Here is a 105,000-nt window from a genome sequence, read left to right on the forward strand (position 1 = left end):
GCCGTAAAAAAACTTTAACACTGTTACAAATATGTGCCAGACTGTGAACCCACACCAAACAAGAATGACAAACACATTTTGGGAGAACATCCGCACCGTAATACAACATAAACACAACAGAACAAATGCCCAGAATTCCATGCAGCCCTAACTCTTCTGGGCTACAATATACACACCCCCGCTACCACCAACCCCCAACCCTCCCTACTTGCGTCGGTTGAGGTAGTGTATGTAGCCCGGGAGAATTAGGGCTGCAAGGTGTTCTGGGTATTTGTTCTCTTGTGTTTAAGTTGTGTTAGGGTACGGATGTTCTCCCAAAATGTGTTTGTCATTCTTGTTTGATGTGGGTTCAAAGTGTGGCGCATATTTTTAACAGTGTTAAAGTTGTTTATACGGCCACCCTCAGTGTGACCTTTGATTGATTGATTGATTGATTGATACTTTTATTAGTAGATTGCACAGTTCAGTACATATTTCGTACAATTGACCACTAAATAGTAACACCCAAATAAATTTTTCAACTTGTTTAAGTCGGGGTCCACGTTAATCAATTCATCAATTCATCAATTCATTCACCTGTATGGCTTTTGACCAAGTACGTCTTGCAGCTGCTAAGATTGTTCTGCACAAGTCTCACACAACATGATGTAAAGCTGTCACTATGATTGTGTGATGTAAAAGCGTGCGCGATGAAAAGTTGTAGAACAGTAGTCCTCTTATTGAGAGTAGGCAAACCCGTGGGGGTACGTGAAGGTATGACAAGGGACAGGTAAGATTGATTAAAAATGTTCTATAAAATAGCAACGATTCATAAATTCTGTATACATATATTTAGTCGATAATACTTCAAGAAAATATGAATGTAAGTTCATAAACTGTGCAAAGAAATACAACAATGCACTATTCAGTGTTGACAGCTAGATTTTTTTGTGGACATGTTCCATAAATATTGATGTTAAAGATTTATTTTTTTTCTGAAGAAATGTTTAGAATTAAGTTGATGAATCCAAATGGATCTCTATTACAATCCCCAAAGCGTTGATGATTACTTCTATGTGTAGAAATCTTTATTTATAATTGAATTACTTGATTATGTTTCAAATTTTTTTGTTATTTTTATATCTTTTTTTCCAAATAGTACAAGAAAGGCCACTACAAATTAGCAATATTTTGCACTGTTATACAATTTAATAAATCAGAAACTGATGACATAGTGCTGTAATTTACTTCTTTATCTCTTTTTTCCCAACCAAAAATGCTTCGCTCTGATTAGGGGGTACTTGAATTAAAGAAATATTCACAGGGGGTACATCACTGAAAAAAGGTTGAGAACCACTGTAGTAGAGGACGTTAAAGGCAGTGAAGTCACGGCAGCCCTTAATAATGTCGGCCGGGTGAAAATTGGGACGAATCCGGGAAATTGGTTGCACCGGTAGATTGTCGAGAGTCTCTCGGAAAAATCGTCAGCGTTCACTGTAAAAAAAAAATCCTATTTTCATAGTTAATTTACTCTAAATTACTGTAAATTTTGTATTTTTTTTTAAATAGGTTAAAAAACTGTAGAATTGAAGACATTATTTGTAAACAAACAAACCGCCTGTTATTTTAAGTAATATGCCAGTAGTGACAAACTATGGATATTTCTATTTTTTTTACAGAAAAATCCCAAATTAATTATCCATATCTTTTTTTGTTTTCTCAAATTACTTTCAAATTCATGTAAAATTACAGTTATTAACTTTCATTAAATATGTAGCTTGTTATATAAAGGTATATGTCCATACTAACAATCTAACAGTTTTATATTTAATTTTAAGGTAAATCTTATTTTTTTTAATATTTATGTGAATTTTAGCATTCAAGTTGAAAAATATTGTAGCCTGTTAAACAAAGGTTTATGCTCATACTAACAATTTAACTTTTTTCTTTGTAATATGACCTACTTTGGTTATTGCAAGACATACTTGATCAACAGCCATACAGGTCACACTGACGGTGGCCATACAAACAACTTTAGCACTGTTACAAATACGTGCCACACTGTGAACCCACATCAAACAAGAATGACAAACACATTTCGGGAGAACATCTTCACCGTAACACAACATAAACACAAAAGAACAAATACCCAGAATTCCATGCAGCCCTAAATTTTCCGTGTTACAATAAACACCCCAACTACCACCAAACCCCGCCCACCCCAGCCGACGCACGGAGGAGGGTGGTGATGTGAGGGGGGAGCAGGGGGGGATGTACCCCGGAAGAGTTAGGGCTGCATGGGATTCTAGGTATTTGTTCTTTTGTGTTTATGTTGTGTTACGGTTAGGATGATCTCCCGAAATGTGTTTGTCATTCTTGTTTGGTGTGGGTTCACAGTGTGGCGCATATTTGTAAAAGTCTTAAATTTGTTTGTACAGCCACCCTCAGTGTGACCTGTATGGCTGTTGATCAAGTATGTCTTGCAGCACCATTGTGTGTCTGCCGAAGCCGTGTACAACATGCGCCTAAGTCGGCACGCTGTTTGTATGGTGAATGAGCGAACGCGGCGAAAGGTTGTAGAGGTTGATAAAGGCAGTGCTGTCACGGCACGCTCATAATATACTTGTCCGAACAAAAGTCGGGACAATCCCTCGGGAAAGTCACCGAATAGCTCTCGATAAAATCGGTAGGATTGACAAGTATGTTGCTAGGGCGGGATAGCCATTCGAATAAGGATTACTTAGCAACACGTTTCTGCATCCAGTGGCCCCCAGGTAAATTGAGTTTGAGACCCCTGATCTTAACATTTCAGAAAAAAATTGTAAGATAATGGTATTTTTCTGTGGAACTGCCAGCATTGTCACTTCATTAAAGGTGGTTGATCGTAATAATTTGGAAAAACTCTGTAGAATAAAGGTATTTTTCTGCAGAACTGTTTGCATCGTCACTTTATTAAAGGTGGTTGATCTTAATAATTTTGTAAAAATATGTAAAATTATTATATTTTTCCGCAGAACGTTTCATGAAAATTTCTGTAAATATGTTTTTGATCATTATTTGGTTTACAATGTTTTGCTTTAATTTAATGGTTTTCGTTTGACAGCCGTAGCTGCCAGTAGTTGACCGTTTTTTTACAGAATTTTTTTTACAGTGTTGGCAAGTATGTTGCCAGGGCGGGAAAGCCATTCAAAGAAGGTGGATTCCTTAATTAAAGAAATATTTTCTTGCGGCCCAGTCTCACCCAGTTTCTGCATCCAGTGGCCCGCAGGAAAATTTAGTTTGAGACCCCTGGTTTAGCGCAAGGGTGTCAAACTCGTTTTTATTGAGGGCCACATTGCAGATATGGCTGCCATCAGAGGGCCGAATAATGTGTGAATATGCCTCTGGATTTAATTTAATTACATAAATTGTTTTAAGTAGAATGTCAATTTTACAGTAAAAGCATTACATCTAAAAAATGTTACTGTAAAATATAGTCACTGCTTTTTTTGGGGGGGGGGGGGGCTTAGTTGCCATCATTTATTTGTTAAATTTACATTGTTCTTTACAACATTATATTGTTGATGGAAAAACAGTACAAGTTCTTTTTTTATTCTGGCAACTTAGCTGCCAGTTTTTCTACCGTAAAAAGAAAATTACCGTCTTTCCATTTACAGTAAAACAGTGTTAAAAACAACAACCGTAGATTTTACAGTCAAAAACTCAACAGAATTTTAACGCAAAAAACAGTAGTAGTTTTTTTCAATTTACAGAAATACGCTGAAAAAAAACAATGCTCAGTTTATTGTCATTTTTATTAATTTGGTTAGGTAGTTTGCTGTAAAGTCAGGTATTTTTCTTTTGACAAAAACCTGTTTGGAAAGTATGATAATATACTATTAAAGATTAAAAGCTTTGACATTTCAAGCAGTGCATGTATTTTTTCTGTCAGATTGAAAAAAAAATCAATTACATTTAGTGATAAAATATTAAGTACTTTATTGACACATCATTTCCACATGTTGGCGGGCCAGATAAAATTATGTCGCTGGCCAGATTTGGGCCCCGTGCCTTGAGTTTGACACCTGTGGTTTAGAGTAAGTAAAAAGGAAGGCTAAGATATATATATATATATATATATATATATATATACATACATATATATATATATATATATATATATATATATATATATAGTGCATGTATGTATATATATATATATATATATATATATATATATATATATATATATATATATATATATATATATATATATATATATAGTGAAATTATTTGAAATGTCAAAGCTTTTAATCTTTAATAGTATATTATCATACTTTCCAAACAGGTTTTTGTCAAAAGAAAAATACCTGACTTTACAGCAAACTACCCATCAAATTAATACAAATGACAATAAACTGAGCATTGTTTTTTACAGCGTATTTCTGTACATTGAAAAAAACTACTACTGTTTTTTGCATTAAAATTCTGTTGAGTTTTTGACTGTAAAATCTACGGTTGTTGTTTTTAACACTGTTTTACTGTAAATGGAAAGACGGTAATTTTCTTTTTACGGTAGAAAAACTGGCAGCTAAGTTGCCAGAATAAAAAAAGAACTTGTACTGTTTTTCCATCAACAATATAATGTTGTAAAGAACAATGTAAATTTAACAAATAAATTATGGCAACAAAGCCCCCCCCCCCCCCCCCCCCCAAAAGCAGTCTAAGCCCCCCCCCCCAAAAAAAAAAGTAGTGACTAGATTTTACAGTAACATTTTTTAGATGTAATGCTTTTACTGTAAAATCGACATTCTACTTAAAACAATTTATGTAATTAAATTAAATCCAGAGGCATATTCACACATTATTCGGCCCTCTGATGGCAGCCATATCTGCAACGTGGCCCTCAATGAAAACGAGTTTGACACCCTTGCGCTAAACCAGGGGTCTCAAACTCAATTTACCTGGGGGCCACTGGATGCAGAAACTGCATATATATATATATATATATATATATATATATATATATATATATATATACATACATTTATTTATATATATATATATATATATATATATATATATATATATATATATATATATATATATATATATATATATATATATATATATATATATATATTATACATATCTCCGCAATGCCTTCACAATTCTATTTTGTTTAGGTATCTTGGCATATATTGACCGACATTAAATTGGGCTTAAAATGCATCAAATTGCCATTTACTGACCTATCATACATTGGTTGGGAATTAAAATGTGTCTCAAAGGGGACGGCGTGGCGCAGTTGGGAGAGTTGCTGTGTCAGCAAACTGAGGGTTCCTGGTTCAATCCCCACCTTCTACCATCCTAGTCACGTTCGTTGTGTCGTTGAGCAAGACACTTCACCCTTTCTCCTGATTGGTCCTGGTTAGCGCCTTGCTTGGCAGCTCCCGCCATCAGTGTGTGAATATGTGTGTGAATGGGTGAATGTGGAAATAGTGTCAAAGCGCTTTGAATTCCTTAAAAAGGTAGAAAAGCGCTATACAAGTATAACCCATTTACAATTTAAAGATGCTACCTTAGTAGAAGCATTTAAGTACCATCTTAAAACTCATTTGTATACACAAGCCTTTAAGTAACTCCCCCTTTTAGACCAGTTGATCTGCCGTCTCTTTTCTGCTCTGCCCCCCTCTGCTACGTGGAGAGGTTATTAGGTGACCACAATGAACTACTAGCTGTTCAAAGTCGGGACCCGGGGTGGACCACTCATCCGTGCATCAGTTGGGGACGTCTCTGTGCTGCTGACTTATCGCCACTCAAGACGATCACAATGGATTGGACTCTCACACTTTTAACTACAGCAACTCAACATCCATTGCACAGGTCTCCTCCAATGTTTCTCCTTGTATCCAAAAGGGTTGAGTTTTTTCTTGCCCTGGTGTGGCATCTGAGCCGAGGATGTCATTGTGCAGTCCTTTGAGACACATGTGATTTAGGGCTACATAAATAATTGTTGATTGATTATTAATTAGCTATATTACACAAATGGGCTTATTGCTTATAAAACAAAGCTAAGACATTTTCTTTAGGTATATCTTGGCATATATTGTCCAACATTAAATTAGTTTTAACATGCTGACCTACAAAATACTGCATGAATTGGCTCCAGATCCTCTGGTAGTGTTCATCAGCCAAAGAAATAGCCGTGAGCGTGTCACTGGAGGCTCTGTCAGAGGTGATTGTTATATTCCTCTGCGCAGGAGCACTTGCACTAAGTCGGGTTGGTAAGTAAACTTACTAACTTACTCATTGGCATAGTGGTTAGAGCAGGGGTATCAAACTCATTTTAGATCGGGGGCCACATGGAGAAAAATCTACTCCCAAGTGGGCCGGACTGGTAAAATCCCTGCATGATAACTTAAAAATAAAGACGCCTTTAGATTGTTTTCTGTGTTAAAAAAATAGAAGAAGCACATTCTGAAAATGTACAAATCATAATGTTGTTGTTTTTTTACACATAATTGTTGCGGTTAATAGTATTTTATCTTTATTTGTCATTATTTGTATTTTCTGAATGAATGATGAGATAATGTTCCTCACTCAACTCAATGGTGTTCATTTTCAATCTATCAAGATAAAAAAATATCAAAATCAAATTACAGTATGCCATGTATGTAGTTTGATCATTTTCCTCGATTGATGTACTAATATCATGTGGCTTATGTTGTACATTTGTACCATTATCCAGAGATACAAAGAATTGCTATTGCAACATCCAGTAGACACAAGTAGAAGAGCTGTTTCTTTCATTCAAAAATTTTAGGTTGATTTGTATACTTAGCAAACTCATCCCGCGGGACGGATAAAACCTGTTCGAGGGCCTGATCCGGCCCGCAGGCTGTACGTTTGACACCCCTGGGTTAGAGTGTTCGCCCTGAGTCGTGAGTTCAAACCCCGGCCGAGTCATACCAAAGACTATAAAAATGGGACCCATTACCTCCCTGGTTGGCACTCAGCATCAAGGGTTGATGCCGATATAAATGTTATGTTGTGATGTCCGCATATGTGGTCAACATATCGTGGTCAACATATGCGGTCCTCTCCAAGGTTTCTCATAGTTATTCACATCGTCGTCCCACTGGGGTGAGTTTTTCCTTGCCCTTATGTGGGCTCTGTACCGCGGATGTCGTTGTGGCTTGTGCAGCCCTTTGAAACTCTTGTGATTTAGGGCTATATGATTGATTGGTTGATGTTGTATTTTATTTTTTATCATATTGTATACGTATCGTATGCTTTTTGTCTCTCTTTTTATTTTAAATTGTAATTGTACTGCTTTTTTTTTTTACATCACGGCCAGGGGACTACAGATGGTATTATCTTTTTACTATCATTATTATTATTATTTTTTACTGGCTTCACGGTGGCAGAGGGGTTAGTGCGTCTGCCTCACAATACGAAGGTCCTGCAGTCTTGGGTTCAATCCCAGGCTCGGGATCTTTCTGTGTGGAGTTTGCATGTTCTCCCCGTGAATGCGTGGGTTCCCTCCGGGTACTCCGGCTTCCTCCCACTTCATAAGACATGCACCTGGAGATAGGTTGATTGGCAACACTAAATTGGCCCTAGTGTGTGAATGTGAGTGTGAATGTTGTCTGTCTATCTGTGTTGGCCCTGCGATGAGGTGGCGACTTGTCCAGGGTGTACACCGCCTTCTGCCCGATTGTAGCTGAGATAGGCGCTAGCGCCCCCCGCAACCCCAAAAGGGAATAAGTGGTAGAAAATGGATGGATGGACTATTTTTTACACTGTGGCATTTTGAGGTTGTTTGCTTTTTTACAAATAAAATCTATTATTATTATTATTATTATTATTATAAAACTAGCTTTTTGGCTAATTCTTGCTTCTTCTTTTTTTTTAAACCATGTGTTGGTTTTTTAATGAAATTGCATTGTCCGCTTTGAAATAAACAAATCTAATCTAGTCAAATTGCCCTGTACTGACTAAATTAAACTAAAATGTGTCTGAAAGTGCGCCTCACTCTTTTGTCTGTCCCCTCAAGTGCAAAAGTTGCTGCTGCACTGAGTGAGCTGCACAGCCATTGCTCTAATAACACTGGTGGATATATTTCTGCACACCGAGCTGCTCCATAGACAACACGAGCCTGGGCTTTAATGAGTTAGGACACAACTGTGCATCATCCTCCATTGATCATCAGACTTGGTTTCCACGGTGATACCCTGAGCTAGCATGTCCACCCATGCATCTTTGTGCTTAGTCCTCCATCAACACACATCTTCATAATTCTGCACGTCAAAAAATCCTGCTGCAGCATCACTGCCCGTCTTATTGAGGGAGCTCCCCCCCTTTAAGACAATTTCAAATGGTGACAGCTGAGTGCAAACATCAAAAATACATGAATATAGTTTTAACATTTATACCACCATCGCTCCTTGCGCTGCCACGCGTGGGCAGCCTTGACACGGGAATTGTTTGTCAACACGGGAAACGGAACTTGATGGCCACGAATGCACCACGGATGCACGACGTGGAGAGGAAAAACAAAGGCCACGTTCACGGCCGTGGAAGAAGAAGATGTTATGTAATATGTCTAAAGGCGAAATGACCGAGTTGTTTTTTTTTGTTTTTTTACTCACATTTGACCACCCGATCGGCGGCGTTCAGGACGATGTCAGCGTTGGACATCTTCATGGGCAGTGTGCTGCAGTCGTCGAGGCTGGGAAGGCGTCCTCTCCGGAAGCAGAAGCCACTTTAGACAGATGAACTCTCAGGGCTGCTGCTCCAAATGCAGTGGGCGCTGTGGCATCACTCGGATGCTGAGGATGCGTCCCCTCCCCTCTCCTGTTCGTCTCCCTCCTCCACCGTGGGTCGGTGCTGCGCGCCCGGGCAGGACTTGGTGCTGATTCCCAGGCACGGATGGATGGATGGCTGCTGGATGCTGGGGATTGGGGGGTGGGTCGGGGGAGCTGGATGTGGGGTTAAGCTGCTGCTGCTGCTGCTGCTGCTGTGGGGGAGGATGCAATAGAGAGAGAGAGAGAGAGAGAGAGAGAGAGAGATGGAAGGAGGGGGGCGGGGTGGAGGGAACTCCCACGCAAAAAATTATTCACGGGACTGCCTGCTTGATGCAGTCGCAAGAAGGGGCTGCCCCCACGCACACGCACAGCACGGAGTGTTCTGCTATTCTGTTTTATTTATTTATTTTTTAAATTGTGCAAAACATCGTGTCAGTAGTGAATCATGAGAACAAAGCAACATCAACAAATCCTTCATAAAAATCAACCAATAATTCCATAACATGTGACTCCAAGCGCATAAAGTAGAAGTATAAAATGCATTGAAACGCTAGTATAATCTTTTAACTTCACCTGCACTTATTCCTACCTATAGCAATTATTTTATAAACCTTTATTTATAATCTGCAACAAATAGTAATAATCAAAACAAGTACAAAAACAGCACATAACAGTGCCAGGGCTTTGTAAAATCTATAAAGTAACTAAAATTGAATGCAATATACTATATATATATATATATATATATATATATATATATATATATATATACAAACCCCGTTTCAATATGAGTTGGGAAATTGTGTTAGATGTAATAATGGAAGGGATACAATGATTTGCAAATCCTTTTCAACCCATATTTAATTGAATATGCTCAAAGACAACATATTTGATGTTCAAACTCATGAACTTTTTTTTTTTTTATTAATAATTAACTTAAAATTTCATGGCTGCAACATGTGCCAAAGTAGGGCATCTTCACCACTGTGTTACATCACATTTTCTTTTAACAACACTTAATATTTTGGGAACTGAGGAAACTAATTGTTGAAGCTTTGAAAGTGGAATTCTTTACCATTCTTGCTTGATGTACAGCTTAAGTTGTTCAACAGTCCGGGGTCTTTTTGTCATATTTTACACTTCATAATGTGCCACATATTTTCGATGGGAGATATGTTTGGACTACAAGCGGGCCAGGAAAGTACCCACACTCTTTTACTATGAAGCCACGCTGTTGTAACACGTGGCTTGGCATTGTTTTGCTGAAATAAGCAGGGGCGTCCATGATAACGTTGCTTGGTTGACAACATATGTTGCACCAAAACCTGTATGGACCATTGAGCATGAATGGTGCCTTTACAGATGTGTAAGTTACCCATGCCTTGGGCACCAATACACCCCCATTCCATCACAGATGCTGGTTTTTTAACTTTGCGCCTATAACAATCCGGATGGTTATTTCCCTCTTTGTTCAGGAGGACACCAAGTCCACAGTTTCCAAATATAATTTGAAATTTGGACTCGTCAGACCACAGAACACTTTTCCACTTTGCATCAGTCCAATCTTAGATAAGCTTGGGCCCAGCGAAACCGGCGGGGTTCCTGGGTCTTGTTGATAAATGGCTTTTGCAGTGCATAGTAGAGTTTTAACTTGCACTTACAGGTGTAGTGACCAACTGTAGTTACTGACAGTGGTTTGATGAAGTGTTCCTGAGCCCACGTGGTGATATCCTTTACACACTGATGTCGTTTTTTTATGCAGTACCGCCTGAGGGATCAAAGGTCCGTAATATCATCGCTTACGTGCAGTGATTTCTCCAGATTCTCTGAACTTTTTGAGGATTTTACAGACCGTAGATGGTAAAATCCCTAAATTCCTTGCAATAGCTCGTTGAGAAATGTTGTTCTAAAACTATAAGACAATTTGCTTACAAAGTGGTGACCCTCGCCCCATCCTTGTTTGTGAACTACTTAGCATTTCATGGAAGCTGCTTTTATACCCAATCATGGCATCTAACTGTTCCCAATTAGCCTGCACACCTGTGGGATGTTCCAAATTATTGTTTTATGAGCATTCCTCAACTTTATCAGTATTTATTGCCACCTTTTCCAACTTCTTTGTCACGTGTTGCTGGCATCAAATTCTAAAGTTATGATTATTTGCAAAGTTTGAACACCAAATATGTTGTCTTTGTAGCATATTCAACTGAATATGGGTTGAAAAATTTTTGCAAATCATTGTATTCTGTTTATATTTACATCTAACACAATTTCCCAACTCATATGGAAACGGGGTTTGTACACATACATATATATTAGGGGTGTGGGAAAAAATCGATTCGAATACAAATCGCGATTCTCATGTTGTGCGATTCAGAATCGATTCTCTTTTTTTTTTTAATCGATTTTTTAAATGTATTTACTATTATTATTATTATTTTTTTTATCAAGCCAACAAACCATTACACAGCAATACCATAACAATGCAATCCAATTCCAAAACCAAACCTGACCCAGCAACACTCAGAACTGCAATAAACAGAGCAATTGAGAGGAGACACAAACACGACACAGAATAAACCAAAAGTAGTGAAACAAAAATGAATATTATCAACAACAGTATCAATATTAGTTATAATTTCAGCAGAGCAGTGATTAAAAATCCCTCATTGACATTATCATTAGACATTTATAAAAATAATAAAAAAGAACAATAGTGTCACATTGGCTTACACTTGCATCGCATCTCATAAGCTTGACAACACACTATGTCCAATATTTTCACAAAGATAAAATAAGTCATATTTTTGGTTCGTTTAATAGTTAAAACAAATTTATATTATTGCAATCAGTTGATAAAACATTGTCCTTTACAATTATAAAATATATATATATACTTTTAAATCTACTACTCTGCTTGGATATCAGCAGACTGGGGTAGATCCTGCTGCAATCCTATGTATTGAATGAATACACAATCGTTTTGAATCGGAAAAACATTGTTTTTGAATCAAAATTGAATCGAAAAAAACAATATATTATCGGATCGTGACCCAAGAATCAATATTGAATCGAATCGTGGGGCCCCGAAATATTCGCAGCCCTAATATATATATACATATGTATATACATATGGATACATATATATCTATATATATATATATATCTTTATATATCTATATATATCTATCTATCTATATATATATATATATAGATAGATAGATATATATAGATATATATATATATATACACATACATGTATATATATATGTCTACAAGAACGCTCCAGAGGTTCTGAAATTCCTGTGGAAAAACATGAGAGTCGTGTGGGACAAACAGATCATCCCGAAAGCCTGGCGAAGAGCGGGAGGAGTGCTTATCCCAAAAGAAAAGAACTCGACCACCATTGAACAGTTTCGCCAAATAAACCTTCTGAACATCGAAGGCAAGATTTTCTTCAGCGTATTGGCGCAGCGACTAACAAAGTATCTGAAGCAAAACCACTTCATTGATACATCGATCCAAAAGGCTGGTATAGCAGGCTTCTCTGGATGCCTCGAACATAACAGCATCATATGGCATCAAATCCAGACTGCGAAAAAAGAAGGAAAAGATCTTCATGTCTTGTTCCTTGATCTGGCCAACGCCTACGGATCAGTCCCTCATTCATTGCTGTGGACTGCCTTTGAATTCTTCCAAGTACCAACTACAATCACAAATCTTGTAAAACGCTATTTCCAGGATTTGCAATTTTGCCTCACAACATCAGGATTCACCACTACGTGGCAATCTCTGGAAGTAGGCATCATGGCTGGGTGCACCATCTCCCCATTGGCCTTTACGTTGGCAATGGAGATCATTATTAGAGCCTCGAAATGGGTGGTTGGTGGAGAACGACTACAATGTGGTCAGAGATTGCCACCAATTTGAGCCTATATGGACGATATAACAACACTCACAACAACTGTCCCCTGCACCAAGAGACTGCTGGAGAAACTTCATTCAAATATAACATGGGCACGGATGAAGTTAAAGCCCAGCAAGTGTAGAAGTATCTCCATTGAGAAAGGCCAAGTCACACACCAGAGATTTCATGTCAGCGGAACACCAGTACCAACTGTTTCAGAAATGCCAGTAAAGAGCTTGGGAAGGTGGTACGACGCAAGGCTCAAAGACACAGAGCAGTTTGAGCAACTAAAAAAGGATACCATCACTTACATGGATCGCATCAATAAAACCTTGTTGCCAGGAAAACTCAAGTTGTGGTGTTTTCAATTTGGCATACTCCCAAGACTTTTGTGGCCTTTAACTGTGTACGAAATCTCCATCACCAAGGTTGAAAAATTGGAACGTGTGATAAGCACGCAGCTGAAACAGTGGCTTGGAATTCCAAGATGCTTCAGTTCCATCGGACTATATGGGCATGGCAAATTGGAATTACCAATCTCGGGACTGGTGGAAGAATTCAAATGCACCAAAGCAAGGCTGGTCATGACGCTAACCGAAACTGAGGATACAGTCATTCGAACAGCGGCCCCCAGAGTAACAGCGGGAAGGAAGTGGATCCCATCAGAAGCTGTTAAAAGTGCAAAGTCTGCTCTTCAATTCAGAGATGTGGTTGGGCAAGTACAGCATGGGAGAGCAGGACTCGGACTCGTCCCAAAAACTCCCCGATGGCACAAAGCAACATCAGAGCAGAAGAGACGGCTAGTAGTAGAGGAAGTCAGGAGACAGGAGGAGGGAGAGCGACATGCTAAAGCCGTCTCAATGGCCAAGCAGGGTAGATGGACCAACTGGGAAAGCCTGGAGAAGAAAAAGCTCAACTGGTATGACATCTGGCAGATGGAGGGAGCACGGCTGAGTTTTATCATCAGAGCCACGTACGACCTGCTACCGTCCCCCCTAAATCTGAAAACCTGGTACGGAGAAGATCCCGCCTGTTCCCTGTGTCAAGTACCTGCATCTCTAAGACATATCCTATCAGGGTGTACTATAAGTCTCACCCAAGGACGCTATACTTGGCGGCATAACCAAGTACTTAGAGAGCTTGCAAAAACACTGGAACAGAGGCGAACCACCACAAACAATCTCCCACAAACACCAGCAGGAAAGGTCCATTTCACACATTTTGTACCAGCTGGCCAACATCAAGAGTGTCAAACGACACCAAATAATGCAAGCATCCTGCAGTCGGCTCAGGATTGGAAATTGGAAGTAGACCTTGATAAAAAGCTTGTGTTTCCCCCAGAAATAATGGCTACAACACTCCCCTGCCAGACATGGTCCTGTGGTCTCCATCAGCAAAGCTGGCTTATGTCGTGGAGCTGACAGTACCATGGGAAGAAGGGGTTGAAGAGGCTTACGAGAGGAAGAGAAACAAATATTCTGACCTGGCAACTGAAGCATCCCAGAACGGCTGGAAGACCAACATTTTCCCAGTAGAGGTGGGATGCAGGGGATTTATTGCCACATCTACCATCAGTCTGTTGAGGAAAATGGGGTTGAAAGGACGCTCCCTCCAACAGACTATCAAGTCCATGTCAAATGCTGCCGAAAAAGCCAGCAACTGGCTCTGGATTAAGCGCAGGGACCCCAACCGGGCGGTAAGATAAGAGACAATGGTATGCGGTCAGGCTTAGGCCTGACTCAGGGAAAAGGACAACCCTGCCATGCATAGTCCAACAGGATGTGGAGGGTATGGCATGGAGGGGGGTGTACCTGGGACGCTAGGCACACCGTTGAGCCCTCTGGAGACGTCGTGGGCTTCAAATCAACGAAACGTCGATGAAGCAGGGTGCCCACCTGAAGACCCCAATGAGATACATACCCTCCTTTTCACCACTCCACGCCGACTGCTACCGTCAAGACTGTTCCTACTTACCAAAGGGATTGAAACATCTAGTTCTATTTGCTTTACATACATATATATATATATACATACATATATACACACACATATATACATAAACACTTATACATACATACATTTATATATACATATACATATAAATATGTACATATATACACAAATATATATATATATATATATATATATATATATATATATATATATATATATATACCCATCCATCCATCCATTTCTACCGCTTATTCCCTTTCGGGGTCGCGGAGGGCGCTGGCGCCTATCTCAGCTACAATCGGGCGGAAGGCGGGGTACACCCTGGACAAGTCGCCACCTCATCGCAGGGCCAACACAGATAGACAGACAACATTCACACTCACATTCACACACTAGGGCCAATTTAGTGTGGCCAATCAACCTATCTCCACGTGCATGTCTTTGGAAGTGGGAAGAAGCCGGAGTACCCGGAGGGAACCCACGCATTCACGGGGAGAACATGCAAACTCCACACAGAAACATACATTTATATATATACATATAAATATATACATGTATATACATACGTATATACATATAGATACACATATATACACACATATATATATATATACACACATATTTATAATAAAAATATATTTGTATATATATATTTATATATACACATATACATATATATATGTATATGTATATATGTATATATATACATATATATATATGTATATATATATATATATACATATATATATGTATATATATATATACATATATATATATATATATATATATATATATATATATATATATATATATATATATATATATATATATATATATATATATATATATATATATATATATATATATATATATATATATATATATATATATATATATATATATATATATATATATATATATATATATACCAAAATGTAAAGCCATCGGCTCACATCATTTTATAAATAATTTAAGTTTGGGAACACAGCATCATAGTTTTCACAGCTTTTTAGAGAGTGTTTTACCGTAGAGATCTAATTATGTTCATTCTGTAATGTGTTGCAGTTATACCCCCTGACCTTTAGGGGCTCCCATCTAAAAGGACGGCGGTGCTTCCTGTCACAATAAAAGAAGAAGACGAGGAACACTATAACGTGTATTGACGCGAAACAAATAATATATTACAAAAATAAAATAAATTATTAAACATACCTGATTAGAGTGACGATCAGATTGTACAAAACTGAAAAAAAACAAAACAAAAAAAAAAGCTTTTAATTATATACGGTATGTCTAGATAGACTAGTCAGATTGATTAAAAGTAATTATAATGTCAATGAGGGATTTCTAATCACTGCTATGTTGGAATTGATATTAATACTGATACTGTTGTTGATATTATTCTTTTTTGATTACTTTTGGATTGTTTTGTGTCATGTTCGTGTGTCTTCTCAATTGCTCTGTCAATTGCTGTTCTGAATGTTGCTGGGACCAGTTTGGTTTTTGAATTGTAATTGTATTTTTTTTAATTGTTGGATGGATTGATTAATAATAAAAAAAAAGTATTGATTTGTCTATGGCAGTTTCATCTGTGTATGACTAATTTAAAATATACGAAAAGTGACAGGATCACGACAGAGTCATAAACAAGCTTTTGTATTATAGTGAAAGGGTCAGTGGTAAAGTTGCCACTAGATGGCGCCCTGACTCTTTTGAGTGTTTATGTAAACACACCAGGCTCATGATAGTGTAATCTACTTTTTATTCATCAACAGCCAGCACAATTACCCTTCTTATTAAGAAATGTATTCTTCACAACTGTTGTAAGCCGTCTAAGTCATACTTTTGGGGCTTTCTGCTCACTCTCTTTCCCCTATAAAGAGATGACAACTTGACTGCAAATCAGGCTGAGCATGTGATAATGTGAGGATGAGTAATAATTCATCTATAGAAAAAAAAAAGCCAGGATTGCTCATCTGAAAAGGGCGACTCTACCAGTTCACAGCTCCGAGATGGACCTGTGGTTTTACAAAGGATAAAAAACAAAACAAAACCATACAATCCATGTTGATGCTCGCGGGAACTCAACAGATAGCAGCATGTTCAATACTGCATCCTGTGTCCTTGAAGGTGCCAATAGGAGCTCGGACTGATGAACCCAAAGGAGGCTGGGTGTGACCGAGACGGTTGACGTCATCGTACTTTTGTCATAGTTCAGCACTGACACTAAATTAACCTCTTCGTGGTCATACATGTGCATTGGGAGCAAAAAGGGTCAATAATGAGCGGCTGGCAAGTCCAACTAGCTATGGAGAAGGACATTTTCTGACTGGCAGTCACACTGGTAGACGCTGTTGTTACTGGCCTTGGTTGAAGTTGAAGTTACAGAAGCGAAAGGATATATTGCCATTCCTGGGTGGATCTCACAAGACAGGATTAATCATTATGCAAACCAGTCTGCTGAAAATTATGAAAGGCCCCATTCTACATAGCAACTGCCACAGTTGCAACAAAACACATTTTAAGATAACAACAACACCCGTCTTGCGGCTAAAGTGGATAGTCCACCATACCAAAATTCCTCATGTTCCAGGTGTCCGGTAAACCGCGACGATTGGAACCATATGAATCCACCTCTTACTGTAATGGTGCATTGCCAACGTATTATGAAGAATCTGACCAAACTGTATGTTCATATAATCTTACTGACTCTGAAGATTCTTGGTTTATAAGATTGCATAGTTGAATCAAGTCATTAATGATTAACATATAGTTACGGTATGTTGTTGAAACTTACAGACTCAGGTTTATTTGTGGATTTCAGTGCCTGATCACAAATAGTTTCGAAACTAATAACTAATTGTATTAGTGGTTACAGTCTGTTGCAAGTGAAAAAGGCAGATATGGTTGATAACCCACATTAATTTTTGGATGCAAGGGGGTATTTTCAATTGGAAAATGATCAACAAACTATTATTACAGACATTTGTTCACAAGACACAACTGTTTTTTGGAGCTTACAATGCAAACATTTGAAAATAGAACTCAAATATGGTTGGAAATACTGTACGATGTTCATCATAATAAAGCAATAATGCAGAATATTCTATATACATTATGGCCAAGATATCCAGAGTTTTTCCACCAAGGGCTGCATGGAAGAAAAAAAAAAACCTAAGGACTCGAGGGTCATTTTGAAATTCTAATTTTTTAACAGGCTAAAACAACCTATGTTTACTGTTGATGTTCATTGCATTCCTTGATATAATTGCACACATTGATGGCAAAAAAGAATGGGTTAGTGTGTTAAGACTCTAGAGGGGATTATTACGAACAGGAAATATTGTAGTTTGGATCTGAAATACATCTTTGTGACACACCTCATATACTGTATGAAGCTATAATTTAAAATAAACAACAATAACAAAAACTTCAGCCTGCATTTAGTGAAGTGAATTATATTTATATAGCACTTTTCTCTAGTGAATCAAAGCGCTTTACATAGTGAAACCCATTATCTAAGTTACATTTAAGCCAGTGTGGGTAGCACCGGGAGCAGGTGGGTAAAGTATCTTGCCCAAGGACACAACGGCAGTGACTAGGATGGCAGAAGTGGGGATCGAACCTGCAACCCTGAAATTGATGGCACTGCCGCTGTACCAACCAAGCTACAAGCTTTGTTTTATAGGGGAAGTATGTTAATGTTATCATTTCTATTTGCTCTTTTTGCCTTTTTTTTCCCTTATTTAATTCTATTTTGTTTAATAATGTAACAACATACCAAGCTGCGAGCCAGAGTTTGATTACCTCTTCACTAAACTGTTTACCAGTCAAAGGTTTGGAGACGCGTTCACCTTCATTGAACAAGCAAGTGTCTATAAACGTTTGGCCTGTAATTCATGTAAATAAGAGGAAGATTGTATTGCGGATTAAATACAATATATTGCAACTATATCAAAACTGTCTTTCTTTTATTGATACTGTGGTTTATTATAAAATATAACACATCACAATAGTCAGTTTTTTGTCAAACGCCAAGTCAGAAAGTAAATACAATTTTACTTTTTTGTTCAAACAAAAAAAAACATTTGACATGTAAACATGGAGAATATGTGAAGGCATGTCATGTGTTAAGTGTAATAATAAGGGTGCCAAAGTCAAAACAATAATGGTGGACCATAGTTTTTTAATAGTACATTTATTTTACTGTATTGCAATCTTACTGCATCTGTTACTGACTAAGGCATCAATTTACTTAACAAAATAGTTTTAGATAAACCCTGGAAGAACAAACAGTTGGTACCATTGCCATCTACTGGCCTGGTGTGCATATTGCAGCGTTTTCAGTCATCTATACAGGTTGGTGGGAAAGTGTGCAGACAATGTGCCTTATTTTGTAAACATACCCTGAATGTATTTCTTATTAAACTGTTTCTCTTTTTGGTAGAATGTATTTGCATGCCTCGACTAAATTGGTGACCTGCGTGTAACTCAAAAGGCCCGAGGGTCAAAAGCAAAGGAATGCTGACGGGTCATAGGTTATGAATGTCGGGGTAGAGGTTAAGAAATGAGGGAACTTGTTTGTGTTGCAACAATGAAAAGCTGAGAGGGATGTTGTAGAACCAATCAGCAAGACAAGACAAGACAAGAAGCTAGTGTCTCCAAAAAAAAAAAAGTGGAGTTTAAAAACGGCCGACATTCCCTTGATCCTCTCTGGACCTCCTTTTGGACCGCCGTCAGGGGCTTTCCTGCGGCGCCGGTCATGTGTGCAGCTGGGGATGGAGGCCACGCAACAGTGATCTTGCATTTCCCGGCTCAGGAAAGTACCGTGCCTCGCTGCGCACAACCAAAACAACAAAGAGCCGAGTGTGGCTGCAGCCCGCGGGGGTTCACTGCACCCACCACAACACGTCCAAGAGTCACGGCTAGCTGCTCGTACCCGTCTATCCACGCATGACTCTCCTTCTTGCCTGCTGCCTTGACAATGTCATATTCCTCTCTTCCACAGCAGGGGTGTAGAGGACTTGGGAAGGCCAAAAGGAAGGACACATTTTAGAAACCGCACGTTTGGTCAAAAAAGCTGCAATGCAATTATCATATCTGGTACATTGTCTTTCCAGGGAATTATGACGAAGAGACTAAAGTGATGTAAAGGGGGTTGAAGATCCATTTCTTATACAGACATTACTTTTGAATTAAGGTATAACAGAAATATGCACCTGTCTCTAGATGTTTAGAGCCACCACCAAATGTGAGAAAAATACTAACCCTGTTTCCATATGAGTTGGGAAATTGTGTTAGATGTAAATATAAACAGAATACAATGATTTGCAAATAATTTCCAACCCATATTCAGTTGAATATGCTACAAAGACAACATATTTGATGTTCAAACTGATAAACCTTTTTTTGTTGTTGCAAACAATCATTAACTTTAGAATTTGATGCCAGCAATACGTGACAAAGAAGTTGGGAAAGGTGGCAATAAATACTGATAAAGTTGAGGAATGCTCATCAAACACTTATTTGGAACATCCCACAGGTGTGCAGGCTAATTGGGAACAGGTGGGTGCCATGATTGGGTTTAAAACAGCTTCCCAAAAAATGCTCAGTCTTTCACAAGAAAGGATGGGGCGAAGTACACCCCTTTGTCCACAACTGCGTGAGCAAATAGTCAAACAGTTTAAGAACAATGTTTCTCAAAGTGCAATTGCAAGAAATTTTGGTATTTGAACATCTCTGGTCCATAATATCATTAAAAGGTTCAGAGAATCTGGAGAAATCACTCCACGTAAGCGGCATGGCCGGAAACCAACATTGAATGACCGTGACCTTCGATCCCTCAGACGGCACCGTATCAAAACCCGTCATCAATCTCTAAAGGATATCACCACATGGGCTCAGGAACATTTCAGAAAACCACTGTCACTAAATACAGTTCGTCACTACATCTGTAAGTGCAAGTTAAAGCTCTACTATGCAAAGCGAAAGCCATTTATCAACAACATCCAGAAATGCCACCGGCTTTTCTGGTCCCGAGATCATCTAAGATGGACTGATGCAAAGTGAAAAAAGTGTTCTGTGGTTGACGAGTCCACATTTCAAATTGTTTTTGGAAATATTCGACATCGTGTCATCAAAGCCAAAGGGGAAGCAAACCATCCAGACTGTTACCGATGCAAAGTTCAAAAGCCAGCATCTGTGATGGTATGGGGGTGCATTAGTGCCCAAAGTATGGGTAGCTTACACATCTGTGAAGGCACCATTAATGCTGAAAGGTACATACAGGTTTTGAAACAACATTTTCTGCCATTTAAGCGCCGTCTTTTCCATGGACGCCCCTGCTTATTTCAGCAAGACAATGCCAAGCCACATTCAGCACGTGTTACAACAGCGTGGCTGCGTAAAAAAAGAGTGCGGGTACTTTCCTGGCCCGCCTGCAGTCCAGACCTGTATCCCATCGAAAATGTGTGGCGCATTATGAAGTGTAAAATACGATAGTGGAGACCCCGGACTGTTGAACAACTGAAGCTTTACATAAAACAAGAATGGGAAAGAATTCCACTTTCAAAGCTTCAACAATTAGTTTCCTCAGTTCCCAAATGTTTATTGAGTGTTGTTAAAAGAAAAAGTGATGTAACACAGTGGTGAACATGCCCTTTCCCAACTACTTTGGCACGTGTTGCAGCCATGAAATTCTAAGTTAATTATTATTTGCAAAAAAAAACAAAGTTTATGAGTTTGAACATCAAATATTTTGTCTTTGTAGTGTATTTAATTGAATATGGGTTGAAAATTATTTGCAAATCATTGTATTCCGTTTATATTTACATTTAACACAATTTCCCAACTCATATGGAAACGGGGTTTGTATATCATCTACCTCACTTGTTTGCTCCACTGTTCAGAGATGAGGGAATCAAATGGTTGGTTTTGAAATTTGGGGTTTGGATGATGACGTTAACACCATGGGGAAGTCTTTGTAAAAAAAAAAAACATAAAAATGCAGGCTTCACTACACATCTTAAAATATCTGTCTATTGTCCATCAGCCAACTACAGAAAGTAGCTGTTACTTTTGTCACTTTGTCTATAGTAAATAGGCTAAACTAGTATCAAGTTGCTATTAAAATGTGATTGAAATGTTAGCATTGAAGCTCACATGTATCTATACTATAGAGTTGCTAGCAGGTTTAGAACCCCCCCAGTCCTTAAAGGGGAAATGTACTTTGTTAGAAATGTTTCTTATCGTTCACAATCATTTTGAGAGATAAGAAAACATACGCAAACAAAATTATGCTTACAATGGAGTCAATTCCACCCATACAGACCTCTGAATAACCAAAGTGCCAACAATACTCCATTTACATTTTGTGACTTGAATATCAACCAAGTATTAGTGATATTGGTGTTATAAGCGCTAATGCAGACAAAGTATTATTAGTGGCGCATTGTCACCGAGAGCTAACTAGCTTGTTGCTGCTATATTGATGTCATGAGCTGGTGAGCTGCTTTCTCGCCTCAGTGCTTGTGAAAGTTTATTATAATGCCTCTCAGAAGAATGAAGACAAAATCCGAAAAGTTGGTCAACTTTGGAATGCAATTTATACCCGCAATGGTGAGAAAGACACAAAAAGTCGCTTGGTTTCACCCCCCCCTTTTTATGAGTCATCCTCCATCTAATTTAGTAGTGACTAACCTACGGCCCGCGGGCTGGATCAGGCCCGCAAACAGGTTTTATCCGGCCCGCGGGATGAGTTTGCAAATACAAAAATCTGCCAAAAATGTTTAATAAAAGAAACTGCTGTTCTAAATGTGTCCACTAGATGTCGCAATAGCAATTCTTTGTATCTTTGTAGATGATGCTACATATGTACAAAATAAACCACATTAGTGCAACAATTGAGGAAAATGAGAATACTACATAAATAACATCCTGTAATTTGATTTTGATATTTTTTTTCTCCTGATAGATTTAGAATTAACACAAATGATTTGACTGGGGACGGCGTGGCGAAGTTGGGAGAGTGGCCGTCCCAGCAATCTGAGGGTTACTGATTCAATCCCCACCTTATACCATCCTAGTCATGTCCGTTGTGTCCTTGAGCAAGACACTTCACCCTTGTTCCTGATGGGTCCTGGTTAGCGCCTTGCATGGCAGTTCCCGCCATCAGTATGTGAATGTGTGTGTGAATGGGTGAATGTGGAAATACTGTCAAAGTGCTTTGGGCTCCTTAAAAAAGGGGTAGAAAAGCGCTATACAAGTACAACCATTTTCCAATTATTTTAACCATCTGACTGATAAACATTATCACATAATCTATACAGAAAGTATAAAAAACATCAAATAAAGATAGAATACTATTAACCGCAACATGTAAGTGTAAAAAACAACAAAAAACAACATTATGATTTGTACATTTTCAGAATGTGTTTGTTGTTTTTTTTAAATTAAAAAATAAATAAATCTGAAGTTGTTTTTATTTTTAAGTTATCATGCTGGGATTTGACCAATCCGGTCCACTTGGGAATAGATTCTTCTCCATTTGGCCTCAAATCTGACATGAGTTTGACACCCCTGATCTAAATGGTACTGTATGAACAACCCACCGGTTGCCATCCTAGCGACAGCAAACATTGTACAGTAAGTGATGCTGTTTTTTGTTTGTTGTCTCTCATGAATACTGCATGAGTACAGTAATCAGTGATGTTGTCGAAGGAAAAAACAAACGCAGTGACGCGTTTTTAAAATGAATGCGCCAACGTATGCTTAAAATGATCTAAAAAGGTAAACATACATGCTATTATAAATGTGCCTGTTACTACACATATACTTACTTAATGTAAATAAAACTTTGACGGAGGTGTTCGTATATATTTTCTGATTACATATAAAATGTATTTAAACATGAGGGTTAAAATATTATTTATTATTGTGCATGTATTGGTGGGCAAATATTAGGTATAGCATGATGCACTTATTATTATTAAGGATTTATTGGATTGCGGAGAGTGTTTTGTGAACTAACTTGGAAAATGTTGAGCGAGCCCCATTGCATCGAATTGAAGTTTATTATTCCGAATCACTTTATACCCACCGACACGTTCAATAAGTTATTCGTGTGTGTGCGCGCGCATTTATGGCGTGAGCTGCTGTTTGGAAGGCGTACGTCTGTGTGTAATTACGCACTCGGTGGCCTTTGACTTTAGTATTTGCCAAGTGAGTGTCATGTTTACGAGCCACAGAGAATATTTGTTTGCAGGGAGGGCGGTTGGCCGCTGTCACGGTTGGTACACCCCCCAGCCCCACACCAACACACACACACACACACACACACACACACACACACACACACACACACACACACACACACACACACACCACGCTGCCTCTCGCCCTCAGCTGTTCTCTCTCTCTCTTTCTCTCTCTCTCTCCCTCCCTCTCTCTCCCTCTCTCTCCATGTTCCAGCACTGGAGCCTCCGCCGGGCGGCTCGATCGATTCGCATTGATTGTCCCTGACGAGCTGCTCCACTTTCTAGCCAATGTCAGCCGGTCTGCAATCGGGAAGGAGAGAAATGAAGGAAAATCTCTGCCGCCCTGGCGGTGTCATGTCCACACACTTGGGCTGAACGCCTGCCAAGCACCAGGGCTGGTCCGAAGACGCGGAGTGGACTCTCGGATTGAAGGACCGATCCGGGGGGAGGGAGGGTGCATTTCTGGAGTGACTTCAATGATCCATTTTCAAATAAGAGTTTTTGGACAGTAAAATAAACAACCGAGCAGCAATGATGACGCATATAGAACGTGTTTTTAAGTTCCAAACGATTACTCGGCTGCAGAATAAGTGACAACAAGCTACAGTTAGCAAGTCAAGTGCAGCGATCGTTTATTTTTTACTCTTTAATCTGTACCACTTGTTAACGTGAGAAAACGCGCCATCAGTGATGTGCAGTCAGGGGAGGCAGGTAGGGCAGTGCCTCACGTGCCATCATGGAAATAAAAAAAATGTAAAAGAGAAAAAAATTATTAAATTGTTATATGTATCCAGTGATTATACTTTATAAAGTTATTTTCCATTTAACTTCACCAGTTTTAGATTATGTTTATTCAAAATTGCTGAATTTTCACATTTGCCGTTCAAATACTGAGAAGAGACTTGCAGTGAGTCAGCAGCCAGTTGAGCCTCACCATGGATTGCGCAATGACTCGGCTAATTGCTGTCTGCTGTGCAGTGAGACCATATTGCTATATGAATTATATTATACATTTCCATAGTTTAGTTACCTGAGGTATATAATGTACAGTGTATTTTGTCAACAACTGTATGTGTTTAACGTATTTCTTGTGCTGAGCAATCATAAAACGGCTGCGAAGACGCACTGTGTGAGGCACCTGTTCTCCCGCCTCATGGTGGTAGAGGGCGCTAGTGATCCCAGGGATCATTCTTGCGATTACTCGGCTGCAGAATAAGTGACAACAAGCTACAGTTAGCAAGTCAAGTGCAGCTGCAGCGATCGTTTATTTTTTACTCTTCCCTGGACTTTCAACATGGAGGATTGCATATCTAAAATAAAACAGTTCTCTAAACTGGACATTCAATTGAAGCAGGAGGCAATAGTTAATGGAAGACCAACACCGGAGCTAAAAGGTTTGCTTCAGACAAGGATCTCCAAATCAAATAAAAAATCAAATCAACTCAACTTTATTAATAAAGCACATTTAAAATGTACCACAGGGGTAGCCAAAGTGCTGTACAATGGGCAGGTTAAAAGATTATACAAGAACCGAACAAACAACACAATACAAACAGAACATGATAAAAAATAGATAAATAAAATATAAAAACATCAAAACAGGTTCACAGCAGGTGTATAATGGGGCGCCATTGCAGGATGGATATCACTCAGTGTTAAAACCAAGGAATAAAAGTATGTTTTTAAGAGAGATTTAAAAACAGGAAGAGAGGAGGCTTGTCTAACACTCAGAGGTAGGTCGTTCCAGAGCTTGGGAGCAGCAGCGGCGAAAGCTGTGTCACCTCTAAGCTTCTGCCTTGTGTCAGGGACCGTCAGTAGCAGCTGATCGGCTGATATTAGGGATCGGGTGGGGCAGTAAGGCTGAAGGAGGTCGGAGAGATATGTTGGCGCGAGGTTGTTTAGACATTTAAAAGCAAATAGAAGGAGTTTAAAATTGATTCGATAAAGCACAGGGAGCCAGTGAAGGGATGCTAATATAAGGGTGATGTGCTCATGTCTGCGGGTCTTTGTTAGCAGACGAGCAGCAGAGCTCTGCACGAGCTGCAGGCGGGCGAGGGAGGCCTGGCTAATGCCTACATACAGGGCATTGCAGTAGTCTTAACGATTCGAGATAAAAGCGTGAATTAATTTCACGAGATCATGTCCTGACAGAGACTCTTTTAAAACTGAAAAAAGATAAGGAAGACTTCTATAAACAAGTTATCGATGCTTTTGTTCAGAAGGAGCGGCGCATGGACTTCATTTATAAGTAAAGGTAAGACCATAATAAAGTTTTTTTTTTTAATTAAATGTGCTTTTTTGTGTGCTACAGTTTGTATGTGTAAAGAATGCTGGTATGAGCTTTTAAACATAACCCGTTAACTGCTGCCAATCAAATGGTGAATAAGATACTCTTTAGGGTTCATATGTTTGTAAATCTGACTGTGATGAAGTCAGTGCCTCACCAGCCATTAACCTCACTGCACGTCAAACTGATCGATGACATTGGTTGTGCGCGGCGTGTTTACCATGAATTGATTAAAGGCCTAGTGAAATTAGATTTTCTTATTTAAACTGGGATAGCAGTTCCATTCTATGTGTCATACTTGATAATTTTGCAATATTGCCATATTTTTGCTGAAAGGATTTAGAGGAGAACATTCACGATAAAGTTCGCAACTGGAGAAAAGCCCTGCCTCTACCGGAAGTCGCAGAAGATGACGTCACATGTCGATGGCTCCTCATATATTCACATTGATTTTAATGGGAGCCTCCAACAAAAACAGCTATTTGGACCAAGAAAATGACAATTTCCCCATTAATTTGAGCGAGGATGAAAGATTTGTGTCTAAAGATATTGATAGCGATGGACTAGAAAAAAAAATAAAAAAATAAAATAAAATAAAAAAAAAACACAATTGCAATTCATATGTTTTTAGAGACAATTACTAGGATAATTCTGGGAAATCCCTTATCTTTCTATTGTGTTGCTAGTGTTTTAGTGAGTTTAACTGTACCTGATAGTCGGAAGTGTACGTCCACGGCCGGTGTTGACGCGCAGTGTCTCGGGGAAGTCGACGGCAGCTGTACGAGAGGCGCAAGCTCAGCTGATATCCGGTAAGTGGCAACTTTTTAACCACAATTTTCTCACCGAAACCTGCTGGTTGACAAGTGGTCGGGATCCATGTCCGCTGTGATCCATAGTAAAGTTTCAACTCCGTGAATTTTAAACAAGGAATCACCATGTGTTTGTGTGTCTAAAGGCTAAAGCTTCCCAACTCCATTGTTCTACTTTGACTTCTCCAATATTAATTGGACAAATTGCAAAAGATTCAGCAACACAGATATCCAAAATACTGTGTAATTATGCCGTTAAAGCAGACAACATTTAGCTGTGTGTGCACGCAGCGTACATGTCATCATTACGCGACATTTTCAAGAAAAAAGTCCCGGGAAATTTAAAATTGTAATTTAGTAAACTAAAAAGGCCGTATTGGCATGTGTTGCAATGTTAATATTTCATCATTGATATATAAACTTTCAGACTGCGTGGTGGGTAGTAGTGGGTTTCAGTAGGCCTTTAACTTAAACAAGTTGAAAAATGTATTCGGGTGTTACCATTTAGTGGTCAATTGTACGGAATATGTACTGAACAATGCAATCTACTAATAAAAGTTTCAATCAATCAATCAAGTGTTTCCACGGGAATCGAGCAGGCTGCAGAAAGTGTCCATGTCCGAGTGTCGCGCCGCACCGAAAGTCCACTTCGGTTTTTCCTCCGAGCTCCAAAAATCCATGAAACGTGTTTGCATGTTCCTCTCGGCGAGTGGGGTTGTAGAGGTGGGATCGCCAGGACCGGAGAAGGCAGGCTGGGGGGAACCCACGCGTCCGAGCACCACGGAAAGTCCGCCTCGGCCAAAAACACTCTTTCGTTTCGAACCTCGTGTGTTCCCGACTACACGGACGCGCCGCAGGCTACTTGTGGAAGGAGAGGAGGGGAACACACGCTTGTCTTTCCTTCCCGCTTTTGGGTGTTTTTTGTGTGTGTGTGTCACCATTGCGCACGACAAGGCTTGGGAAGACGGAGCTCTCGAACTGTGGGAGCAGCCCCTCAGCCCTCTTGTGCTCGTATCCGCTCTGGTAGGTGCCAATAATATGCATCTGTGTGTACAAATAACATTGAATGAGAGGTGGAGCGGTGCGCCGCACTTTGCTCAAGTGAGTCCAAAAAAGTTCGAAACGTTTTGGACTCGGATGACACTGCGGGAGCCGCTGCCGCAGATGGGCTTCCGAGCTCCAGACAAAAGCGGTGCGTAAAGACGCTGCTCCCACTTGCCACCGGCAATCTCGCCTTTAATTTCGGATGCGCGCGGCGTGAAAACTTGAACCATTCTTCTTCATTTATATCTGTGTGTGTGTGACTCCTGGGTTTAGTGACTTCCTCCGCTGCCGGGCCCCTCCAAACACAAACAAGCAATATTAATGGTGCGTAAAAAGAGGCAGGAAGTGAGCTTCGTCCTGGTCCAGATGCCACAATCTCTCTTATCTACGCCTCAGTGTGCTTTTGCCCGAGCCTGAGCAAGTTCTCAGGTGTTCTTAAACGCACCACGAGGTGCAACATTACGCGTGTTTGTCTTCAACTTGGCAGAAAATGTGCACCGGATGGAGGCTGTGTGAGTGTTGTAGTCTAATCGTTGTCACCATGCTTTTTAACTTCCTGTGCGTGCGTGTGTGCGTGTAGGAGGTGGGAGGAATTGAAAATGTGACGCTCGTCGTCGACAGCGTGTCTGCAGGGGGTGGGAGGGGGGGATAGAGGAAGGAGGAGGCGAGGGCTAGGTTGGTGGGGGTCGCATTATGTCCATCAATTGCGTTGCACTCATGCATAAAGTATTCTAGCGTCTCAGCAAGTTGAATCACTTGGTGGTCTGAATAGGCATTAAGGTGCAGGAACGTGGGGGAAAAAAAACGATGTTTGTTTTTTAAATGCTGACTGCGATAAGTCGCCACCTGCGCCTACAGTGACGTCAGTTCCAGGCAACATGGGAAAGGTTTGTCTTGTTGGGTGACTACTAAGAAAGTTAAACATTTTGTCTGTTTCCAAAAAAAAAAATGCCGCCTGCTTTTACTTTGTAAACAAAAACTATGAGTTGTATAATATTGGACTTTTTCTGCAAGGAAAATCGTGTTAGGATAGTGACCATTGTGCTGATGTCTTCATGTCCTACTCACAACCCATCCATCCATCCATCCATCCATTTTTCTTACCGCTTGTCCCTTTCGGGGTTGCAGGGGTTGCTGGTGCCTATCTCAGCTGCATTTGGGCGGAAGGCAGAGTACACCTTGGACAAGTCACCATCTCATCGCAGGGCCAACCAACACAGATAGACAGACAACATTCACACACTAGGGCCAATTAAGTGTTGCCCTACTCACAACCACTAAAGAAAATATTTCACAGTATTCACATAAATATTTTGTATACAGGAATACTTCGGTTTGTATTCCGAAGGTCCGACAAAGGCTGTGTTGTAAGAAAACTGTATAATAATAATGTAATAATAATAATGGATTAGATTTATATTGCGCTTTTCTATTGTTAGATACTCAAAGCGCTCACAGAGAAGTGGTAACCCATCATTTATTCACACCTGGTGGTGGTAAGCTACATATGTAGCCACAGCTGCCCTGGGGTAGACTGACGGAAGCATGGCTACCAGTTTGCCCCTCCGACCACCACCAATCATTGTTTCATCATTCATTCACCAGTGTGAGCGGCACCGGGGGCAAGGGTGAAGTGTCCTGCCCAACAGGGGCGCCGCTAGGGATTTTGGGCCCCATGAATATAATCTTTACAGGGCCCCCAACACATAATTTCATCATCATCATTAGGGGTCTCCCTGGGCCCCCCTCCATCATGGGCCCCTAGAATCCGTCTCCTTTACCCCCCCTCTTCGGCGCCCCTGCTGCCCAAGGACACAACGGCAGCGATTTGGGTGTCAATATGTGGGAAGCGAACCTGCAACCCTCAGGTTTCTGGCACAGCCGCTCTACCCACTACGCCAGGCCGCCCCCCAATCTTTTCCAGGCATCCAAAAAACAACAACACAATACACATTTTATAGACAATAATTACAGTTTTATAAATGAATAACTGGAAATTATTCACGGGCTTCACGGTGGCAGAGGGGTTAGTGCGTCTGCCTCACAATACGAAGGTCCTGCAGTCCTGGGTTCAAATCCAGGCTCGGGATCTTTCTGTGTGGAGTTTGCATGTTCTCCCCGTGAATGCGTGGGTTCCCTCCGGGTACTCCGGCTTCCTCCCACTTCCAAAGACATGCACCTGGGGATAGGTTGATTGGCAACACTAAATTGGCCCTAGTGTGTGAATGTGAGTGTGAATGTTGTCTGTCTATCTGTGTTGGCCCTGCGATGAGGTGGCGACTTGTCCAGAGTGTACCCCGCCTTCCGCCCGAGTGTAGCTGAGATAGGCGCCAGCGCCCCCCGCGACTCCGAAAGGGAATAAGCGGTAGAAAATGGATGGATGGATAACTGGAAATTTGTTTATACCCTGATTGAAGATTTTTGTTGGCAGACAGCGATCAGTGGAGAGGGAATAGCCTCACAAATGCCACATTTGTACTTTGCTGCAAGTTCTTTCTTGAGTTTAGTATCGTTTCCACTTTTTTTTAATGTGCTGACTGGGGTTGTACGGTATTCTGATACTAACAATGAATTAAAAAAACGATACTTTACAGCCTCTGAAAAACACCTGTAGTATTTTTATTTACGAACATTACGGCGCGCTGTCGTCACCTCATGAGATAGTTGGTAATGCAAGCAGAAGCTCATGTTTAGCAACGCACACGTACAGAGAGAACTTAAATAGACAAGGTGTGGAGATATTAGAGGCAGAATGGACGCATTTCGGCTTAAAAACAAATTATAAATATGAGGCTATAAAAACGGGCTCGCCACTTTACAAGAGGTGCTTTAAAACATAGCTCGCAAGCGGCTAACATCCATACGCAGTCGTAAGTTCCTTACATGTATCAGGACAAGGAATAGTTAAACATACTGCACACAGTAGATACACACTAGGATACAATAGAATAGCTAACCGCTAACAGCAAGCTAGCTCTCCTGAATGTAAACAAACGGGTGGATCTATGCATACATCAACTTTAACGATACCATGTACAAGAGCCGTATCTAGTCTATACAAAAATGGCCACATCGATATTTTTTATTATCACAATTTTTTTTTTAATTTAGTAAACTGTTTATAAAGTCTGAACATACTTCATGGACACAGGAGAACTTTAATTATGACCAGTGTATGATTATGTAACTACATGGTATTGGATTGATACCAAAATGTGTCATATCACCTAAAATTAATGTGAAGTATCCAAACAACAGAAGAATAAGTGATTATCACATTTTACCGGACGTGTAGATAGAACATGCTAAAACAGAAAGTAAGCAGATATTAACAGTAAATGAACTGAGTGTGATGTCTGTCTGTCTGTGTTGGCCCTGCAATGAGGTGGCGACTTGACCAGGGTGTACCCGCCTTCCGCCCGATTGTAGCTGAGATAGGCACCAGCGCCCCCCGCAACCCCAAAGGGAATAAGCGGTAGGAAATGGATGGATGGATGAACAAGTAATAGTAATAATACAATAATAATAGTAATACATTTTCTACCTCTTGTGCTCATAATTTTGACAAAATAATAGAATGAGAAACGACACAATATATTACTGCATACGTCAGCAGCCAAATTAGGATCCTTTGTTTGCTTACTTACTACTAAAAGAGAAGTTGTCTAGAATGTTCACTATTTTATTTTATGACAAAATTATTCTTTGATTGAAATAAGAAACATATGTCTAATGTATCATAAGATTCTCTGTTAAAATAAAGCCAATAAGTAATGTTTTTTGTGGACCCCATTTTTTTTAGAGTATCAACCTTAGTGCTGGCACAACTAAATTTGGCCCCATAGTGGCTTAATAATAATTAAAAAAAAACAGTACAGCCACTGAGTCACCAATGCATGGGATTCTTAGTTTAAACACTCGATTCTGCGGAATGCCATGCAAAAACGCACCAGTTAGCAACGTTTGGCCACACGATAACCAAAAGAGTAGGGATGGGTGCCGAATTCGGTACTTTTGTACCTATTGTAAAACCAAGCAGTGCTTTTTGTTAATACCATTGTTGCATGTGATGCCATGTCAAAATTATTATTTTTTGAACATGCATACGATTATGATATTGTACAACACATATTTCCAGTTTCCCATGACAACATGTCCGAGCATTTGTATGCCTGGTAGAGGATGCAAAATTATACAACACCCCCAAATTTGGTAATGAAAACTACAACTAAGATGCAAGTTACTGTCAAAGAGCTGGTGTGTAACAAATGCAATGCTTACAGTATAAACACCTTGTAGAGCGCCACAAAAGAACAGCTGGCACATTCACCTTAATGGCAGAGACTAATCCTTGACTAGGCAACACTCCATTGCCAATGCACTACTGCCATCTAAAGTCTTGGAATTGCAACTATATTCAAAGCTTACTATGCCCCCTGCGACCCCAAAGGGAATAAGCGGTAGAAAATGGATGGATGGATGGATACTATATAATACATACATATGAGACTCAGACGGCTATAAAGCAAGATATAAAAAGTGGACAGTAGAGATACACTATATTGCCAAAAGTATTTAGCCACCCATCCAAATAATCACCATCAGTGTTAATCACTTGGCCCAGCCACAGGTGTATAAAATTAAGCACTTAGGAATGGAGACAGTTTCTACAATCATTTGTGAAAGAATGAGCCGCTCTCAGGAGCTCAGTGATTTCCAGTGTGGAACTGTGATAGGACGCCACCTGTGCAACAAATCCAGTTGTGAAATTTCCTGGCTCTTAAATATTCCAAAGTCAACTGTCGGTTTTATTCTGAGAAAATGGATGAGTTTGGAAACAACAGCAACTCAGCCATGAAGTGGTAGGCCACGTAAACTGACAGAGAGGGGTCAGTGGATGCTGAAGCGCATAGTGCAAAGAGGTTGTTGACTTTCTGCACAGTCAGTTGCTATAGAGCTCCAACCGTCTTGTGACCTTCCAATTAAACTATGTACAGTACGCAGAGAGCTTCATGGAATGGGTTTCCATGGCCGAACAGTTGCATCTAAGAAATACATCACCAAGTCCAATGCTAAGCATCGGATGCAGTTGTGTAAAGCACGTCGCCACTGGACTCTAGAGTTGTGGAGACGCGTTCTCTGGAGTGATGAATCACGCTTTTACATCTGGCAACCTGATGGACAAGTCTGGGTTTGGAGGTTGCCAGAAGATAGGTACATTTCGGACTGCATTGTGCCGATTGTGAAATCTGGTGGAGGAGGAATTATGGTGTGGGGTTGTTTTACAGGAGTTGGGCTTGGCCCCTTAATTCCAGTGAGAGGAACTTTGAATGCTCCAGCAAATCAAAACATTTTGGACAATTCCATGCCCCCAAACTTTTTGGAACAGTTAGGAGTGGGCTCCTTCCTCTTTCCAACATGAATGTGCAAGAAGTAACGTCCATAAAGACATGGATGACAGGTGTGGATTAACTTGACTGGCCTGCACAGAGCCCTGACCTGAAACCTGATAGAACACTGAGAGCCACAACATCAGGTGTGACCTCACCAATGCACTTTTGGAAGAATGGTTGAACATTTCTATAAACACAGTGTGCAACCTTGTGGACAGCCTTCCCAGAAGAGTTGAAGCTGTAATAGTTGCAAAAGGTGGACCGACATCATATTGAACCCTATGGGTTAGGAATGGGACGACACTTCAAGTTTTCATGTGAGTCAAGGCAGGTGGCCAAATACTTTGGCAATATAGGGTATCATAAACTTTCATTGTTAAATGTTCAATAAAAAAATATTATCAAACAATTAAAATCTCTTAATGCATGAACACCCACAAAAGCACTAAAAATTGGCACCGTATCGGTTCAAATGTGAAAGGTACTCATCCCTACAAGAAAGTATACAAAAGGGCAAATCCTACAGAAAGTGGGGCATATGAAAAACCAATAAATTAGGTCTTCCAATGTTCATTTTGCAGATTGTTAAAAATAACAAAGAGTGACAAACTATTACTTTGCTATAACACAGTATAACAGTAAACACCATACAAATAGGATAATTCAGGTAATACAATTTTGAAACATTTCGATAATGTTATAAAATGTTATCAGTTTGTCAAGCAATCGTATATTGTTTCTCTCCGAGCTCATTTATCCAATTACAGTACATATATACCCAATTTGTTACTTTTTGAAACTTTCATTTACTTTTAATTTTTCATTTATTTTTGTAAGAAATACAATTCTCATAATTTTTTAAGTGACATTAGACATCATCGGCATTTACTTAAACATTCATTGAAAATGCTAAATATATGGTTTGTTTAACACTAAATTGGCCCTAGTGTGTGAATGTGAGTGTGAATGTTGTCTGTCTATCTGTGTTGGCCCTGCGATGAGGTGGCGACTTGGCCAGGGTGTACACCGCCTTCCGCCCGATTGTAGCTGAGATTGGCGCCAGCGACCCCAAAAGGGAATAAGCGGTAGAAAATGGATGGATGGAAATACAATTTTAAACACAATATTAGTCATATATTAATTGGTAGAATTCAATGAAATGTTGTATGGTTTTTGGCAGATAATCTTTTTATTTCTAGTGGGAATCTTTGAGCTTAGTTGTAGGCCAATACAGTCCACAAAAGTAAGTCAGTAAGTGTTGTTATGACGATCGCATAGTAATCGTTGCAAATAATTGATGATGTGACAGTTAGAAGTAATTAAAGGCAATACATTTTCTTTGGGTAGCAACAATATTTCACCAAATAATGTTTTTTATGTGAATTCAAGTTTAGACTTGTTTTAAGTGAAATAATGATCAGCCATCCTTATGACCCTCCCCCCACACAAGAAGAAAAAAATAAACAAACCCAAGCCCTAAAATGCTTTTCTCCTTTACCTATTGATCAGTCAACCTTGTCATCGACTGAACCACCCACCCATTTATCAGCCACGTTGTCATAGGGAGGATTGGGAGGAGGATGTGTATTACTATTGCACGGGGCCGCACACACACAAGCACATACACACACAGAATGAAGTAAGGAATCTGAGGACACAAGTCTTTCAAAGGTATCTTGTTATTTCAACTCAGTAATGTATTTGGAATCATAATCTAATACTAGCACATCATATCACAACAATATCAAACTTCCATTCTCTAGTTCCACTTATATATATATATATATATATATATATATATATATATATATATATATATATGTATACGCCACAAACGCATGCTCTTTGTGGCATATATGTCAAAGGAAAAGGCTAAACACGTTGGCATACACATTTAGTAATTTTACTGCCAAAAGTTTGGTAGGATTGATAGCACTCGCATGTGGCTGCAAGCTAAGTATGATGCCACCGCCGGGAGCTGGCAGTTAATTCACAAAGGGTTATGTACCTGAGTATTTCTTGGCCCAGTAACTTCCTGGAGCCCTCTCTGGTTGCCTGGCAACTGAAATGGTTTGGCAGGAACGCGGCCGTAAACAACAAATTGACGTTTTACTCCTCGGGTTCATGCGTGGATTGAATAATTGAGACACAAGTTGTTAATTAGTGGGTTTCAAGGCGCTAGTGGGTGGACGTCACAACTTCAGCATAGATTCACATTAGTTTTAGTCCCTCGTTTGCAGAGTCAGTGCAAAGCAAGCAATGTAAGCTAACAAGTGCATAAACAAGTATTGAAACGAGAGAAAACTTCATTTGGGCGCTGTAAAGATATAAATATACTAATGACTAAAATACATTTTCTATTCATCCGTCCATTTTCTACCGCTTGTTCCTCTCAGGGTCATTCATGCACATTTGTAATGTATGTAAAAGACATTTTGTAGAAAATGCTGATTTCAGACGGCTTTTCAGAGTTTGGTGGAAATTTGTCTTTTGAAAATGCAGGTAAATATAACGCCATCTGATACTTGTGGTTAATCATAATCAGACTTCACACCACATTTATGGCAAATGCTTTACATTTAAACAAAATTAGCTTTCATTTTGCTTACAATTTACAATACTATTGAGAGACACAAAGTCAAAATATTATTTTTTTCTGCATTCTAATTTGTAATAATCTACAATGTAAGTGCCTAGCAATGCAACTGATAGGCGCAATCCATTCTGCCTCTCGTGTAACGATTGGCTGGCATGATGATGCGGGTTCGTTCTTCCAACGATGCAGTCGGGCTCGGACGCAGCGTGGAGGTAAGAAACAATGATTTATTAATAAATAAAACAGACTAAGAAACAGAAAAACTTGCACTAGACACAAAAGGCAAAAACAAATACTTCTAGCATGGGAGCTAAAGGAAAACAAAAGCATAGCGCGAAAGCTGGCAAGTGAAAACATGGGAATCAGAGTCCTTACTGTTGCGAAACACAAACTAGGTGTAACGCAAACTGGGAAGCGAGGATGAATGAACAGAAAAGGCAGGCTTAAATAAGGAACGTAATCACAAGGCAGGTGCGCATCAAAAGTAAGGTGCAGGTGAAACTAATAAGCAACTACAGTGACAGAACAAACAGGAACTAAGGAAGTCAAACACTAACAGAATATGATACAAAACGGAACAAAACCAGAATATGATATGATCCGGGCAGCGGATCATAACATCTCAGCCACTTTAAAAATGCATCCCAAAACTTGATTTACGTTCCGTTACCTGTATAATAACCAAGCTGGAGGGACATTGTTGTTGTAAGAGCGAACACTGTGAAACTGTTTATCTAGCATAATAATAAATAGTTTTTCAACGGCATGCTACGGCATTAGCCGTAAACTAGCTTGAGTTCTTATAAGCCCACATTTCATGTTTTGTTTGCACACAGCAAGCTCGACATTGTATACATTTGTAATAACAAGCTTGATGTGCTGGATGGATCATTGTCAGTTGTCTGTTTGGTCCAGTTGGCCGGGGACGTTTTTTCAAGTTGATTTCGGGTTAGCACGACATTTATGTCGGCATACCTTGGCTCCAAGTTCCACATTTACTCCTGCAAGTCACCTGACCTTACTCTCTCGGCTTTCGTCTGCTCCAACATTTCACCCTTTCCTCTTGTCCGCTTCTATAAGCAGCAGTTCATCTTCCGTACATTCTGGTTCAAAAAGATAAGGTTGTGACTCCTCATTTGTTTAAAAATAGTCGTCTTGGATATCTGTTACCAATCTGCTATGATTAGAAAACACAAGCGATTGTTTCCAGAAGTGGGAACACACATTTGTTGCCGGAAGTCAGGGGTGCGCTGCTATGGAAATGGAAATAAATGCGCTGAGGAAAGAAGTCCCGGTAAAGTCTAAAATGACCAAATTACAGTAAATATTGTTATGACTGTGCATGTTATTACATAATATATTTACTTGCAGTTTATATGTAAAATGTTGGAGGGTTTTTAAAATGTTTGCTTTGAACGCTACGACGCTGACTCCCATCAACCACATTCGTCAGTGTTTTTTTTAGTATTTTTAGAATCCCTAAATAAAAAGACGTGTTCTTGTCTCTCATAATGATTGTGAACGATAGGCCAAATTTCCCAAAAAGTGCAGTTACCATTTAACAGCTTGCTAAAGACTGCATTGTGTTGTATGAAAAATTGAACCCCAAAGCCTCATAGTAAAACGCAACTGTGGCATCGGGGCGCCAGCTATTTTAAAGACTTTGATGGATGGATTTTCGGGATCATATCACATTTTTTAAAGCTCCTCCCACCCCAAGTGACATATTGATTATTTAAAACTGTTTCATGCAGATCTGAATACCATGTTGTTAATCCTATTCAGAAACTCTTGAAAATAATAAGGAAAAGGTCATGTACAGTGGAGTATGTCTTCATTTTATGCTAAGGCAGCATGTAACATTTGACTACTACAGTAATAACATTGTCAATTTACAGCAACCAGAGGTGTATGGCTTCAAGCATGAACCGCAGTATCAAGTCTGTGACACAGGAAATTGAGTAAAAGTGCCTCAAGTACAAAGCGACACTAAATTATCGTGTTTCAGCTGCATTGCATGTGGAACTTTCAGAAGCCCACGGTTGTGGTTCAAGGGACGGTTCATGTCAGGACAGCAGAGCCTTCAGTAAGTGATGTGGTGAGAGAGTCTAAAGCATGGGTGTCAAACTCTGGCCCGCGGGCCAAATTTGGCCCGCCGTGTAATTTCATTTGGCCCTTGAGGTAATATCAAATTAAGATTAGAGCTGGCCCCCCGGTATTATACAGCGGCAATGCCTCTGTAACACTGCATTCACCGCTGATACTCATACTTGCCAAAACTCACGATTTTCCCGGGAGACTCCCAAAGTTCAGTGCACCTCCTGAAAATCTCCCGGGGCAACCATTATTCCGAATTTCTCCCGATTTCCACCCGGACAACAATATTGGGGGAGTGCCTTGAAGGCACTGCCTTTAGCGTCCTTTACAGCCTGTCGACACGTCCGCTTTTCCGCCATACAAACAACGTGCCGGCCCAGTCACATAATACATGCAGCTTTAACACACACAAGTGAATGCAATGCATACTTCATCAACAGCATACAGGTCACACTGAGGGTGGCCGTATAAACAACTTTAACACATTTACAAATATGCACACACTGTGAAGCCAAGCCAAACCAAACAAGAATGACAAACACATTTCGGCAAAACATCCGCATTGTAGCACAACATAAACACAACAGAAGAAATACCCAGAACCCCTTGCAGCACTAACTCTTCCGGGAAGCTACAATATAAATCCCTATTACCACCAAACCCCCCCCCCCAATTTTTATTTAAATTTTATCTGATATGCCATTGATATTTTTAATCATTATTATCATAATTTGAAACTCGATTTTGCATGTGACTATAAAGTTATATAAGCCTTGCTTGTTTAAAATTCAATGAAAAACTTGTTTGGGTCCCTATTAAAAGGTTAATTTGTTCAACCTCGGCCCGCAGCTTTGTTCAGTTTTAAATTTTGGCCCACTCTGTATTTGAGTTTGACACCCCTGGTCTAAAGAGTCATGACTTTGGCTTGTTCAGCCCAAAACTGTGGAATACGTTGAAGGTTGATGGTGTTTGTTTGTGACTATAGGGTTAATTGATTAGAAAATATATTTTATCTATATTGTGTTGCTTCAATTAATCGTTTGATAAGTGTTACATATGAAAATTGATAATGCCCATGCCGCATGGAGTGTCTGGGACATAGTTTCTGCTCGGCTGTTGCCCATAAGCAATACTTATAAGTGCCATGATGTGTGTGGTGGCGAACAACGGAGATTTTCTATTTTATTTTTATTAATGCATGCACGCAGAATTGCAATTTCAAAGTTGATGATGTTTATTTAGTAGAAAAAAAGAATGATGGTTAAAACTATTTTCCACCATTGAGGCTAAAAAAGTGTGTTTTATCAGATTACTCAATTAGTCAAACAAACTAATCAAAAAACCTTTACTCAATTGCGAAAATAATCAATAGCTCCATCCCTAATTGTGACGTAGCAATGCGTGTGAAGCTAGGCGCGCCTTCAAAAAGGCATTAAGCTCCTACCAAATACATAGGGATACAATACAGAAGTGCAAACTAACACCAGAAGTGTAGTGTGCTGCTCTTGGCTTCAGCTTCACTGCAAACCTGAAGCCAGCAGGCACAAGACATTAAAACAACATCGAGTACTTATTGAATTAGGTCCTGATATTGAACAAGTCAATCCTAACATTGGAACAACATGTTTTTGACAACGTTTAATCAATGTTGGGTTCCCAAGTTGATTTGAGCATTGAATTTTGGTCATTTCCCAACCAATATTTTACAACACAAATTCAACATAGAAACAACATGCTTTTTGACAACATGTATTCAATGTCGGGTTCTGATGTTGATTTGACAATTGAAATTTGGTCACTTTCCAACCAACAACATGGATCCAACGTTGGGCACCAATGTTGTCTCAATTTTACAAATACAACTATTTTTCAATGTTGTTTCAAAGTCAATTTTAAAGGACATGCATGTACAGTATAATCAATGTGTATCAATGTCTTGTGCCTGCTTGGAATACCCTGTAAACCTGTGAGCCTTTCAAATGAAAATGTTGGCAAATGTTGCATTTTCATCCCTTCATAATGACTCATGTCACACTTTTAGTTTAAGTACTTCCAAAAGTTGTTTTCCTCTGCAGATTTACATAACAATATCAAGAGAATATATCATTCAACTTTTATAGTATGCACGACAGACCAGCAGTTGGTGGTGGAGCTGATTAAATACCCCAAAACAAATAATTTAGTTATTCTACAAAACACCATCTACTGCTCAGATAGTTAGAACCATATCCTACTTTTTATTAGAAATGGCAACAGCAGAGGATTTTAGGATGCATGTGCATGTATGAGACAGTCTGTTCCTACAACAAGACGATAGAGAAAAATAAAGAATTTATTGACTACAACTTTGGACTAGAATTTAATAACGGCGGACTCGCGCAAAGCTCTTTGGGTAAATCTCTACTGGGCCATAAATGGAGTTATTCTTTGACGTAACTAAGACAAAATATATCAGTAAAGTCTCAAATTCCAAACGGAACTAGGTAAGATTGTTTTATAATCACTTCCGCAATGCATCCGTGGTTTGATTTCAAATTTTCTGGACTTCAAATACACAAAAACAAGTACCAACAGGTAAGAATAATCGGTTTTTCATGATAGGGTACTCCGGCTTCCTCCGACTTCCAAAGACATGCACCTGGGGATAGGTTGATTGGCAACATTAAAATTGGCCCTAGTGTGTGAATGTGAGTGTGAATGTTGTCTGTCCATCTGTGTTGGCCCTGCGATGAGGGGGCGACTTGTCCAGGGTGTACCCCGCCTTCTGCCCGATTGTAGCTGAGATAGGCGCCAGCGCCCCCCGCGACCCCGAAAGGGAATAAGCGGTAGAAAATGGATGGATGGATGGATGGAATTTAAAGAGTACACTTGAAGTTATAAACCCATTAGGATTATTAGAACATGGCAGTGAATAAATAGGTCATAACAAAAAATGTAATGTATTCGACTTTTCTGGTCAAACCAGTCAGATTTGTCTATTCAGTCTAAAAAAATCCATCCATTTTCTAACGCTTATTCCCTTTGGGGTCGCGGGAGGCGCTGGTGCCTATCTCAGCTACAATCGGGTGGAAGGCGGTGTACACCCTGGAACAGTCGCACCTAATCGCAGGGCCAACACAGATAGACAGACAACATTCACACACTACGGACAATTTAGTGTTGCCAATCAACCTATCCCCAGGTGCATGTCTTAGGAAGTGGGAGGAAGCCGGAGTACCTGGAGGGAACCCACGCAGTCACGGGAAGAACATGCAAACTCCACACAGAAAGATCCCGAGCCCGGGATTGAACCCAGGACTACTCAGGACCTTCGTATTGTGTGGCAGACGCAGTCTAAAAACAATTCTATGAAAATAGTAAAGATCTAAAAGCCCCTTGTTATATCATGTTGACAATTGGAAGAAGTTCAGCAATGTGTTATGTCATTATCAGTCAGAAGGTTTTGCCTGGACTGTCGCAGAGCAAATCAGCAGTATCCAAAGTGCTGCGTCACATCTGCACTATAAATTAGTGAAACAACCTCACTGACAATACACGCCATCTTATAATTCATGGCGTCATCCCGACGACGGAGGGATCGACATGTCCCAGTTGAGTTACCCATTACAGTAAATCACACTTTTTTTCTTCTTGAAAGTGTTTATGGGTCGTCTCTGCCAGTTTTGTCACTTTGTAGATGACTTGAGAACTAATTTGTTGTAGTGATTGATTATATGCCAATTCATTAATCTTGTGGAACACTCAGGGCTTTTAGCACATTTACTGTATTTAGAACATTGATGAAGGGCCTGGATCAGAACCAGATATTCTCCCAGGTCTTGATTAATCAAGAAATAGTCTTGGGCATGGGCCCAAACTCACCCGATTTACTTCTGCGGATGCACAGCTGCCAGAGCACAACTCAGAGTGTGTGAATTTCAAATGTCTATCAATAACCACTTAGCTGCTTTTAACTACATGAGAGTATTCAGAAATGACCGCTAAACACGTACTTCGTCTTGTCCCGTGTTATATAAAACCCACACATAATCACTCTGTGATGACTCGCAACGCTTTTATGCGTTCACTTGCAACTGCAGAGAGATGCAATTAGTGCTGAGATGCTTAGGGGAAACCGGACCCTGGTCAAGACTGGAGTGGGAGAAACTGAAACTATGGGGCCGAAGGGCTGTGGAGCTGGCTCTGGTTCACTGGCGCCACATCCCCCTGTGCTGGTGAGAATGTGGGGGCTGTGCTCTAGCCTTTGAAGCTTTACCTCCCACTAATTCTGGCCTTCCAATTTCCACACACTGCACAGACGACACCCCCCCATACCCCCCTCCCCGTCCTCTTCCCCTCCTTTCCCTTTGTTTCCCTTATAAGGAATGGCCCGGCCATTTCCTCGGCTTTTCTGTGGGAGGCGGTGTGCTTGTTTGTGAACACGGACAGGTCAGGAGAATACGGGCGGAGTTTGCCTTTTCATAGATGAGCAGCCACAGGAATCCCAAGCCCAGTGCTTGATTGCATCTCTTTCCAGTTGGGAGTCTAGCACTACCTGTCTTGAGAATTGTCTTCATCCTTACCATGGTTTGATGCAAAATACCACTAAATTATCTTGAATATTTAGATAGGAAATTATATATCAATGCAACACATATACGTTTTAGGTATTCTCACATTCTCCATTTAGTTTGTGAGAAATGTTTGTTCAAATTGGAAAAAGTAAGATTTTGATCGATTGCCTTTGCACTTCCTTGTCTCCATGTGTCAAGGTTTCCGATGGCCCATGAAAGGACGTGGATGAGGGCTTAGCTGTAGAGCAGGCAGAAGGCCTGTCTGTTGTCGGTTGGCTGACTCGTCCATCAAGGAGTGGCATTATTCTCACCAGGGCACATAACAGACCAGGAAAAGGTTTTCCACGTTCGTTTCTGCTCCCTTTCCACCCTCTTCCCCAATCCAGGCGGGACATACGCTCTGGACCATGTCTGGTAGGTTGTCCCACGGGGGCCGGACAGAGGACCTGGAGCGGAGTAGCTGCAAACAGGACTCTCCTGTCATAGAACGCAGGAACCGCTGTGGCATCATCAGTGCACCATTAAACAAGAGCCTTAAGAACTCCCGCACCCTTTCGCAGTACACAGCGGTCTCTTCCGCCACCAGCAATGGACACAAAGACAATAGTGAGACAAAAAGCCACTTGGCCAAGCCCCAACAACCTACACCACCCCAGCCTACTGTCTCCGCACTGACAGCAGCCAAGTTGGACCGAACCCTAGAACAGGTTCTGGAGGGACAGAATGGCCTGCTGCACTTTGCCCAGGCAGCAGCACTATTAAAGCGGGCTGGTATGGAGCACATGCTTCTTCCTGGGGGCATGGGAGTGGGAGTTGGCGGAAGAGATGCCGGCTCGGGGGCAAGCGACTTAGAGGGTACGTCTGTCACGGATGCCGCAGGTGTTCCTGTTGACTTTCCATATGGAGTAGGGGGCGGTTTCCCCTTCAACCCGGGGCTTTTCATCATGACGCCAGCCGGAGTGTTTTTGGCGGACAGCGCACTGCACATGGCCGGTCTGACGGAGTATCCGGCACAGAACGAGCTGGCCTCTGCTATCAACTCCGGTAAAAAGAAGCGAAAACGTTGCGGCATGTGCCCACCTTGCCGACGGCGGATTAACTGTGAGCAGTGCAGCAGCTGCCGGAATCGCAAGACGGGTCATCAGATCTGCAAGTTTCGCAAATGTGAGGAATTGAAGAAGAAACCTTCTGCTGCTCTGGAGGTAAGAAACTGTAGTCCTGGACTATTCCTTGTTACTGCGCATGTGCAGAATTGATTCAGGAAAACGTACTGTACCAAAACAAACATGTTGGCGCAATTGTTATACAAATGCAGCCATTACCCAAGTGGAGAGCAGAAGAAGAGAACGCGAGAAAAGAAAACCGTTTTTTATTAAAGGTGCAAATCCTTTTCTCAGTGACACCGAATTATACGTGCTCAACACGGCAGCGGCTACTGTCATTGCAGGATGCAAAGATGATGGTGAGAGTGACACTTTTTCATCATAAGTCAAGTATTAAAACGCTCAAAATGGTAAAGTATTGTTACAGAGGATAGGTCTGGGTGATATGGCCAAAAATAAAATCTCAGATTTTTTGACAAAACATTCGATTTAGTATTTTTTCAGTTTTTTGCCCTGAGAAACAAATAACAGAATTCAAAACAACAAAAACTAGTAGTTTGAAATGACACTGCATACACTGAATCTTACCTATAGCAACATTCTAATTTAAGTAATGTTGTTCTTTTTAGACCAAATATTTTATAACTGTACTTTTTCTTAAATCATTTTTTAAGAGCTTGGGAGGCAATACTTCTGTCTTGAATAAAATATTCCTGTTAACAAAAACATATTATAGCAGATTGCATGCAAATGAAAAATAATATCCATCCATCCATCCATTTTCTAACGCTTATTCACTTTGGGGTTGCGGGGGGCGCTGGTGCCTATCTCAGCTACAATCGGGCAGAAGGCGGCGTACACCCTGGACAAGTCGCCACCTCATCGCAGAACTTAAAACTGAAAAAAAAAACTTCCATTAATAAACATGTAGCATTGCACTATACATGAAATTAAATAAACATATCCAACATTAAGATTATTAATGTAAAAACCTAAAACTTCTGTCTTGAATAAAATCCATCCATCCATTTCCTGCCGCTTTGTCCCTTTCTGTAAATCAAAATGTAATATTATACATCCATCCATCCATTTTCTACCATTTGTCCCTTTTGGGGGTCGCAGGCGGGTGCTGGTGCCTATGTCAACTACAATCGGGCGGAAGGCAGGGTACACCATGGATAAGTCGCCATCTCATCACAGGGCCAACACAGATAGACAAACAACATTCACACTCACATTCACACACTAGGGCCAATTTAGTGTTGCCAATCAACCTATCCCCAGGTGCATGTCTTTGGAGGTGGGAGGAAGCCGGAGTACCCGGAGGGAACCCACACATTCACAGGGAGGACATGCAATCTCCACACAGAAAGATCCCGAGCCCGGGATTGAACCCTGACTACTCAGGACCTTCGTATTGTGAGGCAGACGCACCAAGCCCTCTGCCACCGTGAAGCCCTAATATTATACATTGTATGCAAATATATAATCAAGTAAATCATTGAGAATACTATATAATAGTTTTAGTAAGTGGATGAAGGCAGGCTTTTTCAATCACACATCTTGGCGGTGTGCAGAAACAATCACTTTAGTGATCGGTCTCCACCGTGCTTCTTTCTCATCATACATGGGATCATGATACATACCTGGTGTAAATGATTCTACCACAATAAGATGCGATTTAACCAGAGTTTTTTTGTTGTTGTGGTCTTGCTCGGCTCGTATAGCTGCATTTCCAGCACTTGACTGACGGCTCCGGTTTCCAATGCTGGAATAAGTTTGTGCTGCTGCCTTTTTGAAACACACTTTGCACCACGCAGTCACTTGTTCCATGCCTGTTTCCGCAAAACATAAGTACTGATAAGTTTTTTTTTTCTTTGGAAAAAACTTATTAGAAACTATTAGCCATGTTTTGAATATACGCTATGGAAGTAAGGGGGCGGGCAAGTGCCAAGGAAGCTTATGGGGAAAAAAGTTTTTTTTTTAATTGCCTGCAACAAAAACGTGAAATTTACCCATAAAATCGATATATCGCCTATGCCTAGTCTGGTAAGATGTAGTACAAGCTAAGCAGAAAGGACGGCAGACAGGAAGTCAAGAAGCTTTTTTTTTTATATTTTAGTCTACAACAATCTCGTCTTTCGTTCAAACAAGAGCTCTCTTTTTTCCACCAGTCACACACTTCCAGGGTTCACAAAAATAGCGGTACGTGTCACATCCGGTCCAACTGTGCTAACAAAATAATGTCCTCCGAAAAAGGGCTTACATTATTATATTAAATATAGATGAATGTTTCTATGAGTTACAGCAAAAGCGGTGGGATCAGTGATACTCATCGCGTCGCTCGCCAAGCTGAAAATGCAGCTGGCATGGTAATTTTTTACAACATGGTACAGTATATTACCATGTTGTTTTTGTTAAATGACTAGGTTTGACTTGGCCCCCCCAAATTACTACACACGACCTTGAATACAGTATTAGGAGAACAAAGGAAATTACATAGCCAATATCCAAAAATGTGTTCATCAGATATCCCATATATATATATATATATATATATATATATATATATATATATATATAAAATATCAGCGGCAAGTCAGAGGGGCCATTTTGAAGTTAAAGACATCTTACCATTTTTATGATTCTTACAGCATTTCCTACATAGAAATTCAGTAAAAGTGCAAGAAAACTTACCAATGGTTTCTATCTACTGGATGCTATAAACTGAAAGCCACACCTCTTTTTCATGGCTGTAACATATAAATAGTTAATTGTTTTTTTTATACCTTCAATATAGCTAATATTAGCCTTTCCAAGAATGTATGAAAGCATCCATGATTAATTTCATTTGTTCATTATTTTTGTTAACAAAACATCTTCACCATATCAATGAGAGCCATTCCAAAATTTACAACATCCGTAGCTTATGTCATCAGTTCAATGTTTTGTCTGGTTTAAGAACATCTCTACACTCCATCACTATAAGGCATTTCATGGATGCATGGGATATTATAGCTATATTTGACAACAAATATTGTAAATGTAAAAACTCAAATATTTTGTTGAACTAGTAGGTCACCTAGTAAAGTCATGGATGTAAGACTGCATTCAAGGTTTGTTTGTTGTTTGTTCAATCATAACAAAGCTTTTTAATACAAGTATTTTTCTATAAATTCATGATTAAACTTCATAGTGGTGTTTAGGCAAGTTTGGCCATGCAGCACTAGATTTAGTATCAAGTTAGTGGGTTTAATATTTTAAATCATGACATAGGAAGTGTATTACAGCTGTGGTCCACCAAACTTTTTGTATCCGCAGACCGGTCAACGCTTAGTAATTTGTCCCGCAGCCCGGGGGGGATATTTTTTTTTATTACATTTTTTTTTCTTTGTCATGAAAAAGGGACGTTTTTGTTATGAAAAAGGGAAGTTTTTGTGGTTGGTGCACTAATTGTAAGTGTATATTGTGTTTTTTATGTTGATTTAATAAAAAAAAAAAAAAAGTATTATTATTATTTTTTTAAAAATAAAAATTAATAAAAAATTATTCTGCGGGCCACGGCACTGGCCGCGGCTCGGTGGTTGGGGACCACTGTATTACAGCACTCGTGTCGCCACAAGGATATCTCCTGTTTTCCTCATCTACTGGCTACTTTCATACTCTTTACAGCCTCACTCGTTAACCTATACTAAAAGACGGTCCAAACTCAACATTTTTTTAATAATTCTTCACGCGCAGCCAGGCTGTAGCCGGCGCCACAGGGGTGTAGTACAACCATACCTTTGACCGTTTTGCTGCCGGCATCTCGGAATGATAACAATTCTGCACTGCTTCAACCCGCTTTACCGCCATTAAAAAACCATTGTTGTTGCTGTGGTGGACCAATCACACGGCGCATTGAATCGAAGAACGCTTGCAGTGATTGGCTGCGAGCAAAACCATAGAAACAGTATTTTTTTTTTGATCTGGGTACAAAAGGAACAATTTGCAGGTATCGTTTGACAGACGCAGTTTCGATACTACTTGGTACTGGGTTGTTTCGGTCGATACTTGAAGGTATCGAGTACCGATACCCAGCCCTATCCATCGCCAACTATTCAGTAGCTGTAGCAATTCATGCTCAGCCACTGTCTTGACCAGCTACCTTGCCTTCACCGAAGCATTTTCAGTTTGGTCAGGTTTTGCTTTGTTTACGTGTGTATGCAAATGTTTTGGCTAAATTAAGCAGAAAAAAAAGAAGTGTTATTTGGCGAAGTGATGGCCATTGTGTAAAATATGTGTTTGTGAGTAAGCGTACACGTGTGCGTACGTACGTGCATGTGCATGTAATAAGGTCCATCTGGCCTTGGAGCTGTCATCTGGAGCACCAGGTGTCAACATGGCACACGTGCCCCCCCCCCTTTTCGCTGCCCCCTGTCCTTCTCTCCGGTAACAGTCCTGCTCATCTAAATGGCCTCGGGAAGAAAAAAAAAAAAGAACGTCCTGCCCTTTCCCTCCGTCGCTCTCTGTGGCCTAACCAAGCGTGTCTGTGATGACAGAATGACCGATCGTGAAATTAATTTCGGCAGATGTTCCAATCTAAAAAGAAAATCGACGTTCCTTATCAGTTGATGAGAGAATCACTTTGCCAGGACATAACGACTGCTAAGTTCCTGTGTGAAAGGAATAATGTCTGCTAATAAAGGGATTTATTTGGTCTAAATACACACTATAATGGACAGATGTATTGGGGCTCCAGGGACATGTTGTACCAGAACATAGATCTTCTCAAACTGTGATGGAAGCTTAGAATTGGTCAAAAATGTCGACTTAGATTTGATCAGGTGTCTAATAAAACTCTTGATTGAATGATCAATTAGGAGATGTGTTCCAGGACCTCTCTCTAAATAGTGTTCCTGTTGCGTATGAGTGTATGTGACATGCCCTCAGCTAATGCTTGTTGTGATTTGGTGTCATAACAAACACCTCAGCTGCACACCAACTCATTGTTTCAATGTACACCGCTACTGTAACCGAAGGGGATTTAAGTCTTAATTGATGATTTGCAATTGATGGGGTCCTGGTAATTAACCTGGCAGTGATGCCAAACCCAAAAGGGCTTGAATATTCATGAATGCTGATGCTGATATGGGTCATCACGTAGCTCGCAACGTCACAGTCGGCCGCATTTGCAATTATATGAAATAGGCTTAATGATACCATAAACCTGCAGCGTGTAATAGTAGTCTGACTGGCTGATATGTCTGTGCTAATTCATTAATTACCTAGAGATCTATACTCATTTAAATTGTATTTGTCATCATATTTAGAAAATGTGTGAAGCCTGTGTCCCTCTTTATGTTTCATTGTAATTTAATTAGTCACATTTAGCATAACAGTATTATAATGAATGTTATTAAAAGGATTACGCTGTGGTATAATTCCCTAGTAATGCCACAGCAAAAGCACCATAGTGTTTCAGGGCCGCACTCCTCTCCCGCATCTGTGCTGATGTTGTAAAAACAATGAAACTGTCGTAAGAAATTGGTGTTAAGGTGACAACCGACATCAAAGTCAACACAGAGTAGAAAAAAAATGGTGCCTTATGGACGGTCAATGTAAAAGAGCACATAGTTATTGTATACTGGTCATAGATTGTTGAGAGAAAGAAAAAAAAAAAGTCAAAAGTAGAGCAATGACATCACATCTGCCAACACAGAAAACACACACACACACACATAAATATATATATATATATATATATATATATATATATATATATATATATATATATATATATATATATATATATATATATATATATATATACACATATATATATATATATACACACATATATATACACGCACACATATTTATATTATATATATATATATATATATATATATATATATATATATATATATATATATATATATATATATATATGTATATATATATATTTATATATTAGGGGTGTGGGAAAAAATCGATTCGAATTTGAATCGCGATTCTCACGTTGTGCGATTCACAATCGATTCTTATTTCTAAAAAATCTATTTTTAATTTTCTTTATTTTATCAATCCAACAAAACAATACACAGCAATACCATACCAATACAATCCAATTCCAAAACCAAACCAGACCCAGCAACACTCAGAAATGTAATAAACAGAGCAATTGAGAGAGGACACAAACACGACACAGAACAAACCAAAAGTAGTGAAACAAAAATGAATATTATCAACAACAGTATCAATATCAGTATCAATTTCAGCATAGCAGTGATTAAAAATCCCTCATTGACATTATCATTAGACATTTATAAAAACAAAAAACAACAACAATAGTGTCACAGTGGCTTACACTTGCATCGCATCTCATAAGCTTGACAACACACTGTGTCCAATATTTTCACAAAGATAAAGTAAGACATAATATTGGTTCGTTTAATAGTCAAAACAAATGTACATTATTGCAATCAGTTGATAAAATATTGTCCTTTACAATTATAAAAGGTTTTTACAAAAATCTACTACTCTGCTTGCATGTCAGCAGACTGGGGTAGATCCTGCTGAAATCCTATGTATTGAATGAATAGAGAATCCTCGGGAAATCGGGAAAAAATTGTTTTTGAGTCGAGAATCGTGTTGAATTGAAAAAAAAAATCAATTTTGAATCGAATCGTAACCCCAAGAATCGATATTGAATCGAATCGTGGGACACCCAAAGATTCGCAGCCCTAATATATATATATATATATATATATATATATATATATATCATAACTTTTATGGACAAAATTTCTAGGCGCAGTCAAGGCGTTGAAGGGTTCCGGTTTGGTGACCGCAGAATTAGGTCTCTGCTTTTTGCAGATGATGTGGTCCTGATGGCTTCATCTGACCGGGATCTTCAGCTCTCACTGGATCGGTTCGCAGCCGAGTGTGAAGCGACCGGAATGAGAATCAGCACCTCCAAGTCCGAGTCCATGGTTCTCGCCCGGAAAAGGGTGGAATGCCATCTCCGGGTTGGGGAGGAGACCCTGCCCCAAGTGGAGGAGTTCAAGTACCTAGAAGTCTTGTTCACGAGTGAGGGAAGAGTGGATCGTGAGATCGACAGGCGGATCGGTGCGGCGTCTTCAGTAATGCGGACATTGTACCGATCCGTTGTGGTGAAGAAGGAGCTGAGCTGGAAGGCAAAGCTCTCAATTTACCAGTCGATCTACGTTCTCATCCTCACCTATGGTCATGAGCTTTGGGTCATGACTGAAAGGATAAGATCACGGGTACAAGCGGCCGAAATTAGTTTCCTCCGCCGTGTGGCGGGGCTCTCCCTTAGAAATAGGGTGAGAAGCTCTGTCATCCGGGAGGAACTCAAAGTAAAGTCGCTGCTCCTTCACATCGAGAGGAGCCAGATGAGGTGGTTCGGGCATCTGGTCAGGATGCCACCCGAACGCCTCCCTAGGGAGGTGTTTAGGGCACGTCCAACCGGTAGGAGGCCATGGGGAAGACCCAGGACACGTTGGGAAGACTATGTCTCCCGGCTAGCCTGGGAACGCCTCGGGATCCCCCGGGAAGAGCTGGACGAAGTGGCCGGGGAGAGGGAAGTCTGGGTTTCCCTGCTTAGGCTGTTGCCCCCGCGACCCGACCTCGGATAAGCGGAAGAAGATGGATGGATGGATGGATATATATATATATATATATATATATATATATATATATATATATATATATATATATATATATATATACATACATATATATACTCACACACAAATATACATACACACACACACACACACACATATATATATATATATATATATACATATATATCTATACACACATATACACACACACATGCATATATGTATATATATATTTATATATATATACACACACTGTATGTATATATGTATAAATATAATTATATATGTACATGTACATATATATATATATATATGTACATATATATATATATATATATGTACATATATATATATATGTACATATATATATATGTACATATATATATGTACATATATATATGTACATATATATATATATATATATATATATATATACATATATATATATATGTACATATATATATGTACATATATATATATATATATATATTATATGACCCCCAGTATGAGATGCATTAAGCTACAGACCCCCATTTAATGGCATTTATATCTATGTGTCCACATGTTTAATATCGATGTTAATGTAACTGAGAGTGTACAAATACAGCCAATATCAACTACCTCTAGGGCAGTGGTTCTCAACCTTTTTTCAGTAACATTTTTTTAATTAAAGTACCCCCTAATCAGAGCAAAGCATTTTTGGTTGAAAAAAAGAGATAAAGAAGTAAAATACAGCACTATGTCATCAGTTTCTGATTTATCAAATTGTATTACAGTGCAAAATATTGCTCATTTGTAGTGGTCTTTGTTGAACTATTTGGAAAAAAAAGATATAAAAATAACTAAAAACTTGTTGAAAAATAAACAAGTGATTCAATTATGAATAAAGATGTCTACAAATAGAAGTAATCAACTTAAAATGCCCTCTTTGGGGATTGTAATGGAGATCCATCTGGATTCATGAACTTAATTCCAAACATTTCTTCACAAAAAAAGAAATCTTTAACATCAATATTTATGGAACATGTCCACAAAAAATTGTAACTGTCAACATTCAATAACAGTTTAAAGGGGAACATTATCACCAAACCTATGCAAGCGTCAATATATACCTTGATGTTGCAGAAAAAAGACCATGTATTTTTTTAACCGATTTCCGAACTCTAAATGGGTGAATTTTGGCAGATTAAATGCCTTTCTGTTTATCGCTCTTTTAGCGATGACGTCAGAATGTGAAGTCCCCGAGGTATCACACCCGCCATATTCATTTTCACATTACAAACACCGGGTCTCAGCTCTGTTATTTTCCGTTTTTTCGACTATTTTTTGGAACCTTGGAGACATCATGCCTCGTCGGTGTGTTGTCGGAGGGTGTAACAACACTAACAGGGAGGGATTCAAGTTGCACCACTGGCAAGAAATCTGCCGCCAGACCCCCATTGAATGTACCAGAGTGTCTTCACATTTGACTGGCGATGCTAAGGCAGACATGGCACTGAGATGTATGGATAACCTGCAGATGCATTTGCAACGTTTAAGTCAACGAAATCACAAAGGTGAGTTTTGTTGATGTTGTTGACTTATGTGCTAATCAAACATATTTGGTCACGGCATGACTGCCAGCTAATCGATGCTAACATGCTATTTACGCTAGCTGTATGTACATTTGAAACTAGATACCCACGTTTAATGCTATACAAACACTTACCAATCGACGGATTTAAGTTGCTCCAGTGTCACAAGATGCGAAAGTCCTGATCGTTTGGTCCGCACATTTTACCGGCGATTCTAATAAGGCAGCCATGCTATGGGCCACTTCATTAGGTACACCTACGCTATGGCCGAATAGCGTCAATAGCTATTCGCTCAATAGCTTTAAATTTCTTCTTCAATTTCGTTTTCGCTATCTACCTCCATACTCCGACCATCTGTTTAAATACATGCGTAATCTCTTGAATCGCTTAAGCCGCTGAAATCCGAGTCTGAATCCGAGCTAATGTCGCTATATCTTGCTGTGATAACCGCCATGTTGTTTGTATTGGCAGCCCTGTATGACGTCACAGGGAAATGGATAGTGGTTTCGAAGATAGCGAAAATAAGGCACTTTAAAGCTTTATTTTGGGATATTCCGGGACCGGTAATGTTTTGAAAAATACTTCAAAAAATACAACAAGCCACTTGGAACTGATTTTTATTGTTTTTAACCGTTTTGAAATTGTGATAATGTTTCCCTTTAAGAACTTACATTCATATTTTGTTGAAGTATTATTCAATAAATATATTTATAAAGGATTTTTGAATTGTTGCTATTTTTAGAATATTGTTATAAAATCTCACGTACCCCTTGGCATACCTTCACGTACCCCCAGGGGTACGCGTACCCCCATTTGAGAACCACTGCTCTAGGGGTCCTTGCACCCCACTGTACTGTTCGTACTTTATTTTGTCTTTTTTTGGCCCACTCTTATTATGTTATCCATTTTTTTTGCCTAAAGTAAAAAAAAAAACTGAACATGAACTCAACACACCTATATGTGTGTTCCTAAATTTGTGTTGGACGTCTTGGATGAAAAGATCGGTTATGATTTTGGTTTACAGAGTAAACAACTCAAAGTTAAGGTTTTGGGCATTTAATTCTCCAAACACATACATTAGTGTGGGTTTCCTTCACTTCATCTTCATTTGTAAAGAAATAATCTAATCTGCGGGAGAGAATCCCTCGGCCGTTTTCAACTACCGTATTTTCGGGACCATAGGGCGCACCGGATTATAAGGCGCACTGCTGATGAGCGAGTCTTGTCAGGTCTATTTTTTATACAAAAAGCGTACCGGATTATAGGGCGCATTAAAGGGGGATTTTTTTTTTTTGAAATTGAAAGCACTTCCCTGTGTTATACATAACATGTAAAGATGGTTCTTTGGTCAAAATGTTGCATACATGATGTTTTACAGATCATCTTCAAGCAACATTCTGACAGTCGATTCAGGATGCGCCGTTTTGTGAGTGGTCTTATTTACGTTGCTCACCTTCGGCAGTGTCTTTTCTCCGTCATCTTTGTTGTACTGTAGTACCGTGCAAGGACAGGAGTGGATGAAGTGTCAAAAGATTGAGCTAACTGTTTTAATGACATTTAGACTTTACTTAAATCAATAACGGAGCAGCATCTCCTCATACGTGGCTCACTAGTGCAACAACAACGCCAGAAATGTGACTCATGAAAAACTGTCAGACCGGAACTCTAATAACTAAAGTTCATTGGGTGAATAATGTAAACTCACTACACCGGTATGATTTAGCGCTTTCATGGCGAGTTTACTGACCGATATAAATAAGAACTTTACACTACTTTATATTAGAAATGGCAACAGTGGAGAATGAATGTCCCATAACAAGAAGGTAGAGAAAAAGAAGAAACTTATCGACTACGGAGTCGGCACAGACTACAAAGGAGGACTTGCGCAAATTTTCAGGTCTTATGCAGATCCCAAATACACATCAGCAGGTACCAGGTCAGAAAAGTTGTTTTTGCATAATAACATGTCTTACCTTATACACACACCATAATAATACTCATATGTTGAAGCACAGAACAATCCATCAAGTGGTGCAGCTTCATAGCTTACCAAAGTTGTATTAAAACATATTGATGGATTTTTGAGCGCCGTGTGTAATGTTCTATATTTTCAATGAAACATATACAATTTTGGTTTTGTTCATTTGAGTCATATTGCAGTCTACACATATCTCATATGTGTGACTGCCGTCATATTGCAGTCTACGCGTATCTCTTATGTGTGACTGCCATCATATTGCAGTCTACACGTATCTCTTATGTGTGACTGCCACCTACTGGTCACACTTATCATTTCATCATGTACCAAATAAAATAGCTTCAAGGTCAGTCAGCACAACCAAAATTATTACATACCGTACATTAAGCGCACCGGGTTGTAAGGCACACTGTCGAGTTTTGAGAAAATGAAAGGATTTTAAGTGGGCCTTATTGTCCGAAAAATGCGGTATGTTTTTTTTTTTTGAGTCCTCAGATTGACGAGTCCCTCTGTCTCCAAATCCCTTGTCGTCATGTGACATAAATTCATGTCTGTTATGATTTTGCATCCTGGTTTCGAGGACCCGCCTTATCTTGCCTCTGATTGGGCAGTCCGTAATGTTTCGCCCCAACCCAATCCCAGTGTGGCAGGCCCCCCTTGGGGGGCACAGAGAGATGTCAGGAGGGGCACGTAGGACCTCGGGGAACATGCTTTTTTTTTTGCTGTACTAAAATATGATGAAGCGTATGTAGCACTTGACTTCATTGTAACCACGGTGGGAGACGAGGAAAGACTGGTGAAGTAAAGTGAAGTGAAGTAAAGTGAATTATATTTATATAGCGTGTTGTTTCCGTTAATGTTAATAAGCTTACAATGAGATGCAGAGGTATATTTATAGCAATTTTATAGACACATTATACTATTGATAGTCACAGTGGAGAGTGGAGGGGAGGCGCAAAGTATTTTTTTTTTTTTGTGGGAGGTAGGGATGATATTTGTTAAGAAATTATTCGATGTGGATGCCATTATCGAATCGTCTGATCGAATCGATTCCTTATCGAATCTCTTATCTAATCCAGATAGGTTGTTGTGTGTACACTCTGTGTGTGCACTGAGTTCCAAAAGCCGTAGATTTTATGTGACTGGGCCGGCACGCTGTTTATATGAAGCAAAGGCGGACGTAACTGAGGACAGCATGCGGACGTTAAAGGGTGAAGGTTTCAGGTGAGAGAGAACGCTAAAAGCACGCCCCCAGTGAGCACATAGAGCCGCTATGTGCACTCTAAATAAAAAAATTGTCGACCAACACATCACCAACATGGACGAGGTGCTGCTCACTTTCGACATCCCGGTGAAGCACACTGTTGAGAAGAAGGGGACCAGCACGGTAGTGAATCCATACGCACAACGGGGGTAAGAGAAGTCGGTTTTTACTTTTTCCGAGGAGCCCCACAGCCACAAGACTGACTTTGAAAATGAGGAGAGGGAATCCGGCGTGTTTGATGGAGAACTTTCCCAGCTGTTAATTTTGGACACAGAAGATGAGGACTTTGATGGATTTGTGGATGAGGATTGATCGAAAAAATAATGTGAGTACATTGATAAATACTTCAATGAAGTACAACCGAACTCCTGCTGCCTTTTTAAAACAGCGTCCATGTATGCTAGCGTATTTTTAAAGCTAGCGTATGTTTTAAGCCAGCAAATGTTTAACCATGCCTGTGCCCAAAAATACGCTGCCCCTTATTCATGCATTAAATACAGAAATAGCACCTGTAACTGACACGGCGCCTTTTAATACACTGCGCCCTATGATTCATATACGAAACGCGATTCTCATTTGTGCGATTTAGAATATTCTCTTTTTTTTTTTAAATCGATTTTTTTATTTTTTTATCAACCCAACAAACCCATTCACAGCAATACCATAACAATGCGATACAATTCCAAAACCAAACCTGACCAAGCAACACTTAGAACTGCAATAAACAGAGCATTTGAGGAGACACAAACACGACAAAGTAGTGAAACGAAAATGAATATTATCAACAACTGTATCAATATTAGTTATAATTTCAGCATAGCAGTGATTAAAAATCCCTCTTTGACATTATCATTAGACATTTATAAAAAAAAAAAAAAAGAAGAATAGTGTCACAGTGGCTTACACTTGCATCGCATCTCATAAGCTTGACAACACTGTTTCCAATGTTTTCAGAAAGATAAAATAAGTCATATTTTTGGTTCGTTTAATAGTTAAAACAAATTTACATTATTGCAATCAGTTGATAAAACATTGTCCTTTACAATTATAAAAGCTTTTTTTTTTTAAATCTACTACTTTGCTAGCATGTTAGCAGACTGGGGTAGATCCTGCTAAAATCCTATGTATTGAATGAATACAGAATCGTTTGGAATCGGAAAAATATCGTTTTTGAATCGAGAATTGTGTAGAATTGAAAAAAACGATATATAATGGAATCGCGACCCCAAGAATCGATATTGAATTTAATCGTGGGACATCCAAAGATTCGCAGCCCTAGTATAGTGGCTTCGATAACAGGAACCGGTTCTCAAAAAAGGATTCGAATCCATGGAATCGGTTATTTTCTTATCAAAGCATCGGTAGAAGGGGTTTTCGAACATCATCCCTACTGGAGGGGGTGTAACAGAAAATAATTGAGAATAACTTAACCTGAGGGAAATGTGACTCATAATTATCAACGTATAATAATGAATTTTCTCTGTATCTAAGGATGCTCTTATTCGTCGAAGACATTGTATTTTCGCCGTATTTTTTGGGGGCCTTGGTTTGCAGTCCATATTCTCTTTTTGTAGTTTGTTGCTTTCATCTAGGCAACCTCGCTACATTGGGTCTAAATAACTAAGTGACTATTTGAATCGCTACTTGTTCAAAAAGTAGTAACGCTACCGCCAAGCTTTGCTACATGTAGCTTGCTACTGCCCATCACTGACAATAGCTTTAGGACAATAGCATAGTGCAGCACTTTATAGCATCTCACAGAACAATCATGTAAAAGTTGGTTCTTACTACATATTGGTCCCAAGCCAGTGGGTTGGACAAAAGTTTATGTTTTTTTCTAATAGATCACACATGATACATTCCTCCATCGATCACAAACATTTTGCTGCCTGTTTATTATCTGAAAAAAGTAAGGGATGATGCTGTTAGTATGTTAGCATTAAACTGGTGTGTGATGCAAATAAGCCAGCTGCAAACAAATGTTCCTCAAGCAACTGCCTATTTTAATGCAAGAGTCATTCTTGTTTACAGGGCTACTTTTAATACTTTAATATATGTCAATACATCATATTAGAAACACGTCAGCATACAAGGTATTCTTGGAGTAGATTTCATTTTTACAGTTACCGAAAATATGTAGGTAGAAGTAGGGGGTTATTTAATCATACTCCTTCTTTTTCGCTTCCCGTGTTCAGTATATACCAGTTAATAATTTTGTAATGATAAAACAAAAGAATAGATATCCGAAAATAGATTTACCTGTTGGTAGATGGGAATTATTATGAAATAACTAAGGCATAAACAAATTGACAGATGGAATATATTTTGTTATTTTTTGTTAGTTTTTGGACTCCATTAGTTCCTGTTTGTGTTCCCTTGTTTGTTTTAGTTTCCATGATGACTGATTAGTTTCACCTGTCTCATGTGTTTGGATTGTGCACCTGCTCTAATCAGAGACTATTATTTAAGCCTGTTTTGCCAGTTAGTTGCTGACGACATTGCCCTGTTTTGACTTTTCTTGCCATAGATCATGCAGTTCGATTTATTTCGTGTCCAGTAAGTTTTTTTGTTTCATGTCCATAGTTCTTGCTGTTTGTTTCAAGCCACAGTTTAGTGATTTTTTTTCAAATTTTTAGTTTCATGTTTCATGGCCATAGTTTATGCTAAGTCTTAGCTTTTGTTTCCTGCGTTAAGCTGTGTCTTCGCCTTGAGCGCTTTTTGTAGTTATTTGAGTTTGAATAATTAAATAATGTTCCTACCTTCAAGCCGTGTCTAGTGTAGTCCGATTGCATCCCGGGAGAACAATCCTCGCAGCAAGCTGCGACCACCCCGTCATGACAGAATGTCGCCACCGACTAACTGGCAAAACAGGCTTAAATAATAGTCTTTGATTAGGGCAGGTGCGTGATCCAAACACATGAGACAGGTGAAACTAATTAGTCGTCATGGAAACTAAAACAAACAAGGGAGCGCAAACAGGAACTAATTGAGTCCAAAAAAATAAAAAAAGATAATCCAGACCACAGAACATGACACTATAAATAAATAGAGAAGTTACTGTTGACAGAAACATTGTTTGGTGAAATTGAGTACAGAATACTGTATATTATAAAACTTCAAATGCTTAATAAACATACTTAAGCATTGTAGAATGAATATACTTGGCATAACTTGTGTAATAAACATGAAACAAATGATATAAAATGCCTTATTTTGTAAGAAAGCTTAGTATAATTATTTCATATACTGTGGTTCAGGATTCTTCTTCCTTATGCCTTGTTAACATCATACATTTGTACTGTTTTTTTAGACATGCTCATATTAGTACATTAACTGTGAGTACAAACTATGGTCATTTGATAGAGTTATGCCAAAATGACTTCTCATATGAATCAAAATGGTGTACCTAATGAATGGAATGATTGAATGTTCGTTCACAGAAGGACAATTGGTCAGCGTTTCAGGTGGTCCACATACAAATGTTAGGCGCTGAGATAACAGTGACGTGGCACCTTGTCGCTAGATTTGATTTAACAGCAAGAAACAAGTACTCGAGTGTAAAGCATACCTTGCTGTCAGGTAGTCAACTGACTTAGATTCTTGACACTCTTTACATGTTTGTGTCGCATAAAATCGCCAGGCCTCCTTTTTTACTGCATTTGCATCGAAAGGTTACTTGAGCGTGTCTTCTCCCAGCGTACACGTCAATACACCAGCACAGTCCAGCAAGTGGGGTGCCTATTTTAAGGGTGTTGGCGGCTCAAAGAGGAGCGTAAAATCGGCAAGTGAGGGGGAGTTTGCATGCAAGAGGCCTTTGCCACCTCGTCGCTCGCTAGCGGAAAACGTCTGGATTTATTCTGAGAATGTGACGTTTGATGGGGAAATGTGCCCTCTGAATGGTTGTAGGCGTGGAAAAAGCATCAGTAGTGTCAGGCTCTGCAGTGTTGATGAACTATTAGTTGCATTGGAACTTCACAATAAAAACATCTGAAGCACCAGCGACATCATGAGACTCGTTGCTGTTGTTGTTTGGAGTCGATAGGCCAAAATTGGACTGATCAGAATGCCCATAGTCTACTCCCTCATCAACTTTCCTCCCTACAAAACCTTGGGCAGCAGAGGCTCATGCAAAGTGACAGGCATGCTGGCTGGCACTTCGACACATTTAGGACATGAGGACATAAGGGCAGACTGAGGGACAAGTTGCAACTGGAAGACAGGAGGAGAAAGAGGACTGTTGGGTAAAGCACCACTGTTTACTAAAAGAAAAATATTCAGAGAGACATAATCTGTGTCATGATCAAACTATTGGCATTATAAATATTTAGTTGGTCAGTCCATTTTCCATTTTTATTTCTATTTTTGTTTTTATTTCATTAATTAATTTATTTTCATTCATTCAGGGTCAAAACATATTAAAATAAATCATGAATGAAAAGGAGCAGAAAGAAGTTTAAACGTGTAATATCTTTTCCCTAATTCCCAAAGTTACATTTGTTGTTCAACTCAAAACTTATTATGGCAATGTTTCTATTTCATAACATACAACAAAATTAACAAACATATATCATAGATTTTTATTTTCATGATTTTAAAAAGTGTTTTAGATACAGAAATACATTTGCTTTGTTTTGTTCCCAGGACCACTTTGTTCCATAAACGTACATCTTTGACTGAAATGCTTATTTCCGTTGTAGCTGTTCTAAATCTCAATATATTAAAGATCTCAGTTACTTTTAAATTAAAATGACTTTCTCTTTTAACAAATCTTTTTTTAATATTGTTTGGTAGAGTTTTTGTATGTGCTTTGTACATGATTTTAAAGGTATTATACTCTACCAATTCATACATTTCAAATATTTAACCATTTGAATATTAGGTTTGTGAGTTGCCTGTGTGCATTTCTAGGAATGATTCTTATAGCTCTATTTTGTAAAAGAAAGATTGGATTTAAATATGTTTTACAGGCACTACCCCACACTTCCATACAGTATGTTAGATATGGATCAATCATTGAGTTGTACAACATATACAATGCTTTTTGATTTAGCAATTCATTCACTTTGAATAAAATAGCAATAGTGTTGGATATTTTAAGCTTTGTATAATTTATGAGATTTCCATGACAAATGCTCATCAATTATAACACCCAAAAACTTGATCTTTTGTGTTCTTTGAATTTCAACTCCTTCGACATATAATGAAGCATCTACACTGTTCCAATCACTGCAAATAAATCATAAATGTATTTTTACCAGTCTTCAAGGATTTGCTATCAACATCAAACCATCTTTTAATTTTGATGAATTCGTTTTTAACTACCACTAAGACATCGTCAACATTTCATCCTGAATAAAAAAAGGTTGTCTCGTCTGCAAATAAAATACTCTTAAACAGTTTGGAAACCACATTAATATTATTGGCATACATGATAAACAGTAAAGGTCCTAGGACCGATCTTTGTGGCACTCCACAACTAATATTATGTAAGGCAAATTTCCTAATGTTAACTTCCATAAAGTGTTTTCTGTCTTTTAGTTAACTTTTGACCCACTATTGTATCACTCCTATTATTCCCTATTTATACAATTTGTCCAATAATATTTCATAATTGAGTCTATACTGTTGCATACATGCAAGACTAAAAAAGTAAGTTAACCATGTTAAATCACAGTAAACCACCGTAAAACCTGATCTATTGTAATCCAAATAATAATTCTAAATAGCATGTGCAAAATATAAAATTGTGTGTACTATTCGTGAATATGTTGCGGCAGATCTACTATGACTGCGTGTAGAATTAAGAACAAGTGCAAAAGTGTTGCAAACCACCTTATTTAAAGGGGTCCAATTTCTAAAACCAATTTGTCTTACCTTTTGGTACCTGTTTTTGTGTATTTGGAATGGGGCCGGGCGTTATCGCGAAAAACTGCATCACAAAAAATGTTATTTATATTGGTCGATATCTATAATTATTTATATTTTTTATAGCCTATGGATAATATCGACCAGGATGAAAATATATTAAATGTAAACATTTTTATATCCCTTAATTATAATATCTTCAGCTACCAAGGCAGAAAGAAAAGGAAATGACAAAATAACCACGGAAAAATGTTTAATAAAGTGTAACAGAATAGTGCAAAGTGTAAACATACAAGGATGGGAATTTTCCGCAGATCCGCGGAATTCCGCCGATTTTGACGCCGCCAGGTAGGGGGGTAACGGTACGTGTATTTGTATTAAACCGTTTTGGTACAGGGGTTCCAGTTCGGTGCGGAGGAGTACCGAACGAGTTCCACACGAACATATGAAGTAGCCGCCTATGCTAAAGTCTTAACAAGCTGCTCCGCTCCGTTCTGCCTCTGTGTCTGTCTGTACACAGCACCCTGCATTGTCCCTCCCACACAACCATCTGATTGGTTACAACCGTAGCAATAACAAGCCAATCAGCAGTGCGTATTCAGAGCGCATGTCAGCGCTTCAGCGTCGAGCAGATAGGCGTTTAGCAGGGGAGCAACGGACTCTTCCCAAATTATACTAAACATTTCCAAGTCAACTACTTTCTAAACATCACTATGAGCCCGTTGATCTTCTAGAAACAAACTGCAGCTCAGCTCACTCGCAGTCCTGTTTGAGGTGAAGGCCAGTTAGCTTTTAGCGTAACGTTAGCTAATTTTGCGGTGTGTGTGTGTGTGTGTGTGTTACGGACAGTGTTGATTGAGGTGTGTTGAAGCAGCAAAAAAGGACATTATATTAAATGAAGAGTTTGTGTCTCTGATAGTGTATATAATAATGTAAGTGCATCATTAAGCCTACATGAACTCCATGTGTTTAGGTATGAATAGTCTCTCCTATTGCTACTGTACTATTTTTTCAGCTATAGTTACATTAATCATTAGTTATGTAGCAGCCTAGTTTTGAATGGCAGGGTCCCTGCTATCACACGTTGATACAAATATAACATTTACATAATAAAAATCAACTACAGGCTTCCCAAATGCTGTAATAAATTAAGCATGATGAGTTGAATTGAAACTGTTTAATGTTGCACTTTTTATATGTAGAAGAAAAGTAGTGTCATTTTATTTCATGTAAGCAACAACTTGAGGCAGTTTAATGTGGATTAACGTGGGCAGAATTATTATAGTGTTCCCAATGTTAAAAGGATCAAGCCATTGTTTACAAATTTGGTAAATAAATAACCAAAAAATTTATATTTTGTTGTTTTCTTACTGTACCGAAAATGAACCGAACCGTGCCCTCTAAACCGAGGTACGTACCGAACCGAAATTTTTGTATACCGTTACACCCCTACCGCCAGGGTCATTTCTGTGAATCGTTTAAATCCGGGGAGAAAATTATAGGGGGGATTAGGTACTCGTGGTTTTTGTCTCTGCCTTGACCTAGTTATCAGTACAAGGAAGAGAATTCCAGCGAAAAATATAATGCCAATGTGTGAAGGCACCAGATTGGCTAGCTCTACTATCAGCTGACAACATCAACCAATGACATTGCCCGTTATAAGCGTCTGCACGCGTCGTTTGCCGACAATATCTAGTCCCTGATCCTCTATTATTGTGAGCGTTTCTGAACTCGTATTCTGTTTATATTGGTTGTGTAAACTTGTATACATAAATTTCATCACGATACATTTTTATGAAAATATTTGCTAATAAATGTGAAATTTTGGTCAGGAGAATATTGTTAGATTTTGACTCAAAATAGCAGGAAATGCATCCTAAGCAAAATTTTGCCCCCAGACCCCCTAGGAGGCGAGTGCACTCAGGTGCGGCCGCTGTACGGCCTTCCGCAAAGCGATGTTTTAGGATCAAAACATTTTCAGCTGATTTTGTAAATCTTCATTCCCATCCCTGAAACATAAGAAAACCTGAGTAGAACAATTTTTGCAGATTAAATGCCAGGAAGTTACATGGACTGTGTAACATTTAATTTGGTATGTTATTCCTATTTAAGTATGTAATTTATTCATGTTATTCACTAATTAGTATTTAGATATTATTGGATAAAATTGTTCATTTAAATTTGACATGTGTTATTTATGGTTATTGAATTTATTTATAAAGACATGCATTTTAGTCCCCACCTGTTTTTTTTGTACATCCGATTAGGGAACAGACAAGGGTTTAAAAGAAAAGATGGGTGCGGTCTGTTTGAAAAAATCCCCCAAAAACTGCGGGACTGTCGAGGGGACTTTTCCTGTTTTATCTACCTCGGTCTCTGCAGCACTTATTTTTAGTTTCTCCTCTCACTTCATGCAGAGAATCAACAGTGAGACGGCAAGATGGCGCAACCATACGTGATAGTTGCAACTGTAGACTGTTTAGCATGCCTTTCTTCATACAACCAACCATTCTTCATAGTATATATATAAATGGAACATTATATCCAACCCATTTTTTGTTGATATCAATTAGGTGTCTATCACGATATATATTGTTTTATCAGCCCAGTCCTATTTTAATATTGGCCTAAATCCAGAAATTCTGAAATCAAACCATGGAGGCATGGCAGAGCCGCAGAGATATTTATAAAGCAATCTTGCCTTACTTCGTACTTTCTCCAAACGAGCCGTTTTGAAAATGCCCAATTTGTGACCGTTTTCGCAAGTGTGATGTCAGCGGATATCTCCATATATGGTAGAAGTTTAGTGAAGATTTTTGCGCCATTGTCTTCCGACGTTGTAGTCAATCAGCTCCTTCTTTTCCTGTTTTCATCTGGTTGTGAGGCAGACTGTGTCGTACATGCACCTGCATCCTCTACTATTGTCATTTCTAATACAAATTAGCATGTATTAGGGGTATAATGGTACGTGTATTTGTATTGAACCGTTTCGGTACGGGGGTTTCGGTTCGGTTCGGAGGTGTTCCGAACGAGTTTCCACAGGGACATATTAAGTAGCGTACTGCACATTGTTTAAACAATGCACACCGAGGCACAAAACACGGCAGCGACCGGGGCTACGATAGACTGACCGTACCTCCTCTTTTCACCAGATATGTCCTCTTTTGCGGGGCTGTCCGGGTGGAGTTTCTTAAATGCCTCAAACGTCCGGCATTTTAAGTTAGGGTTGCGTGTATTTTCAATGTACGTTCATGGTTAAGAAGGGATTAAAAACAAAACAAATTGTGCACGCAGCAGCATTCGTGAGGGAGGGGCAGAGACAGAGAGAGCAAGAGAGTTATGATAAATGCGCATGCGTCGCCAGGCTCTGCTTTTTACCCATAGATTTATCAGATTTGATTTTTTATTATCTATAGCAGGGGTGTCAAAAGTGTGCCCCGGAAGCCTTTTGCGGCCCACAGCCAATGTTTTAAAGGCCTACGGCACATTCTAAAAATACTATTAATATAAACAAAAACATAAACAAAAGTGAAATGAAAAAGCTTAAGGCTAAACAAAATATTGAATCAAAATCAATGTTATTATGAATTATTGACCTATCCAAGGTTCCGATTACTTCACATCAAATATTCCACTAAGAAAAATATTTTTGGTGGAACATTTTGCAAATTTGGTAAATAAATAACCCAAAAAATTATATTTTGTTGTTTTCCTACTGTACCGAAAATGAACCGAACCGTGACCTCTGAACCGAGGTACGTACCGAACCGAAATTTTTGTGTACCGTTACACCCCTAGCATGTAGTTCTAACTTATATCTGTCAATAGACTCCATATGAAAGGGTTAAAAACTACAACATGGCTGACGGGGAGAAGGCACAGTCGGAGTGGAGGCACGTAAATAAGGCCACCCACAGAATTAAATGTAGAAAAGAAAAATCGTTATATGACCCCTTTAAACGAGGATTTTGCCTGTCGTACATGTGTCGCGCCTATGGTGACACTCATTTCATGCACAAGCATTGCATCATATGCCCTAAACCAGGGGTCACCAACACGGTGCCCGCGGGCACCAGGTCGCCCGTAAGGACCAGATGAGTCGCCCGCTGGCCTGTTTTAAAAATAGCTCAAATAGCAGCACTTACCAGTGAGCTGTCTCTATTTTTTGAATTGTATTTATTTACTAGCAAGCTGGTCTTGCTTTGCTCGACATTTTTATTTCTAAGAGGGACAAAACTCAAATAGAATTTGAAAATCCAAGATAATATTTTAAAGACTTGGTCTTCAGTTGTTTAAATAAATTCATTTATTTTTTTACTTTGCTTCTTATAACTTTCAGAAAGACAATTTTAGAGAAAAAATACAACCTTGAAAATGATTTTAGGATTTTTAAACACATATACCTTTTAAATTCCTTCCTCTTCTTTCCTGACAATTTAAATCAATTTTCAAGTATATATATTTTTTTATTGTAAAGAATAATAATTACATTTTAATTAAATTTTTCATTTTAGCTTCTGTTTTTTTCGACGAAGAATATTTGTGAAATATTTCTTCAAACTTATTATGATTAAAATTCAAAAAAATTATTCTGGCAAATATAGAAAATCTGTAGAATCAAATATAAATCTTATTTCAAAGTCTTTTGAATTTCTTTTAATTTTTTTGTTTTGGAAAATCTAGAAGAAATAATGATTTGTCTTTGTTAGAAATATAGCTTGGTCCAATTTGTTATATATTCTAACAAAATGCAGATCGGATTTTAACCTATTTAAAACATGTCATCAAAATTCTAAAATCAATCTTAATCAGGAAAAATTACTAATGATGTTCCATAAGTTCTTTTTTTATTTTTTTCAAAAAGATTCGAATTAGCTAGTTTTTCTATTCATTTTTTTCGGTTGAATTTAGAATTTTAAAGAGTCGAAATTGAAGATATACTATGTTTCAAAATTTTATTTTCATTTTTTTTTGTGTTTTCTCCTCTTTTAAACCGTTCAATTAAGTGTTTTTTTTTCATCATTTATTTTCTACAAAAAACCTTCCGTAAAAGGAAAAAAAAATGTACGACGGAATGACAGACAGAAATAACCTTTTTTTTTTTTTTATATTTATAGATTTAATTATTAAAGGTAAATTGAGCAAATTGGCTATTTTTGGCAATTTATTTAAGTGTGTATCAAATTGGTAGCCCTTCGTATTAATCAGTATCCAAGAAGTAGCTCTTGGTTTCAAAAAGGTTGGTGATCCCTGCCCTAAACTGTAGTGTTTTTGTGATGTTGTGGAAAATCCAGTGCAACGATATAATTTTTCCTAAAGCGCGATGTTGGCAACAGAAGCTATTTTTACCATGTCAAAAGGTGCACTCTGGGAGGCACCCCTGTTTTCTGATGGTGTGCCAAAAACCTAATAGGTATCCATTTAACTATATATATGCGTAGAACTGCACAGCATCTTACTGACAGTATGTAATATTTTGATGAACTTTGCTGTAGTTCAACATTAGCGCAAACCAGATTAAAAACCACTTAGTTACTCAGAGTTAATATAAGGGTTGGGTGTTGTTAACAGATTATCAGATACGATGCCAAATACGAATGCAGCAATTTGACAAAAAACTAAAATAATATTTGTTGCAGACAAATTCATTATAATAGTTGGCAGGGATGTAACGGTATCAAAATCTCACAGTACGATATAATGACGGTATTATGGCCATAGTACGATATTATTTGCGGTATACTGTGTATACTGCATAAGAAAACAAAAGCTTAGTAAAAATGCCATAGTGTGTAAACTGTAGTGACTGGAATGTTTAGGATAAACACACTAATTGAAAATCATAATCATACTTTTTACTAAGGGACGCATGGGTTCCAGGTTCAATCCCAGCTTCCGCCATCCGAGTCACATCCGTTGTGTACTTGAGCAAGACACTTCACCCGTGCTCCTCATGGGTCGTGGTTAGGGCCTTGCATGGTACCTCCCGCCATCAGTGTGTGAATGGGTGAATGTGGAAATACTGTATAAGTACCTTATAAGTAGAAAAGCGCTATACAAGTATCAACCATTTACCATTTTACTACAAAGAAGTATTCCTAAGTGCAAATAATTGTGCAGGAACATCTACTGTTTCAAGCAAATGTTGAAAAGAATAACTTAAAGTTGTGGTCTTTAAAATAACAATGTACCGGTAAACATCCAATGTACAGTTTAATGTGTTTCAACTTTTACATTGATCATTTTTATATCAGTCTGTAAAATGTTGTTTCTCAGAAAGTTAAACTAATAATTTGACTTCTTTACCTCTGCCAAACAGGTTAAGTTTTGGCGTGGGCTTTGTTTGTCTGTTTGTTAGCAACATAACTGAACCGGTTATGGTCAATTTGAGTCATACACGACGAGTATGAACACATTTCACTTTGTACACCTCACCGGTCCTGCGCTGCGCAGATGATTCTGGGAGATGTCGTTTATTTACAGATCCGGCCAACGCTAATACACCAAAAGAAAACTAAACTCACCAAGTTTTTGTTTGACACTGTCACACGTCACGATACTATTGAGACGACTTTGAAAACGAAATACCGCAGTATTTGTAATAGCGTTACATCCCTAAGAGTCGGTGACATCATCATTCATGTTTTTCCGGACATGAAACGGCGACTGACAGCAACTGGAAGAGAAAAATGGCTGCAAATGCCACATAAAAACCCACAAACTAAAACAAAAGATATGTCAAACTTATGAATAACTCGCTCAATTTGCAAAGCGGACTTTGCTTTTCATGTTCTGTGAAGCGGGAGCGTTCAAAGCTGAGACATGTGGGACATCTGGTGGATGCGGTCTTTAACTCCTCTCAGTGAGATCGTTAACTTGTTAGCTAGCCAGCTACAGCGTAATGCACTTGTGTGAAAAATACCTTTAACTCCATCCATCCATCCATTTTCTACCGCTTATAGTAGCTGAGATAGGCGCCAGCGCCCCCCGCGACCTTTAACTCATTTTAGCCAAAGTCTATATACACACATCATCCTCACAAAATGCTCCTTTCTTTTTGAGGAAACGAGATAGCTTTGGTGTTTTTAATTTTATTGACTGTCCTTTGCTTTCATAAAAATGTTATACTTTGTTTGTAATAGCACTTTGCTTGTCTTTGCTTTAAAATGAGTAAAATGTTAATAGTTACATTTATTTTTTATAGCAGCCAAATGAACAGCAGTTACAGCATAAATGAATATATCTGAATAAAGTAGTCATTAGTCAACTAATCGCTAAAATATTCGTGACTTAAAGCCCTTGTCCCAGATAGATACTTTTGAAAAAAAGTTCAAAGGGAAAAAAAATTAAAAAGAGAAAGAAACACCATTTTTTCCCCCTAAAAACAATGTATAATTTTGTGAAATGCAAAATGAACAAATAGTACTGAAATAATTCAATAATATAAATAACATTTAAAATATTTGTTTATCTGCGATGAGGTGGCGACTTGTCCAGGGTTTAACCCCCCTTCCGCCCGATTGTAGCTGAGCTAGGCACCAGGGCCCCCCGCGACTCCAAGGGGAATAAGGGGTAGAAAATGGATGGGATGGATATTTGTTTATTTGAAAGGGATCCCCGTTAGTTCATGCCATGGCAGTCAGCGCCACACAAAACATCACAAATTACTACACAAGTTACAAATTGAATAATTCGCAACAAACTTTTAAAAATCAGGATAAAACCAGCAGCAACACAGAACACGGAATGAGTTAAGAAAAAATAAGCAATTTTTGTAGATTGGTGAGTCAGCATCTTTTGAGGTGAAGTACAAGCAACTTTTCCCGCATTTTGGCCTGAACCTTTTAGTTGGATCAGGGGTGTCTAACTCATTTTAGATGGGGGGCCACATGGAGAAAAATGTACTCCCAAGTGGGCCAGGCTGGTAAAATCATGGCACGATAACTTAAAATTAAAGACAAATTCAGATTGTTTTCTTTGTTTAAAAATAGAAAAAGCCCATTCTGAAATTGTACAAAACATAAAGTTGTTTGTTTTTTACACTTACATGTTGCGGTTAATAGTTTTCTACCTTTATTTGTCATTATATATACTTTCCGAATACATTATGTGATAATGTTCAGTCAACTCATAAGTGTTACATTTCAATATATCAAAGATAAAAAAATATGTCAAAATCAAATTACAGTATGTTATTTATGTAGTTTGATAATTTTCCTCGACTGATTTATTAACATCATGTGGTTTATTTTGTACATATGTAGCATCATCTACAACGATACAAATAATTGTTATTTCGACATCCAATGTACACATTTAGAACAGCTGTTCCTTTCATAAAAAAATTTTCAGGATCATTTTTATACTTAGCAAACTCATCCGGCGGGCTGGATAAAACCTGTTCGCAGGCCTTACCTTTGACACCCCTCAGTTAGATGCTCACCGTCGTGTGTGCGTTTGAAAAACAAGCCTAATGCCTCATTTTGCTTAATTTCAGGGTCACTAAATTAATAGTAAGTATTAATTTTACTTATTCTGCTTAATCAGTTGTAACTATTAATTTATATTTCCGATGTGGCTGCTATCTCCTTAGTTTTTCGGGCTGGTTACTAGCGTTTAGGTTTGCACTGTGCCATTATGGTACCGAGTTTCAGTACACTTCCTTACCGAACAAAACAACTTATAAAGAATCTGTTATGTGTGTGGAGATGTCTTGTGTTGAGAGAGAATATGATATTCATGCCAGTCATTAATTACATAAAGAGCAGGGGTGTCAAACTCATTTTAGCTCAGGAGCTGCATGGAGAACCATCTATTCCTACGTGGGCCGGACGGGTAAAATCATGGGATATAACTTAATAATACAACTACGACAACTTTAGATTGTTTTCTTTGTTTTACTTCGGCCCAAAATAGAACAAGCACATTTAAAAAAAGGAAATATCACATGTAATCCTCTTGACAAAACATTTTGAGTTACCGTATTTCCTTGAATTTCCGCAGGGGATATAGTATGCGCCTGCCTTGAATTACTGCCGGGTCAAACTCGATTCTCAGAATAATTAGCGCATGCTTAGTATCCCCGCCTGGTCAAACTCGTGACGTCACGAGTGACACTTCCCTTGTCATCATTTTCAAAATGGAGGAGGCTGATTTCAATACCGGTAATTTTAAATCGCATAAAGGGAAGAAGATTAAGAGCTATTCAGTAGGATTTAAGGTCCAAGCTTCCATCACACTCAAATTTTTACTGCATACCTTTGGTAAGTGCCGGAGTGAGAAGAGGTTTTAAAATAATTAGCGCATGCTTAATTTTACCGCATGTAAGCGCAGGAGTGAGAAGAGGTTTTAAAATAATTAGCGCATGCTTACTTTTACCACATGTAAGCGCAGGAGTGAGAAGAGGTTTTAAATCAATTAGCGCCCCGGCGGCAATTCAAGGAAATACGGTAGTTGAAAATTTGAGAGAAAAATGGTGAGGATTCAAAAACACCATGAAGAACACCATGAATTTAGACCTAATCTCAGTGTCTCTACAAAGCAATTAAACTTTTAGTCCCATCTAGGATTGAACAAAAAACATTATAAAGCAAAAATGAAAACTCTTCTGTGTATCAACTACCTCATTTGTCATTTCCACTGTTCACTTTCTTTAAATTTACACCGAAGACAATCCTTTCCACAGAACTATATCAATGTGCATTGCGTCATGAAGCATTCTAAGTGGGGTTAGCAAATGTTTATTTTACTCCTGTTTGTTTTACGTTGGGTCGAGGGGGAGGACTCACAGCCCCGCTACTATGTACCTCTTGCCTGTTATACTTCTTCGCACCGGTATAAACTATTTGCTTGCCTAACAGAATTGCTATTGCGACATCCAGTGGACACATTTAGAAAAACTGTTTCTTTAAGTTAAAAATGCTGCTCAATTTTACAGTGACTCATCTCGCGGGCCGGATTGAACCTGTTCGAGGGCTTGACATCCCTGCTCTAGAGGGAGTTATTGATGTGTAGCCTCTATTGTCAGACAACTGGCGGTCTATTGGAGTTGTATTCCGATATTTGAAAATTCCCTCTTTTCCGGTCATAGTGATTGAGACGCACATTGTCCGGCATGGCTTTAATTGGCTAAAATTAATGTCTCTGCATAACATGCACTTCAAGTCCCATCATGACAAGTTGAAATGAGTTCAGAGTGGATGTCATTATCATCACAGCCCACTTTTATATTCGGTGATATGCCAAATTGTTTGTTCTATGCTAAGACAACGTGCTCATCTCATTGAGAGGGGAACCATTGATTTCAGAAATTGGCCAATTCAAACACACAGATCCCATCTGCTTGAAGCAGTACAGTGCTAGCGAAAAAACATGTTTCTCCTTCTATTTGCTGCCACTTTCTATCGATTGCACATGTTTAATAAGGAAACGTAGCAGTTAAAGTTCATCTGATGAATGTGTTTTCTTGCCATGTATTACGACACAGTAAATCCAGACCTTACCGGGGTTTTTTTTTTGACATCTGTGTTGGCGCCAGATGTTGCTGCTGTCCTCCTGGCTGTCTCACCAGCTAAGTGCTTCTGTAGAAAGGTCGTCACAGAGACAGATGAGAGGTTAACAACACAGACCATAAAATGATGCTGCCAATATGCTGCTTACGAAGCTTACCTTATGGTTCATATTTATCATCACTTAAAAAGCGATTTGTCTAAAAAATGTGTCACAATCTACAGAGCACATTCATTCATGTTTTAACAAGGGACTAAATTAGTTTGACCTCAAACATGGGTTGATAAAAGTGAGAGTTCTATACAATTGAACTGATAGTAAAGGTTCATTTTGCATTGTTACTGGACATGCAAAACCATACCACAATGCGTTGGTGCATTTTCAAATTAACAGGGGAAAGTGTTAACTTTAACATTGTTCTCTTTAGTTATTTTCCTATGATCTAGCTTTACAGTGTTTACTTACAAGACTAGGCAGGTGTAGGAGTAAAACATTACATTAGGTTCACAAAAGGTTTGACCACAATCACTAAGACTACCTAGCCAGCTGGCATGCTAGGCTAACGCTATACAAGCTTATTTTCTATACTAAAGGATCTAAAATGACAAAATATATGAATTTTTTTTTGAAACATGTTAAAAAAGGATTGATTTACAGAATCAACATTCTAAGTGGTGCAAATGTCTTTTTAAATTCCATTTTCACCTCATAGTTTAGTGTTTTACTCTCTCTCCTTGTTTGGAAGAAAGTACTAGAACAGGCGTGCCCACACTTTTTCCAACATACTGACAAATTAAAGAATGTGCGGGCCATTTTGGTAGTTTTCACCTTAAAACTAGTTTTATATATATTGTATTTTTTTCGTGCCAAAAATTAAATTCTAGTAGAAATAATATGAAAACAATATGAGCAAAATGTGCTAAAAAAGCTAACATACTGAAGTGTATACCTGCTTAACTAGCATGGCTAAAATGCTATCTATGCGCCATGTACCAAAATATATTATTCTGAGTTGTGTACCTGAAAAATTTGGTCAAAATGCTAGCCTGCTAACAGTAACATGCATTGGAAAGCAAAATATGACTGATATGCATGCCTACAAAATTAGTTTAAAAAAATGCTAGCATACTAATGTTAGCATGCTAACAAGAATCAGTAGAGTTGTACGGTATACCGATATTAGTATAGTACCGCGATACAAATTAATTTTATTCGGTACTGCACTGCCTCTGAAAAGTACCGGTCCTTAATAATTTTGACAAAATGATAGAATGGAAAATGACACAATATGTTACTGCATACGTCAGCAGCTAAATTAGGAGCCTTTGTTTTCTTACTTACTACTAAAAGATAAATTGTCTTACATGTTCACTATTTTATTTAAGGACAAACTTGCAATAAGAAACATATGTTTAATGTACCATAATAATTTCTGCTAAAATAAATCCAATATTGACATTTTTTGTGGTCCCCTTTATTTAGAAAAGTATCAAAATAATTTTGGTACTGGTACCAAAATATTGGTATTGGGACAACACTAATCATCAGGTAACAAAATATTCAAAGATAATTAGCAAAATTAGCACAAAAGCTAGCATGCTAAAAGGAAAATGCTAATGGTCAAGAGCAACAGGAAAAGGCTGTCTTTGTAGCTGCCTGAGTGAAAATGTATCCAAATGTTTTTCTGGACAGATGTGGAGTTTTATGCTTGATCTGAAGGTTAACATAAAACACATTACATAAATAGGGGATTTATTTTTAAAGAATAATGTTAAATGCGATGAGATGGTGACTTGTCCAAGGTGTACGCCGCCTTCCGCCCGATTGTAGGGTGAGATAGTCACCAGCGCCCCCCGCAACCCCAAAGGGAATAAGCGGTAGGAAATGGATGGATGAATGTTAAAAAGACAGCGGGGGTTTGTAGGTAGGCCTAAAGTTTTACAGGCAATCCAACTATGTGACTATTTTCTTTTTTACCTGTTCATTAATAGACGTATTTTTGCATCCCCAATGTTTTTTATTTTTAACATCAGCAATATCTAACATTTTAATCTTCAGCCAATCTGATTTAGCAACAGTCAAGGTGCATGAGGTAAACACAAAGCATGTGATCCAACTTACTGCACTTGTTTTACTTGAATATACCCCTTTCATGTCTGGGCGCCGATAGACACCTGAATGAAACATGCATGGATTTCAGTTCTGTCGTCTGGCTGCTCGCTGCGAATTTGAGGGCGTAGGAACACGTGTGGAGGTGTGTGACACTTATTGGTTTTGGTATGAGAGCGCGTGTGGGTGCATGAGTCCTTCCTGCCTCACTCCAGGCTCCCTTCGCGCGTGTCCCAATTGGACTTTGCAGTACGCCCGCCTTGCTGATAGTGTCTCGCCGCGTCCTGATTGGCGGGCCTCTAGCAGCCTTGCAGCAGCGCGCATGTGTGCCACTTCTGACGTGCAGATAGCCCCAGTGAGGGTCGGCGGAGGGGGGTGTTGACGGTGTAGAGTGGCATCGTCATTGAGGATGGCGTGGGAGAGCGACGCGTGTGGTGGCTAAATAATAAATGTGGCCTATCGGTTTTTGTGTGAAGCCTTTTCCTGTGTCTAATGGCTCATACACATTTCATCACTCATGGCAAGAGTGGCGGGTCATTTATGAACTAAAATAGCAAACAAGCAAAGGTTGAAGCGCTTTGGTAAAATGTGTGTTCATAAATCATGTAATTTATGTTTTTATTCGCATTTTTGGAAATAATACAAACAGACACAATTAATTAATCATGTAAATAATGATGCAGGATACTACAGATACAAACCCTAAAAGTTTGCAATTTTATTTAGAATTTTTATTTTTATTTTCTAAATTCGGGGTTCGCACACATGAACATTAAATATTTTCTTTAATCAAATGTAGTTTTATACTTCTTTAGCTTCAAATAAGATCATCTTTTTGCTGGGGGTTCAAAACAGACAACATTTCTGGGTATGCTGACCTTTTTACATATACAGTAATATTCCCATCCATCCATTTTCTACCGCTTATTTCCCTTAGGGGTCGCAGGGGCGCTGGTGCTTATCTCAGCTACAATCGGGCGGAAGGCGGGGTAGACCCTGGACAAGTCGCTACCTCATCGCAGGGCCAACACAGATAGACAGACAACATTCACACTCAGAGTCACACACTAGGGCCAATTTAGTGTTGCCATTTAACCATTCACCAGGTGCATGTTTTTGGAGGTGGGAGGAAGCCGGAGTACCCGGAGGGAACCCACGCATTCACGGGGAGGACATGCAAACTCCACACAGAAAGACACCGAGCCCGGAATTGAACCCTGACTACTCAGGACCTTCGTATTGTGAGGCAGACGCACTAACTCCTCTTCCACCATGAAGCCCTATACAGTAATATTTTACATGGTAATTGGGATTTGCTATATATTGTATATGGTATATAAAAATGTAACATAATATTATATATCGGTACATACTTTATACTGTATATATAATATGTAAGTATTACATATGTTATATTTTATATTACTACTGTGGTACATTTTTTGTCTACTTAATACCTGCATTATCCTTTCCATCAGTACCCTTTCCATCCTTTAAAACAGAGCTACTGTGTGGAACATTTTCCCTTGTGGATCAATGAAGTTTCTCTAAGTAAGAACTATTAAAAAGATTGGAAAATGACAGTAAAAGGGGAATATGAAAATATACAAAGAAGAAACAGATTAATAAATACAAACAATAAAAAAGTCAAACCAAATTAAATTGTCAAATATTTGGTTGGTTGGTAAATTGTATTTCCAACATGTATACAGTATCAATATGATACGGCACATATTTTACATATTTTTTTTTTTTTTCTTTACAACATGTCCACTAAGGAGTAGGAAGAAGGCTGGCTTATTTAATCCTACCCCTTTTCCACTTCATAGTAATTACTAACACATATATTCACTTCCTGTTCCCAGTTTGTACACAATTTACACTAACCTGTTCTAAATACATCAGTTCTCTTCATAAATAATTAAATCATTCATGATTCACTTAATGAGATGGATAATATCTTATTTTCAACAAGTTCATGACGTGGATCATAATGCTTCTTCCTTACTCTGTAAACACTTGTTTGAACAACTTACTTTTACTATTGAAAACAAGTATTATCATGTGAAGTTTAAAAGCCATTGCACTGAATCGGTGTCGTTCGCTCGTTATAACTCTCCCAAAATTAAACTTACATTGTTGTCTTTTTTTCCCCAACTTTAAATTTAATGACACACTTATTGAAATACTCAAAATGTCTACTCTTCCATCTAAGGCAGACCTGGGCAAAGGAAGGCCGCATGTGGCCCGTGAAGCTTTTCAAACTGGTCTACCAGACATTCCCGAATAATTTTTTTAGGTCTTTAAGATGTAAACCGTCGCTGCCATTATGATGTGCAGTGATGTTTTCAAATGACCATAAGTCTTGAACCATACAAAGTATTTTTTAATGGTTGGGATCTGCATTTTTGCATGGTATACTAGATACTATTGTAATCTAAGTCACAGCAGCTCAGACGATGCACTAAACAGTGTGGGTGGGAAGCGTTTCCACAGAGTGTTTCCAGAGCAGCCAGCCTGAAATGCGGGTGTCAGGGACAAACGCGGAAGGAGATTCTTACAACAAAGTTCTAAAGCTTGGTGAATTATCAGATCGTAGGTGGGGTTTTTTTTTACCCTTCACATTCATATTTCATAGTTCATATTACGTTTCGCTTGATTGTAAAATATGTTGATCGAGAGGGAGTGTGAAGTTCATATGTTTTCAATATTCAGTGTTTTATGGTTCATAGTTATTATTGTAAATCCCAGATTCTTTCAATCAATCAATCAATGTTTATTTATATAGCCCTAAATCACAAATGTCTCAAAGTGAGGCGAATTATATTTACATAGCGCTATTTCTCTTGTGACTCAAAGCACTTTACATAGTGAAACCCAATATCTAAGTTACATTTAAACCAGTGTGGGTGGCACTGGGAGCAGTTGGGTAAAGTGTCTTGCCCAAGGACACAGCGGCAAAGGACTGTACAAACCACAACGACTACGACATCCTCTGGAGAACCCACATTATTTCCACGTACATTCTGGGTGTCTCATTCAGTAAAAAGAATAAATACATTCCATTCCATTTAAGGCGGTCTGTCATAACGTTTTTAGCATTCAATCAGACATGAGGTTTTGTATTAGTGTTCAGACAAATTTTTTCTCTATTTTTGGCCCCTCGAGCAACGTTCCGTCTAAGTTGCGCGCCTGCGCAATTGCGCACTACTCACACGTCCTCTGCGCGCAGCAAATTAATGCTGCGCAGAAAATCAAAAATCCCATCTGAACTTTAATCAAAATAAACACATTACAATTTATTCTGTATGATTTTGTAATGCAACTCTATGAGTGACAAGTGACAACAAGACTGGCCCCGATTAATAAAACAATCTTTGTCAACACAGTTCAATTATCATCTGTCGAGACAATTTATGGACAGGAATTTCATCGATCACTTTATTGAGCAAAACTGTTTGTAACCACACCAAACACATGAGTAAAAAAAACTTGTATCTATAAAAACTGGTAATTTTCTGCCATACAATCCAGGCTTAAACCAACTTTGTCATCCGTCGTTTCAACAGAAGCCGCTCGCTCTCTCACCTGCACCAACACAAGCACTCATGGCACTTAGCCAGTGTTGCGTTTATAGCCACACAAAAAGTCGGAAAACCCCAACGCCACACAATGTGTAAATGCCAGGTTGTAGACTCCTCAATCAGATGTGTGCTTATTTTACTGCCATTTATTAAGAATGTTAATTTAAGGATATTATTCATGAAATATTGTCGTTCGATTTCATAAACGCTAATAAAAAGATGTATTTTACAGACAGAAAGTTTCAGGAACTAAATGTAATTTTTGAAAGGGGTAACATTTTTTTAAAGGCAGGACCCGCAGCCAGACATACAATACAAGCACATAGTTCATGAAAAACATGTTTTGTTATTGTCATTGTAAGAGGGTAAAATCAATTATATCAGAAAATTATTTTAATAAAACATTTAAATTGTTATGATGTCAGGTTTGGGACAGGTGTGATGTTGGTGTGGCCCCAGTGTGCACGTCTGATGTTGCTCACGTGCTCCACTGAATGCTCAGGGAGTTTGTGCATTTGCTCACACTAATGAAAAATTAGAGGGAACATTGACCTGATCTAAGGCAACTTTTGTTGGTAAAATGTTCCACTGGCGACAATTACTTACTTGGGTAACAGGACTGAAAGCAACAGGAGTGAGTTTTCATCATAGAATTAGCAAATGCATGAAATATAGCTCGTAGCATGTATGCTAATAGCACGTTGACACTAAGCACACTACAGCGATTCATCTACAAAATAATATTTCAGAAATACACAAATAACATCAAAACAATTGTTGGGGTAGCAGGATGGTGATAACATTTTAACTCCCACTCCAGTCATGGTTGAAATATCGTGTGTGAATGACTACATGTACTCACTTACAGAGGATCTGAACAATGCAACTTCCTGTGGACCATGCGACTTGTAGAATATTCCTTATTTTTCTTAAAATGGGTAATGTGTTGGAGCAATATTTTCAAACTGTGGTGCATGTACTACCAGTGCTACGCTGGTTCCATCTTGTGGTACTTTGACTTTTGTGTGATTTTAATTTTATTCCTTATTTAATTACAGTGTTTTTATTTACAGTATTCAAACACAGTGTTACCGTTCAAACTGTGTGTTACGTTACAGTGGTCCAAAATGATAAATATACTTGTAAAATAAAACTTTTTTTTTTTTTTTAATGAAGACTTAGGCCTACTACGCTACTGTAATTTAATGTTCGTCATTATGGTGGCACTTGGAGAGCCACATGTTTTCTTCATTTGAAATTAAAGAAAATGTAAGGAATCACTCAAACATTTTTGAATGTTTTAAATGATTATATTTCATGATAAAGTGAAATTTATCTGGACTGGAAACAAATGCTTATTTTTCCAGGGTTTATTGTTGTTTGAATTAATGTATGAAATAAAAAAATAAATATTCATGAAAATGCAGTCAAATCAATTTGCAGTATACTTTGCTAAAAAAAAAAAAAGTAGTTTACAGTTCATTTAGGGCAGAAGCTACCAAATATTTTAGCAATTGATTGATCTACAAACTTAATCAGGTTTATCAAACAGAACCACTTAAGAGCCTTAATGTGAAATTTATGGAAAATAGTTTAAATAAACAACACTGCTTGCCGTAGTCTTCATTCTTTTTTTACGATGAATGCACATCCTCAACATTAAAATTGCACTTTTGAAATGTAGGTATTATTGCAAAAACCAAAAACAGAATATCTTTGCACCCACACAACATGGCTCTCCTTTGCTTTATTTCAGCAGTAATGTTCGCGTATTTAAAGTTCTGGGCACACAATACCGTCCAGAATTTATAATTGTTACACCTAAATAAAACAATATCGAAATAATTACTGGAATTATTGCAAAAAAAGTCACATTTAAATAATTTAATGATAAAAATAACGAATAACATATTGAAACACATGAAAATTAATAAGTGAGAGGGGGAAATGTGTTGCCGTCAAAGATTGTATATAAAAGAAGAACATATCTTAATTTTCATGAGTAACTTCTAAACTTTTCTTCCCTCGTCTCCCTTCCCCTTCTTCTTTTCTGTGTTCTTCCAAGAAGGTGATGCTTCCGACAGGAGCGGCGTTCCGATGGTTCCAGTAGGACTTCTCCTCCTCCTCTTCTCCCTTACCCAAAGCTCTGCCATCAAGTGCAATGCCAACTCTTTGGATTGTCTCCGGACACTGGCTACTAAATAAACAAGCAACAACAAGAAAATATTATTTAAAAAAAGAAAAAAAATGAACAAAAACAAAGCAGAAAAAAAATGGGGTAATGGATGCACCTACTTATTTCTTGAACCAAAAATGAAGCGTGAAGAAAAGCATCTATGGAAACTTTAATTCCTTTTTCTATGTTTCCATTTTGGTACCTTTTGTCCTTTTACCAGCAGTTTTTTTTTTTTTTCTTCATGTCGCTCGAACACAGAACTGTTTATTGCCAGAAGCAGAAATGACAGACCCAAGTGTGGACAATCAACTTATTTCTGTGTTTGGTGTTAATGTTGTTCATGTGTGGAAAGATACAGTACTTGTGTAGAGAATGTACTTTTACAGCTATATCTTTTAAAAACTAGCAGCTAATGGCAAACATTCTTGGAACTCTTCATCATTACGTTAACCAAAACTTTGTCTCTTTTGACCTAACAACCACACATTCAAATTGCTGTAAAATCCCACCTCCAAACAGGAAATAGAAGCTGATACTTGGCAAAAATGTCATCCATCATCAGCCCTTGTCTGTATTTCTAAACTGTTTTTTTTTTTATGTGCAACTGGCAGCCTTACGTTTGTTATTTTGGCCCCTACTGAGCATGCTCCGTAGCATGCTATCTGGCCGATAGCACTAAGAGACAGCACTTGCTCTGAGTCTACCCTACTGAACGCACTGAGACAAGATTACTTTATTTTGTATTTGCTTTCTTTTATTTTCATGATTTGTGTTATGTTACCGGGTAGCTGCAGCTCTTAAGAATAACCGATCTTTGTATTTGTTTAGAAAATTGGACTGTTTTTTGTGAATAAAGAGGAATGCATGTATTTGTGTCCAATGTACAATTCCCATGTTTGTCCACTTGTCACTCTTTAAAAATCCATCCATCCATCCATCCATCCATCCATCCATCTTCTTCCGCTTATCCGAGGTCGGGTCGCAGGGGCAGCAGCCTAAGCAGGGAAGCACAGACTTCCCTCTCCCCTCCCACTTCATCTAGCTCTTCCCGGGGGATCCCGAGGCGTTCCCAGGCCAGCCAGGAGACATAGTCTTCCCAACGTGTCCTGGGTCTTCCCCGTGGCCTCCTACCGGTTGGACATGCCCTAAACACCTTCCTAGGGAGGCGTTCGGGTGGCATCCTGACCAGATGCCCGAACCACCTCATATGGCTCCTCTCGATGTGGAGGGGTAGCGGCTTTACTTTGAGTTCCTCCCGGGTGACAGCGCTTCTCACCCTATCTCTAAGGGAGAGCTCCGCCACACGGCGGAGGAAACTCATTTCAGCCGCTTGTACCCGTGATCTTATCCTTTCGGTCATGACCCAAAGCTCATGACCATAGGAGAGGATGGGAACGTAGATCGACCGCTATACATTGAGAGCTTTGCCTTCCGGCTCAGCTCCATCTTCACCATAACGGATCGGTACAACGTCCGCATTACTGAAGACGCCGCACCGATCCGCCTGTTGATCTCACGATCCACTCTTCCCCCACTCGTGAACAAGACTCCTAGGTACTTCAACTCCTCCACTTGGGGCAGGGTCTCCTCGCCAACCCGGATATGGGACTCCACCCTTTTCCGGGAGAGAACCATGGACTCGGGCTTGGAGGTGCTCATTCTCATTCCGGTCGCTTCACACTCGGCTGCGAACCGATCCAGTGAGAGCTGAAGATCCCGGCTAGATGAAGCCATCAGGACAACATCTGCAAAAATCAGAGACTTAATCCCGCGGCCACCAAACCAGAACCCCTCAACGCCTTGCCTGTGCATAAAAATTATGTCCATAAAAGTTATGAACAGAATCGGTGACAAAGGGCAGCCTTGGCGGAGTCCAACCCTCACTGGAAACGTGTCCGACTTACTGCAGGAAATGCGGACCAAGCTTTGACACAGATCGTACAGGGAGCGGACTGCCACAATAAGACACTCCGATACCCCATACTCTCTGAGCACTCCCCACAGGACTTCCCGAGGGACACGGTCGAATGCCTTCTCCAAGTCCTCAAAGCCCATGTCGACTGGTTGGGTAAACTCCCATGCACCCTCAAGAAACCTGCCGAGAGTATAGAGCTGGGCCACAGTTCCACGACCAGGACGAAAACCACACTGTTCCTCCTGAATCCGAGGTTTGAATATCCGTCGTAGCCTCCTCTCCAGTACACCCGAATAAACCTTACCGGGAAGGGTGAGGAGATGCTGCAGAGTCTTGTTAACCAAGTCAGCCCAACAGCACCCAGAGCCTTAAGGAACTCCGGGCGGATTTTAACCAGGAGGAGCTTTTTAACTACCTCAGCCCCAGAAGTAGGAGAGCCCACCACAGATTCCCCAGGCACGGCTTCCTCATAGGAAGACGTGTTGGTGGGATTACTTCCACCTATCCACAACATCCGCAGTTGAGGTCAGCAGAACACCATCTGCACCATACACGGTGTTGACACTGCACTACTTCCCCTTCCCGAGGCGGCGGATGCTGGTCCAGAATCGCTTTGAAGCCGTCCGGAAGTCGTTTTCCATGGCTTCCCCGAACTACTCCCATGTCCGAGTTTTTGCCTACGCGACCGCTGAAGCTGCACACTGCTTGGCCTGTCGGTACCTGTCTGCTGCCTCCGAGTCCTATGAGCCAAAAGAACCCAGTAGGACTCAGTCTTCAGCTTGACGGCATCCCTCACCGCTGGTGTCCACCAACAGGTTCTAGGATTACCGCCCCGACAGGCACCAACTACCTTCCGGCCACAGCTCCAATCAGCCGCCTCGACAATCGAGGTGCGGAACATGGTCCACTTGGACTCAATGTCCATCACCTCCCTCGTGACATGTTCAAAGTTCTTCCGGAAGTGGGAATTGAAACTTTCTCTGACAGGAGACTCTGCCAGACGTTCCTAGCAAACCCTCACAATTCATTTGGGCCTGCCAGGTCTGTCAAGCATCTTCCCCCACCATCACAGCCAACTCACCACGACGTGGTGATCCGTAGAAAGCTCCGCCCCTCTCTTCACCCGAGTGTCCTAAACATGAGGCCGAAAATCCGATGACACAACTACAAAGTCGGTCCTGGAACTGCGGCCTAGGGTGTCCTCGTGCCAAGTGCACATATCGACACCCTTATGTTTGAGCATGGTGTTTGTTATGGACAAACTGTGATGAGCACATAAGTCCAATAACAAAACACCACTCGGGTTCAGATCCGGGTGGCCATTCTTCCCAATCACGCCTCTCCAGGTTTCACTGTCGTTGCCAACATGAGCGTTGAAGTCCCCCAGTAGGACAGAATAAAAAAACACAGGAAGAGATGTTGAACAGTCCCTTGTGCCAAATGTGGAGAGTACTCACTCGAGATGTCCTTGTTGTTAAGACTGGTAGACAGACAACGTGAGGATGCGGGGCGTGGGGTGTTCTTGTGAGTTGTGGGATATGAGACTTGGTCAGGGTTAAATTCCAGGACAATTGGACAAGCGACACATCTTCAGTAGTGTGCCCTTGCATCATTGGGTGTTTCGGCCCTCAAACACTATACACCCTCCACAAAGGTGGCCCGCCGAAGGATGATCAGTCCTTAGCTTGTGTCCCGTGCTCAACTGTTCCCGAAATTCACCCTGTTATACTGCTGTTTTTGGGGCCCAACCGGGGTTCTTCCGCTTGAGCCAAATCCCCTGGCTGCTTCTTTCTGCTGCCTTTTAGACTGCTTTGATGGTCCTCTGCAGAGCCTGACCATGGCTACCGAGTTCCCTCAGCAGTCTGATGATAGAGGACGCCACAAATCCTCTGCATCCCACCTCTACTGGATAGACCTTGGTGTTCCAGCCACGCTGCCTCGCTTCTTCTGCTAGCTCTGAGTAGCGCAGCTTCTTACGTTCATAGGCCTCCTCCACAGAGTTCTCCCATGGGACTGTGAGCTCTATGACGTAAGCAGTCTTCACCGAAGGGGACCAGAGCACCAAGTCTGGCCTGAGGTTGGTAGAGGCAATCTCAGGTGGGAAAACAAGCTGTTTGCCGAGGTCTGCCAGCATCTTCCAGTCGCGGGCCAGGTATAGGTGTCCTGTTTCTGGTTTGACGGAAAGCTGTTTGGGTGTTTTCCCGCCCTCTCGGACAAACATTGTTGTCTTCAAGGGATTAGATGCTCTTGGTGGCAAGGAGTTGACGGCACCACGCATGCTCTCCAGGGCTGATGCCAAGCTCTTGAGAACCTGGTTGTGCCGCCAGGTGTATCTCCCCTGCGTGAGGCTCGTCTTACATCCTGTCATGATGTGTCTGAGGGGTTGCTGGGGTTGGGCAGAGGGCACAGATTGGATCCTCGCCATACCACTGATGGAGATTCTTTGGTGATGGGAGCACATCATACGTTGCTCTGATGATGAAGCTGATTTTACTTGCTTCCATCTGCCATAGCTCCTTCCAGCTTATCTTTCTCCTCTCCACTCCTTCCCACTGCATCCATTGCCCCTGTTTGGCGAGAGAGACAGCCTTCGCACTCCTCAAGACCTCCTCCTGGCGACGCACCTCCTCCACCACCAGCGACCTCCGCTCTGATGTTGTAGCATTTTTCCAGGATGGTTCTCTTGCAGTCAGGCCGAAACCTCTTCTTCCCTGTTGGACTTTTTCCACGATGTCTTTGTGCCTCAGGGCTGGTGTAGCTTGCTGCACCACATCGGATGGTGTCCATCTCCGCCCAGTTACTAGGGGCGGTGCGACAGTGCTGATGGTCTTGTCTCTGGAGTCCATCAGTGTCATCTGGAGTCTAACTTTAGAACACTTGTATTCCTCAGTTAGACTAGTGAGAGGTAGCTCCAGGATCCCTTTGCCGTAGAGGCCGATGTTACTTAAACATTGTGGAATGCCAAGCCACTTTTTTGCATATGAAGTGATGGTTCGCTCCATCTTCTCCACAGTGGTTACTGGGACTTCATACACAGTGAGTGGCCACATTGTCCGGGGGAGGAGTCCAAATTGGAGGCACCAAAGCTTCAGTTTCCCTGGCAATAGAGTCTTATCGATGTTATCCAGGCTCTTTGCGGTCTCTTGCCTTAGTTGTTCTACTTGTTGCTTCTTCGGGCTGTGCCCGGCCGGGCCCCATGGGAACTTTATAACCTGTTTCTACCCTTTATTTACCTTCTTTCAAGTTTCATTTCATTTCTTTGACCTTCCACTTACAAACCCCGTTTCCATATGAGTTGGGAAATTGTGTTAGATGTAAATATAAACGGAATACAATGATTTGCAAATCATTTTCAACCCATATTTAGTTGAATATGCTACAAAGACAACATATTTGATGTTCAAACTGATACATTTTTTTTTTTTTTTTTTTGCAAATAATCATTAACTTTAGAATTTGATGCCTGCAACATATAATAAAGAAGTTGGGAAAGGTGGCAATAAATACTGATAAAGTTGAGGAATGCTCATCAAACACTTATTTGGAACATCCCACAGGTGTGCAGGCTAATTGTGAACAGGTGGGTGTAGGGCTGGGCGATATTGGCTTTTATTAATATGGCAATATTTTTATGACATATTGCAATATATAAAATATATATTACGATATTTTGCCTTGGCCTTGAATGAACACTTGATGCATATAATCACAGCAGTATGATGATTCTGTGTCTACATTAAAACATTCTTCTTCATACTGCATTAATATATGCTTGTTTTAAACTTTTATGCAGAGAGGTAAATCACAACTAAGTCAATTGACCAAAACTGTATTTATTAAATACTCTTCATTCTCTCGCAGGTGAGTTTTTAAATGAGTCCAAATTAATAGTGTTGCTACCTTTTTGTGGTACCACCTCTGCTGCATACTTTGCATATTGCTGTTGTCTGCTGAATATCTTCCCACTTGTAGCCAAACCACCGCCAGATGATGGATCCCCTTCTCTTTATTTTGGGCATTTATTGTTCTTCCTCCATTTGTGATCAGTTTTGCACCTTCTCTCTCTTCTATTGTCACAAGCTCCGCTCCGCTCTGCTTGTACGACCTGCCTCAGCTAACGTTAGCCATGCTGCTACCTCTCTGGTCGGCGAGAGCATATGACGCTAGACGAGCGACAGTATGTGATGTACTGTATGTAAGAAGGCAGGCTTGTTTTACGTCTCTGTGAGAAGGAGAGACGAGGAGGAGTGAGAAACGCCTGTTGTGTAATGGCCGCAGCTAAAAGCAACTGTGTGAGAACATATAATCGAATATTATGATATAGTCATTTTCTATATTGCACAGAGACAAACCTGCGATATATCCTTTGTATCGATATATCGCCCAGCCCTAGGTGGGTGCCATGATTGGGTATGAAAACAGCCTCCCAAAAAATGCTCAGTCTTTCACAAGAAAGGATGGGGCGAGGTACAGCCCTTTGTCCACAACTGCATGAGCAAATAGTTTAAGAACAACGTTTCTCAAAGTGCAATTGCAAGAAATTTAGGGATTTCACCATATACGGTCCATAATATCATCAAAAGGTTCAGAAAATCTGGAGAAATCACTCCACGTAAGCGGCATGGCCGGAAATCAACATTGAATGACCGTGACCTTCGATCCTTCAGACGACACTGTATTAAAAACAGACATCAATCTCTAAAGGATATCACCACATGGGCTCAGGAACACTTCAGAAAACCACTGTCACTAAATACAGTTCATCGCTACATCTGTAAGTGCAAGTTAAAGCTCTACTATGCAAAGCAAAAGCCATTTATCAACAACATCCAGAAACGCCGCCGGCTTTTCTGGGCCCGAGATCATCTAAAGATGGACTGATGCAAAGTGGAAAAGTGTTTTGTGGTCTGACGAGTCCAAATTTCAAATTGTTTTTGGAAATATTCGACATCATGTCATCCCGACCAAAGAGGAAGCGAACCATCCAGACTGTTACTGACGCAAAGTTCAAAAGCAAGCGTCTGTGATGGTATGGGGGTGCATTAGTGCCCAACGCATGGGTAACTCACACATCTGTGAAATCACCATTAATGCTGAAAGGTACTTACAGGTTTTGAAACAACATATGCTGCCATCAAAGCACCGTCTTTTTCATGGACGCCCCTGCTTATTTCAGCAAGACAATGCCAAGCCACATTCAGCTCGTGTTACAACAGCATGGCTTCGTTAAAAAAAGAGTGCGGGTACTTTCCGGGCCCACGTGCAGTCCAGACCTGTCTCCCATTGAAAATGTGTGGCACATTACGAAGCGTAAAATACGACAGCATAGACCCTGGACTGTTGAACGACTGAAGCTCTACATGAAACAAGAATTGGAAAGAATTCCACTTTCAAAGCTTCAACAATTAGTTTCCTCAGTTCCCAAATGTTTATTGTTATTAAAGAAAAGGTGATGTAACACAGTGGTGCACATTCCCTTTCCCTACTACTTTGGCACGTGTTGCAGCCATGAAATTCTAAGTTAATTATTTTTTGCAAAAAAAAAAAATAAAGTTTATGAGTTTGAACATCAAATATCTTGTTTTTATAGTGCAATCAATTGAATATGGGATGAAAAGGATTTGCAAATCATTGTATTCCCTTTATATTTACATCTAACACATTTTCCCAACTCATATGGAAACGGGGTTTGTACTTTGTTTAGCTTTTATTGACCTTGTTTTACCTTCAATTGACCTCTTCTTTTACCTTTTCTAAACCTTATTTTACCTTGTATTTTTCACCTTCTATTTTCCCTGTTTTAATCTTGTATTTACCATATTTTTTCCTTCAATTTACCCTTTATTAACATTCTTGTTGTGACGATTGCGTGGCATCGTGATGCAGGTTCGTTCCCTCAGAGCTGCAGTCGGGCTTCGGACACAGCGTGAAGGTAAGAAATACTGATTTATTTAACATGAAAGACTACGAAACAGAAAAACTTGCACAAGGCACAAAAGGCAAAACAAAAGAGCTAGCATGGGAGCTAGAGAAATAAGAAAGACATAGCGTGGAAGCTAGCTGTTTGCGAACAGGAATACGGGATCGGAATCAGAGACGTCACTGTTGTGAAAAACAAACTAAGATGCAAGAATGAGTGAACAAAGAGGCAGGCTTAAATCAAGGCTGTGATTAACAAAAACAGGTGTGCGTCTGGAAACCGAGGCAGGCAAAAATAATACGTTACTATGGTGACAGAACAAACAAGGAAGTGCAACCAGGAACTAAGGCAAACATTAGCAGAACATAATACAAAAAAGACTCAAAACCTGAACATGATATGATCCGGGCAGCGGATCATTACACTTTTAGCTTGAATTTACATTTATTAATCTATTTTTACCTGCAGTGTACCTTTTTTATTAGCTTATTTGCTTTCTTTTACCCTCTATTTATCTTGTTTTCACTTCTTTTACCTTATATTTAACTTTGTTGTACCTTGTATTTACCTACTTTAACCTGTTTTTAGTGTTAAATTGTAAAAAGAATTCACAGTAACTGTAATACAAAATTATTTTGATGACTGAATAATAAGACAATGAAAACAATTTGCTTAATCATGAAGCTGGAGCGAATCATGTTAAAGATGGGTTTTGCCCGGCTCACTTCGGTTGTAAAAGAAGTTGACCACTTTTAAGAGATACACAAGAGTACAAATACTATGTTTACAACACCTGTTAGATTAAGACATAAAAATAATAAAACAGTCCACTGTGAAGACACTAGGCAAAAGTGATTAAAATATGCCCTACATGCCTCGCTTTTAGTGTAAAAATGTAAAAATAAGTTACGTTTTTTAAGCACAATGGTAATTGCCTGTCACATTGTGGAATGGAAATCCATGCAAGGTGCATAAAAGTCAGCTGTGTGAATCACTACACAAAGCTAACGTCCTATGTGATAAGCGTCGTAATTCTTTGATGCTCACATGAGCTCTTATTTTAAAGCAGGGGTGTTCAAAGTGCGGCCCAGGGGGTCTTTTTTTGGCCTGCAGCTAATTTTGTAACGGCCCGTGAAACATTCTAAAAATACTATTACAAAACATTAAAAAAAAAAAAACATTAAAAAGTGGAATAAAAGATCAAACTGGTAAATTGTTACAAGAAAAGGGTGTAATGTTGGCTAATAACACAAAGCTGCCAAACAGACTGTTTATTCGTTTAAAGCTGTCATTTTCCATCCATTTTCTACCGCTTATTCCCTTTCAGGGTCACGCGGGGCGCTGGCGCCTATCTCAGCTACAATCGGGCGGAAGGCGGGGTACACCCTGGACAGGTCGCCACCTCATCGCAGGGCCAACACAGATAGACAGACAACATTCACACTCACATTCACACACTAGGGCCAATTTAGTGTTGCCAATCAACCTATCCCCAGGTTCATTTCTTTGGAAGTGGGAGGAAGCCGGAGTACCCGGAGGGAACCCACGCATTCACGGGGAGAACATGCAAACTCCACACAGAAAGATCCCGAGCCTGGATTTGAACCCAGGACTGCAGGACCTATACATTGTATGCAAATAAATCATGAAATAAAAAAAGGGCGGTATAACTCGGTTGTTAGAGTGGCCGTGCCAGTAACTTGAGGGTTCCAGGTTCCATCCCAGCTTCTGCCATCCTAGTCACTGCCGTTGTGTCCTTGGGCAAGACAGTTTACCCACCTGTTCCCATTGCCACCCACATTGGTTTAAATGTAACTTAGGTATTGGGTTTCACTATGTAAAGCGCTTTGAGTCACTAGAGAAAAGTGCTATATAAATATAATTCACTTCACTAAAACATTGAAATAATTATACAGATTTAGTAAATTAATAAACAGAGGCTTCTCTCTGACGTATCCTGGGCTCCTTGTTAGTGTATACTGATGTAAAAGACAAAGCACACTTATTTGCACATGTAATATATTATTTTATTGGTGATTAAACGCATTACAATTCCCCTAGCGTTTTGCAGCAGCAGACACGCGTAAAAGCTGTCCGGTTTAGATGTGCAAAGCGACTGCTTTAGTGATCGCTCTGTACATTGTTCGCTATATCGTACATAGTACTTTGCGTAAATGATTTTGCCAAAGTACGCTGCTTCTTAGATGGAGCTGTTGTTGCAGTCTTGATCACTTTGTATGAAAGAGGTGCATTTCCCCCACTTGGCTCAATCCTGTTTACGATACTGAAATAAGTACCGGTATGTGCAGCGTGCAGTCACTTCTTCCATGCCTGTTGCCGCAAATCTAAAGCTGTCATTGTTCAAAAAATAATGCGTTAAAATCATTGATGTTATGAATTATTGACCTAGCCAAAGCTCCAATTACTTCAAATAAAAAAAATTCTAATTTAAGATATATTTTTGCATAATTTGTTATCTTTGACAAAAAGGGGGGATAACAAACAATAAACATGATAAAAATGATAATCGATGAAAAGATTTGAAGTTGATCTAGAGATTTAAGCATTGAAAGTAAAAGAAAAATCAGACTTATTTTTCATATTTTTATGAGTAGTGCCCTTTTGGATCGCCAATAATTTTAGTGGGACTTAAAATAAAATAAAAAAACTGTCAATGCTCATAAAATGATTATTAATTAAAATCAAAGTTATGAATTATTGTCCTATTTGAAGCTCCAATTACTTCACATCAAATATTCAACGTTGAATATTATTCTGGGGAAAATATTGCAAATGTTCAGTTTTTGTCATAAAATACAGGTTTTCCACAAAAAGGGTTTGATACATGAAAAAACAACAACAAAAAAACAAAAAAAAATATATCGACAGATAGACGAAGTTAATCTCGAGATTTACTGTAAGTGTTGAATACAAAAAAATAATATGCAGTAAATATAAACAGACTTTTTTTTTTTTTTTTAATTATGAATGAGACCCTTCCGAGTCCCTTGGAGACCCTTCCGAGTCCCTTGGACCGAACTTGAAGGGAAATTGAAAGGTTACATTTTTTTAGTATATATTTTATTGGTTTTGAAAATGAAAAACATAAAAATGGCCCCTGCAACATTGTGGGGCCCTGCGTGGAAAAAGTTTGGACACGCATGTTTTAAATTGTACAAACTCAGGTGCATATGACAGCTTACACTGTTACAGATATGGGTCAGTATAGCTCAGTTGGTAGAGTGGCCATGCCAGCAACTTCAGGGTTCCAGGTTCGATCCCCACTTCTGACATCCGAGTCACTGCTGTTGTGTCCTTGGGCAAGACAGTTTACCTACCTGCTCCCGGTGCCACCCACACTGGTTTAGATGTAACTTAGAAATTTTCATAGTTTCACTATGTAAAAGTGCTTTGAGTCACTAGAGAAAAGCACTATATAAATGTAATTCACTTCACTGTTCTTTTTAAGAAGTTAAAAAGGAGAGCGTGTGCACTGTTAAAGGCCTAATGAAACCCACTACTACCCACCACGCAGTCTGATAGTTTATATATCAATGATATATATCAATGATGAAATATTAACATTGCAACACATGCCAATACGGCCTTTTTAGTTTACTAAATTGCAATTTTTATTTTTTTTCTTGAAAATTTCGCGTAACGATGACGTGTACGCGTGACGTTACCGGCTGTTATGAATATGAGCGCTGCGTACACACACAGCTAAAAGTCGTCTGCTTTAACGGCATAATTACACAGTATTTTGGACATCTGTGTTGCTGAATCTTTTCCAATTTGTTCAATTATATTGGAGAAGTCAAAGTAGAAAGACGGAGTTGGGAAGCTTTAGCCTTTAGCCACACAAACACACGGTGATTCCTTGTTTAAAATTCACGGAGGTGAAACTTTCCTATGGATCACAGCGGACATGGATCCCGACTACATGTCAACCAGCAGTTTTAAGTGAGAAAATTGTGGATAAAAAGTCGCCTCTTACCGGATATCAGCTGAGCTTGTGCCGTCCATACAGCTGCGGTCGACTTCTCCGAGACACTGTGAAGTGAAGTGAATTATATTTATATAGCGCTTTTCTCTAGTGACTCAAAGCGCTTTTCATAGTGAAACCCAATATCTAAGTTACATTTAAACCAGTGTGGGTGGCACTGGGAGCAGGTGGGTAAAGTGTCTTGCCCAAGGACACAACGGCAGTGACTAGGATGGCGGAAGCGGGAATCGAACCTGCAACCCTCAAGTTGCCGGCACGGCCACTCTACCAACCGAGCTATACCGCCCCGGACGTACACTTCCGACTATCAGGTACAGTTAAACTCACTAAAACACTACCAACACAATAGAAAGATAAGGGATTTCCCAGAATTAACCTAGTAAATGTCTAAAAACATATGAATCCGTCTCATCGCGTTTTTTTTTTTTCACTTTTTTTTTTTTTTCTAGACCGTCGCTATCAATATCCTCAAACACAAATCTTTCATCCTAGCTCAAATTAATGGGGAAATTGTCGTTTTCTCGGTCTGAGTAGCTGTTTTTGTTGGAGGTTCCCATTAAAATCAATGTGAATATATGAGGAGCCATCGACATGTGACGTCATCGTCTGCGACTTCCGGTAGAGGCAGGGCTTTTCTCCAGTTGCGAACTTTATCATGGATGTTCTCTACTGAATCCTTTCAGCAAAAATATGGCAATATTGCGAAATGATCAAGTATGACACATAGAATGGACCTGTTATCTCAGTTTAAATATGAAAATCTCATTTCAGTAGGCCTTTAAATTGGGCACATTAGCAAAGAAAAGAATGCAGAGTTGCACTAAGGAAAACCGCAAACCTTCAACGTGTGGCCAATCTCACATGGGTATTAGTGTAACTGCTAATTCTAATAATTCGGGTCTGTGACGCCACAATGAATTTCCATTTCCTGCCAAGTGATGATTCTTGCTGTTTTTTCTTTTCTTTTCTTCACAGCTTTGTCCGTAAAGTCCCTCCCTTTCTCTCACGTCCAGGTATAGTGATGCGGAGCTCTGCTGCAGCCGTGCTGCTGAGTGTTTTTAATTAGCGCACATCCACAGTGGAAGGCCCAGTATGGCGTACGAGCTCGTGATCAGCTTGGCGAGCAAAGAGTTGGAGAGAGTGGCTGTATCCCCCGCCTCCGCCTCCCCCCTTCACTGATGACAGTGCTGGGCTAGTGCCATCGCCATGGCGATGGGGGGAGTGCATGCGTGAGTGTGTGTGTGTGTGTGTGTCTGGGGTGGGGTGGGGGGTGTCTGAGGCCTTTCATTATTAATGTGCACCGCGGCGTCCTTACCTCCTCTGAGCCCGCACAGCTCACTGCCTGACCTGCCATCCAAGGGAGTGGGGAATGGGGGGAGGCTGGGCTGGAGGGGGCCTGAGATAAAGAACGAGAGGAGAGTCTGAGAGAAAAGAAGCAGCGTGACGGTGTGCACAGTGAAAAAGCGTCCAACTTTAAAGTAGAAATCCACTTCGTTTTAGAACGCTGGCAGGAGATGTAAACCAGATTAATAATTAGAGCAGGAGAAGGATCTTAGGTGTGGCTGCACCTGCCTACTGAGGTGTAGCAGAGGTGTAAGTGTGTGTGTGCGTGTGTGTGTGTGTGTGTGTGTGTGTGTGTGTGAGGGGGCGGGGATAGGTCAGGTGGCGATAGCGACGGCTGCCTCCATGCAAAAGGGGGCGTTCGGCTGGCTGAGCAAGCCTGTCACACCGGGAAAAATCCTGGAATCTTATCAGCGCCTCGCAGACACTGAGCCACGCTGATCTACTTGCCCTCCCTGCCAGCAGACGTGCCTCTCCCCCATACACCCAGGGGCCCCCACTGCACGTGGCCAGGCCCCGGCTCGGAGCGGCGCGTTCACCGCACAGGAAAGATAGCAGAAACCGATGAGGTTCAATTGTTGGCGGAGGCAGGAATGTGACGTGGAGGAAGAGAAAGGCCCGAGTGTTTAAAACTTGTTGAAGGAATAGTGAGGGTCGCTTACTTATTATTAAGGCACCCACTGTAAAGTACACACAACAATACAATAAGGAGTGTATCTATTAGATATGTCATCATATAAATCCACCACTTCACAGAGCTGAGACAAAAAAAAGGGGTGAAAAGGCTTCGCTACACACCCTAAAATGAAGCCTTTATTTCTGACCACGTAACATTGGAGCTTTATCGTTTTGTTTTTCTTCTGCAAGAATGCTAACCTAGCACAATTTTGCTGTTTAAATGTGTGAAATGTTAGCATGTAGCTCACAAAGCTAAGCTAATGTTGCTAGCGTTTGTGTCTTCCTACCCCACTCCTTGATGTTGCGTTGTTGTGTAAGGCATCCCTCATGTTGGACAAGTGCAGAATTACTACGTACAGGTATATGTATAAAAAATATAAAAAAAACGTGGATTAGGCGCACATCTCTCCGAGGAGCCACGTGCTCTGACGAATGTTCATTAGCTTTAAAGGCCTACTGAAATGAGATTTTCTTATTTAAACGGGGATAGCAGATCCATTCTATGTGTCATACTTGATCATTTCGCGATATTGTCATATTTTTGCTGAAAGGATTTAGTAGAGAACATCGACGATAAAGTTCGCAACTTTTGGTCGCTAATAAAAAAGTCTTGCCTGTACCGGAAGTAGGAGACGATGTGCGCGTGACGTCACAAGTTGTAGGGCTCCTCATATCCTCACATTTGTTTATAATTGTAGCCACCAGCAGCTAGAGCAATTCGGACCAAGAAAGCGACAATTTCCCCATTAATTTGAGCGAGAAAAAAAGATTTGTGGATGAGGATAATGAGAGTGAAGGAATAGAAAAAAGAAAAAAAAAAAGCGAGAGCAGTGAGAGCGATTCAGATGTTATTAGACACATTTACTAGGTTAATTATGGAAAATCCCTTATCTGCCTATTGTGTTACTAGTGTTTTAGTGAGATTATATGGTACCTGAAAGTCGGAGGGGTGTGGCCACGGGTGTGTTGACCGCCAGTGTCTCCGGTGGGAGGAGGTAATAGTCCGCAGCAGCTGCGGCAGGACGCAAGCTCTGCTGATGTCTCCGGTAGGAGCCGACTTATTATCACAATTTTCTCACTGAAACCTGCCGGTTGACATGTGGTTGGGATCCATGTTCGCTTGACCGCTCTGTTCCATAGTAAAGCTTCACCTTCGGGAATTTTAAACAAGGAAACACCTGCTTTGTTTGTGACATTAAAGGCAACTCCAGTGCACCGCTTCCCACCTCCAACTTTCTACTTTGAGTTCTCCATTATTAACTGAACAAATTGCAAAAGATTCAGCTACACAGATGTCCAGAATATTGTGTAATTATACGATTAAAGCAGACTACTTATGGCTTGGATCAGGCTGGGAAAAAAAATGTCCGCTACAACCCGAGACGCCACGCCCACGCCATCATACGAGTCATCATTCCGCGACGTTTTCAACAGGATACCTCGCGGGAAATTTAAAATTGCAATTCAGTAAACTAAACCGGCCTTCTTGGCATGTGTTGCAATGTTAAGATTTCATCATTGATATATAAACTATCAGACTGAATGGTCGGTAGTAGGGGGTTTCAGTAGGCCTTTAAAAGCTACAGACCCACAACATGAGAAACATGCGCCAAGAGGAGCCTACTAAAAGCACTATTAAACAATGGAAGGCCATGTCCACACAAACATAAATACAGCAGAACCTTGATTTACAAACTAATTGGATGCTTGAACAGGGTTTAATGATTTTTTTAAAATATATTGTAGCTAATTTCTCTATAAGAAACAATGTAAACATACATTTTGGTCTATAAAATTAGTAAAGGTTTGCACATTTTGAACACAATATAAAGTGATATACTGTACTATATTTTAAACAAACATAACAAAAGGGGATGGATCAACTTTCTATTTATTAAAGAAGATAAAACAGGGGTTCTTAACCTTGTTGGCGGCACCGAACCCCACCAGTTTCATATGCGCATTCACCAAACCCTTCTTTAGTGAAAAATCAAAAAAAAAAATTCAAATTCAAGAAAAAGTTGTATGTTTTTGGTAACACTTTAGTTTAGGGGAACATATTCTAAGTAAAGACTTAATTTAGAGTTATTTGGACACTAGGGGAACATATTCTAAGTAATATAATATGTTAGTTATTTGGTTAGGGTTAGGGTCAGGGTTATAATAAGGCCATGCCGAATAAGGCATTAATTAGTACTTAATGACTAGTTAAGAACCAATATGTTACTAATTTGCATGTTAATAAGCAACTAATTAATGGTGAATATGTTCCCCATAGTAAAGTGTTACCATATTTTTTTTAACTGGTGCACAAAATCAACCGTGCATGAACATCACCTTGTTCAAACAACAAAACTAAGACAGTGCATAAACTCACAACAAATTACACACCTGCAAATCAGTCAGCTGTTGCGGTATCCGTAATATGCCAACAGGGAGAAGTTTGTATTTACATGACGAGTCGGGTGTGTTTTGATCTCCGCCGAACCCCTGAGGTCAACTCACCGAACCCCTAGGGTTCGATCGAACCCAGGTTAAGAACCACTGAGCTAAAACAACGACAACTAGCTGAACTGTCCTCCTTATATTCCGCCGTCCTGCTGACACACACAATGTCCCGAGCTTTGTGGTGCGCTCAGTTTGAAATAAAAAAAAAACTCCTTCACTTTAACAACTACATCGCTACAAGGACGGTTAATTTTCTTGGCGTGCAGCGGAAGGGAGGGCAAGGAGGCAGTGTCGACATCGCTGCGGATTTCTGACTGTTTTAAACCACACATTGCTTGTCCATTGCTTTCTTTGAGCTCATATTGAGCTAGCAAAACCATAAACATGCTCTAAGAAGGAAAAAACACGTAAAAAACCTACAAAGTACTGAGCATGGGCAGCACGGGAGAAGAAGGGTTAGTGAGTCTGCCTCACAATACAAAGGTCCTGAATAGTCCTGAGTTTAATCCCAGGCTCGGTACATTTCTGTGTGGAGTTTGCATGTTCTCCGCGTGACTAAGTGGGTTCCCTCCGGGTACTCCAGCTTCCTCCCACTTCCAAAGACATGCACCTGGGGATAGGTTGATTGGCAACACTAAATGATCCCTAGTGTGTGAATGTAAGTGTGAATGTTGTATGTCTATCTGTGTTGGCCCTGCGATGAGGTGGCGACTTGTCCAGGGTGTACACCGCCTTCCACCCAATTGTAGCTGAGAGAGGCTCCAGCGCCCCCTACGACCCCGAAAGCAATAAGCGTTAGAAAATGGATGGACGGATGGAGTACTGAGCATCGGCGATAGATCAGCCTGCCAAAATTGGATGTGCTGCCGGACCCAAAATGGCTGCACTGCAAGGCGCACAATGGGAAGTTAAAACATTTGTACAAACCCCGTTTCCAAAGGAGTTGGGAAATTGTGTAGGATGTAAATATAAACGGAATACAATGATTTACAAATCCTTTTCAACCCATATTCAGTTGAATGCACTAAAAGACAAGATATTTGATGTTCAAACTCATAATCTTATTTTTTTTTTGCAAATAATAATTAACTTAGAATTTCATGTCTGTAACACGTGCCAAAGTAGTTGGGAAGGGGCATGTTCACCACTGTGTTACATCACCGTTTCTTTTTACAAGACTCAATAAACGTTTGGGAACTGAGGAAACAAATTGTTGAAGCTTTGAAAGTGAAATTCTTTCCCATTTTTGTTTCATGCAGACCTTCAGTCGTTCAACAGTCCAGGGACTCCGCTGTCAAATTTTACGCTTCATAATGGGCCACACATTTTTGATGGGAGACAGGTCTGGACTGCAGGCGGGCCCGGAAAGTACCCGCACTTTTTTTTACGATACCACACTGTTGTAACACGTGCTGAATGTGGCTTGGAATTGTCTTGGTGAAATAAGCAGGGGCGTCCATGAAAAATACGGCGCTTAGATGGCAGCATATGTACATGTATGTACCTTTCAGTATTAATGGTGCCTTCACAGCTGTGTAAGTTACCCATTTTGGGGCACTAATGCACCCCCATACCATCACCGATGCTGGCTTTTGAACTTTGCGTCAATAAAGGTCTGGATGGTTCGTTTCCCATTTGGTCCGGATGACACGATGTTGAATATTTCCCCAAAAAATTGGGAATTTGGACTCGTCAGACCACAGAAAACTTTTCCACTTTGCATCAGTCAAACTTAGATGATCTCGGGCCCAGAGAAGCTGGCGGTGTTTCTATATGTTGTTGATAAATGGCTTTCACTTTGCATAGTAGAGCTTTAATTTGCACACACAGATGTACCGACCAACTATATTTCGAGACAGTGGTTTTCTGAAGTGTTCCTGAGCCCATGTGGTAATATCCTTTAGAGATTGATGTCGGTTTTTGATACAGTGCCGTCTGAGGAATCGAAGGTCACGGTCATTCAATGTTGGTTTCCGGCCATGCCGCTTACGTGGAATGATTTCTCCAGATTCTCTGAACCATTTGATGATATTATGGACCGTAGATGTTGAAATCCCTAAATTTCTCACAATTGCATTTTGAGAAACGTTGTTCTTAAACTGTTTGACTATTTGCTCACGCAGTTGTGGACAAAGGGGTGTACCTCACCCCATTCTTTCTTGTGAAAGACTGAGCTTTTTTTGGGAAGATGTTTTTATACCCAATCATTGCACCCACCTGTTCCCAATTAGCCTGCACACCTGTGGGATGTTCCAAATAAGTGTTTGATGAGCATTCTTCAACTTTATCAGTATTTATTGCCACCCTTCCCAACTTCTTTGTCACGTGTTGCTGGCATCAAATTCTAAAGTTAATGATTATTTGCACACAAAAAAAACGTTTATCAGTTTGAGCATCAAATATGTTGTCTTTGTTGCATATTCAACTGAATATGGGTTGAAAATTATTTCCAAATCATTGTATTCCATTTGTATTTACAGCTAACACAATTTCCCAACTCATATGGAAACGGGGTTTGTACGCTGAGACAAAGTTTGTCCACTTAAGCATGTTTTCATTCAACCTGTGGATCGTAATCCAAGAAGTTCTTATAAAACTCAAAACCAGTGAAGTAGGCAAGTTGGGTAAATGGTAAACAAAAACTGAATACAATGATAAGGGACGGCGTGGCGCAGTGGGAGAGTGGCTGTGCGCAACCCGAGCGTCCCTGGTTCAATTCCCACCTAGTACCAACCTCGTCACGTCCGTTGTGTCCTGAGCAAGACACTTCACCCTTGCTCCTGATGGGTGCTGGTTGGCGCCTTGCGTGGCAGCTCCCTCCATCAGTGTGTGAATGTGTGTGTGAATGGGTAAATGTGGAAGTAATGTCAAAGCGCTTTGAGTACCTTGAAGGTAGAAAAGCGCTATACAAGTACAACCCATTTATTTACAAATCCTTTTCAACTTATATTCAATTGAATAGACTGCAAAGATATTATTGTTGGAACTGAGAAACTTCATTTTTCTGCAAAAAATCATTAACTTAGAATTTAATGGCAAGAACACATTGCAAAAAAGTTGGCACAAGGTCATTTATACCACTGTGTTACATGGCCTTTACTTTTAACAACACTCAGTAAACAATTGGGAACTGAGGACACCAATTTTTTGAGCTTTTCAGGTGGAACTATTTCCCATTCTTGCTTGATGTACACCTTAAGTTGTTCAAAAGCCCGGAGTCTCCGTTGTGGTATTTTAGGCTTCATTTTACGCCACACATTTTCAACAGGAGACAGGTCTGGACTAAAGGCAGGCCAGTTTCGTACCCGCACTTTTTTTATTATGAAGCTGCGCTGTTGTAACACGTGGCTTGTCATTGTCATGCTGAAATAAGCAGGGGCATCCATGATAATGATGCTTGGATAGCAACATATGTTGTTTCAAAACCTGTACATGGTGCCTTCACAGATGTGTAAGTTACCCATGCCTTGGGCACTAATACACCCCCATACCATCACAGATGCTGGCTTTTGAACTTTGCGCATTTAAGAATCCGAATGGTTCTTTTCGTCTTTGGTCCGGAGGACATGACGTCCACAGTTTCCAAAATCATATAACTTTTGATATGTGGACAGATCTCACTGGATCGGTTCGCAGCAGAGTGTGAAGCGACCGGAATGAGAATCAGCACCTCCAAGTCTGAGTCCATGGTTCTTGCCCGGAAGAGGGTGGAGTGCCATCTCCAGGTTGGGGATGAGACCCTGCCCCAAGTGGAGGAGTTCAAGTACCTATGAGTCTTGTTCAAGAGTGGGGGAAGAGTGGATTGTGAGATCGACAGGCAGATCGGTGCGGCGTCTTCAGTAATGCGGACGTTGTATCGATCCGTTGTGGTGAAGAAGGAATTGAGCCGGAAAGCAAAGCTCTCAATTTACCGGTGGATTTACGTTCCCATCCTCACCTATAGTCATGAGCTTTGGGTCATGACCGAAAGGATAAGATCATGGGTACAAGCGGCCGAAATGAGTTTCCTCCGCCGTGTGGCGGGGCTCTCCCTTAGAGATAGGGTCAGAAGCTCTGCCATCCGGGAGGAACTCAAAGTAAAGCCGCTGCTCCTCCACATCGAGAGGAGCCAGATGAGGTGGTTCCCATTTGGCCTGGGAACGCCTCGGGATTCCCCGGAAAGTGCTAGACGAAGTGGCTGGGGAGAGGGAAGTCTGGGCTTCCCTACTTAGGCTGCTGCCCCCGCGACCCGACCTCCGATAAGCAGAAGAAGATGGATGGATGGATGGATTGATGGATGGACTCGTCAGACCACAGAATACTTTTCCACTTTGCATCAGTTCATCTTAGATGACCTCGGGCCCAGCGAAGCCGGCTGCGTTTCTGGGTGATGTTGATAACTCGCTTTGGCTTTGCATAGTAAAGTTTTAACATGCACTTACAGATGTAGCGAGGAACTGTAGTTACTGACAGTGGTTTTCTGAAGTGTTCCTGAGCCCCTTTTAATGCAGTACCGCCCCAGGAATTGAAGGCCAGGGGCATTGCTGCTTACGTGCAGTGATTTCAGAAACTTTTGATGATATTACGGACCGTAGATGGTGAAATCCCTAAATTCCTTGCAAAAACTCGTTGAAAAATGTTCTTAAAAACTATTCGATAATTTGCTCACGCATTTGTTCTCAAAAAACGGTGACACTCGCACCATATTTGTTTGTGAATGACTGAGCATTTCATGGCAGCTGCTTGTATACCCAATCATGGCACCCACCTGTTCCCAATTAGTCTGTTCACCTGTGGGATGTTCCAAATAAGTGTTTAATGGGCATTCCTCAAATTTCTCAGTCTTTTTTGCCACTAGTGCCAGCTTTTTTGAAACATGTTGCAGGGATCAAGTTACAAATTAGCTAATATTTTCAAAAAAATAACGTTTGCCAGTTCGAACGTTAAGTATCTTGTCTTTGTAGTCTATTCAATTGAACATAGGTTGAAAAGGATTTGCTAATTTTTATTTACAATTTACACAACGTGCCAACTTCACTGGTTTTGGGTTTTGTACAATGAAGAACTGTATGTACTGTGTCATTCTTTTTTCTGCGTTTTGGCTTCTTTTGTCCTCGAAAACTCACACTTTTGAAAACAATTTTCAAAACAAATTTTAAAACTCTGTTTTCAGTGTGTGAATGGGTTATACAGAGAATAATGGCTTGTCTTCGTCTGATCCATTTCCACAGTACAATGGTAAACAACACTACCTTGCTGGCTTTAAAGATACTAAGAGGACATATCGTATATGATTAAACGCAATTATACAGCCACTTCCACTCCACGTTGATGAAAAGACGCGTCAATGTAGACTTTGAAGGATCCATTTATCCATTGTCTTGGATAGATTGTCCCTATCGGGGTCGCGGGGGGTGCTGGAGTCTATCTCAGCTGGATTTCGGGCGGAAGGCGGGGTACACCCAGGACAAATCGCCACCTAATCACAGGGCCTACACAGATAGACAGACAACCTATCAACTTATCCCCAGGTGCATGTCTTTGGAGGTGGGAAAAAGCCGGAGTTCCCGGAAGGAACCCACGCAGTCACAGGGAAAACATGCAAACTCCACACAGAAAGATTTCGAGCCCGGGATTGAACTCCAGGACCTTCGTATTGTGAGGCACATGCAATTACCCCTGTTCTATCGTGCTGCCCTGTGCTGACTTTGAAGGATGCCGCTGTAAATTATGATACAACACTCTCGCCGGCGCCAACCCGGACTGTTGCGTCAACTTTGACAATCAAGACTATTTTGTTTGTGTCATAAGAAAGGTGCAACATTAAAGTGTTTTAACCCTTATTTGAAACAAAAAATGAGGTTATTTACTGACGAGTGTTGCTTTTTTTTTGTGTAGCGGCAGACCCACGTGCACCTGTGTGACTAAAAAAAAACCCATTAAAGATGTTTCATTGCACATGCAATATACAGTATGACTATATTGATGAACAGATGACGTATAATGCTACCAGTGTTGGTTCTATTTTGTGCAGCTATGATGCTTCCTGGGCCATCTTTAAGAATGAGCAGATTTTAGAGGTAATGTGCAGTCAGGATGTAACGATTTGAAGATTTCATATCGTGATTATTGTGACCTAAAGTTATCATTATTATCATGGTATTGTTAAATGTGTGCAATAATACAACAGTAATATATTGTTTTAAGTTTTATTTGAAAACAAATAATGAAATAAATCCAAATGAAATATACTTTCTTGACAAAAGAAAGATTACATATTATTTTGGCTTTTTAATAGACATATTCTTTATGAGTGTTTAAATTATTTTATTAATTATATAAAAATATAACATAATAAGAGCAAACACAACTCCATGCCGTGGCAAGTATATGAATAACCAAAGTAAAAAAAAAATAAATGTCACTTTGGGCATGAATGAAGACAATGTTTACCGTCCCAACAACTAGGTTTTGGCTCACCCACACACACATTTAACGAGAGAAAACAAAAATGGAAATACAAGTACTACTTATATTTTGTACTATTTATACGTAGTATACATATAAAAAGTCCTTTTGGAGTCCAATAACTTGCTGTTTTTCACTTTGTACTGTCATAGTAAATAAATTATGCTACTTAAGTTAATCATTTGATCTTAATATTATATAATATGTGTGTAAATAAACTAGTGCTGTCAAACAATGAAAAAAAAAAACCCCAAATCAGATTAATCACACTTTTGAATTTGGATTCATCATGATTGCTTCTCCCTAATCTGAAAAGCAACCTCGGCGGATATCTCCATATATGGTATACATTTACCCATAGAGCATTGTGCGACTCCGCCATTGTCATCCGACATTGTAGTCAAAAAGGCCTTTATTTTTCTCTATACTCTTGAGGGGAAGACTGTCTCGTACATGCACATGCATCCTGTGCTGTTGCCAAATTTAATAAAAAGTAGCAAATACTTCTAACTTCTATCTGTCAGTAGACTCGATATGGAGGCGCTAAAAAACACAACATGGCTGACGGGGAGAAGATGCTGTCAATGAAGAGAAATGTACTGTAAATAAGAAAGCCCACAAAACGGAGCATCCTGAAGAGACGGTCAGAAAGAGGTTTGAAGATAATCTATGCATTTTTTTTTTTTACCAAGGAACCACATCTACATCATGATATATGGACCACAATGAAATGTCGTGTGGGAAAAAAATGTATTCGAATTCAATTTGCCATTCTCACGTTGTACGATTCAGTATCGGTTCTCATTTTTCACAAATCGATTTTCTTCCCCCGCTCCCGGCAATGTGTACGTGCCGCCTGGGCTACAATAGGTATTGCGCAATAAGCAGCGTGGCTACCTGGTAGCTAGCTACCAAGAGCAGTGTAGGGTTGTTGTGTTGCCGCTAAAATGCAGGTAGAAGTAAGACACCGAGCAGCCTAAAGAAAAAAAACAACCGACTCCGCGGACTTTGAAAGCAAACTTTTGGAGATACTTTGGATTTTACCGTGGCAAGAAAAGGCTTGACATGACTCATGGAATGTGCAGACTTTGCAACGCTAAAGTTAAGTATTTTGGGAATACTTCAAATCCCCGCGCTCTCTTGGACAGACAAGTTATCAGAGGAAAAGGATCATCCACTTACAACACCGGCAGCTGATCAACACACACTTCACCACTTTACAAAATGACCACCCAGTTCTGAAGGGGCGGAGAAGATAACCAGATCCATCGCTTGTTTCATTGCAAACGACCTGCGACCATACAGTGCAGTGGAGAGAGAAGGCTTCAGGTTCATGATCAAAACTATTGAGCCACGGTATGACATCACATCACGTTCGGTTTTTACAGACAATGTTGTACCTTTACTTTGCAGAAACAAAGCTAAAAGTGGGGGAAGCTGTGACGAAAGCTAGCAGAGTAGCGAGCAGACATTTTATTATTACTATTATCATTAGAAGTCCTGAGTTCAATCCCAGGCTCGGGATCTTTCCGTGTGGAGTTTGCATGTCCCCCCTGTGACTGCGTAGGTTCCCTCCGGGTACTCCGGCTTCCTCCCACTTCCAAAGACATGCACCTGGGGATAGGTTGATTGGCAACACTAAATTCGCCCTAGTGTGTGAATGTTGTCTGTATATCTGTGTTGGCCCTGCGATGAGGTGGTGACTTGTCCGAGGTGTACTCTGCCTTCCGCCCGATTGTAGCTGAGATAGGCTCCAGCGCTCCCCGAAATCCCGAAGAGAATAAGCGGTAG

At 39.8% G+C, this 105,000-nt stretch overlaps 2 protein-coding genes across 4 annotated transcripts in view; one reads left to right on the forward strand and one right to left on the reverse strand.

The window, feature by feature from the left end:
• LOC133551601 (protein phosphatase 3 catalytic subunit alpha-like) overlaps positions 1-8,937 on the reverse strand; it is a 72,930-nt gene extending 63,993 nt beyond the window's left edge. For both annotated transcript variants that reach the window (XM_061898493.1, XM_061898492.1), the window contains exon 1: positions 8,613-8,937. In XM_061898493.1, coding sequence (XP_061754477.1) covers positions 8,613-8,667 — 55 coding nt within the window. In that variant the 5' untranslated portion in view covers positions 8,668-8,937. The remainder of the gene's footprint in view (positions 1-8,612) is intronic.
• An 18,712-nt stretch (positions 8,938-27,649) lies between these two features.
• cxxc5a (CXXC finger protein 5a) lies at positions 27,650-81,323 on the forward strand. Of its 2 annotated transcripts, none has more exons than XM_061898494.1 (3): positions 27,650-28,001; positions 42,860-43,863; positions 80,344-81,323. In XM_061898494.1, exons 2-3 carry the CDS (start codon positions 43,069-43,071, stop codon positions 80,386-80,388), a joined length of 840 nt encoding a protein of 279 aa, XP_061754478.1. In that variant the 5' UTR covers positions 27,650-28,001; positions 42,860-43,068; the 3' UTR covers positions 80,389-81,323. The 2 variants fall into 2 exon arrangements, with proteins under 2 accessions (XP_061754478.1, XP_061754479.1); XM_061898495.1 differs by having other exon boundaries at positions 80,347-81,323.
• Positions 81,324-105,000: the final 23,677 nt, after the last annotated feature.

Source organism: Nerophis ophidion, linkage group LG04, assembly GCF_033978795.1.
Source record: "Nerophis ophidion isolate RoL-2023_Sa linkage group LG04, RoL_Noph_v1.0, whole genome shotgun sequence".
Taxonomy (NCBI): Eukaryota; Metazoa; Chordata; class Actinopteri; order Syngnathiformes; family Syngnathidae; genus Nerophis; species Nerophis ophidion.

What these genes read in the sequence shown, in the direction of transcription:
- cxxc5a (XM_061898494.1), top strand. Translation starts at nt 43,069, where the DNA reads ATGTCTGGTAGGTTGTCCCACGGGGGCCGGACAGAGGACCTGGAGCGG. An exon ending in AACCTTCTGCTGCTCTGGAG is followed by an intron (nt 43,864 to 80,343) that starts GTAAGAAACTGT and finishes TGTTCTTCCAAG; the next exon opens with AAGGTGATGCTTCCGACAGG.